This window comes from Leucopleurus acutus, assembly GCF_964270905.1.
Source record: "Leucopleurus acutus genome assembly, chromosome: 18".
In the NCBI taxonomy this organism is placed as follows: Eukaryota; Metazoa; Chordata; class Mammalia; order Artiodactyla; family Delphinidae; genus Leucopleurus; species Leucopleurus acutus.
Window position 1 is genome coordinate 4,655,390 of NC_139160.1, and position 144,179 is coordinate 4,799,568.

The 144,179-nt window shown below is 43.6% G+C and overlaps 2 protein-coding genes across 3 annotated transcripts in view; one reads left to right on the forward strand and one right to left on the reverse strand.

Annotated features, from left to right (window-relative positions):
• Positions 1-17,914: 17,914 nt before the first annotated feature.
• On the reverse strand, positions 17,915-96,409 carry USP12 (ubiquitin specific peptidase 12). Of its 2 annotated transcripts, XM_082859291.1 has the most exons (9): positions 96,215-96,409; positions 61,122-61,202; positions 49,760-49,973; positions 37,031-37,260; positions 33,097-33,173; positions 32,900-32,983; positions 25,857-26,054; positions 23,022-23,100; positions 17,915-21,020 (listed from the first exon to the last, which is right to left on the reverse strand). In XM_082859291.1, exons 1-9 carry the CDS (start codon positions 96,260-96,262, stop codon positions 20,919-20,921), a joined length of 1,113 nt encoding a protein of 370 aa, XP_082715417.1. In that variant the 5' UTR covers positions 96,263-96,409; the 3' UTR covers positions 17,915-20,918. The 2 variants fall into 2 exon arrangements, with proteins under 2 accessions (XP_082715417.1, XP_082715418.1); XM_082859292.1 differs by lacking the exons at positions 49,760-49,973; positions 61,122-61,202; positions 96,215-96,409 and adding an exon at positions 49,052-49,125.
• A 44,348-nt stretch (positions 96,410-140,757) lies between these two features.
• RPL21 (ribosomal protein L21) overlaps positions 140,758-144,179 on the forward strand; it is a 5,054-nt gene continuing 1,632 nt past the window's right edge. Inside the window, exons 1-3 of the mRNA XM_082859195.1 lie at positions 140,758-140,792; positions 143,344-143,422; positions 143,735-143,796. Of these exons, the coding sequence (XP_082715321.1) occupies positions 143,356-143,422; positions 143,735-143,796 (129 nt within the window). The 5' untranslated portion in view covers positions 140,758-140,792; positions 143,344-143,355. The remainder of the gene's footprint in view (positions 140,793-143,343; positions 143,423-143,734; positions 143,797-144,179) is intronic.

A 144,179-nucleotide genomic window follows, 5' to 3' on the forward strand; every position in this document is an offset into this window, starting at 1 on the left:
GTCTATAAATTCAAGACAGAGAATAAGGCCTGGAGCTCACTGTTTTGACCTGCCAAGTAATTTCTAACTATAGAAAAGAGGCATGCAGGCTTCCAAATACCACTCAGTCACACACACACACACACACACACACACACACAGAATGACCCAGCATGCACAGCCAGCGGGCATCTAGGTCCTTCGGTGGAGATGTCATTTTGAAATTGCATCTGTAGATCTGGAGGAGAATCTAAGTTTACCCCTTTCTTTCCCAAAGAGAGTTTACTGAACACACAAGAATGCCGGCTGTTGAGGGCCTGACTGAAGGAGTGCACTTGGGGTTTTCGGCTCCACATCAGATTTAAGATACGTGAAGATTAAAAACACTGGAACTCACCCAATAAGACAGTGTTGGTTGATCCCATACTAGTGAACTTATTACTTACAAGGGCACAATTCCAATGACTGTGGGACCAGGGGACCGCTGATTTGGGGGCTGGAGCGCTCAAAGAAGGTAGGACGTTTCTTGGTGAGGTGGAAAGCCGGGCAGGTCTGGAAGGTCCCCACTTGTGAAGTGCACAGACGCACATGGTCTCTCTGCTGACCAGCTTTAAGGTGACATTAGGCAGAGATGAGCAAGGGGGTGAGTCAGAATCTGGCTTCAGCCGCCGTGTCCGCACTGACACGCACACAGATGGAAGCTATGACCCGCTGGCCCGGGCCAGCTCCATTCCTGTCCTGTCGCCGAGCCCAAATTCCAGACTCCGCCGGCCTCTCGGGGCAGCCGAGGAGCCTACATCTCGGTTGAAGGGGTCTAGGCTCCTGTTCACTGCCCAGTAACAAGCCCTATGAGCCCCAGAACACCCTCCACCCCGGGCCCAGCTCCTGAGTCACCCATAGCAGAGCCCCAGCCTGAGTCACTCCACTGTCATAAATGCCTTCGCATTTCAAAGCTCGTCCTCTGAAAACACTGTCGACAACCACATCACAGCATAGAAACAAGAGCCTTAGAAACCGAACCTCAGAGCGGTGGGGTGAGCACGTGGAAAAGCCGTGTGTGGGCAGCTGACCCCCCACCCAGCAGGTGTTCCGATGGGGAGCGCTGTCCTCAAGGCTCTGCTCCCTCCTCCCCGCCTCCTTCCAGTCCCCAGGAGGGCGTGGACTGAGGGTCCCCCAACCTCTCTGAGCCCCAAGGGCCGGGCGGCTCAAGGGGGTCAGCCTGACTCTCTCTCCTGCCCTCTTGGGCTCACTCAGCAAACTCACTCCCTCTGGCTCTCTAGGATCTCTAGGATCCCGGAGGCAACAAGGTTAGAAGTCCAAAACTGACTTCAAAGCAAAAAGCATCCACAGAGGGCTTCCCTGGTGGTGCAGTGGCTGGGAGTCCGCCTGCTGATGCAGGGGACGTGGGTTCGTGCCCCGGTCCGGGAGGATCCCACGTGCCGCGGAGCGGCTGGGCCTGTGAGCCATGGCCGCTGAGAGTGGGCGTCCGGAGCCTGTGCTCCGCAACGGGAGAGGCCACAACAGTGAGAGGCCCGTGTACCACAAAAAAAAAAAGCATCCACAGAGATAAGAAGGGTCACTTCGTAATGACAAAATGATCACTTTTGGACAGTTTCCCACGTGGGGCTGTCCGGTGTTACCGGCAACGCACAGTGCTCTTATCAACATTCTTGCGTTGAAATCAAAATTGTTTTGAATATGATCAATTGACCAAGAAGATATAACAATCTGATATATCTAATAACCTAGATTTAAGTATATAAAGCAAAAAAAAAAGACTGAACTAAAAGGACAAATAGACAAATCTACACACATAGTAGGTGATTTTGACATACTCTTTTCATAATTAACAAACATGAAAGTCAGCAAGGATATAGATTTGGACAACCCAGATACCTCTTTGAAAAACAGTTCAGCATCATCTTTAAAATTACAGATACGCAAACCCAGAACTTCCATTTCGCAAGGTACAGCCCACAGAGAAACTGCACGTGTGACTCATATTCAGAAATATTCATAACAGCATTGCCCACTGCCAGCAGCCCTGTACAACGGCCAATTCCCAGTCTACAGTCAAATGAATAAGTAACTGTGGTCTACTCACTGGAGAGAATCCTATAAGCAGTGAAAACCAGTGCACTAAGTCTGCGCACAACAGCGTGGATGAATTTCAAAGCACGATGCTTTGAGAAAGAAGCAGGATAAAGGAACGGAACGTGACTCCATTCCTGTGCAGTTTAGAAATAACGCTAAAGTACAGTGTTTAAGGTACACACATGCATGCTTGCACTATAAAGGGCAGTAAAGAGATGGTTATCACACAGTCAGGTTGTTGGTCATTCTGGGAGGTCAGGGGGTTGACCAGAAAGACGCACACAGGGGACTTCTAGGCTGCAGGTATTAAATTGTACCTATATTTTTATGCAACTTTAGGTATGCTGGTTGTTATTTACCAGTAAAAGCAATATTTTCAAAACTTAATAAAGTCTGGTCGAGCGCCCCCAGGAGCTGTCCTGCCTGGAGAAGCGTCACCCTCTCCTCCTCTGGTCCCCACAGGCACCTGATCCTGCCTGCACCCTCAGCCCCCTCCCCACCCAGACGGCCCAGGGAGGTAGGCAGCTCATCCTGGGATGGAGGCCCGGGCTCTGGCCTCTCCCCGATGGGCAGGCCCTTTCTAGGCAGGAATGCCTGTTTCCTACCAGGAAAGAGGCAGGTGTGGGCTGTGAAGCACGGCCCACTCAGCCTGTTTGGGTTCGGGGCCCTGACCTGCCTCCAGCCCAGGAAAGAGGAATCCCTCACAGGGGCCACACTAGATTGTAAGGACCCACGTGGGGCTTTCTTGTTATAAAAAGCACACGTCTGCCTTCACCTCCCGGTCTCGGGCTTATCAAGGGCAAGCAGGTCTGTGCTGGGGCAAAATTCAAAGGTTTAGGATCTTCAACCTGTTGGCATCGGCTGTTCCCAAGGGCCGGAACCGCGGGGTTGAGGCAGAAATGGCAGAAAATTAAAGCCAGGCCGTCGGGGTAACATCTCTGAACCATGCTCCTTCTTCCATCCCTCCAGAAATTCCTGGTCCCCAAGGGTGACCGGATGCGGGATATTTCCGGTCCGCGCCAGGTCCCGAGGCTTCCGGGAACTTTTTTTTTTTAATAGATTGCTGACACCTGTATATAAAATACATTCCCATAACAGACACTTTCCAAAAGGCTTCCAACCGCAGAGCGTCCACCTAAAGCCTGGGAAGTGTCAGCCTCTGGCTTGTTTTCCCTCTGCGGAATTCTGCTGAGCGGCTTCCACGGGCGGCGCCGCCAAAAATGGGCAAGAGCGGCCTGGGCCCACCTCCCAACGCATCAGCTGCGGAGACAGACGGAAAGCAGGCTTCCTCGTCGTCGCTGAACCCAGTCCCGCCTTCTTCCCTCTAATGAACTCAAAGGCCGCAGCACCTCGCCCTCCAGGGCGCCCCTCCGCTCCCATCCCCCCGGGGCGCGCCCACCAACATCCCTGTCCCTTCCCTAAGCCCCCCTCCCCCTCCCTTCCGTGTCCATCAGGCCGCTTGTAGGGGTCACTCCCTCCGCCTCCGCCTGCTTCTCTCGCTTCCCCGCACCGCCCTGGGCGTCCGGTCCTCCCTGGTCGTCCTCCTGGGCATCGCTGGCTGGGCCCTGGCTGGGCCATTTGTGACTTCCGGCTTCCACCTTTGCCCCTCTATCTTCAATTCTCCATACAGCAGCAGAGCGGCCTTTTAAAATGAGAAATCAGGGCTTCCCTGGTCGCGCAGTGGTTGAGAGTCCGCCTGCCGATGCAAGGGACACGGGTTCGTGCCCCGGGCCGGGAGGATCCCACATGCCGCGGAGCGGCTGGGTCCGTGAGCCATGGCCGCTGAGCCTGCGCGTCCGGAGCCTGTGCTCCGCAGCGGGAGAGGCCACAGCAGTGAGGGGCCCACGTACCGCAAAAAACATAAGTAAATAAAAATAAAATGAGAAATCATACCTAGCCAGGCTCCTTCCTCCCATTCCTCCCACCACGTGGCTTCCCTCATTTTCTGAGTAAGATCCAAAGTCACCCCCACGGTGACGTGGCCCTGCCGGTGTCTCTCCTCACCCCGAAGTACTCGCCTTCCAACCCGCTCCCCCAGGTTCCTTCAGTACGTCCAGCTCAGGCCCGGCTGGGGGTCTTGCCGCACTGGTCCCTCTGCCCCTATAGTCTTCCCTTTGATCTCCACGTGGCTCTCCACGTGATTCCCTCTCTGCTCTCACGTGTCCTCATTACAGAGGCCTTTCCTGCCCCTGCCTCCTCACCCCATCACCGGCTCTGCTCACCTGCACGGTTCACAGAGGTGCATGACGTCACAGGTATATATTACACGCCTGTTTCCTGCCGACTCCTACACGAGAATGTACATTCTGAGCACAGGGACTTGGTTGGTCTGAATCATTTCTGCATTCCCAGAGCTGAGAACACTGACTCATAGTGGGCACTCAATAAGTATGTGTTAAATGGATGAATCGGTGATTTAGGAATTATATAAATACTTTAAACATTTTATTTTACCTTAAAACACATATATATGGCCAATTATTTGCCAGTATTTTGACCCAGGACCAAAGCCTTTTCTTTGCGCAGTGCCCCAACTGGGGATTCTTGCTGTCTCCTTTTTTGCATAAATCACACCTATAACGTGTTATCTACAATTTCAAATTCCGATTACTTTAAATGGGCAGGAGATCTTACAGACCGTTGAAAAGCAATTTCAGTACAGAATGCTTCCGTTCTTAAATTATTTTCCCCCAGTCTCCCCTACACTTACTTTAAAGCAAATCTTTAAGTTACCTGTATTGAATCTTTCCAAATCATTCAACTTAGCTTTCAGAGAAGCAGTTCTCCCTTTTACACTTGTTATATTCACGTATGTAATAGTTAATGGGCTGACTTCTTAGTGTGTAATCACATTTCCTAAGTACAATAACATGAACCACGGGCATCAGCGGGTTTAGGAACAAACCCAGCTCCCCTCAAAGGTGTGCAGGTGAGCTGGGGAGACACCAGGTTCATTGCTACCTGCCAGCGAGTTTGCTCCAGTGAGACAGCATAGAGGAGGTCGGAGAATAGGACTCCTGTAGAAAACAAGTCCCTGACGCAAGCACATGGTTTATCTGATGGAAACCGGTCTGGGTCCCACAGGAGAGAGTCAGAAAAGCAAAATTAGGGTGGCTAAATGTAGCGAAGATCCAAACACAGCCTAGGCAAGAGATTTCCCTCTGCCCCACCTGGCCAAGGAACTAGCGTTCATGAGAAGGAACTAAAGTTAGTATCAGAGCCATACTGAATGCTGGGTTTCAATCAATACAGTTAACCTGTATCATTGGTTAGTAAGCCGAACCTAGCTCTCACTCTCTAGTAAGAAAGACCGGATAGTCATCCCCAATTCTTTGGTGATCTTTAAATTCTAAATAAATTAATCCTTTTTGAAAGACAGACTTCTGGGGAGTTCCCTGGCGGCGCAGTGGTTAGGACTCGGTGCTTCCACTGCAGGGGGCCCAGGTTCAATTCCTGGTCGGGGAACTAAGATCCCACAAGCCACTCGGTGTGGCCGGAAAAAAGAAAAAGACTCTGAACCCGAAGTGAACCTAACTTTGAGCTCCTGCTTTCCTCCCTGGGTAACATTTTATACAACCCCAATGTCTCAGTCACCCTGTTCTTCTGGTCATTTGTCACCCACGTGCTGATGGGGAACGATGGCCTCAGCTGTGGGTCTCCTCCCATCCGGTCACTCACTGACACCCTCTTCCTAATATCCCCCTGCTGGGAACCCGGCCTGGCAGGATCACATGCACATTGGTCATAGGACGTTCATCCTCTCCTCAGATGTACAGGCTTCAGAAGCCGCTGCGCCCTGGTCCACCATCCCCAACTCGGCCCAGATGTGGAATCAGTAACGAGCTCTACAAGCCAAGTTAAATGTTTATAATCCTTCAGGCAAAATTTTAGCCACAGCTTTCATGGCAGTTTTCAAATCTTCCTTGGGAATGAGAAGGACAGAGCTCAAGGCCCAGGTCCTTTCCTCTGGGGCACTCATATGTATGTTTATGACACCTACTCTCATCAAACCAGAGCTACAGGGACTTCCCTGGTGGCGCAGTGGTTTTAAGAACCCGCCTGCCAGTGCAGAGGACATGGGTTTAAGCCCTGGTCCGGGAAGATCCCACGTGCCGCAGGGCAACTAAGCCCGTGAGCCACAGCTACTGAGCCTGCGCTCTAGAGCCCACGTGCTACAATCACTGAAGCCCATGCGCCCTAGAGCCTGTGCCCTGCAACAAGAGAAGCCACCATAATGAGAAGCCCGCACACCACCATGAAGAGTAGCCCCCGCTCGCCGCTACTAGAGAAAGCCTGTGCACAGCAACGCAGCCGAAATTAAAAATAAATAAATTTATATTAAAAAAAAATAAACAGAGCCACGGTCCAGACCTTCCCCTTCTCTGATGGAATGACCAGTCACTTTGTTAGACACAGATGTGAGCTAGTTCTGCTGCCTTGACTCCCATTCTGGAATCCATTTCTGAATGACCCGATAATGGTGACCTGCAAAGGTGATCTGGAAGCAAACCGACGACATGCCGTGCAGACCGATTCACGGGTGACAGAGGACCTGGCAAAGAGGGCCGGTGCATCCAGCCTTCCCAAGGGGCACATACCCTTCGTGGGATCTCAGGCCCGACGGCAGTCAACATTCAAACCACGGGGCTACTTCCTCTGTTCCGAGTCCTTCCTCGTCCTTCCTCGTTCCTGGCTTCCTTAGGAGTTTGCTTAGAGGGAAAATATGCTGTTCAGGCCAACACATATACTTGGTCAGTTTGACAGGTATATTCTTCATCATAAATTAATAAGACGACATTCAGACCTCTCCATTTGAATCTCACCATGTGTCTGTCCCTCCAAGACCAATGACCTCGAGGGTTCTGATAAGATAGTTCTGAACGTATGAGGCTGAAGGCCAGACCCCAAGCGAATACCACTGTGAGGCTTCCTGACGTCTGGTCAGCCTGTCCCAGCTGATTAGGACGCAGAGCAGGGCTTCTCAGCCCTGACAGCGCATTAAGTGCATGTTGAAAAGAATGTGGAAACACAGAATTCCTAGAAGAAGACACGGGCTCTTTGACATCAGTCTTAGTAATATGTATTTGGATCTGTTTCCTTGGGCTAGGGCAACAAAAGCAAAAATAAACAATTGGGACTACATCAAACTAAAAAGCTTTTGCACAGTGATGGAAACCAGCAACAAAATGAAAAGGCTGCCTACTGAATAGGAGAAGACATTTACAAGCGATATATTTGATAAGGGGTTCATATCCAGAATATATAAAGAACTCACACAACTCAATATCAAAAAAACAAACAATCGTTTAAAAATGGGCAGAGGACCTGAGTAGACATTTTGCCAAAGAAGACATACAAATGGCCAATAAACACATAAAACGATGCTCAACATCACTAATCGTCAGGGAAATGCAAATCAAAACCATAATGAGGTATCACCTCACACCTGTCAGAAGGGCTATTGTCAGAGACAAGAAATAACGAGTGTTGGCAAGGATGCGGAGAAGTGGGACCCTCCTGCACTCTTAGTGGGAATGTGAATAGGTGCAGCCCCTATGGAGGTTCCTCAAAAACTTAAAAATAGAACTACCATACGATCCAGCAATTCCACTTCTGAGGATGTATCTGAAGAAAATGAAAACGCTAATTGGAAAAGATACGTGAGCCCCTAAGAAATCTCGCCATTTGTGACAACGTGGATGGACGTAGCGGGTACTATGCTAAGTGACATAGGTCAGGCAGAGAAAGACAAATACCATATGATTTCACTCATATGTGGAATCTAAAAAACAAAACAAACAAACATAACCAAACAGAAAAAGACTCATAGATAGAACAAACAGGTGGTCGCCAGAGGGAGGGGTGGGGGGATGACTGAAATAGGTGAAGGGGATTGCGAGGTACCAACCTCCAGCTGTAAAGTAAGTAAGTCACGGGGATGTAACGTACAGCACAGAGAATCCAGTCAATAGTGCTGTAATAAGCTTGTACGGGGACAGATGGCTACTAGATTTACCGTGGTGATTAATTCATAATGTATATAAATTCAAATCATTATGGTGGACACCTGAAATCGTATAATATTGTATGTCAACTATTTTTCAGTTGAAAAAAAAAAGGGAAGAAGAACACCCGGCCTCATCCCAGATCAGTTAAAAGCAGAATCTTTGGGGCTTCCCTGGTGGCGCAGTGGTTGGGAGTCCGCCTGCCGATGCAGGGGGCGTGGGTTCGTGCCCCAGTCTGGGAGCGTCCCACGTGCCGCGGGGCGGCTGGGCCCGTGAGCTGTGGCCGCTGGGCCTGTGCGTCCGGAGACTGTGCTCTGCGGCGGAAGAGGCCGCGGCAGTGGGGGGGGGCCCGCGTACCGCAAAAAAATTTAAAAAAAGCAGAATCTTTGGAGGTTTCCCAGGAGATTCTAATCAGCTGCAGAAACTGAGAACCACTGGCTTAGTGTATTTCCCTTTCTATGATGAAGAAAAAGCCCTTGGGTTCTGGAACCAATGTGTACAGTCTTCTAATCTGAGTTCTACTAAGCATTAGTAATAGTACTGGTTACCATATCCTGAGGGCCTAATCTTTGCCAAGTACTATGTTATGCACTTTTATATACAGTATCTGAACACCTAAAAACAACTGTATAAGGTAGACATTGTTATCCTCATTTTAAATGTTTTAATTTATTTCATTTGTTTACCTGAAAAAATAGACTCAGAAAGGTTAAGTAACTTGACCAAAACTCACACAGCTGGTCAGGTAAAGAATCCAGGTTGATCGGATTCCAAAGTCCAAGCTTCCCCATTCTGCCATGTTGCCTCTTAGCCTTTAATGATTGTAGGAAGCAGATTAGTCATGTTTTGGCCACAATTCCATCCATGGAAAATCCAAGCTAGGAAGGCTGTTTCTCCAGAGACGGTTGACGTGAGGGAAACGGCTTGTGTTTAAGAGAGTCAGCTCATTTATGACTGGAATCTAATTTTGTAGAACAGCAAACTAGAGAATGATTTTGAGCTGAATTACATTTGTATTTTTAATCAAGGGGCCAACATTATTGAGTACGTAATAACCCATCCTCTCTGTTTATTTTAATCCTTGAGAAAACAATAATTTCCCCCATTCAACTCACCCCCGCCTTGATTTTGGGGACTCTGCCTGAGTCTGACAAGATTCCCGCATGGAACCAAATTACGTGCGTAAAATATCAAAATGAAGGATTGCTCTGTCGCAGAAGCAGTTGCTGAGATGTAAAGGGTCCACGGCACTAGGCTAGAAGCACTTGTGGGGAGCGGCCTCCTGTCTCTCCACACCCCCAGTCTGCCCGCCCTGTTCCGGAGTCATCAGTGGATCGCGGCACCGGCTCTTGGTTCCATAACAATTGCTGGGAAACCAAAGAGCTGGGCTGAGTTGTGCAAACACTGCCCTGCACGGAACTCTGATCCCATCTCACACTGCTCACGAAGGTAATATCCTTTCATAAACTGGAGAATTAGGCTTCAGCGGTCAAGGTCAATGACGTGCACAGCGTCAGGGGCGCTGGCGTCCACAGTGCAGGTGCAGGAAGGACCCTCCTAACAACATGGTTGGATGGTGTGTCCAGACATTTTACTTCCCTTTGAGAGTTTGTGATGATCTCTCCACTTTGATGCTCTCAAACCCTGGACCCGCAGCCTGAACCCCGAGACACTGTTCCATGGTAACAACCGATAAATCTGATGTTTAGCCCCGTGTCTCGGCGGGAGGTTCGTAAGTATCTGTTGAGTAAACGAGGGAGATGGGGGCAGGTGTGGCGCGTGCCCAGGACTTTGGTGGGGGCCGTGTTGCGTTACGGCATCACGTAAACGTCACTGCTCTACCCAGCTGGCCTCGCCGTGGCGGGTCCTGGGTTTGAGAGGCAGCTCCATCCTGCCCGCAGGGGGCCCGGCCGGCCACGGCCCTCTGGTGGCCAGGAGAGCCCAGGACACGACGGCCCAGGGCGGCAGTGACATCCTGCTGAGGGATCCGTGAGGGTACGATGAGAATGAGGGCAGAGGGCACGGCCCGCTCTAAGGCCCGGGGCAGAAAAGCTGGGCCTGGGAGTGGAGGTAGGGTGAGGGCGGTCCACTGTGCAGGCTGCAAACTCGAGCCCAGTGTCTCCTGGGTCCAGATCCCAGCCCCCTCTTTCGCAGCTCCCGCAGGGGAGAAGCGCGAGGCGGTGCGAGGGTAGGGCGAGCCCCGGCCTGCTCACAAGTGCTCCCTAAGTCGCCCCGTCACTCCTGTTCCTGGGGCTGCAGCCACAGTGCAGCGTGACTGAGGACAGGGCGTGGGCAGAAGCAGTCGTCCACCCCAGCACTTGGCACGCCGCTCGGTAGTTATTAGACGTTCGTCGGAACACAGCCCCTGAATCTCCCACCCTTCCCAGTAAAACAGAGGGCATGACCGCTGCTCCAAAGGGTTGAGGTGGGGATTAAACGAGACGAGACACCTGAACACTTTCCTGCACGATGCTTGGCCAGAGCAGGTGCACAGTAAAAGCCGTGTGAGTCTGACCTCCTCCTGGGTCAACAGACCTGCTGGGCCTTTCTAAAGCAAGATGTACAAGTTCAGTATTTCTCAAATCCAGGGAATGCCTGTGTTCCACAGGACGCCAATAGCGTTCTGTGAAAAAAAAATCAGTGCCCAAATACTTTCTGAAATGTATTAAATAGTCAGAGACGGAAAGCACTAGGCACTCCTGTATGCTTGTCCGTATTATTTTTCACTGAAGTGCTACTAAGACGTGAAGACCATGGGGTTCACAGCTATGTGGTCCTGGGACTAGACAGGCAGGTCTGGAAGCCGAAGAGAGGGCCCCAGAGAGCTCCAAGTTCATGCGGGATTTCAGGACCTGATGGAGGTGGCATTTCTTCAAATCAATGGGGCAAAGAGGTTTTATCCAGGGAATGACATTGGAACAAGGAGCTGGCTGTCTGATTTCTCCCTTGACTACTTCCAGGAAACATTCTATGATGTGCACAGAAGACGGATGTAAAAATTTTTAAGCCATTTTTCAAAATCTCCACCTCATGAATATTCAGACATTTGCACTCAGCAAAACACCTGCTCCGTTTAAGACACAGCAGTGAAGCGGCTCGTGTTGAGAATTCCCAGTGAATCAGCCACACGATCTCGTTCCGCACTAGCTCGCTCCCATTTCATGTGTGCGTTTTAGATGAGTTCTTCCAGCATGTATTCAGGAAGTGTGCGCGCTTTAAAAAGGGCCCTCAGGGGCTTCCCTGGTGGCTCAGTGGTTAAGAATCCACCTGCCAACGCAGGGGACACGGTTTCAAGCCCTGGTCCGGGAAGATCCCACATGCCGCGGAGCAACTAAGCCCGTGCGCCACAGCTACTGAGCCTGCGCTCTAGAGCCCACGAGCCACAACTACTGAGCCCGCGAGCCACAACTACTGAAGCCCGTGGGCCTGGAGTCCGTGCTCCGCAACAAGAGAGGCCACCGCAATGAGAAGCCTGCACACTGCAACGAAGAGTAGCCCCCGCTCACTGCAACTAGAGAAAGCCTGGGCACAGCAACGAAGACCCAACGCAGCCAGAAATAAATAAATTAAATAAATGTTTTAAAAAAAAGAGCCCTCAAATTTCACTGTGGGGAACAGATTTACCGAGGCCAGAACTGGAGGCCGAAATGCTGATTAGGAGGCACAAGGTGGTGGCGACCTGGACCAAAGCCATGGCCTAGAGATATCAAAGTAGGTGGGCTCAGGAGATTTAGAGGGTCGTCCTGAGAGGACTTGAGGTCTGGATGTATTGGCAGGATGGACATAAAGGCGTGGAGGACGATTCCCAGTCTCTGACCTGTGTACGTGAGTGAGGGCAGGATGGGGGTTGAGCCAGTTGAGTCTGAGGTGTCTGTGTAACATCTGGATGGAGCGGCCCACGTGACAGCTGGCTAGAAGGGCCTGGAGCTCAAGGCACCTAGGCAACAGGTAAAGATTTGTCACTAGCATCGCTGATGGTCGGAGGCGTGGAGTAGGTGAGGTCGCCCCACCGGAGTGTGAAGAGAGGGACCAAACGGCCTGCAAGAGAACCCGCAAGAACCCCACCACGGCAGTCACGTCCTAAAGATCCTATCTCAGCGTCTGGTGTCCCAAACCCGCCGCCCACCCCCAAAGCCGCCCCTTGGCCAGGCTCTCACGCCTTCTCAGCCGGATGACCACAGCCTTCTCACTGGTCTTCCTCTTACAGGCAGGAGGAATCTACTATAAGGCTCTTCGCAAGCGTCGCTCTGAGAAATCAGTCCTCTGCTTAGAACCCTCCCGAGGTCCCCTCTCTGCCTTTTAGGAAAATCCAGACTCCTTACCTGATCAATTACGCTCTTGGATTTACAGCCCTACCTTCCTTGCCTCTTGGTTCTGACCACACTACAGCCGCACCTCCCAAGGAGGCGACGCTTCCTGTCCACAGCACTTTCTCACATACTGTCTTCTTTATAATCAGAGGCGTCCCCTCTCTATCCCCTCCTTCTTCTGAATAACCCTCACTTCTCCTGGAAAGCTCTGCTCAGGTGGCGTTTCCTCTGGGCACCTTCCCTGCCTGCAGTCTGATTTAGATGCTCTGCCTCTGTGTTCCTGCATTGTCTTACTTACGTCCCCATCAGGGCTCTCCACACTCTGTATCCTTGCAGTTAATTACTGGCTTGCCTGCTTCCTCCACTGAGCTGCCCAAGGCCTCACTCTGTGCTCTTGGAAGCTGGCGGCACACAGTGGGCGCTCAATCACAGGAGCTGCATCAATAGATCCTGCTGGCACTGGCTGAGCCCCTGCAATGCAATCCTCACCCTCTGGACCCTCAGGCAGCATCCACAGTGATGTCCATTTCACAGGCGAGGAGCTGAATGATGCCCGGCGTTTGCTCAGCTGACACGTGGAGCGGGGCTGGGATGCGCTCTAAACCACGTGAGTCTCCTCTGACACCTCCTGCGGAAACTGAAGAACATTTTACTCACGTTTTGTCTTTCTTCTTCAACCATGAGCTTATTTTCTACCCTGTGAGCGCCGTGAGAACAGAAATGGTGTCTTAGCCATCTTTACATCCCCTGCAACAACTGAAGTGATGCTTTTCACATACTAACTCTTCAATATCTAAGAAATCAGTACTAGGTTTCCGCTGAAGTTTCTAGACAACGCTGTTGAGGGACTGTCGCCCTGAACTGTACCAGGTGTATCTTACATGTATCTCAATTCCACTTATGACATTCCTACAAGATGGCCTTACTTTTGCCATTTTATAAATGAGGAAAGCAGGCTTATGGGCTATGGGACTGGGTCCTGAGGCTCTGAAGGGCTGGCTCGCTGCCCACTTAACGTGTGTCTGATTAGCTCGGCATATAAAGGAGAAGGCAATGAACATTACGGTCACCAAGTGACCACCAGTTCAGATCTAGAGTGGTGCTGGGAAGGATACCAAGAGACCTGTGTCAGAGAAACTTGAGGCGTCAGCAGCTATCTCTGACAAGAGTTCCCCGTGGAGAGAATGGGAGCATATTTGATACCAGTGAACCGGGGACTGCAAGGCTGCCCTGGAATCAGCCCTCCTCCTATGGGACTGCAGCGCCTGCATCTCACAGAGTGGCACCCGGCTCCTGGGGCAGGTCCATCAGATTCATCGGACTGGACTTCAACCTGTCTAGCAGTAAATTCACTTCATAAAACTTCCTTTGAAAACTTTGCAAGTTGCCCTTCAACTGCATTTTTTTTTCTCTCGTTCTAAAGCCCCTCCACGGTCCTTAAGACGTATCACCTTTCCATAGAAGGAAATTATTTATGCCAGAGCAGAGGATACATACGATTCATTTCCAATAAAAGCTTTCAAGACAACCAACATTCTTCACCGTGAGGCTGCTAAGCTTATCAATCTGTCCTCGGCTATTAAATACCTCGGAATCACTGTAGACCTTGTAACACATGCTGGGAGTTCCCTGGCCACAGAGTAATTATCTCAGAAGTACAAGAGCCATTTCAACTTTGTACCTAATCTCAAATTCTACTGTTAAAGCTTTGCCCCGTGGCATGTGGGACAGAGGCTAATAGATCCTGAGCGTGTGAATTCCAGTGACTCCCCGGCCATCAGGGCCAGGCCTCCCCGAACTGCCAGGCAGTGTGAGTTTGTTAAAAGCAAATGCTTATGGGGCTTCCCTGGTGGCGCAGTGGTTGAGAGTCCGCCTGCCGATGCAGGGGACGGGGGTTCGTGCCCCGGTCTGGGAGGATCCCACATGCCGCGGAGCGGCTGGGCCCGTGAGCCATGGCCGCTGAGCCTGCGCGTCCGGAACCCGTGCTCCGCAGCGGGAGAGGCCACAGCAGTGAGAGGCCCGCGTACCACAAAAAAAAAAAAAAAAAAAAAGCAAATGCTTATAAAGAAACCGTGGTATTCATACCGTGGAGTACTATGATGTAACCCCCAAGCCTGGCCCTCCTCCAGGGTTCTCAGCAGAAGGCTTCTGTGTCGTAAGCTGTGCCAGTGAGACAAATCCAGGAGTCCTCCTAGACACTGCTCCCCTCACCCGCGCCCCAGCCAGCCCGCGGCAGGGTCCTGTTGCCCTGAAGCTTCATCACACACACCCACTCTGGCCCCTCCAGACCCCTCTCCACACCACAGCTCAGGATTTGCTTCTCAGAGCACAAATCTCCCCACCCCTGCCTGCCTGCTTTGGGATAGGATCTTAAGCCTTATCTCACTGTGTAACTACATTCAGTAAATCAACGTAAGTTCAAACCGGTGCTCGTCAATAGCTTAATATATAGTAAAATAGAGTAGATATGATGTATAGAGGTCCAGACACTACATTGCTCATACCTGGGTTCACGATAGGAACTTAAAATATACATCTGTTGGGCAGAGTGCAATAATTGAGATGGCTTTTAGAATGATAAATACGTGTAATGCTGGGAAAATAGGTAAGATGCTTATATTTTCTGAAGCTTCCATGATCCCATCTAATCATCCTATCCACGGACAGGCCATTTTGTAAGTCTGCTTTCCTCATCATCCTATCATCACTTTTTATTTTTCCTTAAATAAGTGCGACACTCTGGCAGGTTATTAAAAACTAACCAGTCAAGTCCAGCCAAGAAATTCTTTTTTTTTTGCGGTACGCGGGCCTCTCACTGCTGTGGCCTCTCCCGTTGCGGAGCACAGGCTCCGGACGCGCAGGCCCAGCGGCCACGGCTCACGGGCCCAGCCGCTCCGCGGCACGTGGGATCTTCCCGGACCGGGGCACGAACCCGCATCCCCTGCATCGGCAGGCGGACTCCCAACCACTGCGCCACCAGGGAAGCCCAAGAATTCATTTTTGCATCCTAAAACAAACTCCATTTGGAAAATGGTTCCTTTCTGAAGGGAAAAGCTACCAGCAAACAGAAGTTTCAGTAAATAGGTTATAAACACCACAAGTCATCATTGCTTTTATCCCCCCAAAATGTGCACAGACAGTATGCGATCACTGTCCTGTTCCTGGGCCTCGCAGTGGGTGAGACTCTGTGACGACACGGCCGAGTACAGTAAAATCACGCCTCTTCTTCCGCAATCTTGTCAATGACCCAACACGCGCTTTCCAGGATGTACTGGGCAAGGGTTGCACCACCGCACAAGGTGAGCCATCGCTCCTTGGTCACTTTTTAATGCCTTCTATCAAGTTGGCCACAATTCGGAGGTTCCTAAATCTGAAGAACCTGAGTGTTCTCCAAAGGAAAGTATTTTGAGAGACGGTGGAGTGCGTCTTTTATGCAGGGTAGGTTCACCCAAGGCCGTTGTGCCCGCACAAACTGAAGGCATACGAAACCAACTCCTGCCACCTGAAACCTAGAGACTGGTGCGCTTTGCTCAACCCATCTACCTCTTTTCAAGTCAGGGACAGGCGAAGGGGTGCTTCCCACCCTAACTGACCAGTGCAAGCTAGATTCTCCCTGCGGTAAATGATAGCACCCAACGTCCAGCTACTTTAAAAGATGCAGGGCAGTGTGATGTGGAGGGAATACGAGCCCTGGCCTAGGATGCATGGCTCCCTGTCCGCCCTGTCCCTGAAGCCTCACGTGGGAAGGAGCTTGTTTTTCTAGCACAACCTCTGAGCCAGTCTAGGCACCCCACCTGCCAATGGTAAAACGCGTCTGCTCGAGGCTTCATGTCTTATCTTCTCTCACTGCTGAGCCAACAGAGAGCTCTCCCTTTTACTTAAGGGCCTTTCTGCTCTTCCCACTGCTATGTCCCAACTCAACTCTAGAAGCACAACACCCCCTAGACGGCAGCCCTTCAAATGCTGTACGTAAAGACAAGAGTTCTGTCCCTCTTCAGTATTCCTTAGATGACTTCACTTTTTGACAATGCTCCCAACAGGTCAGCTCCAGACTGGCAGTGAACTTATAGAAACCCTGATCTAGAACTTCAGGTGAGTTCTAACACAGGCCCAAACCTGGGTGATGAGAATCACCTGGGAGCCCTTGAGAACTCGATTTCTCATCTTCAGTCAAAATCTTCGGGGATGGATCTCGGGAATCTGAACGTTTGTAAGATTCCTCCAGTGATTCTGCTAATTATCCAGATTCGGGACTGACTTATCAGTGGAGTGGGACTGTTTTTTTGATCTTCAAAGGGTTTTGCTTCTTTGAAAACAATTAGAAGGTATGACGTTTTCATTAAGTCCTAGATCAGTTTAATTACAGGGCACATCATTGACAGCAGGTGAGGAAATTTAAGAAAGGAACCCAGTATTAAGGTGGATTATAGTTAAGTGGCATATGATGGATCGTGTAAAGCTTGTTTCTTCAGAAATCAGGGGTCCATAGTGGCTGCTTGAGGGAGAATTCCTGAGAGTAATTTAGAACCTTCCACAGGGCAACAAGGGGTTCAGATCCACTGACACCTGGATCTACTACCTTCCAGCTGGGTGACTTTGGGAAAAATCACTTAACCTCTGAAAAGCCTTAGTTTCCTCCTTTGTAAAATGAACCTCACAGACGCTGTCTTCAAGATGAAGCTTTAAGAAACGTAAAATGCTGAGTCCAAGGCCTATCACATGCTCAACTCAAAAATGATGGGTTATTTCAGCAGCTCTGGAGATTTAAAAAAAAGGGTTGTCACAGAAAACACATCAATGAGGAGAAGAGGAAGAGCTTTCAAATAATAGGCACAGGTACTGGAAGACAAGGGAACTTGGAAAACGGGAGGGGTGGTCTTGGCTTTCCAACAGTCCACGAAAAACTCTTGAAAACAGACAGTGTCATCTACTCAAAGTTCAACATGATACAGATGATTATCTCAGTTCCCCACCTACGGGTACTGTGTTCACTCTGAGAACAGTCCTTCAGAGACGTGAATAAACAAGAGCGCCTCCAGGCCAGGGTTCCCAAGAACGGTGAGGATAAATAAACAGCGGTCACTCAACAGTTGACGAAGCTTCAAGTTCTCAAGTTCAAGTGCTGATTTTACAGGAGCAAGTACTACCCTGGAAGGGAGGAGGGGTGCTAGCAACAGTGACTGTTAAGATATCTTGCCCTCTGAGACTCTAAATTTACATTTCTAAACTTGGGATGTTTGGAAAGACAATGCTACTAAATAAAGACAAATAAATGCAAGGTACGTGCTGAAGAAACACGCAGGCACGTACGGAATGCTATTTTACACAAATGGGATGTGTTCTGGGAAAATCTCTTTGGGTCACAAAAGTAGTAACTTCTGAGCAAAACCAGTAACACAGTGTCCGAAGTGTGTAGTACTTCTAGTCTGCAAATGCATTTGAGGAAAAAAGGAAAAAACACACAAAACCCCACAAGCACAAATAAACCAACTTTAATAGATATTATTTTGTATTTATATAGCGCCTTCTTCAAGAACCTTAGATGCTTTACAGACAGTATATCTAATTAATCCCCACAACAACCCTGTGAGGTAGGTATTACTCCCATTTTACAAGATAGGGAGACTGAAGCACAGAGAGGTTAAGTGACTTGCCCAAGGTCACACAGTTAAATTCACTGAAGAGCCAGGACCTGAGCGCCTTAGCCTCCCAACTCCCAGGTAAATACCTCATGAGAGAATCTTTATTGAAAAGTAGCTTTAAAGAAAGTATCAAGAGTAGTAAGTTATGGGAGTGAGGTCTTTCTACTGCCGTCAAGGAAAGAAAAAACCCTACACGGATGGTTAGAGGCGACGAGACCCATATATTACATTCCTCACCTCTTCTCTTTGCCCAAAGTCTCAGGGCTCCTGTCTCAAGCCAACTTCTAGAGGTAAAGCCGCCAAGACAGAAGCCATGTGACTTAGAAGTGAGACTTAATTTAGAATATTTACTTTCAGTTATGATAATTTATAGAAATTTTTATTCCAATATACAAAATATGGGATAGCCATCCCAACATACATGTGCACAGTTAGACAGCAATCAGCCACCATTTACAACTGAAACCCACCCCTCAGTTCCATCAGTCGGACCAGCACACAACCTCACAACGCATTCGATATGGGTCACTTTTCTTACTTACTATATCTGCATTTTTCCCCCGACCCTAACCCTACATGTTTTTAAAGTATACTGTATTTCTGAGAAGCTTCAAGACATTTTACGTAGATGCAGCTGCACTCAGAGTGTACACAGAAAACTGACAACCGTCACCCCATCGTCCCCTCCCGACAAGTCATCCTATTAAACAGGGTGTAGATGTGAACAGTGTGTGACTACCATGGAACTCAAAAACAACGCTAGAACTTGCTTTAATAGGAAATCTAACCTTGGCTTTTACTCACTGTACGTTTTTTTAAATGCAAAATGTAAAAACAAACACAACGTAGTAACCCAAGGCTGTATCTTTATGCAAATGACTTCATCTCTCTTTCTCATACATGTTGTGGCCCAACGCAAGGAAAAACTGGTTCAGCTTCACGTTACTCCTCGTCTCCATACTGAAAGCTGCAGAAATTTCGCTTTAAATTCCAAGACAATTTGGCTAAAGCCCTCAAAATAAAAAATGCATCCACCTCCGCGGCTATCACCTTGCCCACATTCTTGGTTGTGATTCTCTGTGCCGTGGTGGTGGATCAGGCAGGCCATATAATTTGTACCAGAACCATTCCAGCCAGGGCAAGGCTTTAGAAACTGTCTCTTAAAAAGCAATCTGTCAAAATATATCATCATTTTCTCCCAGTACATCTGTTTCAACAGCCCCATTAGCTAAGTGACCCTGTTAAAGATCGATCCCTGGAATGGACAGGTGAAGTCATTTCCTGAGCTAAAAGATACAGATAATAAATGTTAATAATAGCAGCAGACAAAACATTTTTTTGTTGCTTGTTTTTCAGATTCAACAGTATTAGTAAAATAAGTTTACAAAATTACAACGATTAAAAGAAAAAGATTCCTGCCTCGAAAAAACATGAATAAAGAACATCTAAGGCCTGATTGCTATTATCTTGAATAGATATTCAATTATTTTCAGCAAGTTACATTCGGCCACTGTCAGACAACTTCTTGATGCATGGCCAAGTGTCAACTGCAACGGTTCACATACATCTTGCATCACACATATTACTTCTTGAAACTGCCAACAGAATGAAGTCTTAAACACAAAGTTAAATTCCAATAACATCTGTAAAGGTGGAAAGGGAAAAAAAAAAAAAAAGACTTGCTTTCAAAGTACTTCTGGTCGACCTCATTAAAATGTAACCCTCACAGGGTCTGTTAGCTCTCCAGGAGCTGGGACTGGGATGGATCACTTCGTTCCAGGATAAAGAACATTTAAAAGTAACGTAGCTGCTATGACATGAGTTTTCCAAACGTGGCCTCAACCTGAAGCAGAGCACTGACGAACTCTCAAGGCCGCACACCACCACCGCACCAGGACTTCTTAGATCATTCCACAATGACAGGGAATTTGGGATAGTTTTTAATTTTACTGAAATTAAAACTGAATGAAATAAGTGACAACTAGGACAAATCTTTAGCCAGAGATATCAGTTCCTCCCGAAAAAGAGTATGTACCTCCTCTCATTGCTATTTTTCTTAAGGTAACTTACGATTTAAAACAGAGTTTAAAATTCACCTTAAAAACAGAAACAAAAGGATTAGTTAAACTGACAAAAACTAATAAAAATATGCTGAAATTTACGACAGAATCGTGGGTACTTCATACAATACTTAGTTTTAAGTAAAATAAATAAGGAAAAAAATTATAATTACAAAGCCAGTCTTTCCCCTTGGGGAAACAAAAAGCCACTTTTGACCAACTGTTCCCTAGATATACATATACTGTATATTATTATAAGCTTCTTCAGAGAAGCAAACGTATTTGTCTTCCTGACACTGGATTCTAGTATCTGTTAGTTTCTTTACATCAGGAAGGCAACTGCAAGTGTTGGGCCCAAAAGTATTTCTGGTTTACGCTTGAAAAGACCACCCAGTATTGCTTCTCCATGTGTTCAACCAGGCAAATGTATGCAGTGTGTTCAACATCATCTCCTGCAATTGTCAGTACAACCTCACAGATTCCTTTTCTTTCTACTGCACCCCCAAGGAGTTCAATCATTACTGGTGCAATTAATGAAGAGAAAATGCATGTCAATTACTGGAAGGCTGTTTTACAAGAGGAGCTGGTATCTCTGATTTCACTGCCTCGTTGTATGGAACTGTGCAGACAGCATGATACCTGAGCAAATCAATCAACTACCACGGTAGGAAGAGCGTGTTAATCCAGTCTTTGCTTTACTGTGTGCAAAGTGTGCTACTGCCCCCTGAGCTTCCTGCATTTCTCTTTTCTTGGAAAACTGGTGCTTGATCCTTTCCCAAATAACCAGAGAAGAAATGAGGCAGAAGGTCTCTCTTCATCGCGGTTCCCTCAGTCCCGGGACTGATAGAAAAGGATGTAGCCAGACTCAGAGTTCTTTGAGATATCTGACGTCAACCCGTAGAATTCTTCGATAGCTTGTGCATCTATTTTCTGTGAGGCAAAACACATACTTTAGTACAAAAACAAGCTCTTTGAACTGCTTGAATCCAATAAAATCTTCAAGCTTTCTTAGAATAATGCCTTTCATTTTCTCATTCATAAAACAGCTCTGCACAACCCAACGGCTTAAATTAAAAAGACGGACGATGCCAAGTACTGGTGAGAACGTGGAACAAATGCAACTCTCATGCATAGTGGGGAGGAACGTAAAATGGCACAGACGCTGGGGAGAATGTTTAGTATCATCTTCTAAGGCTGAACATACAATCACCCTGTGTGTGACCCAGCAATTCTATTCTACCCTGAACTATAGGAAACCACTAACTGTCAACCATTTGGGACCTACAAAAATGGCTGTTTCATATGGTTCAATCTACAATATACCCAAGGAAAATGAGGGCCTATGTCCAACAAAAGACTTGTACAAGGATAATCAAGGCAGTTTTATTTGTAATAGTCAACAATGGACAAAAAGTCAAGTTTCTAACGTGGTATAGCCGTACAATGGAAAATCAGACAGCAATAAAGAAAGAACTACCATTGCAGGCAACAAGATTGAGTTGCACAGGTACTGATGAGTGAAAAAGCCAGACACAAAAACAGTCATACTGGATGAGCCCCTCGTATTCAAACACAGGCAAAATTCATCACAGTAACATAGTAAAATTCAAAATAGTGGATTCCAGAGGATGGTGGCTAGGGGAGGAAAGCTGTGGGTACTGACCAGGAGGAGGAATAAGGGAGCTTCTTGGGGTGTTGAAAATATACTATATCTTGATCTAGATGGCGGTTACGTGTGGGCGTGCATTCACATGTAAAAATTTAAGTTGTTTGAAATTTGCATACTTTACTGTGCCTTATAGCTCAATAAGTTATTTTGTTAATAGTGTTTTTTTTTTTTTTTTTTTTTTTTTTTGCGGTACGCGGTCCTCTCACTGTTGTGGCCTCTCCTGTTGCGGAGCACAGGCTCCGGACACGCAGGCTCAGCGGCCATGGCTCATGGGCCCAGCCACTCCGTTGCATGTGGGATCTTCCCGGACCGGGGCACGAACCCGCATCCCCTGCATCGGCAGGCGGACTCTCAACCACTGCGCCACCAGGGAAGCCCTAGTGTTTTTTTTTAAACCAGCTCTGTTGTTGAAAGATTTCCCTTGTTTTATTCTAAACATTTTTTTAAATTTTATTTATTCATCTATCTATCTATCTATCTATCTATCTATCTATCTATCTGTCTATGGCTGTGTTGGATCTTCGTTGCTGCACGCGGGCTTTCTCTAGTTGTGGCGAGCAGGGGCTGCTCTTGGTTGCTGTGCAGGTGTGAGGGCTTCTCATTGAGGTGGCTTGTCTTGTTGTGGAACACAGGCTCTAAGCACGCAGGCTTCAGTAGTTGTGGCATGCGGGCTCAGTACTTGTGGCAGGTGGGCTCAGTAGTTGTGGCTCACGGGCTCTAGAGCGCAGGCTCAGCAGTTGTGATGCACAGGCTTACGTGCTCCGCAGCACATGGGATCTTCCCGGACCAGGTATCAATCCCGTGTCCCCTGCATTGGCTGGTAGATTCTTAACCACTGTGCCACCAGGGAAGTGCCTATTCTAAACTTTTTTTTTTTTTTTTTTTTTGCGGTATGCAGGGCTCTCACTGCTGCGGCCTCTCCCGTTGCTGAGCACAGGCCCCAGACGCGCAGGCTCAGCGGCCATGGCTCACGGGCCCAGCCGCTCCGCGGCACGTGGGATCTTCCCAGACCAGGGCACGATCCCGTGTCCCCTGCATCGGCAGGCGGACCCTCAACCACTGCGCCACCAGGGAAGCCCTCTAAACATTTTAAAGGTTAGCTGCCCATTACAGCAATGGGACTGGACGTTAGGGAGCAAGAAGTAGAAATCAGAATACAATCTGAAGACCCGTCATATACAATGAGAAGCTGGAAGGAAAAAGTTAAGAGCAAAATACACACACAACTTTGAAGGAAAACAAGAAATTAGGAAACTACTTACTTCTACAATGTCGTCATCAAACAACAACCAAAAATCATGACTCTTAACTATTGCAATATAATGGCCTCGATTGGGACCACTGAAACAAAGAGAAATAAAAGTTAATTTTATACAAAGTTTATTAGCATTGCTCTTCTATGCTCTATATCCCACGTTCTGTAAAGTAGAAAAACTGAAACAGATAAAAATATTCCTTACCTATTCTTTCCCCCAAAAGATCAAGCTACATTGATCTGAACTGGCATTCAATTTTAAGACCAAATAATCAGTACTCTACTTTGAGAGATATAACCAGTATTCTCTTTATATAAAGCTATACTATAAAATTCTTTGTTGCCTTTTAAAATTAGTATTATTTTTTTTTTGCGATACGCGGGCCTCTCACTGCTGTGGCCTCCCCCGTTGCGGAGCACAGGCTCCAGACGCGCAGGCTCAGCAGCCACGGCTCACGGGCCCAGCCGCTCCGCGGCATGTGGGACCTTCCCGGACTGGGGCACGAACCCACGTCCCCTGCATTGGCAGGCGGACTCTCAACCTCTGTGCCACCAGGGAAGCCCTAAAATGATTATTATTTTTTTAATTTTTTCAATTTAATTTTTATTTTATTTTTATTATTTTTTTATTTTTTTGCGGTACGCGGGCCTCTCACTGTTGTGGCCTCTCCCGTTGCGGAGCACAGGCTCCGGACACGCAGGCTCAGCGGCCACGGTTCACGGGGCCAGCCGCTCCGCGGCATGTGGGATCTTCCCGGACCGGGGCACGAACCCGCGTCCCCTGCATCAGCAGGTGGACTCTCAACCACTGCGCCACCAGGGAAGCCCTAAAATTATTATTTTTGAAGTAATTTTCCAATTTGCTTCTATAAAAGATTTAAATAAAAATTTCTAGCATTTTTTTGGGGGGAGGAGAGGTGATCACAGGCAGAACATGCTGAATTGAACTACAAAACAACGCATGTAGAGTTATTTCTGAGTCTCAACCCTCGGCAATAGTTTTTCTCGAGGAAGGATTCCATGTGATGCTTGAAAAAGTAAAGATATCGAATCCTTGGCTCTGAAATCAAGCTCCAACTTCATAAACTTCTTTAAACAAGTGACTTTTTTTTAGTATTATTAGTGCTAGCTTTAAGTACTTAACTCTTAGCACCATTATAATTATTATAATTGCCTCTGCATCTCATTTTCAACAGATCTGGAATACAGAAATCTAGAAGAATGTAAAAATAAAGGTGGGATTATTTCTTTTAAAAGAAATTCTTTTTTTTTTTTGGCTGTGCCTCGTGGCTTGCAGGATCTTAGTTCCCTGACCAGGGATCGAACCCCGTGTCCCCTGCAGCAGAAGCGCAGTCCTAACCACTGGACCGCCAGGGAAGTCCCTAAAAGAAATTCTTTACAAAGAACACGTCAAAGATTTTTAACCTCTCCCAGTTTAAGTATGACTCACTATAAAAGCTTATATATACTTTTAAAATCAAATTATAATTCTACCACAATTATTATATTACAGACTTTGAAGTAATTTTCAACACAGATTATTCTTTATGGTGAATACTATTTTAAAAGTAGCAACCTCAGATATAAGAATAAGCTGCCTCCAAGTTTCCTCAGATCTTTGATTCCATAGTTGAGATGAATATCTTAGGTGACAAAATGACACAAAGATAGTACTTTTTCACTGTAGAGGAAAATACCTCAAAACTTAAAAAAAAAAAAAACCACCACTTTTAATGCTAAAATAAACCTCCAGTCTGATCATCACACCAGGGCTCTGTAAGGCACCCGATATTGTTTTCCTCTGTTCAGATGTCATCACTCTTTCTTTAGAAACATAATGCTCCGAAAATGGAAAACAAAGATTTCTGCTGAGGATAAGAGGCAGGAGATGGGCTGACACAGACCATGGAGGTTAAAGACTGTGACAGAAGTGGACTCCCTCCCAGCTGTCCTGACATATTCTGAGCAGAAAGCTGGGAGAGGGAGGGACAGCTAAGGAGAGGCTGGAGTACAACACGCTGTTAGTACAAGTTTGCAACAGCCAGGGGGAAAAGGATGAGTGACCTGTTTTAAAATTATCACAGGAAGAAATTCCCTGGAGGCCCAGGGGTCAGGACTCGGCACTTTCACTGCCAGGGCCTGGGTTCCATCTCTGGTCGGGGAACTAAGATCCCACAAGCTGCACAGTGTGGCCAAAAATAAATAAATAAAAAATAAAATTATTACAGGAAATTCTAAACAGTCAATGAAGACTGTATGTTCCAAATATAAATGTTGATTATGTGACACTCTTGTGGTTTGAGAATTTTTTGAGCTATTCTATAAATTAAGATCTATAGATGAGATAGTAGTACACTCTATTGGCTAACAGGAAACAAACACACGGACTTATAAAATCAGAAAGCTTATCTTTGAAGATTATCTCCAAAACCTTTTAAACCGTTTTTCACAATCATTAACATGATGAACATATCCAATTAATCTCAGAAAGAACTTATTTTGTAAAATCGCTTTAAGCAGTGTTTTTTTTTTTTTACCAATAATCAAGAAAAAAGGAAACGAAAAACTCACAGGACTTACAGTTCCCAGAATAATATTTAAATAATAAGAACAAGTATCAAATCCAGGCAATAACACACTATTTTAATATGTAAAGGTTTTAAGAATGAAATGGTAAAATGCATCTGAAATATCCATTTGAAATAAACTTATTTTCGTCCTACAGCACCGAGGGCTACGGAAACCTCCAAAGGGCCTGCGTATCTGAGCGGCTCACAAGCACCCTGTGCGCGCACCTGCCCACCACCGACCATCCTGCCACCATGGCCCACGGCCCTGTTACCTTCCACAGTGAACCACGACGGCCACGAGGTCGTACATTCTGTCAGGATTGGTTGCATCGCCTGAAGTGTTAAATAGACGAAGTTCTAAGGGAAAAACGACCCGGTAAGAAAGTTTTGTGTATCGATGAAGTTGATCCATGTATTTAAATCTTTTCAGATGCAGAGCTAGAATCATGGGCAGCTTTTTAACTTTCATCCTGTTAAAATAAACATGAAAACAAAATTTCATAAGATGTTCACCATGTCCTTAAAAGAACTATCAAACTTCACGATTCAAGTAACAGTTGATAGTTTTCAGAGCCTGGCACTGCCCACTTTTGCATATTTCTACCCATGACTTTTGTATTAGCAAAGCAAAATTCTGAAAGTCTTAAAACGGCCCCTGCCCCCCATCATCACCAAACCACATAATCTGACACAGCACTCGGTACGGCTCCCAAAGAGATATGATGGTACATTCCTTTATTAAGAACTCTGTACTTCTGAAATATAGGTCACTGTGCCAGCTGCAGGAAAAACCAGTTCCTTAAGGCCGCTCACTCCTTCGGAGGTGAATGGAGGCTGAGATCCATTTGTTCTATTCAGCTATATAATTCAGTAACAGACTGAGAGCAGGAGACAGTGAGAAAAGCATTAAAGACCATCCATTAAGGGCGTTTGCCAGAGACAAGGAGCAGCTCCTTAGTGAGAGCGGTGGCTGCGTGCATCCTGGAAAGGGAACAAAATAACCTGGAAACGCAGGACTGAAGCTTTCACCTGTAAAGCACGGGCCTCCCCCAACGCCCTGAAGGACCCCTCCGGGCAGCCTCTCCCCGAGATGCCTCTGCTCCCCCATTTCACTTCAGCGTCGACGCCTGATCTTCTGGCGCAAATAGCTGTTCTCCTCAACCCTCCATCAGCACTTTACACGCTCACTTCATATCTGTACAGTTTTTTACACTATAAAACATTTAGATGATTACGGGTCTTTCTCTTCTAGGGTCTGGACTCCGGACGGACAGGAACCATCTCTTTTATTATATTTCTCCACCTAGCACACGTAGGTACTTGACAAACACTACAGAACTGAATTCTGTGTGTGTTCAGTGAAGCAAAACACTTTTCATGATTAAAAAATGAAACGTATTAAACCTCTACCTCTAATAAAGTGAAAACAACTCATTTTATAGCATCATTCTAGATCTGCATTCTACAGATCTTAAATGTGGTGCGGTAGCTTATTATTCCAGAAGTGTTTATTAACCTGGCTTTTGGAAAACATTAGCAAAAATAAATGTAAAACCTAATCGTTCCTGGAAAGCACTCTAGCAATACGAATGAACAGCCTTTATGGCCTTTGCCTCAGGAATCGAAACTAAATATATCATCTCAAATACAAGACTTCTGAGAAGAATTCAGTTCTGGAGTTATTTTATATTGTGAAAAAGTGGGAGAATCCTAGCTATTCAACAACATGAAACGCTGAAATACGTTACAATACAAACACAACAGAATATTTTACAACTTCAAACAACGTTGTTGAAAGTTTCTAAATGGCATGGGAAAATACTTACGGAAAGTAAAAAAGTCAAGATATATATTTATATATACAGTAATCCAACTCTTAAACATCAGCTGTTCAATTAAACTGGTACCGAGTTGCTAAAACAAACTCTTTCAAAACAATAAAAGCAAACTATCCTTTGAAAATGTCCAGTGAGGTGCAAACCCACAAGGATTTTTCTAAGTGTTAAATATGTTAGTAGTGTATTAGATACAGGCAGTTAAGATTAGGAAGAGGAGACAGATATGGCCTGGGGGTTAGGAAAAATGTGCTTTTAGAAATTAAGCCAGAGCAGAGGGGGAAAGGCCCAAATGGAGAAAACAGAACATGTCCAAATGCTGGCTTATAAAATACGCCCCATCAGACAACACGGGAGGAACACGAATCCTCCCAGCAGCACTTCTTCCCAGAGGAAACCCAACACTTGTGAAGAGACACAGGATAAAGTCAAACACAAATATTTGTGGAGCCACATTTTATAGATGATGAGAGACTACCTCACAAAATTTTTCTCATACTGAAATGGCTCAGGAAGAAATGAACACATATATAAGCTGAGTCAAATTCATATGGAGATTGTGCAGCAGAAGGAAGAACTAAGAAGTTCATTTCCTGCTTGAAACACCAATTCCACCAACACACCAAAGAATTGATGGGATTCTGGTTTTCCTTCCATTCAAACATGTGTGGAGAAAGGTGACCTTAGGGAGCTCTTGATCTCTGTCACTGTTGTTAAAAAAGTGGTCTCAGAATGTAATGTTTTCTCCAAAAGACAAATATGCTGAAGAAAAAAACGGGAGGACAGAGAACTTTTTTTTCCTTTTTAGTTAAAGTTTGAAATAGACATTGATTTTTTAAATGTATTGATTTATGTATGCATGCACGCACGCATGCATGCTGTGCCGGGTCTTAGTTGCAGCACGTGGGATCTAGTTCCTTGACCAGGGATCAAACCCGGGCCCCCTGCATTGCGAGCACAGAATCTTAAGCCCTGGACCACCAGGGAAGTCCCCGACATTGATTTTTATCTTCTGTAAACTGACTTATAAGTTAATTTTCCATTTAGATTTTTTTAAATGGCATTTACCTACTACACAATGATTAAAATTTGGGTGAATTTATGATATACATTTTCTTGCTTTTACATCTTTAAAACAATAAGGTGTGTTCATTTTGCACTAACGTAAGAGCTATTTACCTTCCTATTATCTAATTATAATTAGATAATATCTAATCATAATTTAAAACTATTTTTAAGAAGTAGAAGGATGGAAAAAGACATTAACAAAGTCAGCAAAGCTGGCTCTGGCTGATTCTAATATCAGACAAAGTAGAATCCAAGCCAAGGAGTGTTACTAGAGATAAAGGAGGACAGTCCAAAAACAAAAGAGAAGGACATTCCATAATAAAGAGGGCCAACTGATCAAGAGGACACAATCTTCAAGTACCAAATACCAAATTTGATAGAATTAAAGAAATAAACAGATAAATGCACAGAGTTAAAGTCTTTAACAGACTTCTCTAACAAAAAAAGTCAGTAGGAATAGGGAAGGTATGAACAACCAAATTATGGATCTAATCAACATTTATGGAACACTCCATTTCAAACTGAAGAATATATGTTCTTCTCAAGTACAACTGGACATTCATTAATGTACTGGACAATGAAAGAAGTCTCAATAACTTCCAAAAGACAGAGATCACAGGATATATTTTCCTGACAAAAATTAAAAAACAAAAAAAGAGCAAAATCCCCCTGAAATATGGAAACTAAGCTATATGCTTCTAAATAATCCATGGGACAAAGACAAAATCACAAGGGAAATTAGAATAGATTTTTAAATGGATGATAACGCAAATACCACGTTAAAATTTGTGGGAACACAGCCAAAGCAGCGTTTAGAGGAAAATTTATAGCTTTAAATTTTTATATTAGGAAAGATAGGGCAAGTCTTGACCACACAGAAAAGCTTAATAATTGTACATAAAATTCCACAGTTTCCTCTTATAAACTTAATGTCAAGCACGACTAACTGGGGCACATGGTGCTGGGGGTGAGGGGAACACGACCTATGACCATGTGTGACTGTCAGCAGACATTTAAGTTGCCTCCACCTCTTCTTGGTTATTGTAAATACTAGAGCAATGAACATGGGCATGCACATATCTCTTTGAAAATCCTGTTATCAGTTCTTTTGGATATGTACTTAGAAGCAGAATGCTGGATCATACGGTAATTCTATTTTTAATACTTTTGAGGAACCTTCACACTGTTTTCCACAGTGGCTGCAACATTTTACATTTCCACCAACAATACACAGTTCCCTTTTCTGCATATCCTTATCAACACTCATTATTTTCTCTTTTTATTTGAAAGTGGCCATCCTAACTAATGTGAGGTGGTATCTTACTGTGGTTTTGATTTGCATTTCCCGGATAATTAGTTATGTTATCTTTTCATATGCTTGTTGGCCATCTGTATGTCATCGTTGGAGAAATGTTTACTCAAGTCCTTTGCCCAATTTTTAATTGGGTGATGTGGTTTCTACTGTTGAGTTGTGTGAGTTCTTTATATTCTGGATATTAACCTCTTATCAGATAGATATCTGGTTTTCAAATATTTTCTCCCATTCTGTTAATATTCTGCAAATATTTTCTCCCATTCATGTCATTTCATTCCGTTGTTTCCTTTGTTGCACATAAGTTTTTAAGTTTGATATAGTCCCATTTATCTGTTTCTGCTTTTGTTGCTTGTGCTTTTGGTGTCATATTCAAGAAATCACTGCCATACTCAACATCGTGAGGCTTTTTTTTCCCCTATGTTTCCTTCTAAGAGTTTTATAGTTTCAGGTGTTATGGTTAGGTCTTTAACCAATTTTGAGTTAATTTTTGTGAATGGTATGAAGTAAGGATCCAACTTCAATCTTTTGCATGTGGATACCAGGTTTTCCCACCACCATCTGTTGAAGATCATTGAGCATACAAATGCAGGTTTATTTCTGGGGGGCAGGGGTGCGGTGATAAGCCTGGCTACCTACAGGGGCACCGACCAAACTATTAAATATATAAGGATAATGGGAGCCAATCTGTACTGTCAGAGGAGGGGCTTACAAATATTAAAAAGGAGAAAACCAGAATAAACCCTATGGTGTTGGATGAAACTGGAGGTACTGTTGTGAATTTGTGGTTTTTCGATACAGATAGACCAACAGATAAATAAGCACAGATGTAAATGTGTGTACATATGTACACACACGAGCACGCATGTCCTCCAGCTCTGTTCACTAAGTGGGCCCAGGAACAGTGACACGGCAACGGCAACGAGCACACCTATACCACGGTCCTGGTTTTTAAACATTATTTTCCCCCTAAAAGGAACCAGGGCTCCTTCGAGAAACGGCTGGTACCAGTGTGGGCGGCAAAGAAGGTACAAAGCGAGCCTGGACATCTTGTTGCACTACAGAGTAAAGAGGGGCTGGAGAACGAAGGGACGGGGCAAAAGACACAGGAGGCAGCGGGAAGGGGCTCCTGCTGGCCAAATCGGGATAATGTGAACATGAAAATAAACGAGACAATCATTACCCACGGGATAAAACAGGAATCTCTGAGTCCTCACTGAGATTTAAAAAATGAAAAAAACTGTAAATATCCCCATTTCTCATCAAACTTTCAATCTCAAAATACATATGAATTACAACTGGGGAAAAGTACAGCTTCACAGTGAAGAATCCTGGGAGACAGCACCTTAGTCAAGCGTCCAAAGAGAACAGTACCAGTCACGGGATGTGCAAGACAGAGTCCCAGAGCAGGTCTCAGACTGTACTCGGAAAGGCCGGGTGCGAGGATGGTCCTGGGCTAACATCTGGGAACTTGACTGGGGGGTGTCCCCACCGTTTCCTAACTGACAAGCATGTCTCGATGCCCCTGAGAACTGTCTGTGCAAATCATATGGTTTATGCTGAACACCTGCTTTCCTTCCGGGAGCCTAGAATTTTTTTTTTTTTTTTTTTTTTTTTTGGTGGTACGCGGGCCTCTCACTGCTGTGGCCTCTCGCGTTGCGGAGCACAGGCTCCGGACACTCAGGCTCAGCGGCCATGGCTCACGGGCCCAGCCGCTCCGCGGCATGTGGGATCCTCCCAGACTGGGGCATGAACCCCCGTCCCCTGCATCGGCAGGCGGACTCTCAACCACTGCGCCACCAGGGAAGCCCCGGGAGCCTGGAATTTTGGTACATGCCAGGCAGAGGATGCCTACGTGTCCAGCCCCCAATAAATCTCGGCCACCGAGTTGGTAAGGAGCTTCCCTGGGAGACAACACTTCTCCCGTGTTATCACATTTGATGCTGGAGGAACTAAGTACGTCTGTGTGACTCCACGGGGACAGGACTCTTGCAAGCTGGCCTGGCTGATTGTACTTGTCCCCTTTCCCTGTAATAAATCTCAGCTGTGAGCACGACTATATATGCCGAGTCCTGCAAGTCCTTCTAGTCCATCACCAAATCCAGGAGTGTCTTAGGAACCCTGACACTTAACACATATTAGAATCGTGTGCCATTTAAAATAACACAATGAGAAGAACACAGCATCACTTCTGCGTGATTCCTGCCCAAAATACATAACCTGAACCTAATCATACAAAAACATGAGACAAACCCAAAGAAGAACATTCTATAAAATAACTAATCTGTAATTTTCAAGTGCCAAGATAATGAAAGTCAAGAAAAGACTACGGAACTGTTCTAAATGTAAAAAAGACTAAAGAGACATGAATACTAAATGCAATGTGTAATTCTGGACTGGATCCTTTTTTCTATAAAGGACATTATTGGGATATCTGGTGACACTAAAATAAGGTCTACGATAACAGTAACACATCAGTGTTACTTTCCTGACCTGGGTGGATACAGTACATAGGAGACTTGCTTTTTGGTAGGAAACAGCTACCCAAGTGTCCAGGATCTTGGGACATCATATCAGGAACTCACTCTCAAATGGTTTAGGGTAAAAAAAAAAAAACATTGTTAGTATTGTTCACGCAACTTTTCTGAGTTTGATTCAAAATAAAAAGTAAAATAATCAGGATGATGATGATGATGATGATTCAATTCCTTGATACCAAAATACCGTCTTCATAATAATTTACTGAGAGAAGGTAGCAAATCCCATGCAGGAACGGTGGAATCTAGGGTGAGGGTGAGTAAGGCACTTTCCCCTCATCCTTCCTCACCAAGAAAAAGTGCACATAATCAAGAAAGCTTCACAGCAAAATATGTTAACTGTATCGGTTTATGATTATTAAACAGTCACTAAATGCAGAAAGTCACCTGAGGGTACAGAGTTGAATCCTGTTTATCTAGGAATTACCTAACGAGTCTGAGCTGTTGGTGATAAAAGAAAGAATGTTTTCTCATTGCAAATTGTCCTAGATCGCTTTCAGCTAGAAAAGCCCATCCACAGCACTGGCAAAGAATCGCTATAAATGTCAAACACGCTGACTTACCGTTTGTGTGCTTCCTGTTTGCTGCGGCACTCTTCACAGTAGTATTTGTATTCACTGCATAGAGTTTCTGTGTTGCTAAAACCCCTGTGTGAAACACAAAATGATTTTGTCTATACCAGAAAGGTATGTATTCATTTAAAAATATTCTAAACCCAAAGACAGTCATTACATGTCAAAATAAATAACTCTGCACTTACCTTAAGCAGTGAGTAATGGATGTGTTTTGTTCCACGTCAACAGAAAGGTCTAAAAAATCTTCATCTTTGCTGCTTATCTATAAAAATAGGGAAATACCTTTGATTTCTTTTTTTTATAAACATCTTCATTGGAGTATAATTGCTTTACAACCTTTGATTTCTTTAATCACTGTTCCAAAATGATAGAATTAAGTGCACGCTATTATTAGTATTATTAAGTATAATTAAGTATATAAAGAATCCTTTTCCCCCCAAGTTATTCAAAAGGACACTGAATGAGTAACTTTCATTATACGTAGAGGTAAAACACCAAAGTGCACCTGTGACTGATTTTCTTACTGGCAAAGGCTACTGTGATGTGAAATTCCATTACTTCTCCTAATCTTGGTAATACTGTGAAGCATAAAACAAACTGTACCATATACACTCTTTTTTTTTTTTTTTTTTTTGCGGTACGCGGGCCTCTCACTGCTGTGGCCTCTCCGGCTACGGAGCACAGGCTCCAGACGCGCAGGCTCAGCGGCCATGGCTCACGGGCCCAGCCGCTCCGCGGCATGTGGGATCTTCCTGGACCGGGGCACAAACCCACGTCCCCTGCATTGGCAGGTGGACTCTCAACCACTGCGCCACCAGGGAAGCCCTATACACTATTTCTTAAAAAACACAGGCCAAGACTGAATGAGAATGTTTGGCAAAGGATGTGATATCTGTAGTGTTTTATCATTTAAGAAAAAATTTCAGCCCCAAATGCCAAACTGTAATCTTCACTTATGACTTTCTTTTATTTCCCCCCAAAATTGAACAATGTTCTGTTTGAATTATGAATAAATCATCTTATAAAAATGAAGTTACTATTTATTCATCTGAACTGGAGTAGGACAGAACTTTAGTCATCACTTTTCCTACGTGCAAGGAGACGACGCGATGCAATGGGAGGGACCTCCGACTCGGTTCCCGGGGCCTCCCACTCGCAACGACTCTACACCCGTTGACGGTTTGTGATGACTTTTCAATACAACACCAAAAGCATTTAAAGAACGACAGCATTTCCATGAAGGAAAAAACTGGACTTCATTAAAATTAAAATTTAATACTTAAAACTAAAAACTTCTCATCTACCAAAGACACGGTTCAGAGGATGAGAAGACAAGCCACAGACTGGGAGGAAATCTCTGCAAGAGACACACCTGATAAAGGACTGGTATCCAAAATATACAAAGAACTCTTAAAACTCAACAACAGGAAAACAAACAACCTGATTTTAAAAATGGGTCAAAGACCAGTACAGATACCTCACCAAAGAAGATGTACAGATGGCAAACAAGCACATGAAAAGATGCTCCACATCATATGTCATCAGGGAAATGCAAATTAAAACAAGACACCACTACACATCTACAATAGAACAGCTAAAATCCAAAACGCTGACAACAGCACCCGCTGATAAGGATGTGCAGCAACAGGAACTCTCACTCACAGCTGGCGGGAATGTGCAATGGTGCAGCCACGCTGGTAGCTCCTCACACAACTAAACATACTCTTCTTACCACGCGATCCAGCAGCTGTGCTCAGCGCTGTACTAACCAAAGAGGCTGAGAAGTTATGCCCACACAAAAACCTGCACATGCACGTTCATAACAGCTTTGTTCATAATTATCAAAACTTGGAAGCAACCTACATGTCCTTCAGTAGGTGAATGGATAAACTCTGGTACCTCCAGACAATAAATCGTAATTCAGCAGTAAAAAGAAATGAGCTATCAAGCTGGGACCAGACATGCAGGAACCTCAAATACGCACTGCTCAGTGAAAGAGGCCAATCTGCAAAGGCTGCATACTCTGCGATTCCAACCACATGGCATCTGGAAAAGGCAAAACTATGGAGGCAGTAAAACAACCAGTGGCTGCCAGGGGTTGAGGAGGAGGGAAGCAGGAATCCGTGGAGCACAGCGTGAAACCACTCTGCAGGATACTGCAGTGACGGACACATCATTATACATTTGTCGAAACAAAGAGAAATCAAAGAACAGACAGCACCAAGAATGAACCCTTAAGTAAACTGTGGATTTCAGATAATAACGTATCGACATTGGCCCATCAACTGCAACAAATATATCTTACTAATGCCAAGGATGTTACCATTAGGGGGAAGTGGGGAGGGGGGCAATTTGGGAACTCTCTGTACTTTCCACTCCATTTTTCTTAAATCTATTTAAAAAGAAAAAAAAAAAGAGTTCCTTATTAGTCTCTGCCAGTATAAGTTTATCCGATTCAGTTAACCGAGTAGACTATGTTATTCTTTCCAACATCCATAAAGCATTTCCCTTACCTTTCTAGCTTGTGGACTCTTTCCCAGTTGACCACGCTACTCTCCTCTGCTACTAAAAACTAGCAGTACAACCATCACAGTAAAGACTGGATTGGGCAAAAATCATCAGGGAATGCTAAGTCTGGGGGGAGATTCTGATGAGGAACAAGAATATCTGTGTCTCCCACAGTCTCCCTACTAGTTACAAGGGCATAAAAAACAGTCATTATGAAGTGGAGAAACTGAACAACATCGTGAATCGGAGATCAAAATTAATTTTACCAACGAGGGGCAGAAGGAACTGTGTGCCTGTATGTGATATCCTGATGAGGACACATTAACTGTGAATTGTTCCGGCCAAGAATGTACAAACCGGGGCTTCCCTGGTGGCGCAGGGGTTAAGAAACCGCCTGCCAATGCAGGGGACACAGGTTCGAGCCCTGGTCCGGGAAGATCCCACATGCCATGGAGCAACTAAGCCCATGCACCACGACTACTGAGCCCACGTGCTGCAACTACAACTACTGAAGTCCGTGTGCCTAGGGCCCGTGCTCCACAAGACAAACCACCGCAATGAGAAGCCCGCGCACCAAAACAAAGAGTAGCCCCCGCTCGCCACAACTAGAGAAAGCCAGCGTGCAGCAACGAAGACCCAATGCGGCCAAAAATAAAAAATTAATTAATAAAAGAAAAGAAAAAAGAATGCACAACCTGCATCTAATTAGAAGGAAACATCAGGCAAACTTGATACGAGGAATGTTAGATTAAAAGGGGGAGGGGCACAGTCTTTAAAAATGTAAGTATCATAAAAGAGAAGAAGACTATGAACATGTTCCAGATTGCAGGAGGCTACAGGAAGCATGGTGACCACATGCGATGCAAACCACTAAACTCTAAAACCAGATCCTGTGCTGAGAGGAGGCTGTGCTGTAATTTTTTTTTTTTTTTGCGGTACGCAAGCATGTGGGATCTTCCTGGACCAGGGCACGAACCCGTGTCCCCTGCATCGGCAGGCGGACTCTCAATCACTGCGCCACCAGGGAAGCCCGAGGCTGTGCTGTAAAGGGGGTCACTGGCAGAACTGGATAAAGGTGCCTAAGTAAGAGTCTGACCTTTCATTCGTCAAGGGAGAACAAGGTAAGAACTTAACAGGAGGCCTGCGTTATCCAACCCTACGAGTAAATCGTTTTCAAGAGATTTACCTACTGCTCATCTTTACAAACTACCCAGCAAGTGGGTAGTTTCCCTCCTTGAGTGTGCACAGTAGGCTTCAGTTTTTATTCCAACCATAAACAACAAACATAATTGTAGGAAAAGGGGCAACAGATTAATATACTTCCCTGACCTGTAGGTTTTACGAGCTCAACTAAGACTATAATTTCCAGAATATGGCTCTACGGTCTCTCGTAGTGAAACAAACTCAAATAGTTCAAACGGCAGCAAGTATTTCTCCGCCACCTCAGTATTCACTATTAACAAGCGGACAACTGAGAGGCACATCTGTCGCAGTCATACACTCTACACCTGAGGATTACAACCTCCCAGTTCATCTCTCATACCCATGCTCAAAGAACACTTAATATAATGGATTAGATTTGTTCTACACGACATTTTATGATATACTTACAGTTTCACAAGTAAGACATCTGGTTTCATTAGTTAATGTTCCCTGAAAAATCTCATGAACCCACGTTGGGTCTGGTGTGCTGTTGTTATTTTCACTGTCAATATTACCGTTGGGCAAACGACCATTTTGCTTTTCCTGCTTTCTCTCTTCTTGTAAGATATCGGCAATCGTGTTTAGTAGGTAATTTAAGAACTCATGGGCGTCTTGCTGCATGTAGTTGTCAAAAAGCTCTGAAAATAAGCATATTTCAGAATAACTTCATTAAAAAACTAAATTAAAAAAAGAATAGTATTCTATCAGAGCTAAGTAAAATGTTTGGAACTGTCAGAGTAATGTACAAGAAATAGGTATCTTTCACATATACACATTATGACTGAATTTGGAGAAAATAAAGTTACGATGAAAGAGAATCTTTAAAAAAAGTACTAACAGATCAATGAGAAAAGAGCAAAACCTATCCTCACACATAATGTACTGAGGAGATAAGAAACAACCGCTTTTTATTAACTCATTTAATCCATTACTCCACAAATATTACAACATGGCAAGTTTTTTTTTTTTTTTGGCTGCTGCATTGGGTCTTTGTTGCTGCACGCGGGCTTTCTCTAGTTGCGGCGAGCGGGGTCTACTCTTCGTTGCAGTGCGCGGGCTTCTCACTGTGGTGGCTTCTCTTGTTGCAGAGCACGGGCTCTAGGCGTGCAGGCTTCAGTAGCTGTGGCACGCGGGCTCAGTAGTTGTGGCTCGCGGGCTCTAGAGCACAAGCTCAGTAGTTGTGGCGCACGGGTTTAGTTGCTCCGCGGCATGTGGGATCTTCCTGGATCAGGGATCGAACCAGCATCCCCTGCACCGGCAGGCGGATTCTTAACCACTGCACCACCAGGGAAGTCCCAACACGGGGAGTTTTAAAGTAGAAGCTGGACAACCTCTTGGCAGTGCCAACGCAAATGCATAAGAACCACAGAGGAAGTTGTTAACATTAAAAAATACTGGGCCATACATGCTAGAGATTCTAATTAAGTCAGAGATGAGGCCTGGAACCTGCACTTTTCAAAGCTCCTCCAGGTGACTCTGCTGTGCAGTCAGGCTTAGGGAACAAAGGCATCATGAACTACCTATTTAATCCAGAGAATCTCTAAGGCCCCTTCCAAATGTGAGGTCTGTAACTCTGTGGAACGTTCCCTGTAGTTACAGGAATAAGTAAACGTCGTGGAAACCTGAGGGTCGCTAACATTAAGTGCTTGACCTGTGCTTGCATCACGCACCCTGAGCCTGAAGGGGAAGGACTTCAGGGGCAGGGTCTCATGCCCTGTGACACTGCTATTAACGGTATCTCACAAGCGAGGAAAGGGGATCAAGTGGTAAAGTCACTGCCAGGAAGCGGCAGGGCCCGGATTCAAGCCAGGCCGTCCGGCCCCAGCGAGCCACACACAGGCAGCCAGGGCCACCTGGCCACACAAGGCGCCCGCGGTCCAGCCAACAAAACGCACTCAGATGACCACCCAGTCAGGAAGCTTCACCTTCAGAGCTTCCGTAAACATTTAATAAGTGCCAGGAAGTTCACAGTTTTACAGTTTTTTAAACGATAGAATAGAAATTGAGAAGAAAATTTAAGGAGAGCCTTCCTAAAATAAAAGGAATTAAAAAATTACATTTTAGAAGAGCTACAGACATGACTGCATAAAACTGAGTTCCATGCATTAGAACTCATTGAAAAAGTTAAAAACAGTGAAACCGGAAAGTTATGAACATCTTCAACATATAATATAAAGAGTTTATCTCAACACAACAGAAAATACAAAGTTGGCAAAGGACTTGAAATCAACAATTTATAGAAACAAAACTCAGAAGTTTAAATAAAACACATGAAAAAACATTCAACCCCACTGTAACGAAAAAGGTCTTGATCTTCCTGTCTCTAAAATGGAATACCATCTTCCTCTGCAAGGTTATTATAAAGATAAAATGGGAGCAAGTGAAAATATTCATTTTCATGAATATTAAAAGAAAATAATGATTTTAATCTAGGTGTCAAAAAGACCTCTGAAAAGTATCACATTTAAGATGCAGGTGCTAGAGCAGGACTGTCTGCTCCATCCTGTGGCTCCACCTCTGGTCACGGGCATGTCACAGGCCAGCACAATGATGCAGGACTGCACCTGGAGCCACACGTCACGTCTCTGCTATAAGTCTGTCCTGAGGGGCTTGATTAGCCTTAAACAAACTCCCTATGTTATTTTTAAGAACAATAAAAGCCCTGAGTCCTAAGAGTCCCTGCATTAGTCCATGTGGACTTAACCTCGAACTGATCTTTAATTTGCTGTACTGCGTGTCTTCTGGGTTTTGCCCACGAGGGACAGTGGATCCAAAGCATCTGACACCACTCCCACCACCTGCTCCGGCAGACGTCACTGCACGCCACCCACACCGTGAGACGCCTGCACCTCTGCAAACCCTCCGGCCCTCCTCTCCGTCTCCAAGATCAAGCCAGGTCGTGCTCGGAACCCTCAGGTGGCGCCGCCAATGGACTGGTCTATGCCTAGGCTGAGATGACTGAGGTCAACGACCTTCCCCTTGCCTCTCACGGCAATAACCTCCATCCCTAAGAACACCGCCCTGCCCCTCCCCCCCGTCTCCCAGCCTCCACTAGTATTGTACCTCATTTCCTTCCTCATCCTTGGGATTTTCTTCTTTCGCAACCCTTTGTCTGCTGTTCCTTCTAAGAGCTGCTTTCTGTTCTAAACTCCCCATTTCTTCAACCTTTGGCATCTTCTAGCTTCCTGCTGCCACCCCTAAACCACTACACTTTCACTTGCATATAAAAACTCTCCCTCGGGCTTCCCTGGTGGCGCAGTGGTTGAGAGTCCGCCTGCCGATGCAGGGGACGCGGGTTCGTGCCCTGGTCCAGGAAGATCCCACATGCCGCGGAGCGGCTGGGCCCGTGAGCCATGGCCGCTGAGCCTGCGCGTCCGGAGCCTGTGCTCCACAACGGGAGAGGCCACAACAGTGAGAGGCCCGTGTACCACAAAAAAAAAAAAAAAAAAAGCTCTCCCTCAATCAAGAAAGCGCATAAGATCATAAGATCTGGCCATCCTACCCTTAACCCTCACCCTTCTGTGGTCATGGCTAACCTCCCCTCGCCCACTAATGGCCTGACCCATGGTTTCTTCATCCACCCCGACCCCTGCCCTAACCTGCTCTGTGTCCAGGCAGCTCCTGGACGTGAATGGGGCCCCTCAAAGACCAAGAGCTTCCATCTCTCACTCACCCCTCCCCAGGTCACAAATCTAGAATCACCAACCTCAGGAGGCCCACTAAGATGAGGACTGCAGGGAGATTATGCTAGAGGCAATTCAGGGTCTTGAACAAAATGGAAAGACTGGGGGGTCATGGAGAATACAGAGGGAGGGATGATGGGAGAGGGCCAGGAAAAAGACTTGTAACCACTGCTAAGGGCCTGGTTAGGGTGAGGGATGAATAATTCACCACGGTGGGTAGCTACATGACGGCTTAATGCCACAAGCTAGACTCACTCTTCCCTCTTAAATTATTTTAGCATACATGCATGTTTTTCAAAACAAATATTTTCTGTAAAGCAGAAATATGCAAATGTTTTTATTTTTTTAAAAGATGAAATATCTTTTGGGGGGGGTGTTCCTTTAATACAGAACAATGACATCATATTCAAAGAAATACCTCAATTGACCTGAATGCTCTACAAATGAGATGCAAAGTAAATCAGATAATACTCTATTTTGTTAAAATATTTTAAATATTATCATGCATTTTCTATAAACATAGTAAACCGAACATACCAGAACCTTGCAGAGCCTAAACTAAGAGCAGCCACTGTAGTTTTAAACATCAACCAAGACCACATAAACATCCAAACATCATCGACTAAATGGCCTCACAACAGTCCCTGTAAACTATTATATCTAATTTCTAAACCCTTAGCTTTCTTATGGGTGGCTTTCTTCTCTGCAAAGCAGCATAATGGGCAAGGCGGACTTCAAACTTACTTTGGCAAATTAAACAAATTCACTCATTCATTCACTCATCCAACAAATATCTAGTAAGCACCCCCGATGTGCCAGGAACTGGATTAAGTCCTCGGACTACAAAGGTGCATAGAAACAAATGGCTCCCGACACTGAGGAACTGAGTCTAGCGGGAGAGACAGACAATGTCAATATTAAATAAACGTATATGAAACGTACAAGCTATCAAAGTCCTGGCACAGCTGTAACATCAATGCAAAAAAAATAAAAGAGGGAAACTGAATCACTGCCTGAAAGTAAGTTTTCTTCATAATTCAGAAATAGCTACAGCTTTTCATCATACAAAATACCTTTCCTGCTCTTCTGGAGAAAAAGGATTAATGAATATGAGAAATTATTTACTAAAATCTATTTTATAGCTGTTATTTGTGAACAAGTAGTCATTTCCTCGCTTGAGGAAGACGAATACTTGAATATGTGTTTATATTTTTGTATCTGTGTCTCTGCATAGCACCTGAAATGCTGCTGTGCACATACAGGTTCCCTGAGAAGCAGCACCCTTCCTCCTGCATTCACTGCTGTATCCCCCGCACTCAGAACAGTACTGCCACACATTAGACGTGCCTGACATTTCTTGAGTGAATGAATGAAGGAACAGACAACAGGGGTTGGAACAGCTAAGACGACATGAGAAGAATAAACTTGGCCCCAAACAACCACGTGAATAATGCACTTTGCCTCGAGCCAGCTGGTCTGACTTCAAGTCCTCCTTAGATGATCCAGATGAGTCAACTCAGTTGGTTAGGTCACAAACCTGTGTGTTAACTCTTCTAAACAAGGGAGAGCTGACAGGAGTCAATCGTCATAAGCGGACGGCTTCGTCTCCTACCTCCACGACTGCAGGGGTCTCCCGGCCAGTCGCCATGCTTCTCCTCGTGCTGCCCATGGGCGCCCCTTCCTGCCACCAGGCCCCCGGCAGCCAGGGGACCTTCTGACGCAGAGCGGAGCCCTCCAGGGGCCTCCCGTGGCTTTTTCACAATAAACCAGGAGCTGCCTGGCCCTTCCTTCTCTCTGACTTGATCTTCATCTCACTCCTCTCTACCTGCAGTAATTTTCTTGCTGTCCTTCAAGCACTCAGGGCAAGTGCAGTTTCTGTTCTACCTGCTTGGAACAACCCTGCTTCTGATCTTCAAATGACTTGTCTCTCACTTCACATCTCTGCTCTCACATCACTTATCAACTCCCTCATCCTCTACCACCTTGCCCTGCTTACTTTTATTTGTAGCAATGATACATTATCTTACGTAACTGTTTGTCTGTCTTTCTCGCTAGAATGTCAGCCCCATGAGGGCAGAGGTCTGTCTTATTTCATTATCCCTAATTCCTGCACAGTGCTTGGAACACAGTAAAGACTAAGCTTTTAATCATTAATGCAATGCAAATATCCCTGTCATCAGAGACAACATACATATGGAGCACCTGTTGTCACACCACGTGCAGGAGCACAGTGCTATAGTGTCTTCTGCTGTGATTAGGTAACATAAATGAAAATTTTAAAAACAAAAATCCATTACTGAAATTAAAATAGATTCTTTCCAAGGGATATCTAAATGATTAGTAATATAAAGTAATAGCGGTTAAAACAATATAGAGCTAACATCCACTGGGAATACAGAATGGGAAGTTTTTAACATAACATGGAAGGAGACTGATTTAAGAATGCTCCAGAAAATACATTCTAAGATGGCAGTGTGGGAAGATGCCGAGTTAGCGCCTCCCAACTAGGGTGCCTGCCAGCCACTGGTGGGGACGGGAGGAACCCCCAAGTGAACCGGTAGGACGTGGGGGGACTGAAGCGGGAGGAGAAGTGGAAGCCAGACAGGATCGGTGCCCTTGAGGCCAGGGAGATCAAGAGAGGCAGGCGGGAGGGGCCCTGCGGGAGGAGTGGGAGAGGAACAGAGGGCAATGGCCTGGCCCACTTGCGCCGGGAAGCCTGCTAAGTGCCCAGGCTGGTACCCCCGCTCCAAAGCCCCCTCCAGGCCTCGTGGGCCAGGAAGGAGGCTGGGGAGAGCAGGAGAGACAGATGGGAGGAACCCTCCCGGAGGAGAGGGAGAGGAGTGCAGGGCGTGTGCCCTGCCCACTCGGCCCCGGGGAGCCTGCTGGGCTCCCCGGCCGGTCCTCTGCCCTCCAGGGCCCACCCCTCCCCCTAGCCGCACTGGTCCCGGCGGGCATAGGAGGGAGGCCGAGGGGATAACAGGAGAGGCAGGTGGGAGGAGCAGGAGAGGAGAGGAGGGCGTTTGCCCAGCCCACTCGAGCCCAGGAAGCCTGCTGGGCTCCCAGGTGAGGTCTCTGGCCCTCTGAGACCAGGGGTGGGGGGCACGCCTGGGCCCCTTCTGTTCCTTCAGCCTAAGCCCCACCCCCCACAGCCCCAGGGCCTTTTCCAGCCCTGTGGGTCCTAATAGGCCCCGCCCACCACCCAAACCGCGCCCTTGCTTAGGCCCCGCCCTCCACAGCCAAGGGCTTTCCCCCCTCTTTTTTCTCCTTTTCTTTCTTTTCTTTTCCATTTCCCTCCTCCTCTGTTTTACTATTGCGGTACTGATGTACCTTCCGGTGGCTGATTCACCTACATTTTTATTTTTAGAGTCTTTCTAACGTATCTGCTAGTTTCCTGGTCTAATTTTATTTTTTACTTTTGTTATTGTTCTCTTTTTTTTTTTTTTTGCCACCCCACGTGGCTTGTGGGATCTTGGTTCACGAGCGTGGGGTCTGGCTGAAGCTCCTGCGGTGGGAGCTCTGTGTCGAAACCACTGGACTAACACAGACCCTAAGACCCCAGGGAATATTCACTGGATTGAGGTCTCACAAAGGTCCTCATCTCAGCACCAAGACCCAGCTCTACCCAACAGCCTACAAACTCCAGTGTTGGAAACCTCAGGCCAAACAACCAGTAAGACAGGAACACAATGCCACTCATAAAAAAAACAAAAATGAGATGACAAAAATATGTCAAAGGTGAAGGATCAAGGTAAAAACCTGTAAGACCAAATAAATGAAGAGGAAATAGGCAATCTACCTGAAAAAGAATTCAGAGTAATGATAGTAAAGATGATCCAGAATCTCAGAAATAGAATGGAGGCACAGATTGAGAAAACACAAGAAATGTTTAACAAAGATCTAGAAAAACTAAAGAACAAACAAACAGCGATGAACAACACAGTAACTGAAATGAAAAATACACTAGAAGGAATCCATAACAGAACAACTGAGGCAGAAGAATGGATAAGTGACCTGGAAGACACAATGCTGGAATTCACTGCTGTGGGACAGAGTAAAGAGAAAAGAATGAAAAGAAATGAAGACAGTCTAAGACACCTCTGGGACAACACTAAATGCACCGACATTCAAATCATAGGGGTCCCAGAAGAGCAAAAGAAAGGGTCTGAGAAAATATGAGAAGACATTACAGTCCAAAACTTCCCTAACATGGGAAAGGAAATAGTCACCCAAGTCCTGGAAGCACAGAGAGTCCCATAAAGGATAAACCCTAGGAAAAACACACCAAGACACATACTAATCAAAATAACAAAAAATAAATTCAAAGAAAAAATATTAAAAGCAGCAAGAGAAAAACAAAAAATAACATGCGAAGGAATCCTCATAAGGTTATCAGCTGATTTTTCAGCAGAAATTCTACAGGCCAGAGGGAATGGCAGGATACACTTCAAGTGAGGAAAGAGAAAAACCTACAACCAAGATTGCTCCACCCAGCAAGGACCTCATTCACATTCAACAGAGAAGTCAAAAGCTTTTCAGACAAGCAAAAGCTAAGAGAATTCAGCACCACCAAACCAGCTTCACAACAAATGCTAAAGAAACTTCTCCAGGCAGGAAACACAAGAGAAGAAAAAGACCCACAAAAACAAACCCAAAGCAATTAAGAAAATGGTAATAGGAATATACATGTCACTAATAACCTTGAATGTAAGTGGATTAAATGCCCCCACCAAAAGACACAGACTGACTGAATGGATACAAAAACAAGACCCATATATATGCTGTCTACAAGAGACCTACTTCAGACCTACGGACACATACAGACTGCAAGTGAAGGGATGGAAAAAGATATTCCATGCACATGGAAATCAAAAGAAAGCTGGAGTAGCAATACTTGTATCAGATAAAATAGACTTTAAAATAAAGACTGTTACAAGAGATAAGGAGGGACACTACATAATGATAAAAGGATCAATCCAAGAAGAAGATATAACAATTATAAATGTTTATGCCCCAACATAGGAGCACCGCAACACATAAGGCAAATGTTAACAACCATGAAAGGAGAAATCGACAGTAATACAATAACAGTAGGGTCCTTTAACACCCCACTTACACCAACGGACAGATCATCCAAACAGAAAATAAATAAGGAAATACAAGCTTTAAGTGACACAATAGACCAGATAGATTTAATTGATATTTATAGAACATTCCACCCAAAAGTGGTAGAATACACTTTCTTTTCAAGTGCACATGGAACATTCTCCAGGATAGATCACATCTTGGGTCACAAATCAAGCCACAGAAAATTTAAGAAAGTTGAAATCGTATCAAGCAACTTTTCTGACCACAATGCTATGAGACTGGAAATCAATTACAGGAAAAACAAGTGTAAGAAACACAAATACACAGAAGCTAAACAGTGCGCTACTAAATAACCAAGAGATCACTGAAGAAATCAAAGAAGAAATTAAAAAATACATAGAAACAAATGACAATGAAAACACGACGACCCAAAACCTATGGGATGCAGTAAAAGCAGTTCTAAGAGGAAAGTTTATAGCAATTCAATCTCACCTCAAGAAACAAGAAAAATCTCAAGTAAACAATCTAACCCTACAGACTTAAAACAACTAGAGAAAGAACAAAGAAAACCCAAAGTCAGTAGAAGGAAAGAAATCATAAAAATCAGAGCAGAAATAAATGAAATAGAAATGAAGAAAACATCAATAAAACTAAAAGCTGGTTCTTTGAGAAGATAAACAAAACTGATAAACCCTTAGCCAGACTCATCAAGAAAAAATGGGAGAGAACACAAATCAATAAAATTAGAAATGAAAAAGGAGAAATCACAACTGACACTGCAGGAATTACAAAGGATTATAAGAGACTACTACAAACAACTATATGCCAATAAAATGTACAACCACAAAGAAATGGACAAATTCTTGGAAAGGTACAATTTTCCAAGACAGAACCAGGAAGAATCAGAAATAATAAACAGACCTATCACAAGTAGTGAAATTGAAACCATAATTAAAAATCTTCCAACAAACAAAAGTCCAGGACCAGATGGCTTCACAGGTGAATTCTATCAAACATTTAGAGAATAGCTAACACCCATCCTTCTCAAACTCTTCCAAAAAGTTTCAGAGGGAGAAACACTCCCAAATTCATTCTATGAAACCACCATCACCCTGATACCAAAACCAGAAACAGGTATCACAAAAAAAGAAAATTAAAGACCAATATCACTGATGAACATAGATGCAAAAATCCTGAACAAAATACTAGCAAACAGAATCCAACAATACATTAAAAGGATCATACACCATGATCAAGTAGGATTTATCCCAGGGATGCAAGGATTCTCCAATATACGCAAATCAATCAATGGGATACACCACATTAGCAAATTAAGGAATAAAAATCATATGATCATCTCAGTCGATGCAGAAAAAGCTTTTGACAAAATTTAATACTGATCTATGATAAAAACTCTCCAGAAAATGGGCATAGAGGGAACCTACCTCAACATAATAAAGGCCATATATGACAAACCCACAGCAAGCATCATACTCAATGGTAAAAAACTGAAAGCATTTCCACTAAGATCAGGAGAAGACAAGGATGTCCACTCTCGCCACTCTTACCCAACATAGTTGTGGAAGTCCTAGCCACAGCAATCAGAGAAGAAAAAGAAATAAAAGGAATACAAATTGGAAAAGAAGTAAAACTGTCTCTGTTTGCAGATGACATGATATTATATATAGAAAATCCAAAGATGCCACCAGAAAACTGCTAGAACTAATCAATGAATTTGGTAAGCTTGCAGGATACAAAATTAATGCACAGAAATCTCTGGCATTCCTGTACACCAACAACGAAAAATCAGAAAGAGAAATTAAGGAAACGCTCCCATTTACCATTGCAACAAAAGGAATAAAATACCTAGGAATAAACCTGCCTAAGGAGGCAAAAGACTTGTACTCAGAAGACTATAAAACACTGATGAAAGAAATCAAAGATAACATAAACACATGGAGAAATATACCATGTTCTTGGATTGGAAGAATCAATATTGTGAAAATGACTATACTACCCAAAGCAATCTACAGATTCAATGCAATCCCTATCAAACTACCAATGGCATTCTTCACAGAATTAGAACAAAAAATTTTACAATTCGTATGGAAACACAAAAGACCCCAAATAGCCAAAGCAATCTTGAGAAAGAAAAATGGAGTTGGAGGAATCAGGCTCCCCAACTTCAAACTATACCACAAAGCTACAGTAATCAAGACAGTATGGTACTGGCAGAAAAACAAATGTAGATCAACAGTACAGGATAGAATGCCCAGAGATAAACCCACACACATACGGGCACCTAATTTATGACAAAGGAGGCAAGAACATACAATGGAGAAAAGGCAGCCTCTTCAGTAAGTGGTGCTGGGAAAACTGGACAGCTACATATAAAAGAATGAAATTAGAACACTCCCTAACACCATACACAAAAATAAACCCAAAATGGATTAAAGACCTAAATGTAAGGCCAGACACTATAAAACTCCTAGAGGAAAACATAGGAAAAACACTGTTTGACATAAACCACAGCAATATCTTTTTTGACCCACCTCCTACAGTAAAGGAAATAAAAACAAAAATAAACACATGGGACTTAATTAAACTTAAAAGCTTTTTCACAGCAAAGGAAACCATAAACAAGACAAAAAGACAACCCTCAGGATAGGAGAATATATTTGCAAATAAAACAACAAAGGATTAATTTCCAAAGTATACAAACAGCTCATGGAGCTCAATATCAAAAAAACAAACAATTCAATTAAAAAATTGGTGGAAGACCTAAATAGACATTTCACCAAAGAACACATACAGATGGCCAAGAGGCACATGAAAAAATGCTCAACATCACTAATTATTAGGAAAATGCAAATCAAAACTACAATGAGGGGCTTCCCTGGTGGCGCACTGGTTGAGAGTCCGCCTGCCGATGCAGGGGACACGGGTTCGTGCCCCGGTCCGGGAAGATCCCACATGCCGCAGAGCAGCTGGGCCCGTGAGCCATGGCCACTGAGCCTGCGCTCCGCAATGGGAGAGGCCAGAACAGTGAGAGGCCCGCGTACCGGGGGGGAAAAAAAAAAAAAAAAAAGAGTAGTAACCTAGAGCCATATTATTTCAGCACCTTCATATGTTTTAGGGAATGAGATATGACCCATGCTCATCTCAATTCATGTGATAATGAACAGTGTCAACTGACTTAAGGGCAGGCCTCCCCACTGATGTGTTTAAAAACCAACACTAAAGACTTCTCAGGTCATATTTCTGTGCGCATCATTATATATATTTAATAGATAACAAATCTAACGAAAAACACTACTCAATTTTATTTCTGCAGTGATTGAAATGCCTACATCCAAACAAACAAACAAACAAGCAGCATTCTACATGTTTCTTGAGTCCATCTGAACCTCCTGAGGTAGCACACCACACTGGACAGAACACTGGGCTCAGATGTCAGGAAGAAGTGTGGGGCTTGACAGGTGACCTTAACGTCTCTGAGAGCCAGTGACATCACATAAAGTGAGGAGGTAATGTCTAACTTGTGCACTTGCTATGAAAATTAAATGAAAAATATTTTAAGAGAGAAAAGAGAAGTGGGATGCAATCAGTAACTATTTTTAAAAGTGGGGTGGGGACAGGAGGTAAAATTAAAACTACCTACCCTAAGCCAGAAAGTTTACTTTATTGTGTTAGGTCTTTCCTTTCCCTGGGGTGTGACTCCTGGCAAGTCTTTTAGCTTCTGTTTTTTTCATGGCTAAAATGGGGTAAATAACATGCTCTCTCATCAGGTTATCGTGAGGATCAAATGAGTTAACATACATGAAAGCATTATGAGAACAACAAATGAACAATAAGTGAAAGAAAAACACCCCAAAACCCCACAACTCTTCTTGACAGAAAAGCCAAACAGGCAAAAAAGAGAAATTATGATTTCTCATTTCCTGGCACACAGAATTTGATCTTTGTACAACATACTTCAAACAACAATCACACCTCACAGTAATCACTGTGTGACTGTCTCGTCACTAAACTGGCACTGCGTTAGAGACAGGAATATCACCGCTGGCTTTTCAGCAGCTAACGCATCATCAGCTGATGCTTGTTGCACCTGATCTTCCTGTTAAATAAGCAATACATTAAGAAGTAGACGAGGGCTTCCCTGGTGGCGCAGTGGTTGAGAGTCCGCCTGCCGATGCAGGGGACACGGGTTCGTGCCCCGGTCCGGGAAGATCCCACGTGCCACGGGGCGGCTGGGCCCGTGAGCCATGGCCGCTGAGCCTGCGCATCCGGAGCCTGTACTCCGCAACGGGAGAGGCCACAACAGTGAGAGGCCCGCGTACCGCAAAAAAAAAAGAAGTAGAAGAATTACCATTTTCTTTCCGTAATCTTGTTATGAACTTCTTAGGAGGTATGACTCCAACCTTTTTCTTCTGGGTAGCGATGCTGTGGAAGAGGTCTGCTAAGCACGTCAGAAGACTCTCCTTCTTCCTAGGTTGACTCTTGTACGCGAGAACTTTTTCCCGAAATGGACGACAAAAATAAAGTGCTTGAAGAACTGAATTGCAGTAGCAAGTATTCCCAAACTAGAATAGAAAAAAACATTTTTGTTAAATTTGAGGCAACACAGTTTTCAGAGAAAGAATGTCTATGTCTAAAGCTGAGAGAAGAGAAAGACAAGACAGGGAATTGATGATTCTCATGACTTAGAAGGTATCTGAGAGTACAAGTAACTGTCCTGATTGCAAATCACCCAATTCCAACATTAAATGGATGCTCCTGGCATCAGTTTCAGGTTAAAACGGAAGAAAAATACATGCAATAAATCTGGCCTTTATTAAAACTGAGTTAAAGAACTACATAGTTTAAACAGTGAGATTAGTTAAGGTTTAGGCTTCTGGCGAATTCCTTTTCCAATTCCCATTGTTATGACAGTACCGGTTGTATACAAAGCATTTTCTATACTGTACGTGTAAAAATGTAACTCTCAAAAATTCTTTAAAAAAAACCGTAAGAGTGAGGTTTACTATCAGGTTCTTCAGTGCCATCCAAAAAATAAACAAAAACAAAAAATAAGGAAAAACAAGATACTCTGAAATATTAGATGAAAAAGTCATCAACGTGACAGCCTAACAACCACTGAAATGCCGAAACGCCAGGTCACATTATTCTCCATCCGTCTGAAGGACGTGGACTCGGCTCCAGAGTTGAACCCTGAACTGCAGCCCCACCTCTCACTGGCCACGCGGCCTGGAGCAGGTGACTGATCACTCAGCCTCAGTTTCCTTCTCTTTAATAGCAGGGGAGAAAGTCATCCTACTTTACAGAGAAAATAACACAGGGTTTAATAAATATTTTTCGCCTTCTTTTTTCCTTCCCATTAATAGACACTGACTCCCAAAGCTGGCTAATAAAACCCCTAGAAGTCCATCACTGAGGAGCTGGGGAGTAAACAAGGGACGAGGACAGTTCTCAGAGAACTGCCACGGGGCAGGGTCAGGCATACAGTAACCAGAAACAGGCAAGTGGAGAAGAATGCTGAAGAACGGGCACTCTTCAATTATGTCCATAAATACATGCACACGTTTGCTTATATTTTAAAACTAGGAAGAATATATCAAAAGCTAATAAAAATGGTTATATAGAGAGAAAGGGAAAAGAGTAAGAGCAATGAAAGTGAGACTGCTGTACACGTACACGGTTATAAAAAGTTTACCTTGTAACCATATTTTTAAAAACTAAATTAAAATGAAAAAGACAGAATAAATTCCTAAAATTGAAAATAAATAGAAATAAATCAGACCTAAACGTGTACCAAGTTGGTGGTAGAACTACGTAAAGAAAAGAGTGAGGGCTTCCCTGGTGGTGCAGTGGTTAAAAATCCGCCTGCCAATGCAGGGAACACGGGTTCGAGCCCTGGTCCGGGAAGATCCCACACGCTGCAGAGCAACTAAGCCTGTGTGCCACAACTAGAGCCCACGAGCCGCAACTACTGAAGCCCATGCGCGTAGAGCCCGTGCTCCGCAACAAGAGAAGCCACCGCAATGAGAAGCCGGCACCACAAGGAAGAGTAGCCCCCACTCGCCACAACTAGAGAAAGCCCGTGCACAGCAAAAAAACCCCAACACAACCAAATAAATTTTAAAATAAATAAAGCTTTTTAAAAAAAGAAAAGAATGATTTCAAATAACTTTAAAACACAGGATTTTTACTATCCATGCCTACTGAACTACAGTCTAAGAACAAAAAGAACAAAGAAGTCTTAAAACAGCATTCAGTACTCACACTGTTAGAATTAACCCATTGATATTGCTATTTTGAAACCACTAAAGATATACTGTAAGACAAAGCAAGGAAGGAATTATGTTAATATCCCCTAGGAATCAAAAAAAAAGTTTTTAAATTTATTTTTGGCTGTGTTAGGTCTTCGTTGCTGCGCACAGGCTTTCTTCAGTTGTGGCGAGCAGGGGCTACTCTTCGTTGGGGTGCGTGGGCTTCTCACTGTGGTGGCTTGTCTTGTTGCGGAGCACGGGCTCTAGGCGTGTGGGCTTCAGCAGTTGTGGTGCACGGGCTCAGTAGTTGTGGCTCGTGGGCTCAGTAGTTGTGGCATGCGGGCTCTAGAGTGCAGGCTCAGTAGTTGTGGTGCATGGGCTTAGTTGCTCTGCAGCACGTGGGCTCTTCCTGGACCAGGGCTCAAACCCACGTCTCCTGCACTGGCAGGCAGATTCGTAACCACTGCGCCATCAGGGAAGCCCGTAATCAAATTTTTTAACGTAAAGGAAAAAAGATACAATAGTAAAAATCAGAAGAGTAAAAGCCCTTTAAAGTTAAATTGGAATTAGAAATAGCAGTATAAACTCATGCCTCTTTGTAAATCTTGAAGTGTGTGTGTGTGTTTGCGTTCTCAGGTTCTGTCCACTGAAAAGGCCTCCACATCAATAAATTTCCCCTGAATCCAGATTGTGGCCTCTAAAAACCCTTTTCCCACAAAAAGGAACGAGGACGACTTACAGATATGGCTATACAACGTAATGGACAGGAAATGTACAATGTACAAGATTAGCCTGGAATATCTTTTTGTGTGGCTTGAAGAGCCAACTTTCATCAAAAAGAATTACTGCAATGGATTAAAAAGCACATCAACTACACAAATATCTATGTGGTTTACTAGTCTCCAGTGGAAGCTGTAAACAAGAATATAAAAAAGGAAAGCATCGAAGTTTTACCCCACCTTTCTCATAAAAACCGTACTTCAGGGGGCATTAAAGTTACTGTTTAGAGAATAATTCTGGCTAATAAATCCAGAAGAAATCATTGTAAATAATGGATTGGGTGATAATTACCCCTGGATACCTAAAACATTTGGTTAAAGGTTGGTGGGGAACTTTAAAATGGGGGGCTCAGACCTGAACACCCAATGCATTCCAGCATCATTCAAAATGAACAGCCCAAACTTTACATCCCGTGATGTGGTGCACCAAGAAATATGTAGCAATTCCTATAAAGTATTCTTGCCTTAAAAAACAAAATAAAATCCCTAAACTTTAACCAAGTGTCTAGATTGAACTACCGATTTACAAGATACTCAGGGAACAGAGGAAGAAGTTAAATACCCCAAAAAGGAACAGGACAACGGACTCAGCGAAGATTTACAACTTCTATGTTCACATTGCTAGTCGGAGCCAAGAACTGATTTCGTAAAGACAGATGTGTTTACAGGCTTTCCAGAGAAATGCTAAAAGTCTATGACAATGATGCACAGACATCATTGATCATGAATACAACCATGGATATCCTTCAATAAAGCCTATCGAGGGGCTAAGAACACCTGCAGTACAATCTCCAATACGACTAAAATTATCTTACCAATTCATCAGTATTAATTAGTCTGAAAAATACTAGTGATTGTACAACAGTCTAATGACTCCAATGACCAACAAACTATGGCTTTGTAAACTGAACAGAAGATACAATCCCCATAATTTGGACATTTTATTAAAGAATAAACAACAGGGAACTCTAACAACTTCCACAGAGCAGGTAGATAAACAAAAGACAGCAGCTCACAGTATATTAGAAACAATTATGATGATGAAGCTTTTGACCCACTAATAAAAAAGCAAATAAAATAAGCTAAGAAACTGGCATGTGGAGACTGCTGAAGTCCGCCTCCTGCTAATCTTCTGACTACAAGCAATAGGTAACATTACAACCAACCTTGGAGGCTTTCTACTATGGTCTTCTTTACTTACCTTCATCAACCCCATTAAAGAAAAAGTAAAGGTTGAAACTACTACTATTTCTCCAGAATAAACTAACTTTCAATCTTATTCGTAACTTTGAAGCTTTTCCTTCAATTTCCCTGATTTTTAGTAGTGACTTTCACTGAAGTTCCTGAAACCTAAAAACACATCCTTCAAGTATATAGCTTTCATGCAAAAGACTGTCTGGGATGATTTCCTCTGCACTCTTGCTTCTGAATAGGATTGAAACCTACCCTGTGCTTTTTCAGCTGGTTCTGAAGATCAAAGGCATGACCAGGTTTAAAATCAGGGGAAACAAGTATTAAAGGTCTCATCACTGACTTCTCAATTGTTTATTGAACACAGTGACCTATCCCTGCTTTCTCTGAGTCTTGGGAAAAAAAAAAAAAAAAAAAGATTTCTCATATCCCCATCGATAAGATCATTTTGAGCACATATCCCTAATACATGCATATCTGTTTAGAAATAATATATGTACTGCATTATGTACACTAAAAATATAACAAATGTGATTAAGATGAACATTTCAAATTATTATACTAATTTTTTATTTTCACTAAAAATTATTAAGTAAGAGCGATGAGACTTAGTATGCTTTTTTGTAAACTATGGGTTACAGATTTTAATAGAGCGATTTTACAGTTCAGTTACTTGGCTATGTAGTTCTAAGGGATATCAAAGTTGAAAAAGGTATCTCCGTAAAGATACATACATAGGTCCAAGTGGAAAAGACTCTCTCCTTGACAGCCTTTACTTTCTAAACTATGGTATTAGATAGTCGATCCTATCTATCAAATTTGTTTGAATTCATTTAAGTCATTATCTGTCTTGACAGCAGCAAAGCCTGGCCACTGAGCACACAAGATCTGAAACCAAGCTATCTAGGTTCAAGTCTGGTTCTGCTACCCGACCCTAGGAGATTACCAGGCCACTCTCTCTTCGTCGGTTTCCTCATCTGTAAATGCCATTTATAACAGCACCCACCTCTACAACCTTGCAAAGAATTAAATGAATGATCTGCGTGAAGCACTTACCATGGCTCGGAATACCTCATCACTACACGGTTATTTCTGAAACAACCTTTTTGAGCCATCTGTCCCTTTTGAAAAATTAGCTTAGCTGAAATAGATTAAATCCTGTAATCCCTAAGTCTACACTTGAATCATAATAGATTGCAACAGCACAAATGAATAAGAGGGGTGATACTGTTAGCCTTTGACTATGCAACTTGCAGTGACATAGGAACACTACACACATGGACAGAGTAGTATGGGTGCCAGTGTCAACCAATTATTGAGAATTAGTAAAGCTTAACCTATATCTTTCCTTTTTAGATAAAAATAAACACTAGAAGTGCTCATACTTTGGTCCCCAATGAATCATCTTACATATTTCATTTGGAAACTACTGGTTTTAATCACAATTATGTCAACAGTATTACCTTTAAAAAATGTTTTTAAATGTTTAAGTGCCCCACGGTCCTCCATGCTGGCCGGCGACAGTGCCATCCTGTGAACACCCCCCCTTCTACGGGAAGGCCCTCCTCCCCCGACCACAATCTGTTCAGGTGGCCCTGCTTTACATAGGTCTAGACCCCACGTGCCCCTACCCACCCCCTCTCTGCAGCCAGGTGAACCTAATCCAGATTCCCATGGACATCTGTTCCTCCCCCTCCCCTGCCCCCTGCCCCAGGCTTCCTCACGGGAACCCACTTCTCTGTGCAAGCTCTGGACTGTCAGTCACAAGCTCTTTTGTAGACCCTGCAACAGGGTCGGGCACTGGATCCAATCTGGCCAGAGGCCTTGGGGCAGAGTTCTTTGGTCAGGTTTGATATGGACGGTCTGGGATCTCTGATGATATAAGATGGCCATCAGGTGGAGAGAAGCTAAAGGAAAAGGAAACCAATGCAAAAGAAAACAGAACCAAGGGACACAGGCCTAATCAACTTTACAACCTACAAAACCTTCCATTTTTATTTCTCACTCTCCTCCATAATGGCCCCTGTTCCCTGGATTCAGAGTTCCAACTAGTGACTACTAGCAATTCAGGTTAAAAAGACTTTTGTAACGGTCTAGCCCCACAAACCTACTTGTGTTTGGGAACCTATTGTGTTAGAAAATTAAAATAAAATCATATAATGAGATGATTTTTAAAAGGCTATTAAAAATGGAGAGACTGGGCTTCACTGCTGGCGCCGTGGTTGGGAATCCGCCTGCCAATGCAGGGGACAAGGGTTCGATCCCTGGTCCGGGAAGATCCCACATGCCGCAGAGCAACTAAGCCCGTGCGCCACAACTACTGAGCCTGTGCTCTACTAGAGCCCGTGAGCCATAACTACTGAAGCCCACGCGCCTGGAGCCCGTGCTCCGCAACAAGAGAACCCACTGCGGTGAGAGGCCCGGGCACCACAACGAAGAGCAGCCCCCGCTCGCCACAACTGGAGAAAGCCCGCGTGCAGCAACGAAGACCCAGTGCAGCCAAAATAATAATAATAATAAAATTTTTTAAAAATGGAGAGACTGCACAGAAAGTAGGAAAGAGATACTACTAGTCTAAATCACTACTATCAACTTTACTAAAATAAGTACTCATTAGCTACAAGACAAAGGAAAAAGGCAATCTGGTTTATCAGATTAAACAATCTGCTTTCAAAGAATTTAGCTGACTATAAACAGCAGGCACGTAAGGTGGGTATTTCACAGCGAGAGAAAAGCTTCCACAGGCTCCTCTCCCTCCTCAAGGCGGCTTCTGCACCCCGAGCCACACAAGTATTTCCCCTCTCCTAACATCCTGTACCATCAGAGATACTAACGTATTCACAAGAGTTAACCCAACAGGAAATCCCCACTCTATGTATTATGCAAATCACAGTGATGGCATCAGAGTTACCATTAAGAGTAAACGGCCATAAAAGCTCTCCTTTGTGAAAATATTCCTCCAAGATAAAAACATCTACAACTGAAAATAATGGAAAACAGACTGTTATTAACAAAGTGAAGAGTAACCACTCTGAATTTTCTGGTAGATTAATTAACTGTGGGGTTTGGGGTTTTTTTTTCCCCTTCTCTCCATAAAAAAAAGAAAAAAGTCTAATTTTCTAACTGCCCAAATACACACACTATTTCCCAAAAGCAAGTGCTATTGAGTGATTCTACCACTTACTGGTCGGTCGCAAAAAGGGATCCAATCAGGCAGATCTAATGGGAACCCTTTTCAGTATTAGCTTTTTGTAAGAGCAATTAAAATGAACCTGCACACTTAGCTAAGAACAGACTGATGAAAAGAAAATGTACATGTGCCTCACTTTAACAGAATCCAATTGCTAGGAAAGATTAACCACCAAGTGCCTTAAAGCAGCTACCTTCCATGTTGTTTATAACACTAACTACTGGGCAGACAGGCACAGGGACAGGAGGAAGATGTTCAAATGTTCACCTCTCAATTAACTAAGCCATCTCCCCCACCCCTCAAAGCTCCAACCTTCATTTTTAAGGGACTCTATAATAGTGTGATAGCTCTACAAAGAAAAAAGGGGGAAGGAAACGAGAGAGAAGGGTGATGACAATTTAAGAGCTGAAAACAGGGCTTATGGAAAACGGTTAAAGGCACGCAACACAGCTGCAAAGTAGCCTGAGGGCACAGATCAAAGAAGAAGTTCATCACTATCCTAGTTCTGCTGCATCTACTCCGACCACCGATTTATTTCTGCATATAATTCAAGGTGCTCCTCAATCTTTCACAGCTGGAGCCCTGGCTACCTTAGGGATCTCAATTCTTCATCATAATAACCAGGCACAGAGATCAGAAACTGTTCTCAGAAATTCCTGCTTTCCTTGGTTTTACTGAATCTCGGTTACTCAGCTTCAGGGAGAAATACAAATTCTACCTTTTGAATTTAGACTGATGCACGTGAAGTAGTAAAAATGATACCTTCTTAGAAACTTTTTTTGTTTGTTTTTTTACACACAATCAACACTGGTATTTGGATACTGGTATCCAATTAAAAACAACATACCAGCAGAAGAAAAAATAATATAGAGCTTTAAGACTCGTTTACTTGTTTTGAGGTTATCTGCAAAAAAGTCAGTTAGACACAAAATGGAGAGATTGGAATGTTTATGCTGGAGAAGGTAAAGGGAAAACAGCCTTCAATATAGAAAATACTACTACTCTAACTAAGGAAAATGGGTTCTTCTGGGACACTAAAAATGGGCACAACTTTTCTACAATTTAAGACACAAATTAGCTTTGGAGGCTGAGCCAAGTAAGGGCGGTAGCCACAGCCACAGGGAAAGGGCAGCGAGACTGAAGAGCTGGGGTCTGCCCCCCCCCCAGAACCGAAAGGAGGCTTCTGATCACTAGACAGCTCTGTAAGTGTGCGCATTTCAGATATCAGAAGCAGAGGCCAGCCTGCTCAATAAACAAGAAAAATTAAATATATTCATCTAACTCTCCTCCCCATGATACCCCAATAAAATGACAGTAAAAGAACAGACTAGGCAAAAACGCAAAAGGCCAAAGAAGACAATGAGAGATCAGAGGTATCAGCGAACTTCCAGAAAACAGAAGGCAGACGGAGAAGTAGCCCAAATGTCTCTAAGAGACAAATGGGTAACAACGGACTTACCTCTAAAGGGTCAGAGACGTTTTGTGGGGTGGGGACCTCTGAGAACACAAGTCTGGTCGTCAGTCTTTAAAAGGACCATTTAGACCCCCAGGCACTCAACTCTTCCTTCAGCTGCAGGTTTAGTCTCCACAGAAGATGAAGAGGAGACTCTGGGTGAAGAACCCTTAAGGACAGCAGTGAGGCACCGAGCAGGAAACAGGACCAAATAAAACCCCGAATAACCCCCCACCCCCACCCCAGACAGGCGCCGGAGGAGGCTTCCCGGCAGAAGATAAACAGCCCCAGAGAGACAGCTCCAGCTACTGAAATGGGATGGGGGCCGTGGGAGGGAGGGGCATTCGCCAGGGGCCACTCTAGACTGAAAGAGCAGCCCCACACAACACAAGAAGCCCCAGTCATCCTTTCAGCGTTTCACCCTTATAGATGAGTACAATTGGAGGAAAGCTTCCAACAGGAAAGATACCAAAGTTTAAAAGGGGGCGGGGAATAAACTCCAAGGTCTCAGAAGCAATCCAGTAAGCATCAGAAAACCTCAGCAACAACAAAAACTATAAATGACATCCTGCGAAAAGGAACAGAAAATACTGCCCCCATGAAACAAGAGAAGAAAAAAAGGTAACACTGTAAGAAATAAAAAATGCAATGAGCTGGACAAAAAAGTTGAAGATACAGTCTAAAATGTAGAATAAGGCAGATGATCAAAAATGGGAGAATAAGAAAAATAAAGAATCAGTCTAAGTGTTTCAGTATAACAACTAACCATATCAAAAAAAGACAAAACAGAGAAATTACAATGATAGGAAGAAAATTATCTCAATAATAGTATCAGAAATGGTTTACAACTGAGGGAAATAAATCATCAGTCTGAATGGGTCCATAAACACTCAGCACAACAGGGTCCCCATCAAGACACAGGATTAGATTTCAGAACACTGTGGATAGAGAATATCCTTAAGGCTTCCCAAAAACGTTTTAAAGGGGGAAAAAAAAAAAGCCCTGTACATATGAGATCGAGAACCAGAATGGCATCCACCCTCTCAGCATCAACAGAAGCCAGAAAGCAGTGGAGTAAGCCCTGATGTAACCTAGGATGGATATCTAGCTCTAACAATAACCAAAACAGTCTTAAATATACAAGATCTCAAAGTCTGTATCCATGCACATTTCCTAAACAAGCATCTACAGAAGGTGTTCCACAAAGCAAGGGAGGAAAAACCCGGAAAGAAGTCGGGAAGAAGGAAAGGAGACAAGTGCAGGGAATGTGAAGGGCGATGGAAGAGACATCGCCAGGTACAGGCTGCACAGAAGGAGCACGGGGCGGGGGGGCGGCTGGGTGGTACCTGACAGGCACGGCTCAGTGGAAACGGATACTGAGAAGGTCTTTTTGGCTTTCTTTAGTTCTGCTGAAGGCTTTGGGAAGAATAAATGAAAGTTTAGGACATGGAAAAATAAAGCAATGATTAATTCCATATTGGGAGAACGGGGGAAAGTGAAGTTGGGCAGGGATGGTGAGAAAAGAGAGTGAAGTTTCTTATCTGCCAAAACAGGAAGTCAGTAGTTTGTTTTTATTTTTTTAATGGCAGTATAAGTACCTTATTTAGGCTGTAAGGATACATTCCAGAAAAAATAGCCCGAGGACTAATGAGTGGCCTCCTCTAGGGAGGGGAAGAGGAGGAGGGTGGGCACTGCTGACCCTGTGTTACTAGCTTATGCCCAGCGCAGACAGACAGAGAAGGGTCCCCAAGCAAGGCAAGACACACATACCACGCAACTGCCCTCCTCAAATTGCACAAGGAACCTATGTACATAATGACGTGCTAGTACTCAGTAACACACCAATCTGTTCAGCATAACTTACTTTCTTACCTGTATTATCACCAATACACATATTTTAAAACACTCACCATGGATCCACCTAACAGTACAGTACAGCATAAACTACCATGACAACTACATAACAAAGATTGGTGGTGTCTTCTCATGATTCAGGAAAGAGTTAAAAATTCTAAAGAAAGTTCTTCCAAAGTTTTAATAATGTATAATTACAATGATTACCTCCATAAGGGCAAGGCTATGTTTTTTTCTTATATTTCACACTTTTAAATCTATACCACTGGAACAACGCCAGAAGCAAACTGACAAAGATGCTATAGACCCATGGGGGCATTTACAAAACTGTATTTATATCTGTACATTTGGACCACTTATATTTAGACACGTAAATAATTCTCAAAGAATCAAAGAGATCATTTGGTCTAGGCCATATGAAATTTTGGTTATGAGAAAATTCTGACACAAAATAGGAAAAAAAATCAGGCTGACAAGTTAGAAACTGTTCCAAGACTCTTAAGACTTCAGGCAATGGGGACTTCCCTGGTGGCACAGTGGTTAAGAATCCGCCTGCCAATGCAGAGGACACGGGTTCGAGCCTGGTCCAGGAAGATCCCACATGCCACAGAGCAACTAAGCCCATGTGCCACAACTACTGAGCGTGTGCTCTAGAGAGCCCATCAGCCACACCTACTGAAGCCTGTGCACCTAGAGCCCGGGCTCTGCAACAAGAGAAGCCACCACAATGAAAAGCCCACACACCGCCATGAAGACCCAACACAGCCAAAGAAAATAATAATAATAAATAAATAATAAATTAAAAAAAAAAAGACTTCAGGCAATGTTGTTTCCCTCCCATTAGAGATAATTTTGAAATTCCCAGTCATGTTTCTTGGCATTAAGTCTACTGATACAAAGGAACAAATTTCCTTTAATAAATTATGAACTGCATTCATCATTCTTAACACTACTTCCAAGCATAATTTGAAGGCTACGCACCAACGGATACTTACATTGACTAATCCAAAATAGTGCTCATTGACTGGAAACTGCTCTGGACCGATCTCTTTCTCTAATGCCGAGGCATTGGCGCCCTATAAAATGAAAAACAGACATCTTAGTATTTACAGTATTTCCCAATACTGTCACAATTATATACACAGTACAGAGAAACCCTTAAAATAATTTTCTTGTTGGGGCTTCCCTGGTGGCGCAGTGGTTGAGAGTCCGCCTGCCAGTGCAGGGGACACGGGTTCGTGCCCCACTCCGGGAAGATCCCACATGCCGCGGAGCGGCTGGGCCCGTGAGCCATGGCCGCTGAGCCTGCGCGTCCGGAGCCTGTGCTCCGCAACGGGAGAGGCCACAGCAGTGAGAGGCCTGCGTACCGCAAAAAAAAAAAAAAAATAAATAATAATAATTTTCTTGTTCCCTATAACTACCTAACATTATGGAAAGAAAACAAAGGGTGATAGTGAAGAATAAAGGCTTTTAATAATATGACCAAAAACTAGTTTGCAGGAACATTCTCATGGACAAAGCTTGGATCAAGGAATTATATCAAATCCTGTTCCTTGTTTTAAGTAATGGATGTGAGCCCCTGCTGAATCACATGGTCTAACAGGAGTGTAATCTCAGAGCAGCCATCTCAGAGAGCTGAAATTCTGTGAAATTAAATATGCATATATTCAGTGACCTAACACTTCTTCAGAGGTATATACCTGAAACCTTCTCACACAGAATTAAAGGTGACAAGAACGTTTGCTGAAATGTCACTGACGACTGCACAGCTGACTGCAGTCTAGATGGTCTATAAAATGACAGCATACTAGGTAGCAGTCAGAATAAATGAACTAGGTTTACATACAAAAACACGGATACTGGTCAAAAACATCATATTGAGAAAACAAAGTAAAAACGAGATCCACATACATATATAAAACAGAACACGGCCAACGGGCTGGAAGAATGTACATGGAACACACTTGAGTGGGGCTGGAAGAGGGCCGGGATGTGGAACTGCAGGGAAGGACAAAAAGGAAAAAATAAAATAAAGCCCAACGAAAGAGGGGCCTTGCCCAGACAGTAACTGTGGTCATGGTCTCAGGAATACGACCGACTCAATTCTGTGCACCTGAGGTCTCCGAAGGAAAAGGGACGGGGAGTCAGGGGAAGTGGTGGGCAGCACACAGGCCCTGAGAACCAGCACACACTAGCAAATGGGCTCAAGACGTAGCCTGAAAGGGAAGTAAAAGCAGTTCTGAGAACATAGTAACTGCATCAGTCTACCTGGAAATTCCCAAGAACACACCCTACCAGACAAATACAACTGATACTACTCACAAGACAGCCCAACACCACCTTGCGGAGCTGCACACAAGACGACAACACGACACACACACCATGCCTCCCCAAGGGTGCGACCACTGTCAACACCACCGGGTGTCCATAGCCCACCCCCTGCTGTTTCCTAAGCCTGGGAAGCCCAGACCTTTTTGTCAGACGACGCCTCTTCAACTTCCTGATGGGCCAGGCCTGAAGTAAGTACTGATGAAAGGGACCGGGTGGGTTGGTGGTCGAGTTCCACCAAAACGAGACATTTCCTCTAAAATGCCCTCCAGCCATCCAGCACTTGGATATATACATGATACTGTCTTTATTTTTTTAATTTAGGAATTACTATTCGGCTTTCTATAAATCCCCAACACAATCACTAGTTCACAGATACTGTTTATTTCTAAATTTGGCTCTCCATGAACTGTTTTATAACAACATGCAATTCAGTTATTACAGCAACTTCAAGATCCACTGAACAGAACCGTCTTGGTGGAAGGCTACAAGCCCGCTCTCCGCCCCCGCCAGCTCAAGTATCTCGTCGCAGAATTTCCTCACATATATTGAAAACTATCACTAAGCCACATGCAAGAATTTAAACTGATACTGGTGTATTCAAATGAGTATAACCCCTTTCCCACACACACACACACACAAAAAGACAAGAAAAGGTGCTATTATCCGAAGTACGACCTCATGCATCTATGTACTTGGGACAATAAAATGCCGGTACACATACCAGGGGAAAGCATTTCTGGCCCTCAGGATGAAGCAAGAACAGAACACCATGTGAGCATTCTCCGCTGTAACACCGATCGCATGCCACACCCGTGTGCTCTGACCACCCCATGTCCCACTGGTGTCCCTACCCGCTTCCAGGCGCTGCTCAGAAAGCCCTTCCCCCACCCATCCTGGCCTCAGGGTAGTTTTGACTACGTTCGAGTTCTTAGCCTCTCTGTGCCTCAAGTCCCTAAGGGTAAGAGGGAAATGGTACCAACCACCTTACAGAGCGGCTACGAATAAACTGAGTTGAAGCTTTTGTGAAAGCATCTGGCTGTGCCTTGTACGTGAGCCGCTGTCCGTAAATGCTGCTTCTCTTCTCTCCCTTCCCTTCAATTCCAAGGGGAAGAAAAGCTACTCTCATTGGCCAGTAATATTAATAAATATGACCGGCTCCATGCAATAGCTAAGAAATAACAAGAGAAGGAAACAAAAATCAGAAGGAGAAAATGAGGAAGCTCCATTAAAAAAAACAGATCCTCTCCTCAATCTGGCCAACTCCACAACACGGCCCCTGGAAGAACCCTCATAATACTCCCCCAAAGCCGAACCACCAGCAGAACCGCAATCCAACGAGGCTGGACTGAGGACGAGGTTAAGTGCGATGAAGTGGAAACGCAGACCACTGTCCTTTAACCTTTCTGGTAATTTAAGAATGTTTATTTGCAAAATAAAAGGGCCAGTCTCCTCAGCAATTTTCTAAACCCCCAGCTCTAAGCTTATCTGCTGGGTTTTCAAGTAAGCGTTTACCCAAACTTAGGTTTTCACAGCCGAAGATCAGGTAATTTCTAAAGTGCCTTCTACCTTAACATTCTGTCATATTTCCAATCCCTTTTATCGACACTTCTGAGGACACTACTGTAGTAACACCAAGCTCCAGGGAATTCTAAGCCAACCGACACGTGCCAAGCAACACGATTCGACAGGGAGGGACTGTGGCTGCAGATACGGCAAGGGCAGCAGATCGACACGGACAGTACAGAGAGGACGGAATTTGCTCGGCGACACTTCTAAAGTAAGGCACAGCACAGTAAACTATACCTCAGTACAGCATAATTACGCCGCAGAGCGGATCCTGTGAACTACAGGAGGAGAGTCCCACGGCAGGAATTCAAGACTTTCTTGCAGAAATGACCAGAGCACACGCCTACCTCTAGCCAAATGCTAACTACAAAGGCAAAGTGCAGACAAGGCAATCCAGTTTCCGATGAGTGCTTTTTTAAAAATTTAAGTGTTTTCAACACTACAGTTGGTCTAACTGGTGAAAAACCACCACGAAGCCGAAAACTTGCCACACAATTTTTACTACGTGTACCAGAGTTCTCGAACATCATCCCTTGAAGATGTTATTGAAGGCTGACACTCCCTATCAGGTCAAATAATAGTCAAGCACCGCAAGATTTAAGTTGAGCCTAGAACAAGTCAACATCCAACAGTAATGGCTCTGAACAGCCTTGCATCCCCACACTTGAGAAATAGGACCCTACTGCAATTAACAATGCTTTACAAAATCACGATTCTTTACTGGGATAAAGGGAAGAAACGTTGGTGTTCTCAGTTAGGAATTTCTGCTCTAAAGCTTTCGTGAGGAACAGGATTCATCTGTTTTGTCTGAGAACACAGCACGCTCAGAAGGAAGACGACATTCTTTCTGACCGTTCTCTGTCTCCATTTTTGTAACTTACATAAGATTATTTTAGACTCAGTACCTATTACTACAAATTCATCAAGAAGAAGTAATTAGATATTCGTGACCCTCCTGATGAAAACAACCAAAAGGTGAATGAATTTTTTAATTAAAACAATAATAATTTACTGAGCTGGTGAGAAAATAAGGAATCTGCAGAAACCAAAAAACGAAGCCATGGGAGAACCCTGGGAGATAAGCAAATGCCAAAGACAGATTTTACATGGAGGTCACCTGCCAACACTAGTGACCTGTGCACCCTACTCTGACAGCTGGATGGAACAGAACATGGTAACCAGGTGCTGAAGCTTAGGGCCCACCAAAGACAGGGAGGCCAGCAGAAGACCCCAGCATGACAGTGAGCCCAAGAGGGCTACGTCTTCAGCTAAGGGGGAACGAGAAATAACCCTGCACCACAGAAGGAGATGGCAAGGAAACCTGCCTGACTTGTCCTTGGTGTGGGAGTGGGGGAGATGATAAGTATCTTCCCAACAGTCATAACCACAAGCTGGCCCTAATCAAAGCTTGTGACCCAAATTCACACATGCTATATGATCTTACAAACAAACAAAATCAGGCAGAAAATGTCATTCAAAGAGGTCCTGAGTTGACAGTGCCCTCTTCCACCCTACAACTAGCAACCAACGGAATTACAAACTCACTCTAGAAGACAAATTCAATCCACCCCACGAAGAATTCCCACAAATAAAACTCCAAGAGATTTGAGTTCACAATCAAAAATCACACATACACAGAAAAACAAAGCACCACAAGTAAAAGCCAGCGGAAGCACACTGGCAGAATTAGATTCAAGATATTAAATACCAGGACTATTTCAGACATGATATAGAACAAATGCTTAATATGTGCAAAGAAATAGCAGAAGCTTGATTATAAGAACAAAGATGAGAATTTAAAGCCTAAGCTGATTTTTTTAAGAACCAAATAAACTTCTAACTATAAAAATTATAAAACTTTTAAATATAAAAATTAATTGAAAGTTAAAAACTCAATGGTAACTATGAAGACAGTTCAAAACAACAACAACAAACAACAGTGGTTCCTAGGGATTAAGGAGAAGGAGGGATGAACAGGCAGAGCTGAGAGGATTTTTAGGGCAGTGAAAATACTCTGTACGATACTATAATGATGAATACGTGTCATTGTACGGTTGTTCAAACCCACAGAAAGTACACCAAGGGTACACTGTAGTGTAAACTATGAACTTTAGGTGATTATGATGTGTCAGCATAGGTTCATCCATTGTAATAAGTGTGCCACTCTGGAGGCGCTGTTGACAAGCGGTGAGGCTGTGCACATGCGGGCAGGAGGTATATGGGAAATCTCTGTACTTTCCCTTCAATTCTGCTGTGAAACTAAAACTGTTCTTAAAAAAAAAAAAGTTTAATAAAATAAATAAATAAATAAAATCAGAAAGAAAAAAAACCTCAATAGCTGTGCTTGAGAAACAAGGTTAATATTGGATAATATTTTAAAATCAATATCTCTGTCAATATAATGCTACTAATTGAAACTAAAGGTTTATTAAAAATAGGAAGTATTGTTTTACGGAAAGAATTTCATGGAAAAATGGAGCCATTATGGAGCTACTGAGAGAGACCAGGGTACACTAAAAATAGCACTCAACTAGCAAAGCTACAGGCTTGAGGCTGGCTCTGGCCATGCCACTAACTAGCTGTAATACCCTGAGAAAAAAGGCTGCTCTCTCGGGACCTGGGTTATCTCCTATGTAAGATCTTCATCTCTATAGTACCTCCATCCCCACATTTCTAACAATGTATGAACCTACTGGCTCTTCCAATCTTATTAAAACATTAAGGATAAAATGTTGCACAATCTATTAAAGGTCAGACACTAACAAGGCTCTGGATGAAAGTTAGTACAGTATCATCCTCAGAAACAATCATCCCACGTAAGACTTTGCAGGCCATGGAGCGAGCCTCCTTAAACCTACCTAGTATGATTCTTAGAACGCTGAATCACGCCAAAAATAACCACCCAAGCGAAAGAAGAGCAAGTTGAAACTATAAGGATACCCTTTATTTGTTGATAAGGATACCTATGTTTTGAAGATACCATCTGCAAATAGGAGAAAAGAAAATCACTTGGGAGACAGCTGCTTCTGATTAAATACTGTTTACACAGTCAACCGTGGAAAACACACATCTGACTGCCCTGTGTGTGCCATTATGAGAAAGAAACAATGACACAAAAGCAAACTGACACCCAGGAATGTTTTCAAGAAAGTAAATTAAGGAAATCTCTTCCACAATCTAAAGCTAGACTCTGGTAGAAAATGGTATCTAGGAAGACATATCAGTTTGAAAAGCTAATTATGTTCAGTGTATACTGCTTAAGAAGACAGGGTACTTAATACATTTTAGTAGGAAATAAAAAAATGATGAAAACCTAAAAGATGAGCATCTCCATCAAGAAAACATACTTATCAAGAATACAGTCGTCCCTCAGTATCTGTGGGGAATTGGTTCCAAGGACGTCCACGTGTACCAAAATCCACGGATGCTCAAGGCCCTTATGTGAAGTGGTGCAGTACCTGAGTATAACCTATGCACACCCTCCCGTACGCCGTAAGTCATCTCTCGATGACTTATAATACTCAATGCAATGTAAATGCTATGCAAATAGTTGCCAACACACAGCAAATTCAAGTTTTGCTTTTTGGAACTTTCCAGAATTTTTTTCCCAAATATTTTCAATCCTCGGATGTGGAACCCACAGATATGGCCGGCTGGCATTTCCTCCTTTACATTAGATAGTTACAGTTCTTTATAGCAGATAATCTGTATTTAATACAAACATGAGAAAATACATTTTCCCCACTTCTGTGGTTCAAGTCATATCTTAGAATCCAGTGTTTACCATTCCAAGTTTAATACTGAAGTGGGTCAGATCAGGTCAGTACCCAAAGGAGAACTGCCAAAACAGGCAGGAAAGGCTTCCTGATGATCAAAGGAGCAAGTGACCTTAGCAAACTAAGAACAGTTCTGGAGGCACAGGAAGAGCTGACGTGAGGATGTGAACACATCCTTTGACTGCTGTAAAAGGATGACTCCAAAGTACGAAGATGTAAGAAACAAGTTTCTGTCTCCTAAACAAGAAAACGGAGAAGAAAGAGAAGGCTGAAAGTCCATGCCTGTTCTCCCAGGAAACGCTGTACCCCCGAAACTAAGTCAAAGACGACCAACATTTTAATGAAAAAACAAACCATTTCCATACCCTCAGTTTCAGGCATCATAAAAATCATCTCAAAGCAGCAGTCCTTCAGAAAGGATGAACCTCAGTAAGCATCTGAGTACTTCTGCCCAGCCCTGTGCCAAACGGTGTGGAACGTTATTTTCAAACAGTCACACCCATTAGTGGCGGGGTGAGGACAACTCAGTGGGTCACAGCCACAAGTGTCTTTTTCAGTAAAACAGAACAGATGACAGTACATCTCCCTACCAAGAGTAAACAACGGTTTGTGGAACTTTGGTTCCAATATTCCAGTATGCATATATGAGGTCTAACTGTAAAGCTAATTTTCACCGTGGGTTCAAGTCAGAAAACTTTTGATATACATTAAAAAGGATACAGAGAAACTGCCGAAGTCATAACCCAATTGGGGAGTACACAGAGAAAAAAAATTAGTTCTTCATGATGACAGGTAGAAAATTATTTTTAAAATAAATCTAAAGTTATACAGGAGAGAACAGATACCAAACTGCTCTGCTACAACACAGTACGCACTACAGGGTGTCAGGACAGGAAAGACGCTGAGAGCTGGAGAATTCGGGGAAGGCTTCACAAACAGACGGAACGAAAAAAGCCAAGCCTCGATTTTCCTTCCGAGGTATTTTCATCAGCGCTTTGCACGTGCCCTGATGCACGTGAGTGAGGGCGCGTCCCCCTCCAGCTCAGGCTGTGCGGCACTGAGCGAGGCCCACAAACCAGGAGGCCTGCCTTCCTGGCCTGGTTCTAACACATGAACAACTAAGCGGCGTCACCTTCCGCAAATCACTGCTCACTTTCCTCACCAGCAAGGTGAGAGAGACCAGATGTGTGGCACCTACTGAAAACCTAAAATGCTTCCATTCTAAAACAGTAGCAATATAGAGTCACATTGAAGGTGCAAATTTAGGGCAAGCTATTTCACCCCGAACCCCACTTTTCCCATCTCCCAAACAGGGCAAACGACAGCCCCTCCGTGGCCTGTTTCCACCAAATGGACAGGAGGCGTTCAGAGCGAAGCCTGGCACAGAAGGCACTGAACACGCAGTCCCTCTGCCCCTTCCTACTCCCACCTTGGGCTGGACCCCTCGAAGACCTGAAATTCCCACAGTGACTGACGAAGGATCTGGGGGTCCCACACTCAGGACAGTCATTCTAAGAATCTTAGGCCCGCCACAGTGGTCTTCTCTGCTTGTAACTCTGCCATCAGAGTTAAAACGGGCTCCACAGAAAGGACAAAGGACCCCGGGACTGGCCCGGACCTAAGACGGCGCTGCCCTGTTGCAGCAGATCACAGGGGCTGCGAGTGCTTTTGAGAAGCAGCGGCCACACGGGGCAGAGCCACCCTGGCGAGACGGGCTGTGCTGCCAGCAACACTCAGCCGCGCAGGGAGGTCAGAGCCCGAGGCCAGCGCACGAGGCAGGGCCCGAGGCAGGTCCTCCGGAAGCCATCTCCGTGAGCTCCTCAAAGAAGGGGAAACCGTACAAGTTCACTGTCCAACGGTAGGTGTGCACACGTCCGTGTGTATGTCTCATCCTCCCTCCTACCCGCCTGACCACACCCCGCCCCCAGGATTCTTCCCAGAAGAAATTAAAGGACCTTACTTTCTCCTTCAACTGCCACCATAAGCACATATTACACGTGTAAAATTCCTCATCTAAGCTCTTCGGGAAAACTCAGTTCTATGATTAACCACTGGCCAAAGACTGAAAATTTAAAGTTACTCAGAAGTCGGCACTTATGTAATCCTTTTCACCTAAAAGTGATACATGTACAGATATGCCATGTAAAAAACAGAAGCTTAGGGCTTCCCTGGTGGCGCAGTGGTTGAGAGTCCGCCTGCCGATGCAGGGCACTCGGGTTCGTGCCCCGGTCCGGGAGGATCCCACATGCCGTGGAGCGGCTGGGCCCGTGAGCCATGGCCGCTGAGCCTGCGCGTCCGGAGCCTGTGCTCCGCAACAGGAGAGGCCGCAGGCCCGCGTACCGCAAAAAATAAAAAAAAAAATTAAAAAAAAACAGAAGCTAAGCAACAAATTACACATCTGCATCACTACTGTAAATCAGCGACTAACGACCAAACCCAAAACAACAGGCATATAATTTTAACCTCTAAAAATTCAAATATCCACTAAAACTCAATGTTCCTATCAGACGTGAGCTAAAAGCTACAACCTTCAAATTATCCGACCTAATATCTCCAACGAAAAGTTTGTTTATACAATTCGTGGCTAAATGTGTGTTACTTACAGAGAATATTTATATGACGAGAATAAACGAAGACACAGATTCACTTCAAATCTTTGAAGTCAGTCAAGGAATGGAAAAGTGTTGGCACTGACCCGGTGCCACAACCAAAAAACCCATGCTTTGACTTGTATGTGATCACGAGACAAGGAGCTACTGAAAAAATCTCGTTAATTCATCTCTGCCGAAGTAACAGCGGCGACACTGGACATCTTTAGGGAGAATTACTCTGTGACTCCTTCACGTTTAGCTTAACAATAACATCAGAAAGAAAATTCTCCAACATGACCAAACATACTTAATGATTTGAATGGGCACAATGAGTTTTACAAATCCAACCCTTCTACCAACGCCAAATAATTCACAAAATACCTTCATGGACGGTTAAACATTTAAAACACGGCTATATCTGAACTCCATCACTGGCACCATACCTACGACCGAAAAAGGGGGCAAGGTTTGGTTTTCACAGCATCTCTGCATACCTTTCAATGCAGAGATTCACCTGCATGGCCAAAAAAAATTACAAGAAATGTTTCATCATTTTAAGCCCTTTCTACCACATTCTTGACAGTTTTAACATTCTGTGTTACCAAATGTTTCAGCTCTATCAAAAACAAGGGGCCCCGGACTGGTACCAGGACAACCCTCAGACACCTGACTTGGATGCCTGACCTGTGCGGTGGTGCTCAATCAGAAAATGTGGGGCAATGCTCTTCCACTTGAGAAAACATGAACCCCTCTATTTTCCCCAAATCCTATGTTACAGTAAAGTGAATTATTTGTAAAGTCCTTCAGATTCCTGAGAGGAAAATCACCACAGAGTTAAAAGGTATTATTAAGTCGAAGAGAAATCAAAATTATGTAAATTATTGACTGACTTATTCTGTTACTATAACAACAGAGTTCATACTCCGGATTCTAGGGGCTAACTGTAATAAAAACTAAAATTATCATCAAACTTAAATAGTTTTGTCAAATATAGAAAGGAACTGACTGCAGCTGGTACCACGTGGAGTCCTGTCCAAAACATCACTCAGAGTGGAATGATGTCACAGAAAGGACAGAGCCGGAAGTTCCAGGGGTCAGCCCCTCCACCAACACCATTCAGCTGAAAAAGCCTCAGCATCAACTACTGCAGAACACTTACGACCAGGGGTTGTAAAACTCTTCTGATAAATTGAGAACGCTTTCTAACTCATTTTATGAAACCAGCATTACCCTGACTCTGAAGCCAGACTGAGACTCTATAAACTACAGGCAATATTCCTTACGAGTAGATGCAAAACCCTCAACAAAGCACCAACAAACCCAATTCAGCAACATATTAAAGGAATTATTGACCAAGTGGGATAAATATCCAAAGTGAAGAACTCCAACAACTCAAGAACAAACAACCCACCCAATTAAAAACTGGGCAAATGACTTGAATTGACATTTCTCCAGAGATGATATACAGCTGGCAAATAAGTACGTTTAAAGATGCTCAGTATCACGACTCATTAGAGAAAGGCAAACCAAATCACAGCGTAGCCCTGCGCACCCAACAGGATGGCCGGGATCCGGGGGAAATGGAAAACAACAAGCACTGGCGAGGATGTGAAGAAATTTGGTGGTTCCTCCAAAAATTAAATATGGCGTTACCATCTGGCGCAGCAATTTCAATCCTAGGTATGTATCCAAAAGATGTGAAAACAGGAAGTCAGACACTTGTGTGTCAGTGTTCACAGCAGCATTAGTCATTACAGCCAAAAGGCAGAGACAACTCCAAATGTCCATCAAGAGAGGAATAAACAGGGCTTCCCTGGTGGCGCGGTGGTTGAGAGTCTGCCTGTGGATGCAGGGGACACGGGTTCGTGCCCTGGTCCGGGCAGATCCCACATGCCGGGGAGCGGCTGGGCCCGTGAGCCATGACCGCTGAGCCTGCGCGTCCGGAGCCTGTGCTCCGCAACGGGAGAGGCCGCAACAGTGAGAGGCCCGCGTACCAAAAAAAAAAAAAAAAAAGAGAGAGGAATAAACAAAATGTGGAATAATATAACGGAATATTATTCAGCCATATAAAGAAATGAAGTACGGATTCATGCTACAACACGCATGAACTTTGAAAACATTATGCTAAGTGAAATAAGCCAGACATAAGAGGACAAACAGTGTATGATTCCACGTACATGAAATACCTACAACAGACAAATCCACAGAGGACAGAAAGCAGACTAAAGAAAACAAAAAAAGAAAGCAGACTAGAGGGCAGTGAAGTCTGCAGGCAGGGAGGGCAGTGAGGAATGGGGAGTTTTACTGAACGGCTACAGAGCTTCCGGTTGGGGTGATGAAAACATTTTGGAATTAGATAGTGGTGACGGTTGCACAATATGCTGAATGTAATTATGTTACTGAAATCTACACGTAAAATTAAAATGGCCAATTTTATGTTATATATATTTGACCACAATTTTAAGAAAAAAAGAAAAAGACTAGGTGATCAAGGGTCAAGGATGCTACACTGGGATCCCAAAACAAGAGTTAATAAGGACACTTCCTTTCCCACCATCGTTTCCCTGGAGGGCAAGTCACCTGCTGAAATCCAAAATTTCTTGGGTGAAAAACATAACTGCAGGGATCAGATAAGGCCAAGTGTGGCTTGTTTAGTGTCACAAGCCCAAAAAGATAAGTTAATCCTTGAAGCAAACAACATCTGCATTCAACTGCTTTGATTCAGCAAGCTACAACAGTGCAAAACAAAGACATCAGGAAAATTCTGGGAGGCACCTATGTCTGAGAAAAGATCCGCTCAGCAGGGCTGAGAGTAAGTGTCCTCCAGCTGCTGAAACAGCAAGAGGCTGAATGACACCCAGTGTTCATGGGTGGCCCTTCTTAAGAACTGCAGTAAAATTCATCTTTTAAAATAAACACAGATTTACATACTTTAAATACAACTAGAATACAATTTTCAGAATGCAGGGAAAAATCAGCGTGGGAACCTGAGTTTGGCGACATTATAAACTTCCCGTGTGGAGGCAGCGGGACCAGCGGGGGCCCGGAATCGGGGACAGAGTCTGAGCCCAAGCTCCGCACCACTTCATGAGCCATGAACAAGTCACTGTAGCCGGCTTGGTCTCCTCACCTTTTAACACAGGGAAACACCTACTCTGCCGAGCTCACAGGTGTGGAAATCAAACAACGAGGGTGAAACTTCACTTCGTAAAGGAATTAGAAGCATCAGTCACTCAAATTCTCCTAAGTGATCGTTTTAGCAAACTGATCAACACAATGGAAAATTCCAATAGAAGACAGTGAAGTACTTTACTTGTACTTTGTTTTGGAAGCTACTTGTGTAGGTAGAAGGAAAATACGCAGCTCTTTATTGTGGCCTCTCCCGTTGCGGAGCACAGGCTCCGGACGCACAGGCCCAGTGGCCATGGCTCACGGGCCCCGCCGCTCCGTGGCATGTGGGATCCTCCCAGACCGGGGCACGAACCTGCGTCCCCTGCATTGGCAGGCGGACTCTCAACCACTGCGCCACCAGGGAAGCCCCACAGCTCTTTAATCTATCCAAAAGTCTGAAGTTAGCTCCCTCTGGACAGCTGTAGTAAAGACTAGAACCAGCATCAGATCCCTTTTGTATGCCTTGTGTAACACTTTTATTTAATAAATACTGCAGGTTCACAAACTGAAAAACAATGCAAACTGTGGAGGGTAGAGAGTAAAACCTAAGTGTTAATTGCCACTCCCTCCCTTCAGGTCCTTTCCCCAGAGACACCGGCTGGGACCAGCTTGGTTTCAGCTCTAGGTGGTTATTATCACAGCTGTAAATAATCCTTATCTCGTCAACAGCTTTAAATCTGCCCTGCAAATGAAAAACGGGCACACACACACTCCTCCAACTCTCCTTCCCCACGTCACCTCCTAATTTTTATTACAACTCATTAGATTTAATACTGCTTTAGGGAATCTAGTAATTCTACATTTAAATCTCTAGCTAGATTAACCAATTTTCATAAAGGACTAAATCCCCGCTATGAAACCAGCTGCCTCTGCCTCTCCCTCCCTCCTTCCTCCACTTGTTTACCTACGCAGGGACCGTAACACTTACATTTGCTTCTGTAGTGACAACTAGATCTGCCACCCTTTCCTCAAAACCCAAGAGCTCCATGGACAGCGGCCCAGGGGGCAGCTAACGCCTCTCAGGAGCTTGGCTCGAAGCAGAAGGGGAGAAAGGTGCTGAATAACTTCCACGTAAGAAAAGCTTAGTTACGCACGCGAAAAGCTTTACAGGTGACTGCCAGAAAACAAAGAAAATATCATCACTGCAACAAAAGGCGGTACAGGAAAGCCAAAAAGAACAAAGCGAAGGAACAGAAATGTGGCCCTCGGTCATTAAACTACTGCCACTTAAAGGAGAACCAAGTTTCTTGTTCTCTTTCAAGCTCCCGCTTTTCCTTAAGTTTCTGGAAATCCTTGCTTAGCTGTTCTGACTCGTGAATGAAAGATGACCAGCATCGGTATCTCTGGCTGGGATTCCTCCGCATTTGTCCTGAAAGCGCTGGTTCCCAGTTCCAAGGAAGCGGGTGCTTGGAGGAGTAGGGAGGCCGAGTACCAGGGGGCGTGGCTGAGGGTGGCTGCATCCCAGCCCCACGTCTGCAGGGACACCGGCCCACCACACGCCCCTCCCCGATCTCTCCACTCCTGAGCCCTAACGGCCTATCCGCCCCCCAGATAGAAGGTCACCCGCTCTCTGCAAAGACCACGTCTCTGGCCTGACCCCACGTGCCAGCTACTCTGTGTGAACAGGAAGAGAGAAGGCTCCCCTGAGCCAGCTCTTCCAGCGATTACCATGGTGATGGCATCACAGCCACACGCCAACCGTGAACGGCAGGCTCCAAATTCAAGCTTCCACGAGGGCTCTCCTGGGAGGACCACAGTCAATTGTTCTGTTCAGTGGTTCTTTTCTTTCCTGTCACTACTTTCCAATCCTCTAGGAATTCCTCAAAAAGATCTGGTCCATCGGTAGCACCATTTACCCTCTACCTCTGCTGAAGTTTAATGAACTAAGCACGAGCAGGCACTCAGCACACGCGTGCAGACACATCTTTCTGTTACTCCCACAGACACTGCTGAAGAGGTGGATGTACACAGACTGGCCTCAGGGTCCTTTAGGACAGATTTCTTATAAAACAGGAGTTTTTATTTTAACAAGTGTATTACTTCAAGGAGTCTACTCTCCACAGCATATATTATCTAAATCATATAAAAAACTTTACTAATAAACACCTACAGTAATGGAAAGAGCCCCTCTGGTGCTCAATCAATGTCAGCAGAAACGCGCAGCCCACACCAAAGGCTGTTTCAGTCAGACCACTGCTCCCAGCAATAATTTCCAACAGTGTTCTCTTCAATATGACATATAGAAACATATGAGAAATTTATAGATCAATTATCTACTTCAGAAAAATATTCAAACTTGTTCTAATTTATAAAAAATAATTTTACTAGTCATACATATAACTGAAATGTGTCACCACACTCAGACAAAAAGGACTAAAGAAGCTCTCTTTATAGGGTTGCTAAAGGCCCATGGGACAGAACTTGGAGGCAATGTCCAGGGAAGTGCTTTGACCAAAAGCAATTCAATTTCTAAAATTTCTTTATCACATTTGACTTGCCATCTAGACTCATCTTCTGTTACATTCTGAAACTGACACAGCAAAAGGGGAAAAAAAGGTCTCCCCTATTCAGTCCAAGAGGAGGGAGAAGTAAGAGTTCAGTGAGTCCAGGGTGAGAATGCACACATCACCTGCCCAAATACACGGGGCACCCTCAGAGAAGAGGGAGCTTCTTTCCATCCCGGTCCCCTAGAGTCTCTCCTATTACCAAAAACCACTCTCACAGTTACTTCATTTTGAACAACAAAGGGTTATCCGAGGAAGTCTGAAACAACCCCAATAAATGATCATTCTAATTCCTTTAGAAAAGAAGTCAGAAATTTGAACACATGTATTAATTATGCTAGAGATACGATCTCATTATAGTACGTGATGGATGTTATAACAAAGGCGCCTTTAAAATCACTTTCATAAAGGGTAGACTAGGTCAGCAATCAGGGATACATTATACAGTGGTCAATATTACGTGAACAGCTGTGCCATTCCAAGCCACAGCACCCACCGATGCTTCAGGACCAATTTAGCAGTGCTGCCCGCAGGGATAGACGCACTTAAACGAAAGGAGAGATGACGCGCTCGGACCAACTGCGCCGGATGTCACAAAAGCATCGAGAACAAAACGCTGCTCTAAAGATGCCTACGAACAATCCGAAGATGAATCAAATTACATCATAAAATGAATGAAAACATTCACAATTTACTTTTTACCTCAGATCTCTACGGGTAACAAAACTTATAAATTAAATATAGGTAACCCTTTACTATATCAGCCGCATCCCTAAACATTTACATATTCAAACACTTAAACATCGAGGTCTACGAAATACACAAATCCTAAGATATCTGCTGTTTTCTGCATAGGATACAACCATATATCCACGTGCGCAGCCAGGAGCAAGCTGGGGAGGGGGGCGAAGGAAACACGCTTCCTTCACTGTCGAGCTGGGTGAGACGCCCCACCCGGAACCCACGAGCTTTGTGTTCACGGGGTTCCTTCCGTCTACAAGTCAGGCAGAACTCCGGCTAGAATTCTTCCCACCAGAGGCCGGAGTTACCGCGGAGCTATGTTATCAGGGGACTGTCTCCCCAACACAGGTCCACGTGAAAAGCAACTGCGAAGAGCAGGCGAGGCCCCACCGCCGGCGGACTCTGAAATGACTTTGTGCACGTGTGTGTAGCTGCCTACCCACTAGGCACCACGAGGACAAAGCAAGGTATGGACTAGACAGTCCACATCCGCAGGGAACATACAGTACAGAAGAGGAAGACCAGGATGCAGCACATAAAACGTTAAGTCACACAATATTTCGATAATAAAGCGATACCCGGGATTTGCCTCAAAATAATCCGGGAGGTTTACAGTAGGTGGGACGGAAGGAGACACTGGCTGGTCAAGAGGTGCTCTGGGCCGCAGCCAGTGGATAGGTGCACGGCGGCACATGATACTATGCATCTACCTTATAGATGTTTGTTTTTCTGTAATAAAAAGAGACTACGCTTGGTTAAAACAAAATGCAAAACACCATTAACTGCCAAATAAGTGATACAGATAACTGATTAGTTCAGAAAGAGGCAGCCCCTCCACATAATATAATCACAAGTAAGATGTTTACCACACAAAGCAAGAATTAAACCTCAGTCAGACTGAGACTTCTCACTGATTGTGAACCCATCATTGTGGTGGACAGAATTAAAGCGTTCTCCTCAAGTGTGGGCAGGCCAGTGACTTGCTTCCAACCAACAGAATACGACAAAGTCACGGGACGACAATTCTGTGGTTGTAGAAGAGTCTGCATTGCTCCCAGGCTTGCTCTCTGGCTTCGAAGAAACAAGCTGCAGTGCTGTGAGACAGCCCATCCCCTGGCAGAGGGGGCCACGGCAGAGGGGGCCACACGGAGGAGAGGGTTACATGGAGGACAGGCTCCATGGAGGAGCGGGAACTGTAGGCAATCTCTCAGCGCTAACAGCCAGCCAAAAGCCAGAGCCCTCACTCAGCCCTGCCCTCTGCAAGGCTGCAATCAGTGTGCTGGCCAGAGCTCAGTTCTCATCACAGCCTCAACTGGCAGTGGATCTGTTATATGATAAATGTGTGTTGGTTTAAGCTGCTAAATTTGTGACTATTTTCAGTTCCAAAGCTCTACATTTGCCACATTTTGTGTCGTGTTTGCCCCTTTAGTTGTGCTATTATTCCTTCTCTTGAGTTTAAAGAAATCATGATTCCAGAACTCTAGGATAATCCATGCTCACTCTGCAGTAGGACAACAACGCCCCGCCCTGCCTGAGACAGTATGCCAGGTGCCACGGCACACCTTTCACTTCCAAAGGGCCCCAGGTGAGACAATAAATGATCCCGCAGCCTTGTATTCACATTCTATATGTTAATCATTATCTTTCCAGGCACAGTCACCTTATTCTTTTCAGTTTGCTCCTACCGAATACACTACACATCTCTAACTATTACTGTTAACATTCTGCTGGACTTTTCCCAGACTGATGATTTCTTCGGCAAAGAAGTTCAGCATACAGATAAAAATATAATTTAAGATGCAGACACACTTAACGGAGCGCCTTCGCTTACATCTGAATGGAGTATGATTAGTTCCTGTAACGCTGAGATACCCTACGTTCCTACAGCTGTGATAAATTTCCTACAGCTTATGCTACACACATGTATAAAGCTGTTTCAAAAACTGTCGTTCTTAGATAAACTTAATGTCTGAAACTCCTTTAGAAAGACAGTTTTCCCACAGCAATTCTAAACATGCAAGGCCCACCTTAAATTATTTTACATGGTAGGATATAAATAAATGCAGGTAAAGTCATACACAAGTACTTGCCTATACTGATTCCGATATTTAATTTAAAAACAATTTCTTATATGGCTAATGTGTACTAGGTACTATGCTAAGGACGGAGTATACAAACTTGACTTATCCCTACAGAAAAGGTAACTGAAGTTCTGCCTTTGTTGTTCACCATCAATGTACAAGTGACAGTGAAAAAGATATTCTAGGATTACTGTCCCTCAAAAAGGTTCTACTAATTACCCTATAATAAGGTAAAATACAAATTTACAAATTAAAAGCTCACTTCCTACTTGCAAAACATATTACTAGTGTACTTTCATTAAAAATCACAATATGCAACGTAAAAAGCTATTTACGAAGCCCATTTAAAGTTTCTCATCTAACATAATTCTAATCTCAAAAACAGACTAGTTCTTTTAATACATACAGTATGTTTTTGGTAGGGCCTAACAGAGAAAAAATAGAAAAACTCCTGCACTGTCCCATGAAAGAGAAGATGGTGGGAAGATGGTGGGTAATGACTGGGAGGGAACATGACGGTGGCATCAGAAGTGCTGATAATGTTGTTTCTTAATATTGGAGCTGGTACACAGGTGTATTTAATCTGAAAATTCACTGAGGTTTATACTTATATGTTAAGCAAATCAGTATAGTTATGAAAACATATAGAAAGTCAAAAGTTTTACATTATGAAATCTTGATCTATATCAACAAGGTATATTAATCAAACAAATAATTTTTAAGGCTTATTATGTCCCCATAGGCAATATAAGCTACAATATTATAATAATAATAAGAGGTACCATTTATTAAGTATCTATAATGGGCCAAGGACGATACTAGGTACTTGATATATATAATCTATTTTATCTTCAAAACAACCCTTTTAGATATTATCCTAATTTTATAGATAACAAAACCAAAATTAGCACTTTGAATCCTTAAGAGACTGGAAATTTGACTAATACTACTCTTTCTTCATACATAAATGAAGCTATATCTAGCTATAACAGATTCATTTTAAAAGATCTTAACTTGAAATTAAAAATTTTTAATTGCAAAATGTTCATCTGCTCCAACAAGAGATTGGAAGATTTCACAATTATTTCCATGTCAGCTGACAGTGAGTATTCAGCCAAAACAACGTACTAAAACTACAGATTACTACATAACTTCAAAACACTACACAGGAATTCCACTAAAGCCTTCTGTAAGCACTCCAATTAAAAAGGAAGAGGATTCAAAGAAGTTAAGGGGAAAAAACTAATGTTAAATCTGATTTGAAAATATTAATGTGAACTATTTAAAAATATGATTTCCTTCATTGAATATGTGTGTAACTTTTAATCTAAAGGTTAATTTTTTTCATTAGAACCTAAATTAAGAAAGAGGTAAGTATAATTCAAAACTACAAAGAGAAGGCCCTACTCCCCGGTGGGAAGTGCTGACGCGCCAGGGTTTACAGGCGCTGATGATCCCTGACATCCAGTGACTCCACCACTGTGCTGGACAGACCCTTCCCCGTGTCTGTCCCTCCCCCTTTCTACTCACCCAAAACTGCCTAAATTTTTAATAAATTAATTTATTTTTGGCTGCACTGGGTCTTCGTTGCTGCATGCAGGCTTTCTCTAGTTGCAGCAAGGGCGGGCTACTCTTCGTTGCGGTGCGTGGACTTCTCCTTGCGGTGGCTTCTCTTGTTGCAGAGCATGGGCTCTAGGCGCATGGGCTCAGTAGTTGTGGCGCACGGGCTCAGTAGTTATGGCTCACGGGCTCTAGAGCGCAGGCTCAGTAGTTGTGGCGCACGGGCTTAGTTGCTCCGTGGCATGTGGGATCTTCCCGGACCAGGGCTCGAACTCATGTCCCCTGCATTGGCAGGCGGATTCTTGACCACTGCGCTACCAGGGAAGTCCCCGAAACTGCCTAAATTTTGACTGGGGATTTCCACCTGCAGTAAGAAGGTAATGTGTAGACAAATCAAGAGAAGTGCTAGTATGTTATTAAAACTCATTTTGCTGATACAGGGAATTCTTAATTTGTGACTGAGTACACAGTGAGCCATGAAAATACAGGGTTGCTCGCAGACACCTAAGGAGTTGAAGAAGGGACCTAACATTTACTGAACCAGACCCCTGACATACTATCTTATTTACTCCTCCTAGTAACCTCAGAGCAGTATTTTTGGACAAGCAGTTGAGTATGGCAATTATAAACAAAGACTCTGGATCCAGACTTCCAGGGATTTGAATCCCAGCTCTGTATGACGCTGGGAAAACTCCTTAAGCTACCTGTGCCTCAGTTTTCTTATCGGTAAAAGATAACACCAGTTCCAACCTCAAAGAACTACTGTGAAAACTAAATGAATTAATACATGTACAGGGCTTAGAATAATGTCAAGCACACAGTAAGCACTACCCAATTGTTACACATATTATTTTTGGCCCATTTTACATGTAAAATAAACTCAAGGGTTTAAGGTAACATGTCCAAAGTTGTAACTAATAAATGGCAGAGGGGAAACTTGAACGCGGGTCTGTGTCAGACACAGAACGCCTACTCTTTATCACACTACCCTCCCCAAACGTCAGGTTCTCGTCAAGTAACCATACAAGTGTAAGACATTTCCCAGTGAGTCTCCTTCCTGAAGAATGACAGGTAGCAAAAGACATGAAATTCTGAGCCCCACTTTTCCACGTGGCAACGGTGGCCCTTCTGCGTGAACCACGTGCCACGACGCTGCTGAGCCAGAGGAACCGATCAGGGCTAAAACACACCTTGTCCGTTTGGCTAAGGAGCTGAATTTATACACTGTTTCTATGGGAGAATCAATAATGAGCGCCAATCAACTGACTTTAAAAAGACCTTTGGAAAAAAAAGACCTTTGGAAATCAGTCTGTTAGTTGAAGACTTCCTGCATAACCACTTTCTTCCAATGCTTGCTATTCCAGTTTGGTAGCTTCTCAGAAGGAAGGACAAATTAATAATAACATAAACTAGTTCCCACATAACTTCAATCTAAACCACTATGTTGAAGGAGTTCATGTAGAATCTGCTTATCACTGTGAAATACCGGGATCTCAGATCTAGTTCCCCTGTATTACTTGTTACTATAAAAGGCTAGTTGTCATAAGGTCCTTTTTTAACTCCAAAGCTCTCTAAATCTGTTACACCAAACTTTTGTTATCAGTAGAGAAAATGAGAAACAACAAAAATAAGTATATCTTGGTTTCCAAGACATCACAGAATAGAAAGATTTAGGAGCGAATATATTAAAATGTCTGACTTGAGAGCACTAACATTAATAATTAACTCAATTACCCACAGGACAGTAAAAGAATATTTAATACAAATTGTGATTTAAAAACCATGTTTGCCACGTATGGAAAAGACCAAGAGAACATACAAAAAACATGTTGTCAAATACTAGTAATTGATTAATGGGTTATAGGTGACTTTTAGTTTCTTTACACATTGCTGTCCATCACAAACATTTATTCCTTTTATAATCAGCAAAACAGTAAAGTTTCTTATTAAGCATCCATGTAACTAAAAGAAAATATTACACAGCTGTGAAAGACTTGGGTGTGGGAGGCTGGGTAGAAGGTGACGGATTGAGCAGTCACAAAGAGGAAAAAAAAAAAATCAGGCAGTCAGCTAACTACTGATACACTGACTTCCAGAAAAGGCCAGCCATTATTAGTTTAATGCAAAATTAAGTATAAATTCCACCAACTACGGAGCTCCAATCCTGGCTCATAAGTGAGGTTAGAGATATTTAAACTAGTTAGTTTAAAAGATACCCAAACTAACTAATTGCTACTCCCCTTAAAAAACTACAGTTCCTTGAGTCCCTATCTTATTTCTGAAAGAACTTAAGATGGCAATACTCCTTTAAGCCATCTGTTATGAACTGAACTGTATCCCTCGCCCCAAAAAAAGATATATGGCAGTCTTAACTCCCAGTAGCTTGGATTGTGACCTTACTTAGAAACTGGGTCTTCACAGAAGTAATCAAGTTAGAATGAGGTCATTAAGGTGAGCCCGAATCCAATGACTGGTGTCCTTATAAAAAGGGGAAATTTAGACACAGACACACACAGAGGGAAGATGACGTGAAGGGACACAGGTAAAAGTGGCCATTGACAAACCAAGGAACACCTGAGGCTCAATACTTCCAGGTGAGGCTATCAGAGGCTAGGAGAGGCCTGGAACAGATCTTTCTCTAACATCTTCAGAGGGGGCGTAACACTGCCAACACCTTGGATTTGGACTTCTGGCCTCCAGAACTGTAAGACAATAAATTTCCCTTGTTCTATGCCACCCAGTTTGCAGCTCTTGTTACAGAAGCCCTAGAAATCTAATACACCATCCGATAAACATGTAGCGGGACACCCTCATAACCACTGCCTTTCCAAAGAACACTAAACAATTTGATCTGTAGAATAAATACACAGTGAAGCTAATCTACAGGCACAACAACATATAACTCATGAAAGGAATTCATACTATCATTTCATTTTAGTTTGTGTCCAATTTTCTTATGAATGTCTTCTGTGAGAATGTAATATTTAACTATAGTAATATCTTCTTGGTTGAGACGTAACGATTCTGAATTAATCTAATCATTCTGACCTACAAAGTTGATATATTATACTATAACGAAAATGTTCCCCCCTGCAAAAAAAAACAAACTCCCAGCTGAAAGGTACAGGCATTTAACATAAACCAGAATTTAAGAATATATAGGTCAGGGCTTCCCTGGTGGCGCAGTGGTTAAGAATCCGCCTGCCAATGCAGGGGACACGGGTTCGAGCCCTGGTCCAGGAAGATCCCACATGCCGCGGAGCAACTAAGCCCGTGAGCCACAACTACTGAGCCTGCACTCTAGAGCCTGCTAGCCACAACTACTGAGCCCACGAGCCACAACTACTGCAGCCCATGCACGTAGAGCCCGTGCTCCACAACAAGAGAAGCCACCGCAGTGAGAAGCCCGCGCACCACAACAAAGAGTAGCCCCCGCTCGCTCCAACTAGAGAAAGCCCGCGTGCAGCAACAAAGATCCAACTCAGCCAAAAATAAATATAAATAAATTTATTTTTTAAAAAAAGAATATACAGGTTATAAACACAAAGAGACCCACAAACAGGCACATGATAGTGAAAATGCTGAAAGTCAAAGACAAGGAGAAAAACTTGAAAGCAGCGAGAGAAAAAGGATGAGTTGCTTAGAAGGGACGCCAATAATACTGACAGCTGACTTCTCAACAGAAACAAGGCGGCAAGAAGGCAGTGGGGTAACATAGTCAAAGTGCTCAGATAAAAAAACTGTCAGCCAAGAATACTAAATCTGGCCAAGCTTTCAGACTAAAGGTGAAACAATGATTTTCCCAGACCAAACCAAACAAAACAACCCTGACGATTTTTTGCTAGCAGACATGACTTAACAAGAAATACTAAAGGAGGCTGTTCAGGATGAAAGCACATGACCTCAGATAATAATTGTTGTCCACATGAACAAAAAAAGAGGACCCGTGACAGCAACTGTTTCACTACAGAGGACACCATAAACACATTTTTTTCTTTCTCCTCTTAACTGATTTAAAAAGCAATTGTATAAAATAGTTATGTATGTACAATATATAAAGTATTACTGGGCCCATGATATAGATAAATGTAATATACGTCATACATATACCAGTAACAGCACAAAGGGGCGGGTTGGAGCAAAGCTGTAATGGGCTTAGCAAATAGATGGTAAAGTACTAATTATGACAATGTATTGCTGTGTTTATAACATTAACAGATGTAATATATATAAAAATAAAGCCCTAAAAGGGGAGAAAGGGAATGGACCTATATAGGAATAACATTCCTATATACCACTGGAATTATGCTAGTATAAATCTAAAGGTGATTCTGACAAGCTAAGATGTATATGGTAAAATTTATAATTTTAAGAATTTTTTCCGACTCCTGTCTTTTTTCCTCTCCATTTCCCCTTTATTGCTTTCTTTTGCATTAAGTGTTTTCTAATGTAGCATTTTACTTTAATTATTGATTTTTTCATATATATGAAAAAAATATATAAAGGACTGCAAGTCCTTTGAGGACAAAGTCTGAAACTTAAATGCAACTCTAGTGTCTAGTACACAACCTACTTTAATGAACATCACTGATACTGATTTGTAAAACTGAACCTGACTGCTCCATTGTTGCACTGGGATAAATCGTATCCCCCAATAAAAACATCTGAAAGTCCTAACCCCCAGTACCTCAGAATATGAACCTTATTTGGAAACAGGGTCATTACAAGGGTAATCAAGTTAAAGGTCATCAGGGTGAGCCCTAATCCAGTATGACTGACATCCGTATAAAAAGGGGAAATGTGGACACAGAAACAGGCGTGGACCGAGGGAAGACGATATGAAGGAACAGAGACAAAGTGGAGGACATCAAGTGAAGATAAAGCAAAGACTGGAGTGATGCATCCACAAACTAAAGACTGCCCGGGAACCACCCGAAGCTACAGGAGAAAGGCAGAGCGCAGCCTCCCCACAGCCTCCAAAGGCGCCAGCTCTGCCCACCCCCAGCCCCTGCTGATTTTGGACTCTGGCCTCCAGAGCTGTGAGACCGTAAAACTCTGTTATTTTAAACCACAGTTTGGGGTTCTTGGTTTTGGCAGCCCTAGGAAACTAACACAATTGATGTTAAAGAAAATGAAAATATGCAATCAGTATTATATAACCCAGCCTTTCCAGTATGATCAACCCTGAAGATGATGGAGAAATGAGCACAGTGTTGACCTAGAATGAAGCAATATAATGACAAAGGAAACTGTCCATTATATTCAGTACATTAAGTGAGAAGAGCAAGCTGCAAATTTCGTGGGGGTGATGGCGCGCGGTACTGTGCGTCTGCATATGCTCAGGTAACGCCCAGCCCCACACACACACACTCCAGCAAATAATTAACCCTTGGGAAGGGCTGCCCCTCCTTCTCTTTGCAAGAGATAGGCTTCTTTACTTCACACAATTTTGTACTGTTTAAAATAATAATTTTTTTTGACTTTTTAAAAATGACGAATTAAAAGAAACTACTGTTTCCAAGGAAACCAAAGGTCATAACATTCTTTAACAATGCATACAGCTAAAGCTGAGTGGTTTATTTCACTTTTAAAATCCTCATTTTGATAGTTCAAAACAATTCATTCAACCTCAAAGGCATACCACCCCATTTCTAAAAGTGACCACGTCATTATAGTTCAGAATCAGTACTAAACATAGGTTGGCTGTAAAAAAGACAGAAGGAAAATAAGACAAAAATAGGTCTATTAATAAAAATTTCCCATAGGCAAGTATTTAAAGAGGAGTTCTGCGGTATTACAAATAAATAGATGAAGAGATAAATACTTTCGAATACTTTTTTCTAGCATTTAAATTCAATAAAAATATATAATTGACAGCTTTAAAAAAAATAATATTTACCAACCACTCCATGTCTACCAGGAATACCATTCTGAAGCTTTTTACAAATATTCTATCATGAAATTTCATTTCTCAACAGGGCCGCGCCTACTCAGCCCAGCCTTCTTCCCGCCACAGCACCACGTCCCATTTGGAGAGGGCTCATCAGCTTTATGTCAACCAAAAATGGACCCAAATATCCTAATTCTTGTTAATCATCCAGCCTGGATTTATCGTCTCTAAGTTTGCTAAACCGGCTTGGAAGTACTCAGCACCAGCACCACTACGGGCCACCGAGCGCCAGATCTCCACACACGTTCCCCGGGAAGCTGAAAACTACAGAAGTCACCTCCCACCTCACCAAGTTTGCCGAGATGACCCTGGTCATCATTAACAGGACACGCTGAGGTGGTATAATAACCACAGCGCGGTCCCAGAAGTAAAAAGGAAAGATGGTGACATCTGGGGTGAAACACTGCAACCAAGAGAGAGACGGCAGGACACGAGAAAGGAAGGGCAAGGCAGCCATGCCACCTTGAAAGGACTAAAGTAATAGAACAAACCACAAACAGAGACAGAAAAGGTGGAAGAGTCCTCTTATATCTTTTCAGTTGAAAAGGGCAATCTATAAATGTCTTCAAAGAAGAAGACAAGTGAAGAAGATGCAGATTTCTTTCAAAGAAGATGCAGATTTTCAAGTGTGGTCATCAGGTGAAGGCTGGATTTTCACAGGGAAAACCCACCAGAAGTTGGGTGTTCTCTGCACGACCATAACCCATTCGGGACACACCGAATGGGAAGCTCTGTAAGACCAGAGCTTATCATGGTCATCTCTGTATTCTCAGGACCCACATACACCCTGACAGAATGCAAGCCTCCACGAATGCTTCCTGAAAGTACTCATGAAGAAAGGCACTTTACAAAGAAAAACAAAAGACAGAGAACATGTCGCTATTAGCTTAAAAATAATAAATCCACCCCTACTTCCATGAAAAGCACTTATATACTTACTCACCATCAGGCAGAAGGCTTACTTAGGTCACTGAAATAAAAAGCACTAAAATAAAATCAAAGGCAATAATATTCTAGCTCCATTAAAGTACACCACTATTCACAAGTAGGAAATGCTGGTTGGTTCCTGCACCTACGAAGCATTTCAATAAGAACATCTGTCCGTCATCACTGGAAGAACATCCACTTCTTGTTTTCAGTTGGAAATAAATTGTTATTGGCATGCAGCTTTAGATGCATGGACGACTACAGATGGAGATTCTAAGCAAGCTTAGACATTCCGTAGACACCACACAACTCTTAGGAAAAGCTAATGATCTTTCTTTTGAAGCAGCGGCAGCAAAGGATAAGCCAGTGAACACACAGGAGAGTGAAGATACACAGCACCTCACGCAATCACGTTCTACATTAAATATCACGTACTTCACACTACATGATATCACAAAATTCTTGACTGAGTACTTTTGTGAAAGTAAAGACTTCATAGTTTTTCTTCCAAAACGAATTACAAATATAAACTGTCTCTCCCCTTCTAATACAAATTCTATGCACAAGGTTTTAAGTGATGAAGTCTTATGTATAGTTATTTTCAACAATACTGGGTCTCTGATTAAATTTTTAAATTCAGCAACCCATTAACGCCTCACAACATCTAGCATTTACCCTTTTCTACCGACACCTTATTTTACAGATACTCAAATAATCCTCTTCTAAAAAAAGCAGGTTGGGTAACTGCACCGCAGGCCAACAAGAGACATCATTCCAGTGGGGGCAGAGGCATGAGTGAATCAAGTGCAACAATATGGCCTCAGGAAAGAACAGAAAAATCTGAAAGGAAATAAGGCCTGAAGCTAACACACACTTCATTCTAACAATGACAAAAAGTTGGTATGCTTTTTTTTTAGTAGAAAAATAAGACTTTTCTTCTGAAAGTAGTATTCCCAACTTATCTAAACTTCTAGAACATATCTGAGAATGTTACAAATTAGAACATTTTTATTCCCATACGAAAGGAATAAAATCTTTCTACAAAATATTCAAAACAGGGAAAAAAGATAATCTACATTCTTAGTTTGCAATATAATAATCTAGCTCACTTAACTTCAAAGTAAATGTCTGCTTTCTCAGAGGCATATAGTATTAATAAACTAATTTTTCTTATGATGAAAATGAACTAAAATAACTGCATTTTACTTTAAAAATTTCAATTTTGGTTACTAGTATTAGTAGTGCCAATGAGTCCTTACCTCATGGAGGGGAGCAAATCACTTTACAAAGGTAATAATAATAACTACAAACACTACAGATGATTAACCCTGGGCCAGGTACCATTCTATAACCCTATGAAGTAGACATTATTTCACCCCCATTTTACAGATAAGAAAACCGTGGCACAGCGAAGTAACTTGTTCAAGATCACACTCACACCCACAAAAATAAATGCAGAATCTCAAAAAGGGTACAAATTCAAATCTTTTTTTTAAATTTAATTTAATGTATTTATTATTTTTGGCTGTGTTGGGTCTTTGCTGCTGTGCACAAGCTTTCTCTAGTTGCTGCGAATGGGGGCTCTTCGTTGCGGTGCTTGGGCTTCTCATTGCAGTTGCTTCACTTGTTGCAGAGCATGGGCTCTAGGCACCTGGGCTTCAGGAGTTGTGGCACGCGGGCTTCAGGAGTTGTGGCTCGCAGGCTCTAGAGCACAGGCTCAGTAGCTGTGGCACAAGGGCTTAGTTGCTCCGTGGCATGTGGGATCTTCTCTGACCAGTGATCAAACCTGTGTCCCCTGCATTGGCAGGTGGATTCTTAACCACTGCACCACCAGGGAAGTCCCTCAAATCTTTTTTTTAAAATGGCATTGTTAAAGAAAACAACGTCAAAAATAAGTAAACAGCGTGGATTAGCCTGTTAATGAATAAAATGGTGATATCACTAACCTCCAGTAAATATTTTTGAAGGAAGAAATATATTTACTTTGGACCGTAATTTTCCATAAATTCTATAACATTAAGAAAAAAAAAAAACAGGGGGACCTCCATGGTGGTCCAGCGGTTAAGACTCTATGCTTCCACTGCAGGGAGTGAGGGTTCAATCCCGGGTCAGTGAACTAAGATCCCAGAAGCCAACCGGCGTGGCCAAAAAAACAAACAAACAAGAAAAAAACAAACTAGGAAACTAAGTATAATTCATATTTAACTATATCTAATTCCACGCACCTTATATTATTTAAAACATCATCAGATGCAACCTACTGAATGGGAGAAACTACTGCAAATCATATATCTGATAAGGGACTAATATCCAAAATACATAAAAGAACTCAGACAACTCAACAGCAAAAAAAACCAATGCGATAAAAAAATGGACAGAAGATCTGAACAGACATTTTTCGAAAGAAGACATACACATAGCCAACAGTAACATGAAAAGACGCTGTACATCATTAACCATCACAAAAATACAAGTCAAAACCACAATGAGATATCACCTCATACCTGTCAGAATGTGTCAAAAAGACAAGAAATAACAAGTGCTGGTGAGGATGTAGAGAAAAGGGAACCACACTGTGCACTGTTGGTGGGAATGTAAGTTGGTGCAGCAACTATGGAAAACAATATGGAGGTCCCTCAAAAAATTAAAAATAAAACTACTGTATGATCCAGCAACTCCTCTTCTGGATATTTATCAAATAAAACAAAAATACTAACTCAAAAAGATAAATGCATGCCTATGTTCAAGGCAGCGTTATTTACAACAGCCAAGATATGGAAACAACCTGATGTCATCAATGGATTAATGGATAAAGAAGATGTGGTACATGTAAACAATGGAATATTACTCAGCCATGAAAAAGGACTAAAAGTCTTACCATTTTCGACGACATGGATGAATATCATGGGTATTATGCTAAGTGAAGTAAGTCAAAGACAAATACCATATTATCTCATATGTGGAATCTTAAAAAAACAAAGGCTCATAGAACAAAGAACAGACTGGTGTTTCCCAGAGGTGGTGGAGGTGGGGGGGTGGAGAGAAATGGGTGAAGGGGGTCAAACAGGTAAAAGAAAATCAATTAAACACAATTAGCATTCCCAAAATGATGGTATCAACAATCATTTATAGGGCTTCCCTGGTGGTGCAGTGGTTGAGAGTCCGCCTGCCGATGCAGGGGACGCGGGTTCGTGCCCCGGTCCGGGAGGATCCCACATGCCGCGGAGCGGCTGGGCCCGTGAGCCATGGCTGCTGAGCCTGCGCGTCCCGAGCCTGTGCTCCGCAGCGGGGGAGGCCGCAACAGTGAGAGGCCCGTGTACCGCAAAAAAATAAATAAAATAAAATAAAATTTATAAACACTCAAAGGATCAGAGAATACTGAGTTTTCGATCTAGAAGGAAACAAACACAGAAGGAATATTTACGTGTCTAGTCCAACCCCTTTATTTTACAGATGAGAAAAACCAACCCACAAAGTTTTAGGAGACTTTCCCATATGCACAGATCTAAATGTCAAAATCTGGATTAGAAGTTTCCTTCTGGTCCAACTGCTCTTTTTAATATACCATGCAGTAGGATACATTACAAAATACTATATTAAGTTTCTGGAATTGAGCTACTGAAAGAGAATTCAAAACAAAATCAGATTATTTAAATCTAAAAACTGAAGGTTTCTGGAAAGGAATTAATGCTAGCTAAACAAATGCTTAAATAATCTTTCCTGAGACAGTAAAAGTTTCAGGAGAGCTTCAATAAATCTGACTTTAAAGGCAGGAAGAAAGAACTTGTGAGAAAATGGGAGTGGACTCAGTCTCTGGGGGCCTATCAGAAGCCCAGAACCAAGGAAGAAAACTAGGTATGCTGCGATCAAGTCTGGCTGAACTGGCCACATGGGTCGTGGGACAGTAAATAATTAACCTACTCAGAGATCTATTATAAAAAGATTAGTTGGAGGTGGAAGGAGAAAACCACCAAGAGGTAAGCAAAGCCAAATGATATGAGACTAGAGTCTTTATACCTGTTTCACCTAATTGAACATGGTATTTAAAACGATACTTTTTAAGCATATGAAAAGTTTCAAATCCCAATGGTTTTACCTTTATTTGTGGTAAGTGCCAATAATTCACGTGGAAAACTGAAATGTGAAATTTTACCTAGGGCATAGTTTTTTGAAAAAGACAAGACGGACTTCCCTGGTGGTGCAGTGGTTAAGAATCCACCTGCCAATGCGGGGGACACGGGTTCAAGCCCTGGTCCGGGAAGATGCCACATGCCACGGAGCAACTAAGCCCGTGCGCCACAACTACTGAGCATGCGCTCTAGAGCCCACGAGCCACAACTACCGAGCCCGCATGCCACAACTACTGAAGCCCGAGCACCTAGAGCCCGTGCTCTGCAACAAGAAGCCCGCACACCGCAACGAAGAGTAGCCCCCGCTCACTGCAACTAGAGAAAGCCCGTGCGCAGCAACAAAGACCCAATGCAGCAAAAAATAAATAATATAAATTTAAAATAAATTTAAAAAATAAATTAAAAATAGACAAGACAAGCTCTGGGAGGGAAAGTAAGTTATTTTCTTTTCTGCTGCCTTAAGAGTTTCCAAACTCTTTTTTATAGAATACGTTCCAAATTTTCTATAATGAGAATGTGCAATTTTTAATGTCCAATATGTATTTTAGCCAAATTCGAATGATCAGCAGGCTTAAATAAAACTTATTCTAAAGGATCTCTCTGCTAAGGTCCTCAAACACATGTTCAAACATTCCTTATCCAACCATTTATATGACAGAAGACTCCTTATTTTTGAAGTTTTCATCTCTCCTAAATTAACATTAAAAACAGCAAAATTATTAAACCAATGGCAACTCACTTTGAATGTTCCCATCATAGAAAACACTTTTTTTACTACTAAAATATTAATAAAAATTAATTAAATATTTCGCTAATAAAAGAATCACAGCCACCCTATTTCTCAAGAAGGAACAAGGGCTGCTATCATTTACTCTTAATATTCGGACTACATGAAGAGCCTACCCCGCACCCCGACGAGCAAGGCACCGCGGGGTTTGAGGTTTTCCTCCCGCCCCTCCCTCTGGAATGATAAACTGCACTGACCACACACGCACCTGACTCTGCGTGAGTGACCCCAGCGAGACTCAAACAATAAGACAAGACAAAGAGCCAGTCTCACCTGTGACTTTCCTGCAGTAAGTGCAGTCAGCTTAAAGTTTCCCACGCGCAGGGTGCTGTGCTGGGTACAGGCTTTTTCAAAGCAAACCTGTCAGACCCACCAAGCAGCAGACTTGTGGCCTTGGCTTCAATGACACCATGTTCTAGGGGATCTAGCTGACACACAGTGACTGGGGGTGGGCAAGGAGCCAGGCCACCCCACGATCGACCATGTTCCCCTGCAACAACTTCTCCTTTATCCAACCCCCTCCCTGCATGCCCTTCCCCGCCAGGACTCCTACAACCCAAACAGGAAGCGAAGGTGCTTCTCACATCCGTGGAGCCCCCAGCGCTGTGCTTCCTAACAACCCTGACCCGTATGGTCACTTTCTACTCCTGGGCCACCACAAGCTGCTCTACAGCTTACACTTCAATTTCAAAACACAGGCCATTCCTCTGCATGCATTCGGTCACTTTCCCCATTATTTCACAATTATGAGGTATAATATTAAATATTAGGTAGCTACTCTGCTACCTAATACACGCCAGGGCGCCAGGCCCTGAAGTCTGAAGCTACTTCATCAGCAAAACAAGCACCACGTGACACTGAAATTATTTCATGGGCAAACAAGAGGCATTTCTAGAGGTACCCTGCAAGTTGATTCATTGCAACCTAAACATAATCACTCACACCGTCAGGCTGTAACACTAACTTAAGAGAAACAAACTTAACTGACTTTCGCATGTCAGAGGAACAACTGTGATCTAGAATAAGACACATCAAAAGAGATTTGTTTTTAACAGTTACTTAATCCTATTAAGGTATTGCTATTTGCCCAGGTACCTTGTGTTGACATGTGAAAAAATTATGTCAACGTTATTATCTATAGAATAAAACGTCAACTCATTATAAGCGTTTTCACAGCTGCTGATTCTGAGAGATCATTCTCATTAGGACCAGCCCCTCTCCTCTGCATCACCCCACACACAACCCCAATCTCAGGCATGTTTAACCAAACTTACTGCCCCCAGACATCAGCAGAAGAAATGAAGGATGCGGGGGGACTTTTACTGTATGCAGAAGGTACTGCTCCACCAAACTGTGAAATAAATGATAGTCCTTTCGCTTAAGGCCTTCAGAATCCAGTAAGGAGATAACAGAAAAATTTACAACACAGCAAGTATGGTAAGTGCTACTGAGATCACAAAACTGCTGTGAAATTGTATGAGGGGGATGGAGGGTGGGGAGGGACAGGGCTAAGATTATTCAAGGAAGGCTACCTGCTTGAGAGACAGCTGTGACCAGGTCAGAAATCTACAAAGGCACAGAGATAAATACCTTTGCTTTTCTTGACTGTCAATTTTGTAGTATCTCAGAAGACAGACTGAAGTTCTCTTTAAAGAATAAGATTGCAGGATACTTTGACATATTTAGCACTACCTTGGGAGCGCATCAGAATGTATTCAAATATGAACACAGGCACATACAATTTTAACACTACTTTTTGGATCAATCTCATTTGGCCGGCCACTGATGTTTCCCTACCTGCCAACAATACACACACACCGCATGTGATTAATGCACCTGAGCGGAAGCCCTAGAGAGTTTTGGAGTCTAAAATTCTTGAGATCAAAATCCCACTTACTCAGTGTTTGACTTGGCAAATCTCTCTCTGCCTCATTTTCTTAACCTGATTAGAGCATATATCAATACGTTTATGTGAATATTGTTTGTCTCTCTTAACTAGAATGTAAACACTATGAAAGCAGAGGCTGTCTTGATCACTGCTGTATCCCCAGCACTCAGCACACCCTCTTGTGCGTAGTAGGTGCTAAAGGTATACCTGATATACTTGAGTGGATGAAACAGTGAAGAGCAACACATCACTCCACAAACTCTAGACTTTGACAGTGAACTATGACCTGACAATCTGTGTAGCTCAGCAATCTGGTAAGATTATCGCTTTCAAAGACTTAATTATCACATTCCTTTAGAAAGACAATAAAAACTGGCATATCTAAAAATAATTAATCTACCTGATCCTTGGAAATCCTTTTAATACAGTCCCTTTCAGCTTCCCTGGTGGCGCAGTGGTTAAGAATCCGCCTGCCAATGCAGGGGACACGGGTTCGAGCCCTGTTCCGGGAAGATCCTACATGCCGCGGAGCAACTAGGCCCGTGCGCCACAACTACTGAGCATGCGCTCTAAAGCCCGCGAGCCACAACTACTGAGCCTGTGAGCCTCAACTACTGAAGCCCACGCACCTAGAGCCCATGCTCTGCAACAAGAGAAGCCACCGCAATGAGAAGCCCACGCACCGCAACGAATGAAGCACACTGAAGACACAACACACCCAAAAATAAATTAATTAATTTTAAAAAAGAGAAAATTAAAAAAAATACAGTCCCTTTAACATCAATGGTTCCTAAAATATGAATTGTGCAAGAAAAACAAACATCCATTTGAGGAAATGGATTCTTCATGATTCATTCTTCAGTGTGATGTCTTTAATACTGTAGATTTTAATCCCACTTGATTTCAGCCATTTTTATACTGTTCCTCAGCGTGCAGTACAGAATCTGCTTCTAAAGCATCTTTTCTACCTGATTCACCGCTCCTTAAAGAAAGGTATATGAAACGTACCACCCTTAAATGGAAGATTGCTGGGGGGGATCTCCCACATGCATAAAAAGGTCTGATAAGCCATAAAACAGAAGGAAAGATTTCAGAAGTCTTTAATAACATCATCACTAGGCCCACGTGGTGAAAAATAACTTTTTTTCTGTGATGGCTCATACTTAAGATGGCAAGATGTAAGTCATAAGGAGCTAATAAAACGAATTCGCCCCACCGTGTGGAAAACTGGTTCTTCTAACCAACCACAAAACACCAAGATTTAAACGCACCCACGTTTTGCTCAACTCGGGACTTTTCCACAGGCATTAGTACTTTTCCCTTAAAGTCGATTTAAAAGCCCCAGTAAAACACAGACAGCAACCCTTGCCGTCAGTTCCTGCACAGAAACACTTGAAGCCACACACTGATGCGTCTGGGGCGTTCAAGTAAACAGATGACAGGAACGCTTAAGCTGCTTTGAAGATCAACGTGGATTCCCAAAGACAAGATTGCCACCTTGACACGCAGCTGGAAACGGGAGAGCCTGTTCCTCTCAGAAGAGGAGAAAAGGGGGAAATTTTCGACAGCACTTATTTAAAGTTTCCACCTTCACACACACCCCCTTCCCCTCGGCGCCGGCGGGGACTCGGCCTCGCCAGAGGCGCGGGGAGGAAACCTGAGCCGACTTCCGTGCCCTCGCGGCCGGTAAGGGGACCTTGCCTTCCCGCCGCTGCCCCTCGCCCGCTGGGGACCCTCCGGGCCCAGCCAGCCGGGCCCGAACCCGTGCGCCGCCAGACGGAAACGCGGGCGCCGCTCGTGTACTTCCACCTCCGGCCCCGGCCGGGCCCGCGGCCCGGCTCGCGCGCCCACAGCCCGGCGCCGCAGGGACCCGCGGCCGAGCCCGGGCACCGACGACCCGCGCCGCCCCCGCCGGCCACCCTCGCGCGCCAGCCTCCCGGGGCCGCTCCGCGCTTGCTTGCGCCCAGCCGTCCAACCGCCCCCGCCCGGCCCGCGCCGCCCCCTCCCGGCCACGGTCCCGCGCTAGGCCCCGCGGGCGGCGAGGGCGGGGACGAGGGCCGCCCGCCGCCCTCCCGCCTCACCTACCATGGTACAGATGGAGGCGAATTTGGAGACTGTCATTAGGATTTCCATCCGTCCAGCGCCATCTTCCACCCAATCACAGCGGCGGCGGCGGCGGGCGGGGGAGGAGGGCAGCCGGGCCGCCCGCTCGCACCGCAGCCAGCGGGCGGACCCCGAGCTGCCGCGGACCCACGCACCGACCCTGCTCAGCCGCCACTGCCGTCGTCGCCGCCGGCGCTCCGGCACTCCCTGCCGCGGGCCCCAGCCCCCGCCTGCCGGCTGCCCGCCCGCCCCCGGCTCCTCCCCGGCGCAGGGCGCAGCCGCTGCCTCGCGGCCCGCGCCTGCCCGCGAAGCCGCCCGCCGCACACCCCGCCCAGCGCGCTGGGGAGCGGGCTCCGCCGAGGCCCTAATGCCCGGCCTGCTGGCAGCTACACTGCCCGGCGGCGCGCCCCGCCCACCCCCTCGGGGCCCCGCCCACTCCCCGCGCCGGCACCACCCGCTCTCCGCGGATGCCTCCCCGGCGCCGGAGCGCGCGACTCGGGGAACTCCCGCGCCGGCTCCACCCCGCGCTCGGCCGGGGCGGGGCTCGGAGGGGCCACCGCCTCCCGCCCGCGGCCCTCGCGGTCCTAGAGCCCGCTCGCCGAGAGAGGGGCAAGAAGGGTGCTGGGGGCGACCAGCGTCAATCCTGGAAGGGGCTGACCAGCAGCCTCTACCAAGGGCGAGGGAACAGCTAGCCCAGACAGAAAACTCAGGGGGTGATCTCGATAATTCTGGGGGCGGTGGGAGGAAACCTGCTTCTGAACGGTTAAAATAGCCCGGGTCATCCAATGTCCCAAGCACCTAAAATGTAAGGTGGTTTCTTTTTACATACATTGGGTGAATAACCTGGGTCAGAACACAGTAATTTCGCGAAAGACAAATTAATTAATTAAAAGTGAAAGAGGCAAAGAAGAAACTATATTTGGCTCCTTGAATTAAGAAAGGTAAATTATGGGGAAGGGGGCGAAGCTGATTTCCGCCCGCTTGTTGGCCATAAATTTAGCATTTGGTTATAAATATAGTATCTAAATATACTTGTTCTGAAAGTTGAGTTGCAAAATAGGGAAGGATCTCAACCCAGCAGTGATGATGTTATTCCCAGGGACAAGAAGTCCCGCAAGTAAGAAAAATGTCCTGTGAGAAATGCTGAAGCAGTATTAGCCAGGGGGAATAGTTCCTATTTTCCGCTTCGATAAAATGCATCATTGCACCCTGTTCTTCGTGTCAGACAGCTCAGCTTCGTTTCTTCCTATTTGAGAAAGAAGTTCAAGTTAGTAGAATAACTTTATAAATTATTGTATTAGAAAGCTTGTGATTTTTCACGATTGAAGAACTGATGGGATGCTTTTTTAGTTTCCTCCATTTCAGTGGGGCAGAAATGACAAATGACAGACGAATCTCTAAAATCAGATATGCCTTAACTCTTCAGTTCAAAACATTTAAAACACAAAACATTCAAACAAAATTTAGGTGAAAAATAGATTTCTGGTACATGCATGCTGTTTCCATAGTGATTTCCATTATAAGCTTGCTTGGGGGAAACAAAATTGCACACAGAATATAGCCAAGTCCCATAGTAGCTGGCCTGCTGCTCCAGGCACCTGCCTCCCTGGAAGCCGGGACTTCCCTCATTGCCCTGATACTCGAGCCAGTGCTAGAATGTGCCAGAACCACACATTCAGGTAGCTGGGTGCTCACCTCCCCATTTCCCTGCCTAGACTTGGAAGTATCACCCACCTGAGTTGTTTCTTGCTAGGTTCCATCCTGCTTAGACCTCCAGGGCATGCCTGGGCCTCCTACCAGTGTTGCCATGCCCATGACAGACTGGACCCTATCTGTCTCATCTATTTGGATGAAAGTCTAGTTGTCATTCTGTCCCGTTGAACAGGTCTAATGTGTCAGAATTTGAGCCCCATCTCCATCTAGGCTGCCCACCAAGATCTTTCCTTGTCCATGGAACAGAGGCCACCAGCTTTACACGTAAGTGTATGTAAGAACAAGGGCTTTTCTAAATGGATTTCTGGTAGAATTATCTGAAGTTGTTTAGTTGATGTTATAGCCATCTAAATTCACAGATGAGGGACTTCCCTGGCAGTCCAGTGGTTAAGACTCCACGCTTCCAATGCAGGAGACACAGGTTTGATCCCTGGTCGGGGAACTAAGATCCCCCATGACGCGTGGCGTGGCCAAAAGATTTTAAATTTTCAAAAATTTAAAAAATAAGTTCACAGGTGATAACACAGATCCTAATAGCAAACCTCCCAATGCCTCACCTCCCCAGCGTTAAGGTTGAATGGCAAGGCACAAACGTAAAGAGAGAATCTTCCATGTGCTAGGTGATGCACTGGGGTGTTTTTTTGTTTGTTTGTTTGTTTTTTACCATATGTAATGCAGATGAAGATAAGATATAGCTGAAATGTCACACGTGTACCCCCAGAACTTGAAAGGGATCATCTGGACTTAGAATACAGTTTTTACCTGCAACCGTATCAGCTTTACAAAGAGCTTCAATGTACGTAGGGAAAGATGAGTTTGTGTACAACTGACCTCTTTCAGGCCTTCCTGAGTGTATCAGCTACAAATTACACCCAGGTAACTTCAGGGACCAAGCAAGTAAACAAATTAGGGCAAGCTCATTCCATTTGGTTAGCACGATGTTTTTAAATGGTTTTCTTTGAATAATTTTACACAATCCTTTCCGGTCCAGTTCCTTGCAAGCCACTTCATCTTTTCTGTTCTCTTCCTGTCTCCACTTAACCACGTGCCACTTCATATATTTCTGCCACCTCTCTTTTCCACGAAGCCATTTGGGTTTGCACCAGCTGACATCAAGGAGTGAAATGCTGTGCTGCCCTTGATGGGGCGAGGAAGGATGTGGTGGAGAGGGGGTGGAGAGGCATGTAAGACAGCCACAGCACAGGGAGTGCTTATCAAGGAATTACGCGTGCGCCAAGCATTTCCTCAAATCCCCATAACAACCCAGTGGAGTAGGTGCTATTATCGTCCCCATTTTCTAGATGAAGAAACGGAGGCACAGAGAGAACTTTCCCAAGGTTGCACAAGTAATAAATGATGGAACAAGGATTTTCACCCAGCTCCAGAGGCCACACTTGTATCCACCCTGCTAACCCAGCTCAAGTCAAAGTGCCTCATTCTGATTCTAACAGAAGGAGGCCGAGAGGCACTCACTCCTTTGGGACCAGGTTACAGCTACAAAATAAACACAGATAAGTATTTCTTTGTCTCACTTCCCTCATCTGGAAAATAAGGGTAATGATTATTTCTACCCCAGAGGGGTGTGACAAGGATAAAACATGGAGACACAGTTAGAAAAGTGCCTGGCACTCAGCATAGGCTGGAGAGCTTTGAATGGACATTCAGTATCAACATTTTAAAAGTCAGGATGGGCAAGTACTGCCCTCAGGCTGCTAGTTTACTCTCTCTGATACAACAAGCCTCTGCCGTGTGCCAGTCGCCTGATTAGTATTTTATTTTATTTTGTTATTTATTTATTTATTTTGCAGTACGTGGGCCTCTCACTGCTGTGGCCTCTCACGTTGCGGGGCACAGGCTCTGGACGTGCAGGCTCAGCGGCCATGGCTCACGGGCCCAGCCGCTCCACGGCATGTGGGATCTTCCCAGACCGGGGCACGAACCCATGTACCCTACATCGGCAGGCGGACGCTCAACCACTGCGCCACCAGGGAAGCCCCTGATTAGTATTTTAGATGCATTTTCCAATGTAACCTCCCAGGGCCCTTGGAGCTGGATCATTTTGTGCTCATTTTACCACGTTCACCATGGCCCTGCCCAGCCAGTGCAGGGCCAGGGGCCACACCCAGACACTCTGACTTGAAAACCCAGGGTCTCTCCCCTTCTCTACCCTGCTCGTTGACAGCTGAATGAATTAACCTTCTTGGTGGCGTTAATTAACATCATCCAGCTGTCCCAGAGGTGGATGTGAATCAAAACAGTGATGTTCTTTTGTTGGTTTGAATCAACAAATCAGTGACTTACTTTTCAAGGCTGATTTCTAATTCAGATGAGTAAAGTCAAAGCATATGCCCTATGGATATATGACTCTGATTTGCCGGGCAGCATAGCATATAGCTAATGTATCTAAACCTTTGTCGTTATTTAAATCTAGGTTTTCAAAGAGGGCCAAAGGCACAGCCCCTTTACATTCTATTTAAAACTGAAAAATGAGTTCATTCATTAAAACAGATATCTTTTGGTCATCTACTGATGATTGAGAGAAATCTGTGTCCTCAGGGAGCAGACAGATGAGTTTTATGGAAAATGAGCTGGGAGAATGGAGAACTAAGTGCAGTCAGCTCTGAGGCAGGTGAAACTAACCCTGCCTGCAGGAGGGACAAGCTGAGGACAGCCTCATAATCCAGAAGAATAGGATGGACAGTGGCGGGGGAGGGGAAGGCAGAGGGAAAGTCACATGCACTGACCCATGGGAGCCAGAGGGACGTCTAAGGCTGCGGCACTGGGTGTTCTGTGGAGTCTGTGGAGATGAGTGTGGAATGTTAAGGGGACAATCTGACCCACAGGGACACCAGCAGGGATTACGGTCTCTGGAACCTCTACCATCATATCCATCAGTACTAAGTGGTAGAATCAGCCTACCTGAAAACCTGTTTCTTGTTCTTCATAATCTCCATTTGGATTCCCAGCCTGGAATTTGTTGAGGCTAAACATGGCAGAGAATCTCAAGGAGACATCAAACTAACAGGTGTGTACCTGGGGAGAAAACCTTGACTTCCGGTGAGCACAGAGGTAAACTGGAATATTTTCTTCTGTCCTTAGCTCCTCACTAAGCAGGGCCTGCCTGCAGGAGGCTGGGAGCATCCCGGCTGTTTAGGGAAAGTGCAAAAGTTGCAGAGCTTAACTTGAGAAGGGGCTACCTTTTCAAATGCTTCCATCAGCCACCCCTTTCTTCTGTGAAAAGGGGAGAACAGAGAGAGACAGAGCCATAAAGCGACAACCCTGGATACAAACATGATCCATTCCAGTCATGTAATTACTCAGCAATGTGCATCTGAATTGCTTTTTTTAGTCAATACATATCTGTTGAGTACCTCTGACTCGTGAAGTCTTGTTGGAAACAGGGAACGAAGAAGCTTGTTCCTTCAAAGAGCGTGCCATCAGGACTTCCCTGGTGGCGCAGCGGTTAAGAATCCGCCTGCCAATGCAGGGGACACAGGTTCGAGCCCTGGTCCGGGAAGATCCCACATGCCGTGGAGCAATTAAGCCCGTGCACCATAACTACTGAGCTCTGCACTCTAGAGCCCACATGCCACAACTACTGAAGCCTGAGAGCCTAGAGCTCGTGCTCTGCAACAAGAGAAGCCACCACAATAAGAAGCCCACGCACCACAATGAAGAGTAGCCCCCGCTCGCCGCAACTAGAGAAAGCCCGCGCGCAGCAACGAAGACCCAATGCAGCCAAAAAATAAAATAAATTTAAAAAAAAAGGAGAAAGTAAAAAAGCATGCCATCTGGTTGAGAGAGAAGACTTGTACACAAATCACTTTAAGTACCAGTTGTGTGACTTATAGTATTATAAGGGTTCAGAGAAGAAAGTGATTGTTTCTTCTTTGGGTCATCCAAAATGCTACCCCTTACTAGAGAGTAGGGTCACCTGATCCAATGGGAAAAGTTGGGAAATCTCAAAGAGTAATATAATTATATCTTTTAAGTAACACTTGCCTGTCTTATTCCTCAAGCACCGACAAGCTCCATGCCACCTCTGAGCGTTTGTTCTGGCCGTTCCTTCTCCCTGGAACACTCCCCCTCCTTTACAGGGTCACCTCCTCTGGCCCTGATGCCACCAGATCCCCTCCTCTCATGTAAGCTCAAGAGAACTGGAACCCTATTTTAGAGCTCTGTCCCCAAGGCCTGAGAAAGGACAGTAAGTGCTCAATAAATAAATGTTAGTGAATGAACAGAAACGAATAAAACACCTACACTTTAAGTATGTCCGCCTCCAGAGCAAATAAAAACAGAAGAATCCTGGTACATAGAGCTGATTTATCTTGACTGATCAACACAATGAATGTGAAGTCTCAGAAAGCACTTGCAGGGCTTCCCTGGGGGCGCAGTGGTTGAGAATCCGCCTGCCGATGCAGGGGACGCGGGTTCGTGCCCCGGTCCGGGAAGATCCCACATGCCGCAGAGCGGCTGGGCCCGTGAGCCATGGCCGCTGAGCCTGCGCGTCCGGAGCCTGTTGCTCCGCAACGGGAGAGGCCACAGCAGTGAGGGGCCCGCGTACCGCCAAGAAAAAAAGAAAGCGCTCGCAGGTACTCTGCTGTTTCTCTGACTGCCTTCCGTCTGGAGTTTCCCATTTTCAGTTCAGCATTTACTCAGCTCTTATGAGAAAGTTCATCAGAAAAAAAAAGAAAAAAAGGAAAAGAAAAGAAAATGTACTTTCTGGACTCCAGAAAGTCTCAAGCATCTGCAACTTCCCCAAACACAGCTCTGATTTCCTTCACTGTGCCTCTCGGTTTTTTCCTCTGGAGACAGCTTCTCACTTCATCCTGCCCTCCTTAACCACCTGCTTCTCAAAAATGTCAGGGTGGCTTCTCTATATGACTTACCAGAGTTTAACCACACACTTGGAGTTTGTATTGTACACGTCCGGCTCTAACTTGTGATTTTACTGCCATTTTTGCCTCTTCCCGCCCACCGGGCCTCCTGGGCACTTGACCTCGAGGAGCCTGCCTAGGGCACCTAGTACGGGGCAGCATACCCACTGGGGGTTTCCTGAGACACACAAGCTCTTCATCACTTGAGACAAGCAGGCATGGCTCCCACTTCTTCTTTTTAAAAATTATTGAAACAGCAGAGCATAGCAATGTTAACCGCAAAAATTCCAAAATATATGTAGCATACAGAAACTCCTGTCAGACATACAAGAAACAGTTCATGGTGATTTCCCAGGATTGTGGAAGTGGGAATGGGTGAATTGGCGAACAAGATGGAAGAGAGAACTTTACTGCATACTTTTTATGCTTTTTGAGTTTGCAAACATGCAAATGTATAACTATTTCAAAAATTAAGTAAATTGAATTTTTTTTAAACTTAAATAAAAGACAGTTATGTGACAATATTTTTAAGTTACTAGGCACAATCCAAACCAAAAAAAAATTTTTTTTTAAGTAACTTAGTGCAAGCCTAGTTCAATTCTGGTCTGTCTCTGCCTAAATAGAACACACACTGGAACTCTGACACTTCCTTCCTTAGGACTCTGGGCTCTTCTGCCTGCACTGGCTCAGACTCTGCAAGTTAAGGAAGATAACAGTCTCTTTACAGAAGGGCAAGCTTTCGTTTGCCTGCTTCAGGAGGGCTAGCAATGGGTGTTTCTCCTGCTCTGTCAAAAGGAAGAGGCTGTGGAGGAAATGAGAGATGGGAAGAAGGGAAGTGAGCCCAGAAAGTCCTCTCTGTTCCTGGCGCTCCATCCTCCAGGCCCCAACAGAAACGAGGTGAAGTGATCACAGGGCCTCACGTGATCACGTGATCGATGGTCACATGACCACCATTACCCAACACCTGTCCACAGAACGGTCCTATGCTTTTCCCCAGCACAGGAAGAGTGCTCATCTCCCCAGGCAACTTAACCTTTTCTGGGTGTTTTTGTAGGGCTTGTTTTTTTCTTTCCTTTAGCCTTTCCCAATTCCTTCTGGTCAATTCTACTACGCGTGGTAGAAATTTTACTTTTTTTTCCTTTTAACAACAGTTACACATAGGAGCAGATATATCTGCTTTCTGACACAAAACCTGAGGATACACAAACGACAGATGATACCAGAACATCTTTTAATAGGTCTTCCAGGTAACAGGGAAACGCATGCCCATCTTTCCAAGGCTCAAGCCCAGGGCTGCTCCTTTTGACAACCTGGGCACACAGTGTCCCCAGAGGAACTGCTTCCTTGTTTTTGCTGCCTGTAAGCAGCAAGGAGCTTTTTATTTTAAGGATTCCACTGTCAATCATTACTAAGAAATAGGAAATGACGAAAATAATAAATAAGGGAAAAACAGATTTTATAAAGCTCTACGGTTGTTAGTAGTAGTCGACTCCTGAGATACCAATGGGCTTCAAGTTAAGAATTAGGGTGCCGCCTTGGCCGAGTCCCTCCCCTCCACCCACAGAGGATATCCAGTCTGCGATCCTGAACAAGGCCTTTACCCTCTAAGCTCCAGTTTCCTCATTATACGAAGGGAAGATCCCTACTTCATCAAGTTGTTGGGGAGATTAAATGAGATACTGCACATAAGGACTCAGAACCACAGCTGGCCCCCAGGATGTGTGAGATAAAAGAGTGCCTGGCTGCCTCCCTGGATTCTTTCCTCTTTTCTCAACAAGATGATTCAGAACAGTGTATGGTTGCTTGATTCAAAGAGTAATGAATTCACAATAGCCAGATGTGGAAACAACCCAAGAGTCCATCAACGGATGAGTGGATAAACAAACTATGGCAAATATATATAATGGAATATTATTCAGCCTGAAAAAGGAACAAAGTTCTGACACATGCTACAATATGGATAAGCCTTGAGGACACTATGCTAAGTGAAATAAGCCAGTAGCAGAAGGACAAATACTGTATAATCCTACTCACAAGAAGTATCTAAAATAGTTAAATTCCTAGAGGCAAAAAGTAGAACAGTGGAAGCCAGGGGCTGGGAGGAGGGGGAACGGAGAGTTGGTGTGTAATGAGTACAGGGTCTCTGTTGAGGCTGTTGAAAAGGATTTGGGTGTACACGGTGCTGATGGTTGGACAGGAATGTGAATGTACTTAATGCCATTGAACTGTACACTTAAAAATGGTTCAAATGGTACATTTTATGTTACATATATTTTAGCACAATAAAAACAATCATTAAAAAAACTCACCAAGGACTTACAGATAATGCCAGTGTTCCTTTATACGGACTTCCTTTGCCCTCTGGTCCCACAGATCACTTCAGTTACGTTGACTTGCCTCCAGATTCACCTTTTCTGCCACCCTGAGGCGCTGTCTTCTCAGCGCTCCCAGGGGTCTGCCCGGGGATCCCTGCTCCATTCTGAAGCATGACCGGGATGCGGAGGCTACAGACACGCCAGGTATGCCTGTGGCTCAACTTGAAACCAGGCCTCGGCCCCTGCCCCTCTGCCCGTCTGCTTTAGTGCTTCTCCTTCACAGGCTTCCCCGGTCTCCCTCTTTTCCACCTGTGCTGACCCTTTGGATCGAGTGACTTAGCTTTTGGCTTGCCCGCTTGGCTGGGCACTTGGCCCTGCGAGGTTCAGCTTCCTGTACCTGCTCCCCAATGACTCTGAGTCTGCCAGGCAGCTGAGGTCATTTTCTGCGTGTCCCCAGCAGGAGCCACCAGTCACCGAGGTTGGACACTTGAGCATCACCCGTCTCTGCTTTCCCACCTCTGCCCTTCCATCAGTTCCACCTTGGGAACACCTAGTGTACGTGCTTCCTTTGGGACCCGCCCTCCCATCCCGCTTGAGATCAGGGCCCAGCATCCCCTAACGAGCCACCGCACCAGCCTCCATTCTGGTCTCCCTCCTCTAGTCTGGGTCCCTCTGGGCCTCTCTCCCTGGGACAGCCAGAGCTGTTGTCTCCAGATGCAAACCTGGTCCTGGTGCTCTGCCGCCGAGAAGCCCCACAGGAGCCCAGGGCTGCAGGACCAAGCTGAAGTTCTCTGCTTGCCAAGACAGGTCCCTCGCCTTGGCGCCCACCTGCCACACCAGCTCCTCCCCAACCGCGCCCACTTCTCATCCCAGCACACTGAGGTCTCCCTCTCCCCTCGCGCTTCTGCCACCCCTGCCTGCATTGGCTCAGACTCTGCAAGTTAAGGAAGATAACAGTGCCTTCGCCCACGTTGCTCCTCCCGCCAAGAAGGAGCATGTGGCCTGGTTTGCCCAGAACAGTCTCTGCTTACACCTGTTGCTCGGTGTAATTATTAATAGCCTTCCTTTCGCTCTCCAAAGTGTCCTGGCTTAGGCAACAAATTGTGTGGTCACTGCATTTGCCCTAATTCTTCACCTGGCAAACCTCTGCTCATCCTCCACGGTCTGCTGGATGTCGGAGGTGCTGGGAAGCCTTGCCCGTCTCCTGCAGGCAGTGCCCACTCAGCCTTCTCCCTTCAACTTCATGACAGTGTCTATCACGGCGCATTGTTAGGGAATCGTCTGTCTCCCCCGCTAGACTCCTGGAGTCTTATACATCTTCTCATCCCCAGCACTCAGAAGAGTCCCTGACATAAAACAGGTGATCAGTTAAAGTTTGCTGAAGAGGAATGAAAAAGATAAATTCATTTATTAAGTGAGAACTACGTGCCCGGCGCTGTTCCAGATGCTTGGCAAAGCAGATGACCATCCACATTCTCATGGAGTTCACAGTTAAGGGGAGGAAATGGACAAAAGTTAGTTTCTGAACAGATCACTGGCGGGGGGTAGGGGGATTTGCTTTGACTAAGCGGGCTCACCCCCAGAGCTGGGCTGTCCCCTTGAGGCACAAGGCTGTCTGAGGGATGAAGACCACCACCCTGGCCAAAGCAAGCATTCGGTCAGAAGGGAAGAAGCAAAATGTGTTGATGAAAGCGGGGTCAGGGAGACGCTAGGATGCTGGCTTTGAAGATGGCCAAAGGGGGCACAAGCCAGGGAAAACGGGTGGGCCCTCAAAGCTGAAAAACGCAAGGAAACGGACCCCTTCCTAGAGTGTCCAGAAAGGAATACAGCCCCATCCAGACCTCGAGTGTAGCCCAGCGAGACATGTGTCAGACTTCTGATCTTCAGAGCCAGAAGATTAAATTTAAGTTCTGAAAAAAGGAGAAGGGAAGAAGCCAGGAACAGATGCTGGGGAAATGCGTCCATTTGGTAGGATTAGGGGAACGACCCACTTCCAGGCCAGAGCTGCCTCTGGTCATGTCTTCTTTCCATCCTGTCAGCGTATCTCTGGGGTAGTATGTTTAACTCATTTGAATGTAATTCAGAATGTTATCATAAACTTACATTAAGCACCACTGATAGTCATTTTTAGTCATCATAATATCAAATCTGAACGAAAATATTCCCAGACAGATTGCTCCCATTCAAATATTAAAATAAAAACAAATCAACAGGGTTTCCCTGGTGGCGCAGTTGTTGAGAGTCCACCTGCCGATGCAGGGGACACGGGTTCGTGCCCCGGTCCGGGAAGATCCCACATACCGCAGAGCAGCTGGGCCCGTGAGCCATGGCCGCTGAGGCTGTGTGTCCGGAGCCTGTGCTCTGCAACAGGAGAGGCCACAACAGTGAGAGGCCCGCATACTGTAAAAAAAAAAAAACAAACAAACAAATCAACAGACATGAAAATGGCAATATGGTCTATCCCATGGACATAGGTTCCAACAGAGGAAGGCACTCAGGGCACAGTAATTACCGGGCCAGACCTCTTCAGGATTAGGCCTACCCTGGAAAGCCCTAAATACCTTTCCTCCTGGGTCTACTATTAAATGGCCTGAGAAAGGCTCAATCCTATAACCAAAGCACATAAAAGAAATTTTCTTCTCACTGTCTTTTTTTTTTCTTCCTTCAGAGATGACATAGCAACAGTTTTGTGGATAAGAATATCAAGTAGGCGTTTTGATGATGCTGATAATGAAGTTGGTTGCAGAAAATGGGAGCTGCATCAGACAATACCGAATAAATTACTTTGTGCTGTCTCCTCTTAATGCCTGGGTTAAAGCAACCCAAGCCAACTGCAGTTCCGCAACACCGTGTGAGTGCTCCAGTGAGGCAGAACCCTGCACCATCCAGCGATCCATCTTGTTTGAACCTGAAAAGGTTTGAACCTGAAAAGGTGTCACTCTTAATCTGTGCCTCTTCATTCCATGCCTCCGCTCTAATTTAAGTAATTTTCCTGCTTCCAATACTGCAGCAGATTTCTTCCTTCTTCTCTTTCTTTTCTTCTTCTTTTTTATTTTTTATGAAAATTTTCAAACATATAAAAAAGTAGAGGGGGGCTTCCCTGGTGGCGCAGTGGTTGAGAGTCCGCCTGCCGATGCAGGGGACACGGGTTCGTGCCCCGGTCCGGGAAGATCCCACCTGCCGCGGAGTGGCTGGGCCTGTGAGCCATGGCCGCTGAGCCTGTGCATCCAGAGCCTGTGCTCCGCAGCGGGAGAGGCCACAACAGTGAGAGGCCCGCGTACCGCAAAAAAAAAAAAAAAAAAAGTAGAGGGAATAGTAAAATCAACCCAATTTACCCATCACCCAATTTTTCTACAAAAAATTTACATATGGTAAAATGCATGGATTTGAAGTGTACGATGTTTTGATAAATGTATATATTTGTTTAACTGCCACCCCTAATCAATATATAGAACCTTCTCATCACCCCAGAAAGTTCCTTTGCCATCCCCCAGTTTGGCAGTTATCAATACATAGCCATGCTTGTTTCATCGGTGCCCCTACCCCTGGACCCTCCAGGATGATTTTGAGGTAAATCCAGACATCATATTATTTTATCTGTAAATATTTCCTTGTATTTCTTTAAGAGATCACCAAAATATTATTATCACACCTAAATGAACAATAACTCCTCGGGGCTTCCCTAGTGGCGCAGTGGTTAAGAATCTGCCTGCCAATGCAGGGGACACGGGTTTGAGCCCTGGTCCGGGAAGATCCCACATGCCGCGAAGCAACTAAGCCCATGCGCCACAACTACTGAGCCTGCGCTCTAGAGCCCACGCGCTACAACCACTGAAGCCCATGCGCCATAGAGCCCGTGCTCTGAAACAAGAGAAGCCACCACAATGAGAAGCCCGTGCACCGCAGCGAAGAGTAGCCCCTGCTCACTGCAACTAGAGAAAGCCCATGTGCAGCAACAAAGACCCAAAACAGCCAATAAATAAATAAAGTAAATAAAATAAAATTTTAAAAAACAATAATTCTTTAACATCAAATACACAGTCTGCATCCACATTTCCCCAGTTCTCTTTTTTTTTCGCGGTACGCGGGCCTCTCACTGCTGTGGCCTCTCCCGTTGCGGAGCACAGGCTCCGGACGCACAGGCTCAGCGGCCATGGCTCACGGGCCCAGCCGCTCCACAGCATGTGGGATCCTCCCAGACCGGGGCACGAACTCGCGTCCCCTGCATCGGCAGGTGGATTCTCAACCACTGCGCCACCAGGGAAGCCCCAATTCTCTATTTTTTTTAAAAAATATTTATTTATTTAGGCTGTGTTGGGTCTCAGTTGCGACATGCGGGATCTGGTTCCCCAGCCAGGGATTGAATCCAGGCCCCCTGAATTGGGAGCATGGAGTCTCACCCACTGGACCACCAGGGAAGTCCCTCCCCAATACTCTTTTAATAGATTTACACTTGGTCTCTTCACTTTTGATCTATTCCATTGATTTTGAAAACCACTCCAGATGAACATTTCCAGTCCACCATCATGATTACCTACTGTGTGCTCCTTAGTCTAGCATACCTGGACTCCGTATATAACTTTCCAGTTTAAATTCCAATGTTCCTCCTCACCCAGCTATCCTTCCACAAAAGAAAAGTAGCTTTTGTATGAATAAACCTGTTTCCCCACTGCTGAGAATTTGATTATGTGTCTCTTCTCTCTACCCTGCCCACAAATGTTCATTAAATAAATGTTTGCTGAACACCGACTAAGCATCAGGAACGAGCTAGTAGCTACAGAATAAGTAGTGAACAAGATAAATATAGTTCCTGCCCTCAGGGAGATCATGGCATCCTCCCCTCTCTACCTGTTGGAACCCCGTTTACTTTAAGGTAAAGTCCAAATGTCACCTCCACTGTGAAGACTGCCCTGATCTCTTCAGGCAGAAGTATTCTTTCGCTTCTCTAAAACTCCTGCTTTGCTCATTTGTTCTGCTTCTAGCCTACGTGCCACATAAGGACTTTGAACATAAGACATGTAGACATAGTTACTTCGTCTTTGTAATACTTTCACCATCTAGTGGGAACACAGTGAATGACTGAATGAATACGTTAAGACTAGTTATTTAAAAAACTGCCCATGGACTGCTACACCTGAAACAACTGTTTAAGGAAACATATCTGACACGGTTTCAACTCGGCATAGGTGACTGCAGTGCCTTGAGGACACTTGGGGAGAAAGTTCATCTATAAAGCAACTGGCAATTGGCCCGGAGATTAAGAGGATGTACCCTGAAGTCTTGTCATCTTTTAGTTATTTTGTCCCATTATAGTATGTCTCTGAACTTGGCACAGGGAATTAAAAAGCTGATTTTCTATGGTCGGAAATTCTTAAAAATACTTCTCTGTCATTATAAAACTTTGAAAACATGTAAAAGCATGAAGAAAGAAATTAGAGTCACCCATAATCCACCATTCAGACAAAAATCACGGTTAACGTTCTGGTGTATTTCCTTCCAGTCTTTTTCGTCTGCAGTTTGAAGAGAGTCTGCTCTGGAGTGCTGGATCTCACTCTGGTGCTCAGGATGGGCAGACTTACGGAGGAGAACATTCTGCTTTCCGTATTAAAGCAGCGCCGTCTCTGTCGCCTCCACGTTCTGCCTTTCCTCGCTGATGACTCTCTGTTTCTTTTTCGCTACATTGCATTCTACCTCTTCCCCCACTGAATGCAGAGTTATGGTTTTGTGACCCTACTTTGGGTCTTCACTCAATCTCTGGTCCCCACATCATGTCCCTGATCAGCATCTCAGAGCCCTGTCACTTCAAATCCATTCATCGCACCTCCTTGACTCTGAAACCAAGTTCCTGGGCCAGATCTTGTCTTTATCATACTTTTGCCCCACTTGTAAGCATTTTCGCATGGCATTAAAAAGACTCTGTAAATTGAAATTGAATAGTTGCATATTATTCTCTTTTATGTTTGGCCATAATTATCCTAACCATCCTCCAATATTGACCTTACGTTAGTTTCAATTTGCCACTATTGTGAAAAACATTCCAATGAATATCTTTGTAAATAAATCTTTAACCATGTATTAGATGACTTTCTTAGGTCAACTGTATAGAAACGAAAGGACTGACATAAAATATGGCACAAAATATTTGATACATATTGCTAACTTGATTTCTAGAGAGTGTGCGGACTTACACTCCCACAGCAGAGTATCGTGTGTCTTGTTGCATTGTTGCCAACCTTGAGCATTATTGTCAAAATAGAGAACAGAAGGGAATTTTGGAATAAAAAGATTTCTCAACCCGATCAAGAGCATCTGAGGTACAGTAGAAACTAACACAATATTGTAAAGCAACTATACTCCAATAAAAATTATTTTAAAAACTGAAAAAAATAAAAAAGATCATCTGAGAGATGGACTGGGAGTTTGAAAAAAAAAAAAAGAGAATCTGAAAAATGTACAACTAGCATCACAGTTAATGGTTTCAGACCAAATCCTTTCCCCCTAAGATCAGGAACAAAGCAAGGCTGTCCACCCCAACCACTTCTATTTAATGGTGCATTATTTTAAAATATTTGCTTATATGAGATATTTAAAAATCACTGTGCATTTTAATTTGCATCTCTTTGTTTTCGAGAGTAACTTTTCTTAAGTTTATTAGCTATTGGTAATGCTTCTTTTGTGAATTATGTATCTGAAGTCTTTGCCCACGCTTCTGTTGGTGTCCTACGGTTTTTTAAGTTATTTGTATGAGCTCTCTATATTTTTGTCTTAAATATTTATTTTTACAAATTTGTAGTTTGCTTTTTTTGAATGCCACATTTTTGCAATATAGAATTTTTATTTTATTTTTTAATAGTGATCAAAACTATAGAGTTTGTCTCTTTTTAAGTTGTTTTTATGCTTCACCATTTCTTCTTACAATTGCATGGTACTACAGAAACAATACTGCTTCCATATTCAAGAACTAGTTAGGTAGTTCAAAGCCCTATGAACAATTTTCCTATGAAAAGTAGTTCTTATATCCTGCAACTGATATTATTTGTGTCATTATAGTGCATCAGCATGAAAAAAAAATGGCTCAGAGAATCTAATTTGCAATATTGGTTCAAAGTTACAATGTGTAGGATTTATATTCAGCTCTGAGTCATGCTTTTATCTATAATTCTCAATTAAAAAGATGGTGAGGTTGATTATTCAAGAAGCCAGAAAGGAGCATAAAAATTTATGAAAGAATTTCACAAGGATAGTTTAATTTGGACTGAAATTTCACCTTACAAATTGTTCAAAGTGGAAATGAAGAGTTGTCTCCTGTTCAAGAACAGCTAAAGGAGAATAAATAAGAACGGTTATTTTCATGTGTCATCAATCAATAGTTTATTGACTATATTGAGTATTGAATTTTCCAAAGGTTGTTAGTCTAAAAGGGGATGATTTTTTAATGTTAGTCTGTTAGTTTATGAAAGTGACACTAACGAATCTTTCATTTGACTTTATTTGTAGCTTAAGTCATGTATAATATCTCCAGGTCAATAGCTGATAAATTACTGTATTTTTATCATACTTCATATTCTATCGTCTCATAATTAGTTTGGATGTGAGTAAGATAAAATGTACCTCAGAGTAATTACTTTCCAGAATTAATATCAGCATGTGATGAATAAGATTCTTATGACATCAATATTCTCAACATAAAACAAAGGGAAAGTCCAGGTGAAGCCATTTAAGAGAATAATTTAGACGAAAGAACAAGAAAGAATCCTGGATTACTGAGCTTCAAAAAGAATGCACCTATCAATCACAATTTCAAAATGCATCAGTGGAAAGAGGAATATTGCACTAAACAGCACTGCTGAAAGGCGCTCTGAATTTGGAAACACACATTTTGAGCCCCTAGCTACCTTGCCTGCTCTGCTTCCCCTATACCAATTCACTCCAGCCTTTCTAGAATTTGCTTTCTGTCCCAGCACAGTGCCTGCATGGAGCAAGGACTCAACGCATGGTAACTCTTATGAACACCTTTGCGGTAGGTCCTTGGGGAACAGAATCAATGCTCATATGCCAGGAGGGTGGGCTGTAGGGTCAGCCTGTGGGATGTGACCTTGAGCATGGTTATTTAACCTCCGGGTGTCAGTGTACTCTCATTTAAAGTGAAAATAAGAATAGCATCCTAGGTTTACGTCAGGATTCAATGAAACCAGGCATACCAAATACCTGGTATATACTAAGCATTTGGTACCCTTGAGCTGCTCATACACAGAGGAGAGAAAAGCACAACCAGCTGGATATTCTCTGTCTGTATCATCCTCTGCAAGCGAAACAAAACAAAACGAAACATATATAAACACATTCTAAGGGCTGCTTAATCAGGTTTAGCTTCATGAAATAAATAAATACCCTCCCCGCCACACACACATACACACCAGCAGTTTAGGAAAATAGAATTTAACTTCTCTCACACACTGAATAAGCCAGACGGTAGCCAGGGCTGCTCTAACCGGTACGTGATTACCTGGATCCGGGGGCCTTTCGTTGTATAGCTCTCCATCCACAGAGAGCTGCCTCACGGCCCTGGAGGGGTCCCTACCATCTGATCTCCTTTTCCAGGCAGTGAGAAGGAGAAAGGGGGAGAAAGGGCCTGCCCTTACCCTTTACAAATATTTGTCAGTAGTCGTATCCAACACTTCCATTAACATTCCATTGGTCAGAACTTGGTCTCAGAGTCCCATCAAGTTACGAGGGAGCCTAGGAAACAGTCTTTACTCTGAGTGGTCATGTATCCAACCAATAACTGGGGGTTTGAGCACAAAAAATGGAGAGAATGGACACTGGGAGGAAAACAGCCCGGCAGATAACAGGCTGGCTCAGAGCAGGAAACAGAATGATAATATTTAAGAATGAGGTCAACCCCCCAACTTTATGTATTTGCTTCCTTATTTGTTAGGGCACAGTTGTCAGTGGTTTGCTTCATTGTGTTTTATGTTTTAATCCTAAGAATTATGAAAAGGATTACGGTCTCAGCCCTCCTGGAAATGTTTACCAGAAGAGTGTCCAATCCATTCCGACCTCAGCGCTTAGCGAGGAAAAGCGCCTAGGAAGGATTTCGAAGAAAAGCCACCAGATGACCAACTGCTCAGAATAAGACCTAGGACGGACCTTTAAGGAAGGAGCGTGAGCCAGCCAGGGAAAGAAACGGCTAGAGGGTGACTAAATAGTGATCTCCTGCTACCCAACGGACTCTGCCCCACAGGAGAGGGGAGAGGAGGAGGAGGCAGAGGAGGGCCAGCTGTTCATCTCCGCTGAGACTGGAGAGAAGGGAAGAAGCAGAAGTGGCTTAGGGTGACCTGTAAGGAGAAATGTGCTGACCGGGCGGGCGGCTGTTAACACACCGCAGGTGGAGATTACACGCGGACCTCTCAGAACTCTGAGATATTTGCATATGCTCCTCCCCGAAGGCGGGGTTGGGGGCAGGAGGGGCGGGGCACAGGTTGAGGGTGGGTGAACCACTTGAACATCAATGGTACCCTCTCCCGTGCCTCGGTTTCCCTCATGGAATAACTCTGTTTCGGAGTTCAGAAAAGGGATACTGTGTTGATCTGAAAGATAAGTTCTGGTTTTGCATGTGTATAAAAACCAATAACTACACAATGTCATATCTTGCAGCTTAGATCCTACAAGGAGAGAGGAATGGATTTTCCATGTTTTAAGATAGCATTTTAAGAATTATAGTAGTAATACAATGGCTTTCCAGTCAAGATGGTACAGCAAGGTGCATTTCATCCTCTGTGAAAACAGTAAGCAATGCCAAACGAAATATACACAGAGGAAACTTTTTTAAAAAAAGATAGAACATGGCTCAGAAATAAGACAATTACTCATGAGGACAAGAAAGAGAAAAGAAACGGTAAGAGCTGTGTGGGACCTGGGCTGTGGGTCTCAAAACAAGCAGTGGTGGCTGAGACTGACTCCTATGGTGATGAGGACAGAAAGTCCCACCTGAGATTAAAGACCAAAGCCATGGTCATTGCTGAAGCCAGACTCTGGGGTACAAAACCCCCTTCTCCCCTTTCGCTTTCCCTTCTCTAGATCCCACTCCGCAGGGGGAAGGGGTTTCCCTCCGAGCTCTCCTAAGCTCTGTAAAAGGCGGCCACCCTGTGAGGTGAGGTCACCACGGATCTGCAGGTCTTTCTGCTTCTCTCCCGTTCCCTATTTCTGTTCAAGTTTGCCATTGCTCTTACATCTTCATTCTGTCCTACAACTATAATTAAGTCTTTTGTGCTCTGTATAGAGGTTCAGTGCAAAAACAAGTGATACGACTGAACCCACAGAAAAGTATAGTGTCATGACACCTGCGTCACGATGAAAGACTTTTCTAAATTCTCTGTATAGCTCAAAATCACGTTTTAATTAGCTTCCTGTTCGGATCATGACTAGCTTGTACAGCATTTGTTTTGTCTTCCCCAGTTTCTAGTTTCCTTTTGTGTGTATGTGTGTGTGCGTGTTTACATGTAGTTATTGAAATATCTTCACTTTGTCATTAAGTATTTCTAGGTTCCTAAATATTCAATGTGTGTAATGAAATCTATTTTCTTCCTAAAGACATCTTCTTGTTGGGCTTTTACTTCCCATTTTAATCTGAACTGACAGCTCTCCAGGCCTGTTACACACATGACCCCCTGTGGTTCCTGGGCTTCTGGGATTCACACCTCCCTCTTTCGTGGATTCCTTCTCCCTTTGGGAGGAGCACATCCTTGATTAATTTTTCCAGAAAGGGAATATGGAGAGAGAAACTTTGTGAGTGCTTAACATTTTATTTTTATCCTCACATTTGCTTGTCTGATTGGATGTAGTTTTAAGTTTGGGGGTGGTTGCTCCCCTATGTTTTAGCAAACGATGTCACTTTAGATAGTCCTGATTCTAATGTATTCCTTATTTCCTATGAGAGACTTCTTTTCTTTCCTCACTGCAAAATTTAGCGGTTTTCTTTTTAAACTTGGCATTCTGGATCTTAATCAAAATACGTCTGTGTGTGTGTGTGTGTGTGTGTGTGTGTGTGTGTGTGTATTTAATTCCTTGTCTTTGGTACTAGTCAACTTTTTCCACCTGAACACTTAAGGTTTTTTTCAGTTCAGGGAAATTATCTTTAGTTATTTCTTTAAACACTTTCTTTTCATTCACTGTTCTCTCCTTCCAAAACTCCTATTAGATAGATATCGAATCCTCTGTTTCTTAACTTTCCCTCATTTTTGCTCCATATTTTGGAATATCTCTCTGTCCGTATCTTCTGGATCACTGTTTGATCTTTTACTTCGCTCAGACCTTCTACTTTTGAGTTTTCACTTTAGCGATCATGTTTTTAATTTTTGAGAATTTTGAATTTTCTCAGGCCTCTTTTTTCATGGCCATCTGTTTCTCTTCTTCTTTTCAATGGATAAATAGTCTATCTTTTGGAGTTTAGATTAGAAAGGTTTTTTTTAAGTGTTGCTTCTTCACTCTCTGAAACGATGTGTTCTACTTGTTCAAACTGGTCTTTCACAGCATTAGTTGCTTTTAAACCTCTACGATCTTTGATTGGCATGGCTAGGCTTAGGAATGATGGGACACATTGATTTTTACAGGCAACTTACATGCGTTTCCTTTGCAAATAGCTATAGACCCATTTACCTGAAAGGTCTCTCCCCCACCCCGCTCCCACCCTCCATCCCCACCAGAACCGGGGGCTGGCTAAGAAATCTGTGTAAAGGGGTTCGTCCCCTTCACAGGCAGGCTCGGAATTGTGAGAACCAACAGGAATCCCCTCTGATAGTGGAGACCTTTACCTGGGGCTCCGTATGGGGGGTCCCAAGTCTTAGCCCCCGCTCTGCCTCAGTCTGCTGCCCCCACCCCTTCACGTGGGATCTCCGCAGACACAGCTTTTACACTTTCGGAGTCAGGACTCCCAGGGCTGCGGCCCCAGCGAGTGGTGCTTCTCCAGATATTTCATGGAGGGGAGGGACTAACTGTCTGAGCCAGTCTCCAGATGGCCCTTCAAGTCATCCCTCCTTCTCTCCCAACTTGCTGACTCCAGGTCCTGGAATTGCTCCAGGGCTCTGCCGGGAAAGACAGCCACTCCTTCCATGGTGGTCTGGAGTTATCATTTTGTTCTGCTGTGATCCACTGTCTATCCACTTTCTGTCTTCTATGAATCTTCTAAAATGTCTTGGTCGAGGATGGTGCTTTCTTGTTCTCAAGGCCCCCACGTCTTTCCACTGTTTTCCTACATCCTTTCCCATTTCCCTGGGATCTACTCGGCTCTGGGCTTACAAGTGGGAAGAAGACAGACATGGTCCCTTTTCTCTTGGGGTTTATGATCTTGAGTAGCTGAACAGACAACTCATGGCATTAGCACAGTGTTATAGGAGGGATTCCCTGACCAGGTGAGAAAAGGCCTGCAAAGGAAAGGGTGTTTAAGCTGAGATCTGAAGGATGATCAGGTTTTCTGTCGGCACAAGAGGAGGGGTGTGGCCAGAACAGAAAGGAAGAAGGAACCGCATGTGAAACAGCATGTGAAAATGTGTAATCCCTGTAGGCGAGGGTGGCCAGCACCTAAGGGATCTATCTGTACATGTCCTTATGCCTCATGGGACAGGATGGGCCCAAACAAGCTGCCTCTGAGAGCTGCCTGCCTGTCCTAAGATGGTTCCTTTCCTGTGTTTTTCTTTCAAAGGACAAAGGGCATCAGGGTCTATAAAGGGCTTCTGCTGGAAATGCTTATGCATATTACCTCCCTAATTCTCTCAGTATCCCAGTGAGATAGGCATTATCAATACCAGTTTAGAAGTAAGGAAATTGAGGGTCTGAGAGGTTAAATAACTTGTCCAAGGCTAGTAAGTGGTAATGCTGGGATTTTAATCAGCTGAGGAATCTCTGAAGTATGCTTTTCTACAGCAAGTACCAATGTCTTTTTTCCCCCAAGTTTTAAAACGGTAGTAAAATACACGACATACAATTTAACATCTTAACCATTTTTTTTTTTTTTTTTTTTTGCGGTACGCGGGCCTCTCACTGCTGTGGCCTCTCCCATTGCGGAGCACAGGCTCCGGACACGCAGGCTCAGCGGCCATGGCCCACACGCCCAGCCGCTCCGCAGCATGTGGACTCCTCCCGGACCAGGGCACGAACCCGCGTCCCCTGCATCGGCAGGCGGACTCCCAACCACCGCGCCACCAGGGAAGCCCCATCTTAACCATTTTTAAGTGCACAGGTCAGTGGCATTAAGTACATTCATATTCTTGTGCAACTGTTTCCTCCATCCTTCTCCAGAACTCTTTTCATCTTGCACAACTGAAACTCTGTACCCATTAAATAATAACTCCCCATTTCCTCTCCCCCTAACCCCTGGCAACCGCCATTCTACTTTCTGTCTCTGTGAGTTTGACTACCCTAGGTACCTCATCTCATTGGAATCATGCAGTATTTGTCTTTTTGTGACTGGCTCATTTCACTTAGCATAATGTCCTCAAGGTTCATAGGTGCCAATATCTTAATACCCTGTACCTCCTGATAATCTCCAGAAGGAAGAATGTGCCCCAACTCGAGCGGAAAGCGGGAGGCATTAGGTTGTGATAAAACTCAACCTCATTAAGGAGACGGTTGAAACACTGGTGTATCAGCAGAGGACACTAGAATTTTCAAAACCTCAAATCCTGCCCTTGCTAGCATATAAGATCTCTGACTCCATTGTATATTAAATAGTCAGAAAGTGCATCCTGTCCTGGCAGTCTAACTTCAATCGGTTTGATCCAGAAAGCTTCCTGCCCAGTGACATGACTCCTAAATTCTATTCTTAAGAAAGGACCCTTTCCTTAACATTGGAGCAGGATCTAATTATTCATTCATTTATCTGGTGTGTGCTACGTCATGTTCCAGTACGGTGGCTGGTTTCCATTTGCATCTCTGACCCAATCTCCACCTTCTCCACTCTGCCTGTGTCCCACGGGCTGACCTATAGGATTGGTTTTCAGATGGACTTAGGTAATTGGAGGCACCAGCAGGAGATTGGAGACCGATCGGCAAATTCATTACCCTGGCTTTCTCTCAGCAGGGTTGCTGTGGGTTGGCTGCTCGAAAGGCAACACTTTCAGGCACCTGGTATGCACCTAATTATCTGGAAAATGCTTACACTATGCCCTTTCTCTATCAGCAAAAAAAAAAAAAAAAAAAAAATTAAAAGTAGTTTGCCTTCATGTGCCAAGGATAGCACTATATCTTAACTGTCCTGCCTTAGAGCTAAATCACATCCTGCTATCGTAATATAAGCTGGAGGGAGCTTGCTTGTCTCGCTATTCTATGGGACATGGCGCTGGCCCATTACACTGATGGCATTATGCTAATTTGATTTGGGGAGCAGGAGGTGGCAGGCGCCTCAGGTGCGTTGGTAACACGTGGACTTCAAGAAGTTGGGAGATAACCCCCTGGGAAGTCCACGGCTGCGACATCACTGATGGTTCCCGGGGCCCAGTGGTCTGGGGCATGTTGGGGTGTCTCCTGCTACATGGGAGAGATAGCTGCTGCATCTCGCCCCGTGTACCACATAGGAGACACAACATGTAGTGAGTTTAGAGGCAAACTAAACCATAATTTTCTGTGTGCCGCTCTGACCTAATTACTGGGTATCTGACAAGGCTACTGGTTTTGAGTGGGCGCAGGGTATGAAAGGGGTTCAGAAACAAATCCAGGCTGCGTTACAAGCAGTCTGAGCAGCAGACCCAGTGGCATGGAAGGATCTGAGGCAGACAGAGATGCTATCGGGGGCTCCTGGCAAGCCCAATAGGACCCAAGTAAAGTCAACTGCTGATAACTAGTTTTTCAGTTGAAAAGCAGCTCCTGGACTGTTGCAGAGCCCCATAGGGACTGAACATTTGCCCCTGGATCACAAAGGACTATGTGATTTAAGCTGCCCATCACGCCCGGGACATGCCCAGCAGCATCGCTGTAAAGTGTGAATGATACATTGAGACCAAGTTCTGCAGGTCTGGAAACCACAGATCAGTCAGTCCAGGCTCCACGGTACCTCTCCCCTCTGCCTGACTGCCTCTCAACACATGCCGATGGCCTGAACGGCAAGTTCCCTGCAGCCACATACAGAGAAGGAAAAGCGGGGCTGGATTTATTAATGGATGCACATGGTAGGGTGGAACCAGACAGCAGGGATGAGCCGCTGAGCTGCGGCCCTGCGCAGGGATGGCCTGAAAGTAGGGAGGGAGAGGCGGTCCCCCCAGCGGGCGGAACTCCAGGCATTCCTTCTGGTTTATTCCGTATGGAAGGGAAGGAGGTCTGAGGAATGCCATCCATCCAATTCATGGCCAGTGGTAACATGTTCACCACGTTGACTGGGGACTTGGAAAAAATAAATTGTCTGTTTAGTGACAGGAGAGCTTGGGGAGAGACGTGTGGCTGGACTTTTTGGAATGTGCACAGAACGTACGCAGGCTGTCAGAATACAATTCCACAGACTGGGAGGCTTAAACAACAACCATTTATCTTCCCACAGTTGTGGAGGCTCAAAGTCCGAGCTCAAGGTGCCACCAGGACTGGTTTCTGGTGAGGCCTCTCTTCCTGGTTTATAGAAGGTGGCCTTCTCTCCGTCCTCACCTGGCCTCTCCTCTGAGCATGCATAGAGGGCTTTTTGATGTCTCTTGGTCTTTTCTTCCCTTTGCTCCTTATTTTTGTTTATTAAAATTTTTTTCCAGCTTTACTAAGCTATAATGAACATATAATCGTCCTCTTCTTCTAAGGGCAACAGTCCTATTGGATTAGTGCTCCACCCATATGACCTCCTTTAACTTTAATTATCTCCTTAAGGCCCTGTCTCCAAATACAGACACACAGGGGTTAGGGTTTCAACACATGGATTTAGGAGGTACAACGCAGCCCAGAGCGATAATCAGGTGGTCAAGATGATGCACCCTGTGGATGTGTGTAAGTCTCTTCTCGCCACCCACGTGCCTGCTCCATGGGCCCATGAGCAAAGGACACAAGGCGGGGATGGAAGCTGTGCACAGGCCAGTAGCATACTCTCTCTCACCAGCGCTGGTCTGGCTCCTGACAAGGCAGAATGTCCAATCTGCCGGCAGGTGATCAACACTGAGACCCTAAAATGGCACTGTTCCTCAAGGGGACCAGCCGGAGACCCCTTCCATCACAGAGGGGCCAGAACCAGCCTCAGAGAGACAGATCTTTGCTCCCATCACAGATTTTCCTTCCCCGCCCCCAGGACTTCTGCCAGCACCAACATTCCTGAACTTAGAGAATGTCTTATCTATCACCATGGTGTTGCAACTCAGCATCTCCTCCCCAAAGAAGATGCATTTTCAGAGGCTGTCATTTGCCAGTGGGAGCTTGGCCATGGAATTCACTGGCTTTATCACATGCTTCATTCCCTAGAAAGAGATTGCTTAATAGAGGGGCCTGCTGAAGACAGATATGGTGACAGCCGGAAGGCAAGACCCTGCAAGGTGGGTACCTGCCTAGTGGATGCAGTCAGTTCCCCAAACCAGCAGCCAGCATTTGGTGCCACTGCCCCCATAACCGGACTGCAGTGGTCTGGGAACCAAGGTGGGGGGATAGGAGTGGTCCTTCTCACTATGACACCAAATAACCACCAAAAGAAGACCTGCTTCCTGTCTGACTTTGGGCTTGTGGCCTCGGAAGGATATTTCTGCAGGGAACACATAGTTCCACTCAATTGGAAGTTGAAACAGAGTCTGACCCTCAGCTATTTGGGGCTCCTCATGCATGATAACTTTTAAGATCTACTCTCTTAGCAACTTCCAAATATACATACAGTGTTATTAACTATAGTCACTGTGATGTACAGTACATCCCAGGATTGATTGATTGATTGTGGCCGCACCGTGCAGCATGCAGGATCTTAGTTCCCCAAACAGGGATCGAACCCATGCCCCCTGCAGTGGAAGCGTGGAGTCTTAACCACTGGACCGCCAGGGAAGTCCCAGGATTTATCTATTTTAGACCTGGAAGTTTGCACCTTTTGACCACCTTCACCTATTTCACCCATCCCCACACTCGTTTTCAGGTTAAACTGGGAACAGAATCTTAAAGACCTGTCCCCAACCTCCTGATCCAAGATGTAGCAGGATAGCATGCAGGATGGAAGGCAATTCCAACTCCCCAGAGCTTCTCAAACTTTAATACTGTTACATGTCATCTGGCGACTTTGTTAAACTGCAGAGTGATTCAGCAGGTCTGGGTGGGGTTAAAGATTCTGAATGATAACAACGGTCCAGGTGACGTTGTCCTTGGGTCTCACTTTGAAGTCGTACAAGGCTGTAGCTCTGTGGTTCACAACTTGTTACAGTTTAGGCTCATCTGGGGATTTTTAAGAAATACTAATGTCTAATCCCTTCTCCTAGAGATTCTGATTCAATTCACCTGGGGCTTGGGTATCATTTTTCTTTTTTTTTTTTAAAGTCTGCCATATGATGCTAATAGCTCCTTAGAGGAATGTTTTTAGGACCAAGTGACACAGTTGATTATTTCCAATTCATTAATGATGCATTTTGAAACAACCTTTCATTCAATCATCCATTCATTTATTCAACCTCCAACTCTATGATTGAATGTTCCATTTCAGAGAAATTATGTCTATGACTTCATTTTTCAAATAATTTTTAGCATTTTCTAGAAACACCTACATTCTTTATGCTGGATTTTCATTGGGTTACTACATAATGACATTAAACTCTGAATAGCATCCTTCCCACAAATTTCATCCTAAGCTGCTCCTTTTGGAACTAGACAATCGCAAAGGAGAACAAAATTAAAAAGCTTAGACAACGAAGAAAAAAAAATCTATCTTCAGTTTATATTTTATTAGAGGTGACTTGCCAATCTGATGATAGGTTAAAATTATCCAGAATAAAAAAAGAGTGAGTAGTTCTACAAAAATCTTCTTTGTTAATTTTTAAGCATTTCCCTAAGGAGTTATGCATATAACTAAAATTCTAGGTGACTTCACCCAGAGAGGTAGACTTTGCATCTATTCAATGCATGCAGGAAAGAAGGTAGAAATACCGTTTCAACCTTGCTATGAACGTCCTTATGGATGGCTCCTTGTGTGCACGTGCAGAAGTGGTTGTAGGGTACATACTAGCAGAATTGCTGAGTTATAGGGAATGTGAACATTCAACTAGCAAGGTATCATCAAATTGTGTCCAAGCAGTTGTGTATATTTATCATCCCACCAGCAGTGTGTAAGAGTTTCTACTGATCTTTGAGACTGACTTGTGATTATAAGACTTAGTTTTAGCCAATTCAGTGGGGTTTATGTGGTATGTCATTACAGTCTCTTTTTGCATTTCCTTAATTACTAACAAGGGGAGCAACTTTTTGTATGTTTACTCACCATTTGTGTTTCTGCTTCCTGTGAAATGTGTTTTCATGCGTTTGGACCGTATTCCCATTGGTTGTCTTTTTCTGTTCGTTTTATACGATTAATCTGAATACTACTTTCTTCTTCAGCTCTATGTGTCTGCAAATACATTCTCCCAGTTTGTAGATTGTTTCTGCACTTTCTTGTTGGCCTGCTGATGAACAGAAGTTCTTAATTTTAACACAGATTAACATAGTCAATCTTTCCAATTAGAGCTTCCTGTGTCTCGTTGAAGTACTTCTTTCTTACACAGAGGTTAAGAAAAGATAGTCTCCTGTTTCTAAATGCCTCAAGGTCTTACCTTTTACATTTAAGTGTTGAATCCTTCTGGAATTACATTTCGTAAGCCCACTCTTATGGGCTGATTCACATGTAGAAATGATGCCCACAAATTCCCCCCAGAAGAAATTGCCTGGTGTCTGCTCTGTGGCTTATGAAATCCTCCCCTTACACACATGAGTCTGTCACCTCCTTGCAGGCCGGGATCAGGAAAAACCTGGGGAGCCTTACAGTCATAATTACTTCAGCCCAACCTGGTAGAGTGAATTAGTTCCTTAGTTCCCAATCCTAATTGATCTGATAATGGCAATAAACGTAAAAGGAAATTATAACGCTAAATACCGAGCAACGCCCCCCCCGCCCCCCACCAAAGTGTACTTTTAAGCCTCTGTACCCTGCAGTTTGATAACCATTAAAAGGACTTTCTGTAAAAAGAAGAACACTAGTTACTCCTATATAAGTAAATTAGCCAAATAACACAAAATGACCAATTAAAGATACGGAATTTAAAAGCAACAGCCAACTCTGCAGTCAAATCCATACCTCAGCGGCAGGAACTTGACCAAGGAGGGATGCCAGAGGCCAGCACTGCTGACACGTTGCTCTGTTTCCAACATGATGGAGCACTTCAGACGGCCGTCAGGAGAAAAGTCAAGCACTCTGCACTCCGAGATAAAGCAAACATTACAGGGTCATCCTAACTGGTTCAGATCTTCCTCCAAGATACGAAAATATTGAAAATCCTATAAACCTGGATTTCCAAACAGAAAGAGTTTAAAGCCTGATTTTGTTATGTTGATGTCTGAGAATATATTTGGTCTTTATAATCTCATGAGGGAGTTGTCTATAGCCACCATTAACAGACTACTGTAAACTTGGGAACCTTGATAACTCTGTGGTTTATTTGGTTACATACCTGTCCAGTTCTCTGTTCGAGGAGTGAACCCCTCAGAAGTTTGGCTTCCTTGTTCTCTTTGCAAGCACTTCCCTTTTAAGAACCTTCTGACTCTGAGGCCCCCTTTGCCTTGTTCAGTTGGATTCCTCGTTTGCATTTTGGTCCCCTTTCTCATTTGGTAGTCCAAGCTTTCAACAGGATAAGGTTTCTTTGTTCACAGCTCACCCACACATCTCTCGTTTTGACTGGGAGCGTTTTCACTGACGGTTTACACAGATCCTCCTGGATACCGTTCAGAAACAGTCTCTTGGTTTCCTCTGGAAGCAGCAATTCATGGGCATGTCTTCCCGGAAACATACAAGAGGAAACCTAACCACACTTGTAATGGTACCTCTTGGGTTTGTTCCGGGTCCATCCTAAGCAAAACCTACCACTTAGAATTAATGACTTATTTTAGCAATTTCTATCCTAAGGCTTCCTTATCAGGGAGAAAAAACAAAACAAAACCTGCTCAGTATTCCCAACCTTATAAACCCCTTGCCATAACAGAGGAGCTTGGGCACACGTAAGCCAACAGTTTTCTCCCATTTGCTTTTCATTTTAGGAAGAGTTTACGTGTTTTCTCGGGACGGCTGTGGCCAAACGGCAGTATTTGTAGCTCACTTGGGAGGGACCTTCATGGGTTCCACATTCTCACCCTGTCCTGGGATCCTAGGACAGAAGGTTAATGCCAAGGCCCTGAGGTAAACACAGTTTTGAATGCGTATAGATGGAAACCATCAGAAGCATTCCAAAAGGAAATGGCTTTCGGGTCAAAACCAGGAAAACGCTCGCCTTCTGAAATTTTAAGGTTCATGGGTCCTGGGTTGGGATCACGGCAACTTTTTATCCTCTTCTGAGGCTCCCAACCCAGAATTCAAGCTCTAAAGACACGGAGAATGTCCCTTGACAACAGGCGGACTCCACGCAGACGCCACCCCATGTCAACCCTCCTCCCTGTTTCCATCCAACGTGGCAGCCAGAGCTGAAGCGGAGCCCAGGACACAAGCAGCTGAGAGGAAGGAACGTCTCAGCACTCTCCGTCGGACTCAGCAGGACACACCACAGGTCGCAGAGAGTCCGAGCGAGCCGGCGGTGGCTGGATCCAGACGGAATTTCAGCATCGTGCGGTGCGCGCTCAGCACAGGCACAGCGCTCTGATCTCAGCCGCCAGCCTCCGGGGCTGCGCTGATCTGGGTGCTCTGTGTCTGAGGCATATCGAGACACCGTGGACAACTGAAAAGCCCGTCCTGATTCTCCCTTACCAAATGCCCGAGGCAGGTGAGGCGTGAGTTATGTTTGCAGGATGTCAAACAGGGGTCTTCAAAAGAGTCCAGGTAAAAGGACGGATTGATTCTTTTCTGGATCTTCTCCCAGGTCACATAAAAGTTCACCATCCCAGGGCCCGTGTCCAGTGCTGAACTTTGGAATCTGTGAAGACCTTCACCAAGTATCCCAGTGCCACGTTTTCCTGGATTTACTTATTCCAGGCAAACTGAAAACCTTCTAGGCAGATGAAAAGCCTTTTGTCAGTCTGCACGCCCGAAGAGTGAAGGCACCTGAGGCAGAATTTGCGTCCATACCTCAAAGGTGACCCCACACAGGGGGCCAGTCAGTGCCTTCCAACTCAGAGGACTCCCAGCCAAACCTGAAGGGATCTGGGCTGGATGCCACTCTTTTATTGGAACCAGTAATATCACACCCACCTCACCCACTCTCTCCTTTGGGCAGAAATCAGTGAAAACAGCAGAGTAGAGAACCTTGAAACTTCATCCCTCAACAACAGCAATGAAGAAGCTGGGAAAAATTACCACAACGAACTTCTTCAGCACTCTAGAATCTAATTCTTAAAACTTACAACAACAAGGGGAAAGCTTAACAAAGAAAAAAGCTGAATTTTGGTAAGAGAGCTCTGTGGCATTTTAACGTGCCTTGTCACCACCCTGACTCCCCAACACAGCTACACACTTGAGGACAGAAGCCCACTTCCCTGGTGCAGGTTACTGGTACCAGAGAAACCAATACTGACCTTACTCTCAAAGAATTGTAGTTCTGCATTCTGACCTGTATGGTAGCTCCCTGCAAGATCTGTTTAAGGGCTTGCCTGGAGCTTCCCCAGGGTTAAGGCAGCTTCCTGGGTGACATTTGCCAAAAACATTTAAAGACAAATGTATTAGCTGCTGCCGTGTGCAACAAAGGATAACAATTAGGTCAAGCAATAGAAAAACCAACAATCCTGGGAAAAAAGAGGCTTGAGAAGGGCACACTTCAGGGAATCAAGGCTTTGAAAAGTTTCCATGTATTCCAGGGCTCTGGAAGGCCACATGGAGGCCTGGTCTCGACACGTGCTCAGGACAGACCTGAGAAGGCTCAAAGCTCTCAGCTCCGGCTGAGCTACAGGCTCCCTGTGAGCAGGAAGTACATGGCCTGGGTGGCCACTGAAGGAGCACCCGACACAGAGCCCATCTGAAAAGACCGAAAAGAGCCTTTAGTGCCTTGTTTTTGGTTTTTCTGGTTCCAGGCATTTAAGGAAATCTCTGCCAAACCACTATCTGACCCCTAGTGGGAAAGGGCTTCAGTGGCCACACGTTACAGAGAATATGCTTTAAAAATTAGTTCAGAAAACCACTATCTGACCACTAGTGGGAAAGGGCTTCAGTGGCCACACGTTACAAAGAATATGCTTTAAAAATTAGTTCAGAAAAGTCATTTAAAAAACAAGCAACATGTATATATAGAATGGATAAACAACAAGGTCCTAGTGTACAGCACAGACAACTGTATTCAATATCCTGTGATAAACCATCATGGAAAGGAATATGAAAAAGAATGTATATGTATATATATATATATATATATGTGTGTGTGTATAACTGAATCACTTTGCTGTACAGCAGAAATTAACATAACATTGTAAATCCACTATACTTCAACAAAAAATATTGATAAAAAGAAAAATAAAATAAAAAACAAGCAAAGCAAATCATGGGGAGGGGGGGGAAAGCAATTTCCAGAGTTGCCACATTACAATATTAAAAAAGTCAAATTTTCAACAAAAAATTACAAGGTGTGCAAAAAAAGAAGAAAGTATGGCCCATTTACAGGAAAAAGAAAAATTAACCGTCCTTAAGGAAGCCTAGCCATTGGACTCTGGTCACTGGACACTGAGTCAGAAAAAGCTTTAAATCAGCTATCTTAAATATGTTCAAAAGGCTAAAGAAAACCATTGAAAAACAACTAAGGGAAACTAGGAGGATGATGTCTCACCAAATTGAGAATATCAATAAAGAGACAGAAATCACAAAAAAAGGAATCAATTTAAAATTCTGGAGTTGAAAAGTACAATCACTAAAATGAAAAACCAGCCTTCAGCAGTGAGAGGAAAGAATCTGTGAATATGAGATTATCCAGTTTCAGGAGGAGAAGGAAAAAAAATGGAAAAAATAAACAGAGCCTAACAGGTCTGTGGGACATGATCCAAAACACCAACTTACACTTAACAGAAGCCCCAGAGAAAAGGGCAGAAAGAATGTTTGAAGAAATAATGGCCAAGACAGCCCAAATTTGGCAAAAGACATGAATCTACACACCCAAGCTCAGTGAACTCCAAGTAATATAAACTCAAAGAGATTCACACTAAAACACGTATAATCAACCTGGCAAAAGCCTAAGACAAAGAGAGAACCTTGAAAGCAGCAAGAGAAAGACAACTCATCCTGTACAAATGATTCCCAGTAAAACGAACAACTGATTTCTCATGAGAAACGATGGAGGCCAGAGGCAGTGGATTACATTTAAAATGCAGGCAGACCTCGTTTTATTGCTCTTCACTTTATTGTGCTTGGCAGATACTGCATTTTTTTTACAAATTGAAAGTTCATGGCAACCTCCTGTTGAGCAAGTCTATTGGCGCCATTCTCCAACAGCATTTGCTCATTTCATGTCTCTGTGTCACATTTTGGTAATTCTCACAATATTTCAAGCTTTTTCATTATTAATATATTTGTTATGGTTATCTGTGATCAGGGATCTTTGATGTTACTATTGCAAAAAGATTATGACTCGCTGAAGCCTCAGATCATGGTCAGCATTTTTTAGCAATAAAGTTTTTTTTTAATTAAGGCATATACATTGTTTTTTTAGACATAATGCTATTGTATACTTAATTGACTACAGTATAGTATAAACATAAGTTTATACGCACTGGGAAAACAAAAAATTCCTATAACTCACTTTATTGTGATATTACCTGTATTGCAGTGGTCTGGAACTGAACCCGCAATATCTCTGAGATATGCCTGCATGGAAAGAGAAAAACTATCAACCAAGAATTCTATATCTGGCAAAACCATTCTTCAAAAATGAAGTAGAAATTAAGACACTCCCAGAAAAACAAAAACTGAGGGAATTTGTCAGTAATAGAGCAGCCCTAAAAGAAATGCTAAAGTGAATCCTTCAGGCTGAAGTGAAAGGACAATATATGGTAACTTGAAGCCTTACAAAGAAATAAAGAAGAGCAGTAAAGGCAACTACATAGAAAAATACAAAAGCCAGCATTATTGTATTTTTGGTTTGTAACTCCTTGTTTTTTTCTACATTATTTAAAAGACAAATGCATAAACAACAACTAAATATCTATGTAAATTAGCACACAATGTAGAATGATGTAATTTGTGACAATAACAACATAAAATGGGGTACATAACAACATATATGGAATTACATAGGAGCAAACTTTTGGACACAATTGAAAGTAACTTGGTGTAAATGCAAACTAGATTGTTATAAATAACAATGTTAATTGTAATACACAGGAGAAGCACTAGGAAAATAACTAAAACAAATGAGTAAAAGAAATAAGAAGAGAATCAAAACAGTATAATAAAAAAAGTTAAACACAAAAGGAGGTGGGAATGAAGCATTGAGGAACAAAAATTATATAAGATGTATAGAAAGCAAATGGCAAAATGACCAAAGTACTTCCTTATCAATAATTACATTAAATGAAAATGTATTAAACTCTCTGATGAGAAGGTAGAGATTGCCATAATAGATTTAAAAACATGATCCAACTATAAACTGTCTACAAGAGACTCACTTTAGATCCAAAGGCATAAATGGGTTGAAAGTGAAAAGATGGGAAAAAATTCCATGTAAATAGTAAACAAAAGACAGCTGGGTAGCTATACTAATATAAGACAAAGTAGACTTTTAGAAAATAAATTGCTACAAGAGACAAAGAAACATACTCTATATTGATAAAAGGGTCGATCCATCAAGAAGCTGTAACAATTATATCTAATAAATGAGTTCCCAGTAAAAGAACTCCAAATATAAAACCTAATAAAAGACCTAATAAAATAGCTCCAAAGTATATGAAGCACATAATAAAAGAGCTCCAAAATACATGAAGCTAAAATGGACGAAATTAAATGGAGAAATAAACAGTGCTACAATAATAGCTGGAGATTTCAATTTTGAGGAACTGCCAAACTGTTTTCCAAAGTGGATTCACTATTTTAGATTATCATCAGCAATGTATTTCTCCACATTTTTCCATATCCTTGTCAACACTTGTTAATATCTGACTTTTTAATTATAGCCACTACAGTAGGTATAAAGCAGTATCACATTGTGGTTTTTATTTGCACTTCCTTAGTTACTATTAATATTAAGCATCTTTTTATGAGCTTATTGGCCATTTGTATATCTTCTTTTTAGAAATGTCTATTCAAACCCTTTGCCCATTTGAAATAAATTGGGTTGTTTTATTATTGAGTTGTTACAGTTTTATATTCTAGATATGAGTCCCTTATTGAATATATGAGTTGCAAATATTTCTCCCATCCTCAGGTTTTTTCACATTCTGGAAAGTGTTTTTTGAAATGCAAATTTTTAATTTTGAAAAGTCTAATTCATTATATTTTGTTTTACTTCTGTGCTTTTGGTGTTGTATCTAGGAAATCACTGCCAAAACCAGGGTCACGAAGACCTTGTTTTGTTCTAAAGTTTACAGTTTTAGCTCTTACATTTAGGTCTGTGATCCATTGTGAGTTAACTTTTGCATATGGTATGAGGTTGAGATATAAATTCATTTTTTTGCATATGTGGATGTTCAACTATCCCAGAACCATTTTTGAAGACTCCTTCTTCTCCATTGTGTTTTCTTGGTAGTTTTGCCAATTGACCATAAATGTAAGGGTTTATTTGGGGCTTCTTAATTCTATTCTATTCATCTATAGTTTATCCTTTTGCCAGTATCACACTGTCTCGATTACTGTAGCTTTGCTTCAAATTTTGAAATGGGGAAGTGTAGGTCCTCAGACTTTATTCTTCCTTTTCAAGATCATTGTGTCTATTCTGAGTCCTTTGCATTTCCATGAGAATTTTAGCTTGTCAATTTCTATCCTCCAATAAAAGGCCAGCAAATATTTTAATAGGGTTTGCACTGAATACGTAAACCAAATATATTTTGCCTTTTAAACAATATTAAGTCTTTCTTAATCTAAGAACATAGGATGTTTTTCCATATATTTAGGTCTTCTTTAATTACTTTCAACAATACTTTGTAATTTTAAATTTTTTAGTCTTGCACTTCAGTAGATTTATTCCAAAATATGTTAACTAGACATTGTGGTGATCATTTTGCAATATATACAAATATCAAATCATTACGTTATACACCTGAAACTAATATAATGTTATATGGCAATTAAACCTCAATTGAAAAAAATTTGTACCTTAAATTTTCCTGAAGTACTGCTCTCATTGCATCCCATAAATTTTGGTATATTTCATTTTCATTCATCTCAAAGTATTTTCTTTTTTAAAAAAACATATTTATTTATTTATTTGGCTGCACTGGGTCTTAGTTGCAGCACGTGGGATCTTTGTTGCAGCATGTGGGATCTTTTAGTTGCAGCATGCGGGATCTAGTTCCCTGACCAGGGATCGAACCCCCGCCCTCTGCACTGGGAGCGGGGAGTCTTAACCACTGGACCACCAGAGAAGTCCCTCAAAGTATTTTCTAATTTCTATTATGATTTCTTCTTTGATCCATTAGTAACTTACAGTGTATCATTTAATTTCCACACATTTGTGATTTCCAAATTTTTCCCTTATGTTTCCATTGTGGTTTGAGAACATACCTTATATGATTTCAATTATTTTGAATTTTTTGAGAGTTGTTTTATGGCCTACTATATGTTCTATCCTGGAGAATGTTCCATGTGCACTTGAGATGTCTATTCTGCTATTGCTGTTTGAATATTCTATAGATGTCAGTCAGGTCTAGCTGGCTGATATAGTCTTGCTAATTTTCTGTCTGATTGTGCTATCCATTATTGAGATGGGGTATTGAAGTCTCTACCTTTTAGTTTTGAATTTTATATTTCTACCTTCAGTGACCTTCTGTTTAATCTTAACGCTAACCTCAGTGTAATCTTTTATAAAAGTTAGATGTCACTCCTCTTCAAAATTCTCTAATGCCTTCCCACCTACCTCACCCAGAGTTCAAACCAAAGTACATACAACACCTAGAGGTCCCCCACTACCTCTCACCACATTCCATGCCATCTCCCCTCCTCTTTGGTCCAGCCCATTGCCAACACCCCACCTCCAGCATTGCTTAAGCATGTCGGACACTGACATCCACAGATACTTTGTCCACAGGATCTTTGCACTTGCTGCTCTCTTTGCTTGAAATGCTCTTCTCTCAGGCATCTGCATGGCTTCCTTCGTCACATTCTTCAGCTCTTTGCTCCTTCTCAGTGAGGTCTCCTCTGATCACCCTATTTTAAATAGTAATGTCTCATCATTCCCCTTTCCTGCTTTTTTTTTCCTCCATAGCACTTGTCTACATCTGTCACAGTGTGTATATCATAACATAATCATGTAAATGGTATATTATTTATGATCTGTCTTTCACCACCAGAATGTAAACTTCAAGAGCACAGGGATTTTTGTCTGTTTTATTCCTCTGTATCTCCAGCGTTAGATCAGTGCCTGTCACATAATAGGTGCTCAGTGAATGCATGCTCCATGAACGAATGAATGCCCTGAGTACTACTGAGGAAACCAGTCAGCTGGGCAGCAGACTAAGTTGGATTCATTATCAATCTCAAGTGGACCCTAAACCCCAATTCATTCTGTTACTATAAGACTCTGCAACTGTGAACGAGTTTTCTTAAAACTCCATTAATACTATTAAAATCCAATGGGGCCATCATGTTGCTTCCATCCATTTCCATCTTTTCCATCTCTATTTCCAAATATTTTTTGAGCATTTACTACTTGCTAAGCACTGGATACGAAGTAGTATGCCTATAGTGACTAAGTCCTTACCTTTATGACGCTTACATTTAAATTTTCTGAAATCCATTGTGCCAAAGAAATCAGACCACTAACCCCAGAAATCCCTTATCCAGTTTATCCTCCAGTTTCAAATATCTTCTCCTAGATCAACTAAAATTAAATAGAATTCTAGCAAATGATTTAAATTGAACCTTACCAATTTCATGCATGTAAATCAGCTTTCAAATTCTACAGAAACCAACTTTTAAGTATCACAGATTCGTGTAAACTAGTTTGAAGAAAATAATTGGCAATGGAATTGTATTTACAAAATGTGAAAGCTTTGTGAAAATTAGCAGCATTAAAACAATGTCTGACGAAGATTATTCACGTAACACTTTTTGCTTCAGCTACAAGTCCCGGTGCTAAAACTTTTCAAAAGCATCTTGTATCAGTTACTTTGCAGAAGCATATTGATGTCATTGTGGTTCATTATAATGGTTAAAGTTATTATCGTTTTTCCAAAAAAAGTCTATTTCAAAAATTCCTGGCATCTATGAAACTGTAGCCAGAGTAATTTTTCTAATGGCTAAAAAGGTTTTAGTCTTTTGTCAGCAAGTACTGTAGTCAAAATATTTCAACCACAGATTCTTCTTCATTCCATCAGAGTACAGCCAAGTACCTGAATGACAGCAGAAGGTAGAGACAGGACACTGTGCTAGTCAGCAGAAAATTCTGAATCTAATCAGAGGACAGAGGCCTAATTGCTCACCTATTCCATTTGACAGCCAGAAAGACTATTTTGAGAAAACGTCTGTGGATTTCTTTTTAAAGTGTCTCCAAGAGAAATTTTAACAAGCATAATCAAGTGTGAGTTCCATACCTATCTGATTTTCCCACAAATCTGACCTAACAAGCAGTTTCACTGGAAATATAAGGACGTGAGAGAATAACAGTGAAGCAAAATTAGTCTAATTACAGGATAAATTAAAAATCCAAGAACTTGAACTTCCATGGTGGCGCAGTGGTTAAGAATTCACCTGCCAATGCAGGGGACATGGGTTTGATCTCTGGTCCAGGGAGATCCCACATGCCGTGGAGCAACTAAGCCCATGAACCACAACTACTGAGCCTGCGCTCTAGAGCCCGCGAGCCACAACCACTGAGCCCACGCACCACAACTACTGAAGCCTGCGCACCTAAAGCCCATGTTCCGCAACAAGAGAAGCCACTGCAATGAGAAGCCCACGCACCGCAACGAAGAGTAGCCCCCGCTCGCCACAACTAGAGAAGGCCCACATGGAGCAACAAAGACCCAACGCAGCCAAAAATAAATAAATAAATAAATTTATTTTTTTTAAAATCCAAGAACTTCAGTTCAAGACAATTCAGCAGTTGCCATTGCAATTTTGATAGGAATTGCATTGAATCTATAGATTGCTTTGAATAGTATGGACATTTTATCAGTATTTATTTCATTCCAATCCATGAGCACAGAATATCTTTCCACTTATTCGTGTCTTCAATTTCTTTCCTTAATGCCTTATAGTTTTCAGTATACAGGTTTTCACTTCCTTGTTTAAATTTATTCCTCAGTATTTTATTCTTTTTGATGCAATTATAAATGGGATTGTTTCCTTAATTTCTCTGATAGTTGTTAGTGTACAGAAATGTAACAGATTTTTATATACTGATTTTGTACCCTGCAACTTTACTGAATTCATTTATTAGTTCTAACAGTTTTTCTGATGGATCTTTAGGGTTTTTTTGTCCACACACATATATAAATATACATATGCAGTGCAATATTACTCAGCCATAGAAAAGAAAGAGATCTTACCATTTGTGACAACATGGGTGGACCTTCAGGGCATTAAGCTAAGTGAAACAAGTCAGACAGAGAAAGACAAATACTGTCTGATCTCTCTTATACATGGATCTAAAAAAAAAAAAAAAAAAAGACCAAGGTCTTAGATATAGAGAACAGACTGGTGGTTGCCAGAAGCGGGGGGAGGGGTGAAGGGTGGGAGAAATGGGTGAAGGGAGTCAAAGTGTAAAATTTTTTAAATAAATAAATAATAAGTAAAACAAATTTAAGGATAACTTAATCCACTGTGCTGATTCATTTACACTTAGCTCATGAAAATGTATTTTGTTGTAAAATAGATAGCTAGTGGGAAGCAGCCGCATAGCACAGGGAGATCAGCTTGGTGCTTTGTGTCTACCTAGAAGGATGGGATAGGGAGGGTGGGAGGGAGACGCAAGAGGGAGGGGATATGGGGATATATGTATATGTATAGCTGATTCACTTTGTTATAAAGCAGAAAGTAACACACCATTGTAAAGCAATTATACTCTAATAAAGATGTTAAAAAAAATAAAATGTATTTTGTAAGACTGTCTATTATCCAAGAAATCTTTTGAGCCTTTTTAAGACAAGTCTTTTGTCTTTGAACCAGTGAGTTCTAATTTTCCATATGAATGATGCTTGGACCTTGAAAGACAGACGATCAGTTGATTTTCAACTTAGATTCTTGAAATTTTAAGTGAAATGAAAACTTGATATTCTGTTTATTGATGGGGCACTGAATAAGGTCATTAAAAAAAAAAAATTCTCAACTCAGGTCCAGATAGCCATATTATCAATCAAACAGGGTTAACAAAAGACGTGAAATTTGTCTGCCACACATTTCCAAGTTGTGCCTTACTGTCTAAACATAACTAGGTCTCCATAAATCACTGCAATGTCTTTCCCAACTCTCACTTCAATACTTCTTCTGTCTGAATACTCCTGATATTTGATTAGGTTCTTCCTCATGTTGCTCTGGCCTTAAAGTCTAGGGCAGTTGAAGATATTTTAGAAGCTGGAGCAAGAAACAGGATTTGAGAACAGAAAAATCTGGATGCAGATAATGAGGATCTGAGTTATGGGGTTGAGATTCAGTTTGAATGTCTAATCACATGGTCACAAGCTTGTTTATGCCTGTTTTCATGTAGAGAATCAAGTTCTGGAAGGGTACAATCTTTGTCTTACTTGATTTAAAAAAAAGTTTCTCTTCACTTTTTTCTGCTTCTCAAGATCTCAAATGAAAATTTTCATTGAAAAAAGATTATTTTGTGTAATTATTCTTCACCATATGTTTTTCAATTATTCATAGTATTTCTGCCTCATTACTTTGGCTATCATTACAGTGACATTTTCCTGGAGACAAAATTCTCATTATATACTTTCTGGTTTTTTTTTTCCTACAACAATTTAATTTCTGAACTCACCCAAACTTCAGCTTAGGATTTTTTTTTGCTTAGGATTGAGTCTACATGCCAAGGGTCTAACGTATTTTTTTTCTTTTTTTAACATCTTTATTGGAGTATAATTGCTTTACAATGGTGTGTTACTTTCTGCTTTATAACAAAGTGAATCAGCTATACATATACATATATCCCCATATCCCCTCCCTCTTGCATCTCCCTACCACCCTCTCTATCCCACCCCTCTAGGTAGACACAAAGCACGGAGCTGATCTACCTGTGCTATGTGGCTGCTTCCCATTAGCTATCTATTTTACATTTGGTAGTGTATATATGTCCATGCCACTCTCTCACTTCGTCCCAGCTTACCCTTCCCCCTCCCCGTGTCCTCAGATACATTCTCTATGTCTGCGTCTTTATTCCGGTCCTGCCCCTAGGTTCTTCATAACCATTTTTTTTTTAGATTCCGTATATATGTGTTAACATACGGTATTTGTTTTTCTCTTTCTGATTTACTTCACTCTGTATTACAGACTCTAGGTCCATGCACCTCACTACAAATAACTCAATTTCGTTTCTTTTTGTGGCTGAGTAATATTCCATTGTATATATCTTCTCATCCATTCATCTGTCGATGGACACTTAGGTTGCTTCCATGTCCTGGCTATTGTAAATAGAGCTGCAATGAACACTGTGGTACATGACTCCTTTTGAATTATGGTTTTATCAGGGTATAGGCCCAGGAGTGGGATTGCTGGGTCGTATGGTAATTCTATTTTTAGCTTTTTAAGGAACCTCCATACTGTTCTCCATAGTGGCTGTATCAATTTACCTTCCCACCAACAATGCAAGAGGGTTCCCTTTTCTCCACACCCTCTCCAGCATTTATTGTTTGTAGATTTTTTGATGATGGCCATTCTGACTGGTGTGAGGTGATACCTCATTGTAGTTTTGATTTTCATTTCTCTGATGATTAGCAATGTTGAGCATTCTTTCATGTGTTTGTTGGCAATCTGTATATCTTCTGTGGAGAAATGTCTCTAGGTCTTTTGCCCATTTTTGGATTGGGTTGTTTGTTTTTTTGATATTGAGCTGCATAAGCTGCTTGTAAATTTTGGAGATTAATCCTTTGCCAGTTGCTTCATTTGCAAATATTTTCTCCCATTCTGAGGGTTGTCTTTTTGTCTTGTTTTCATTATATATTTTCTACACTAGAAAATCCTAACTGGTTCTTATTTGAAATTGTCCTTCTGCCAATACACCAAGACAAAGGGCAAATCCGATGGAGTTAACTGATACTCAGAGTTTCCAACTAGAGCCTCACACATAAGAGGACAGATCCATGTTTCCTCCTAGCTTAGAAAATTTGCCCCGATGGAGTTAAAATGCCAATGTCTCCTGAAAACCAAAATAAAACAAAACGTATACTTTGTTAATCTGCTTCTACAGAGAAAAATGCAAAAGTGGAAATAGAGATGTGAACTTACTTTAATGACCGAAAGTTATGGGTTTCTCTTAGTAGTTTACTCAAGCCTGGTGCAAAATCACAAATTGGCTTCATTTTAATGTCACATTCCTGTTCATTTGTTGACCTTATTTTCTAAGGCTATTGGATGGCTTTCGTTTCTCTGAGTTTTTAAAGTTGTTATCCATCTGTACGCCTTTACATATGCAAAAATACTTTCTGCCTAAAATACCCTTACTACTTGTTCTCTGGTCAAAGTGTGACTCCTTCATCAAGTTCAACATCCTCTGTGAAGCTTCGTTGCTCATCCAGGGATTCTTCTCTCCCATGCCCTCCTCTAATCTAGGCGCAGTGGGTCATCCACAGAACACCCACACTGCTCAACTCCATGTCGTCTGCTTTTCCACTTACAGTAGTCTAGCATCTTCCTCTTCCACCAAGCTCTCTGTGGAGTCCTTGAGGGCCAGGATCATGTTTTATTCATTTTTATAGTCTCATTATGCACTTCAGTACCTTATTTAATCTAGATGCTTATAAATACTGAATGAATTTTGAGTTTTCCTACTTTCTACATTTAATGTACTTCACATTTCTTTAAGTTTCAATCCTTTTCTTATTCTTTTTTACATTAATGATCTCAAACCGGAGGTAAATTGACCTTTAAACACTTAGGAAACCACTTTGGTTTTCAGATCTGTATGACAGAACTAATGACACAAACCTACTTTAAAAGCCTGTAATAAAAATAAATTCCTTACTCTCTTCAGAGGAAAATGGTAAATAAATAAAAATAGAGGTTCACTTTGGAAAACCATTTGGCAATTTTCTATGAAGTTAGAGATACCTTATGATCAAGCAATGCTCTAGGTATCACCCAGAAGAACAGAAAACATATTCACAAAAATATTTATGGCAGCTTTTTTCATAGTAGCATAACACTGAGAGGAAAAAACCAAATTTCCATCAAGACGAGAATGTATAAATAAATTGTGGTAAATTCATATAGTAGAATACTACTTATCAATAAAAAATAAAATAAACTACTGGTACAAGCAACAACATGATTGAATCTTAAAAACACTAAGCTGAAAAAAAAAGAGCCAGACAAAAAGTGCACATACTGTACAGTACCATTTATATGAAATTTAAGAATAGGCGAAACTAATCTATGGTTATAGAAATCAGAATGTTGGATTGTTCTAGTTGGGGAGGGGATCAGCTGGGACAAAGCACAGGGAATTGTTAATGGGAATGGCAATATTCTGCATTTGACTGGGGATATTGGTTCCAAGGCTATATATTTACATTAGTCAAAAATCATCCAAATGGGATTTCCCTGGTGGCACAGTGGTTAAGAATCCTCCTGCCAATGCAGGGGACACGGGTTCGAGCCTGGTCCAGGAAGATCCCACATGCCACGGAGCAACTAAGCCTGTGCGCCATGACTACTGAGCCTGTACTCTAGAGCCCATGAGCCACAACTACTGAGCCCACGTGCTGCAACTACTGAAGCCCGCATGCCTACAGCCTGTGCTCTGCAACAAGAGAAGCTGCCGCAATGAAAAGCCCGAGCACCACGACGAAGAGTAGTCCCCACTCGCCGCAACTACAGAAAACCCGGGTGCAGCAATGAAGGCTCAACACAGCCAAAAACAAATTAATTAATTTTAAAAAGTGTACAATATTGTGTCACTAATTGAAACTGTAGCATACTAATGTTAAGATGTTCACAAAAGGGTAAACTGGGTGCCAAGTATACGGGAATTCTCTGTACCATTTTTCTAAAAAATTTTTTTGCTAAATCTAAAACTACCCTTTAAAAACGATTAATATTTATTAATATTGATTAAAAATAAATTATTTAGAAAATATTAAAAAGTATAGTGATGAATAAACCATCACCTCCCATGTATTCAATAACCAGCTTAAAATTAGTCAGAATAGTTAAAGCCTCCTGTATACCCCTTTCTTTACAGTCCCCTTCCTACCAGACAAGACCACTTTTCTAAATTTGATTTTCATCCCCTTGTATTTCTTGACTACTTTCACTACATATGCATATATGCCTAAGCAATATATAGTATTGTTTTGCATGTTTCAAAATTGTACGTGTATAAATTGTCCTATTATGTATGTTCCACATGTCCCTCTTTTTGCTTCATCACATTTGCGGGCTCAGTCTTGACTTACTGGCATATAATATTCCACTGTATGAATACCCCATAATGGGTTTATGCTCTTATTGGTGGACGTTTCCAACTTTTTGCTTCTATTCCTAGTGCTGTTGTGGATATCCTTGTCTACATAGCAAAGTTCCCATAAGATAAGCAGTTAGGAGCGGAATGCTGGAATTTGGTATTTGCATATTTTCGGTTTCACTAGATTTTGCCAAATTGCTTCGCAAAGTGGTTGTAACAGGGGTACGTACCTACCAGCAGATGCGTAGTGTTTCGACGCATTGAGGGGAAAAACGTTTGAAAGACATATAAACCGTACAACATGCTTTCTTCACCATAATTTTGCTTTTGTGTCCACGTAACCATTCCCACAAACTGCAGTTCGGAGCACAAAAAAGAACTCAGACAACGTTAAGACCAGACGGCTCCGACGCCCAAGGACGCAAGCACACGCCCATTTCGCGCGTGGTGTCTGGCGCAATGGCTGACGTCATCACGCTCGCGACGTCTGCGCCTGTTTGACGCCCTTGAAGGCCCCTTTCCGGGCTGTCTGGCAAGATCCAAGTGTCAGCTTGTGTCGGTCGGTTACCTCTTTTTCGCAAGAAAGGAAAATATCCTCACAGGTTCTTCTGGTTCTCAGAGACGACACCCTTACCCCGGAAAGAGTGGCTGTCGGCCGGCGTTTTCTCAGGCAGCGCCGCGGGCAGCCCGTAGGCCCTTGTAAGGCGCGCGCGCAGCGCCGCCTCCTTCTTTTCGGCCGGAACCGCCATCTTCCAGGTACAGTACGCGCGTGGCTCCCGGAGCCTCTTGTCCCTCCCCCTGTTCTTCAGGCGTGAGTTCCAACCCTGTGGCCGCTGAGGCCGTGCATTGGAGCCCTAGGGAGATCATTTAGCCAGCCTGGGGCCCGCTGGCCTGGGCGGTGGAGCTGTGTCCGTCCAGACTCGGCGCGGCGGGCGCGGGGCCGGGGACCAGGCTGCGATGCCGTGGGTTTGCGGGGGGACAGGCTCTGGAAAAACGAGGCCGAGGCACCGGGGTGAGGCGATTCTGGTCCATCGGGAAAGGAATTCGTCCTTCCAGCGCCCCCACGGCTTCAGCCCGCCTCTTCTGGGCTTTCTCGGATCGGCTCTGGCGCCGCGTGGCCGCTTGCTTTTCCAGCGCCTTCAGTGTGGCATCGTAACCCCTGTTGTAGGACCTAAACTGTAATGCCCTGGGGTAGGGGCTTCGGGGCAGTAGGAGCGGGTCGAGAACCAGGCGCCGGTTTTAATCTCCCCTGAGACCTGGGTGTGTGTGTGAGAAAGTCGGGGATCGTGGTCGGAGAACTGCAGAGGTGCCCCTGAGTCGCCCTGGATGAAGAAGCCCAGCCCATTCGTCGTTGACGTGGGAGATTTCCGGTTCTCTTAATTCTGGCCCGGGACCGCAGTTGGAGAAAGGGAAAATACTTCGTTTGCCACGGGTATTGTTTTGTTCATGCCAGGGCAGCAAGTGTTAAGCGAAGGGATTCCTGAATAGCTGTGTCTGATTTAGGCGTTTAGGGGGAAAGTTAACTGAATAACCCCTTAGTTTTAGTTTTGCATCTGTGTCTAGTTTGTAGCAGCCAGCTGCCAGAGTTGAGGAAACAGCGGGTTGCGCCCCTGTAATGGGTCCCATTTTTGGTAGTATTTATAGAGTTTAAATTGTCATTGTTTGGGACGTTAAGTCTTGTTTTTAAAAACTCACTCGATTATATGTGTATTGAGTCCTGATGGATTTCGAACTTGGAAAAATGGGTCTAGTGGAAAGAGCGTGGGCTCTGGAGTCAGAAGGGACTTCCAGGGGTTCCCTGGTGGTGCAGTGGTTAAGAATCCGCTTGCCAGTGCAGGCGACACGGGTTGGAGCTCTGGTCCGGGAAGATCCCACATGCCGCAGAGCAAGCAAACCCGTGCACCACAACTACTGAGCCTGCCCTCTAGAGCCTACGAGCCACAGCTACTGAGCCCGTGTGCCACAACTACTGAGCCTGCGCTCTAGAACCCACGAGCCGCAACTATTGAAGCCCGCGCACCTAGAGCCCGTGCTCCGCAATGAGAAAAGCCCCCACTCGCTGTAATTAGAGCCGGTGCACGACAACGAAGACCCAACGTGGCCAAAAATTTAAAAAATAAATTTATTTTTTTAAAAAAACGAAAGGACTTATTACTGATTTTGTCACTTTGTGTCTCCATGAAGTGAGTTGACCTGCAGAGCATGTCTCCTTGTTTATGAACTTAAGGGGAGTTTGTATGAACTTAATGCAAATGTAGCCATGAGAATCAAAACAGTACTTGTACTTGATAGATTCTTCTCACCATTTAAAGTGAAGTGTGCATTCGTTGTAACAGCGATTTGGCTTTGGTGGGTTAGCTGGAACATTCTTCGGTCTCCTTGCCACACAGGTTATATGAAAAAGGTACTTAGGAGCCACTTTTCTTTACAGTTAAGATGTAATAAATTGAGAGGTTGACTTACATTAGAACGTTGTCGACAACCTAAGCTGGTCTTTGGTGTATTTTGCCTTGTGGTAGGAGTAGTCAGCAATGGTAGTTCTGCCCTTGGATGATCTGAGGCAATTAAAACCGTTATTTTGACCTTTTGGGAAACAAAGTGAAAGGTTCAACTCAGTAGCCTATACGTGAGTTCTTAGGCAATGATAAAGTACTGTTTACTAGTAGGGGCTTTGCACGTGCTGGGAATTGCTCAATGTTTTGTAGACATTACCTTAGTTGATTATAAAAGTATTAATGCTGTTTTACATATGAGGATCAGGGTTTTAAATGTTGGTCTCCCAGCAGGTAGGTGGCAAAACCTATCTCAAAATCAGGTCAGTGATTGTAAAGCCTTCTACCTCACATTTTCTGGTAAACAACTGAGTAATTAGGTATATGAAGGAAGTTAGAGATTTTTGACAGTTAATAGGCGCGGTATTAAAGAAATCTGTAGGTTGATAAGAAAAGGGGTTTAATCCATTATGTATAAATGCAAGACTGAGTTTTGTCGTGCTTTGCAACAATAAACTGCCTTCTAGTTGGTAATTCCAGTGTTCTTGGCAGTCTAAGCTGGGTTCTACAGATGTAGTGTGGCAGAAGTCCTGTTGTGTTGTTACATTCTAATAGGGAAAATCCTGGTTTGGGTTCTAAAATCCAGTTCTGCTTCTTAGGAGTTTTAGGCAGTTTTGGCAGAAATCTTGGTAAAATTACTGTTTCTTACCATTATAAGAGCTATTGATGCGTGAACCAGCTTTTTAGATAGTTGCCTAATTCTCGTGTTGCTACTGAACTTAGTGCATTTGTAATTACACATTTTTTGGTTAAAGGGGCAAATGTCAATTTTGCAGTTGTATTTGACTCTTTGATACTTTCTGCTTTCAGTAATTCGCCAAAATGACCAACACAAAGGGAAAGAGAAGGGGCACCCGCTACATGTTCTCTAGGCCTTTTAGAAAACATGGTGAGTAGATCCACCCTCCTTGGGAGCAAGCGTGGCGTACATTTGTGTTTTATTACCTATGTGTTGTCGTTCATATAATGTGTTCTTAATAAATGGTATTAATTAATCAGCATCTACCTAACTTATTTGTAATAAATAAAAAGCATGAATTTTATATAGTGGTTCTTAAATTGTCGACTAGCAAGATTTTAAAGTACACGTAACTGCCAAAAAGTAGTGTGTGTTGAAAGCTAGCAAGCTTATATATTTCTCTTACTCTTGACTTTTTAATCTTGATATTGACTCTATTGGGGTTTTTTGGGTTTTTTGCAGGAGTTGTTCCTTTGGCCACATACATGCGAATCTACAAGAAAGGTGATATTGTAGATATCAAGGTAAATTATAAAATAACTACAGAGTAACATTAGAAGTTAGAAAAGTTGTGTTTAATATTAAAATTTGAATAGGGTGTATTGCATCTTTTTATCTTCCTAATCGGGGGAAAATCCATTTCCTGAAAAAGCTCGTGAGAGTATAGAGTAGCTGTTTTATGTTACATTTTTATTTTTGTAATTTTGGCTGCATTGGGTCTTCGTTGTCAAGTCTTCATTGCAGTGCACGGGCTTCTTACTGCAGTGGCTTCTCTTGTTGCAGAGCTTGGGCTCTAGGTGGGCAGGCTTCAGTAGTTGTGGCTCACGGGCTCTAGAGCGTAGGCTCAGTAGTTGTGGCACATGGGCTTAGTTGCCCTGTGGCATGTGGGATCTTCCTGGACCAGGGC

Bases quoted from the DNA above. Each gene is read 5' to 3' on its own strand.
- USP12 (XM_082859291.1), bottom strand. From the start codon at position 96,262: ATGGAAATCCTAATGACAGTCTCCAAATTCGCCTCCATCTGTACCATG. The intron at 61,203-96,214 runs GTAGGTGAGGCG...TTCATTTTATAG, and splicing joins TCGCCTCCATCTGTACCATG to GGCGCCAATGCCTCGGCATT. The intron at 26,055-32,899 runs GTAAGTCAGCGT...TTATTTTAACAG, and splicing joins AAACAGGAAGCACACAAACG to GATGAAAGTTAAAAAGCTGC.